This window comes from Parasteatoda tepidariorum, chromosome 11 (genome assembly GCF_982258835.1).
Source record: "Parasteatoda tepidariorum strain Cologne lab strain chromosome 11, Ptep-v5.0, whole genome shotgun sequence".
NCBI lineage: Eukaryota > Metazoa > Arthropoda > Arachnida > Araneae > Theridiidae > Parasteatoda > Parasteatoda tepidariorum.
Window position 1 is genome coordinate 88242962 of NC_141765.1, and position 144179 is coordinate 88387140.

The following is a 144179-nucleotide window of genomic DNA, read 5'->3' on the forward strand; positions in this document are numbered from 1 at the left end:
GTGTGTATATATATATATTGTTATAATAAAATTTATCCAATGCTGGAAGGTAATAAAAGAAATATTTAATCAAAATTTCATACAATATACAAAAAAAATTGAAAGCAAAATCAGGGAAATTAATACTCTTCTGTGTCATACTCTTTTTCATCATTCTAAATATAAATTTGTATTGAAAAGAAGTCTGAAATATTTCAAAACGCAATGATGTTTGAATGACGCTTTCAATGAGAAGAGCAATTAGGGTGGAGCTCTTTATGTCAGAGGAGGTCTTAATTATGATAAGAAGCCTTCACACATATGATTTTTAAACGCTTTACTTAGCTTAGACCTCCTTCCACAATAATATGTCAATCATGAGATTTGTACTGCATGATTATACATGGAAATGATTCTTTTATTACTAACTTGATTTACATAATACAAATAAACGTTTTGTTAGTAAGTTTTATTTAAATCTGAAAGTCTTATTGCAAACTAATGACCATCTTTGTTAGTCTTATTGCAGTAAGCCTTTGTAAGCGTCGCAGAATGATGCCTTGTCTACGGCATTATAAAGCAGAGTGTAAAAAAAGTATCTCGAAATGTCATCGCAAATCGAAATATCATACAAATATCTCGAAAAATATACATCGGATAGAAAATAGATGGATTCAAAATTTTTTGAAAGATATTTAAGGTTGTGAAAGATGGAGTTTGTTGTGATAGAGTAGAATATTATCGAATGTGTCCATGCATATTTCTCGTCTCATATCTTCTATTGTCTTCTAGCATATTTCTTCTATTATTTGAGCATTTTCATGTTTTTTTTTTTTACATACTGTATATAAAATCAGACATGAGCCGGGATCAGAGGAAAAAAAAAACTTTGATATGTATGCTCAAGAAAATAATCATGAGTTTATAATAACATTTTAAAGTAACTAAATAATTTTGTTTATAGTATTATTCGTTTGTTAATAATAATGCTCTGCATTAACTCAATAAATACTTTCTTGTTAATACAAACCTTTAATTCCATAATATTTGTGAATTTTACTATATATTTTATATATATTATTTTATATATATTATTATACTACATATTACTATATATTTTTTAATATATATTTTAAAAAGTTTCATTCGGGAAATTTTTCAGATTTAATGCTCGACAGAAAATTTTCAAAAGGAATTTATAAAGTTTTCTGTAAAATATAGGCTTAAAAAGTAGGACCTTTTAAATTTTTTTCTTAGAAGAATTTATTCTCTTTAGAAAACCTGTATTTAGTTGATGATATTACTGCTAATAATAATGAATTTGGAAATAATACTAAGTTGAGATTTGGATAAATTTGATCATAATGTTTAGAGATTACACAGAATTTTTAAGGTTTTGTATGTTTTGAAAATTTAAAGTTTAATTAAAAGTGAAAGAATTAAAAAAAATTCAGTCTCTTCTTAAGTGGAAGTTTAGTTACGCGTATTGGTTACATATTGATAAATAAACACAACATTTTAGGTGTGCAAATGATTTTCTTGATGATAATTGAAGACCACGAAATTTTTCAAAATAATTATCTTTGAGAATTTTTTGAAACACAAAAAATTATAAGTTGGGAAGCGTTGCTTTTTAGTTATATTTAGTATTGTTTACGAAACTGCAGGATTTAATAGTTAATCTTATGCATGATTTTTTAAAATAAATAAATTCAGCTTGAAAAATAGGCAGCACCTTTAAGAATTTACATGTTTAAAGTTGAAATGTGTATAGATTACTAATATGTGCATTTTGAAACATTTTCAATTTGATAATGATGAATTAAGACTGTGGGAAAAGAAACATTGAGTGAAACCTAATTCAATCAAAGGATTCCATTTGAAGGATATTAAATTGGGCTTAAATGTAATTGATGATTGCATTAAAATTTAAATTGGAAGATTGACTAAGTGATATTAAAATTGAATAGTAACTGGCATATGCTTAGAAATAAACGTTTTTTAGGTACTATAGTAATGTATAAAACTTTTTAAGAAAATTCTTAATGTGATAAAATTGTGTTTCAAAGGGAAATAAATTATTTCGGATAAATTAACCTGTCAGGGGATTTACTTTCTTTAGATAAACCATCTTCTGTAAAATTTGACTAATATAACTGCTCAGTCCGACCATATATATATATATATATATATATATACCCGGTCTACAGACCCGTTTCTACATTTCCTCCACCGTCTAAAGCAGTGTTTCCCAAAGTGGTCCATGTGGACCCCCAGGGGTCAGTGGTAATATTCAGGGGGTCCGTGAAAAACTGAGTTAGGGATCCCTGAACAACGTCAGGGGGCCCGCGTGAGGTTTAACTTAAAATAATGATATTAGGATGGGTTTATATTATTATGGAAATTAAGATAAATAAAATAGTAGCGATTTTTATGTGCTAAGTAAACTATAAATAAGGGTGGGTGCTTATAATTATTAACAGTGGTTTGTTACAAATTAAACAGTTGATTTGCAAATTTTCTTATATATTTTGTTCCCTTTTTGAGAGATAACAGTATGAATGAGTCAAGTGATTCAACGAAACATTCCAAGTTTAACAAACAATTGATAAAAATCCATAGTGACAAAACAGATAAAAATTTAACTGTTTTTCAAACAGTCAAAGAAAAATATTTGAAAACACCGTCACTGCAATAACTTATAGGAACAACATCTAAGCGGGGTGACGATGGATTGCATGTTTCTCATTGTTTCGCATGTTTCGATATATTACATGATTGCAAAGTCCGGAAAGCCTCACACTATTTAAGAACTTATTTTACTAGCTGTAAGTGAGATAATACTCATCGGGTTGCACAAACCAGCTTTTAACATTGTAAAAAGAATTCCACGGAGTAATAATAATATACAAAGAATGATTGATAAAGTATCTCAGTGCGTAGAAAATTCTTTACGTGGGTACTTAAAAATATTTGAATTTTCTATACTCCTTGACGAGTACACTTATCCAGGAAACGAAGCTTTTACTTTTAGCTTATGTCAGATTTGTAAAAGAATAAAAATTTTACCAAGAATTGTTATTCTTTAAATGTTTGGAAAGCGATACAAAGGTGAAACGCTATTGACTGAATTGAAAGCTACATATCCTTGACTAATATCATTTCTGTAGCTACTGACGGTGCTCCGGCAATGGTAGAAAGATAGCGAGGTTTTCTGGCTAACTTAAAACAAGCTGCAGAGAATGTATTTTCAGTACATTTGCCAAACTTAACGAAACTAAGTTGAAACTACAAAATAAACAATTTAATCAAAACTAAAATCGTAAAACTGTGTTTGTTGCAAAACTTTTTCTGTATAAACAAAACTTGGGGAGAGGATATTTTTCTCACAGTTTCAGTGCCGTAATGAGCCTCATCACAAATAAATAAATAAATAAATGAATGATTAAAAATTAGCGCCCACAAACATTGAGCCGGACATAAATACACTCTTAAAATCTCATCACGTTCATCCAAGTCATAAATTTTTTATTTTATTTTAAACAAAAGATATAACTTAAATAAATATTTCTTCAACGAAAGGATTTTTTTTAAAATTTTTATACCGTAGGGGAGAGTCGGGTAGCCCCGCCCACTTAAGGAATATTGCTTATATTTCTGTATAATATTGAGTAATTATCAATATTTTTGTATGTTTCTATTGTTTTATCATCTAATTAAATAATGCAAAAAGAATAAACCAAAAAAAGAATAGTTTAACTTCAAAAAAATAGAAATTTAAAAAAACATGTTTTTCAGCTCTTTTCAAAATGTGTCGGGTAGCCCCGCCCAGTTACCAAAATTATGTTTTTTGACTGTTTTTTCAGGTGTAAATGAAAATGACCAATGTATTGACAATAGATAAACCTCATTTATCATTTTTATCACAAAATTATTTTATTTATTACATATTTATATACTTTTAGTGAATTCTATCATTTAATAACAATCATTTAATAACAAAAATATTTGTGGTTAAAAATGCATATAACATTCAAATTTGAAGCAATAAAATAATAATTTTTGCAATCGTACATTTATCAACGAAATAAAAATGGACGGTAATACCCGACATTCATGAGAGTGGGGCTACCCGAAATCCAATTATTTTGTAAATTTGTAATTACTCGAACAATTTTTCACATATAAACTTCTTTCTTTGTGCAAATTAAACTTAAGATTACATGCTTTAATACTGTATATGTATATAAAAAATTATTTTTTCAGTATTAAAATGAAGTTTAATCGAAACATTCAACCAATTTTTCTTAATTTCATGACTACTGTATTCAACATATTTTCAAAACTATTGTTTACCATGCTACCAGCTGCATAAATACTTGAAACTTGGAAAATAATCTTTTTTTAATATAACAATTCATGTCCGATGACCAATTGACTTGAAAAAAATAGTCTATACATATGAAATTGACAGTGGGTGGGGGTACCCGACACTCCCCTACATATATGCAGTTTTTCACTTGTGGGTCCGTGGGCAAGTTTTGACTATAAAAAGGGTCAATGGGTCAAAAAAGTTTGGGAACCACTGGTCTAAAGCACACGACCTGCACTTTCTCTGAAAAGCCTCTATCTGCTTCAAAGCAGAAAATGATCTCAAAAATCAAAACGAGTGAAAAACTTAGTCTTTCTCTCAAGAAAACGGACCCTAAATTTAATCAATATGTTGATGCTTCCGCAATTTTAGAAAAATGTTTAATGTGGTGGCGCTACATCTTTAGGGCGATGAATTACTATTTGATGACCTTCCGATTGATGGCACGCCTACGTACACCTCTACATCCAGGAAGAACAAATAATGCCCATTTCATTGCGCGAAAAAAACCTCTTACATTAAAGACATAGTTCATCCCACTTGTTTCAAGAAGTGCATCTATTATCATCGAAATAACTGCTTAATCGACCTAATGGAGGTGTAGCATTTTTAACCTCTACATGTTTTCCATCAACTCGCCTTTCATTATCAGCATCATTGCTGGATATTTACGTTTAAATTTACCTTAACATCATCATTAAAATCTGCTGTGTTTATTTACTTCCGCATGCTTCCATAACTCAATTCGATTTAAACTTATTACTTCATCAATTGACCGCACCTTTTCCATACTCAAAGATCTTAATGGTAGCGAACTACGGAGTCATTCCGACTCCAATGCTCGTGGACGTTGAATAGAAATCTCATCCTTGACCATAACCTTTGCTTGCTGAATCAAAGTGAGAACACATATTTTCATGCATCCGTACAGACTCTCTATTTAATTGATTTAGCTTTATGTTCACCTGCAGTTTTACTTTTCTCAACTTTCGATCGATGTTGATCTTCATAACAGCAATCACTTTCATATTCAGCTACTGTTGATATCACTCCCGGACGCATTTCATTTATCATCGTGGTGATTGGAGTCTCTTCACTCAGGTTGCTAATATCACTGAAGACATGGTAACAGCAAACAATATAAATGACGACGTTGAAAACGTAACTTTAGTCATGATGCATGCTACCGAAATTTGCATACCAAAAAATTCTACCTCTTCTCCTCGTCACCACAAGCCTTGGTGGAATGCCAAATGCAGAGAAGCAAAGATAGTGGATTTTCTTCCGTCGATGTCCAACGAACTCTAATTTTGTGATTTTTAGACGAGCTACATCTTTTGTTCACTGGACGAGGCACCGAAGTCAAAGGGACTCTTGGAAGTGTTACGTTACATCGATCACATCAGCGGCTTCTCCCAGACAATTCTGCTCAAGAGTTAAAAAGGCTAATGGCATATACCGTGAATTCCATCGCCCGGTGTTTGAAAGAAACGGTACTACAAATTTGATCCTGTAGATTTGAGTAACATCTTGGGGGAAGCTTTCGCTGCCGTCTTGACTTTTACTGTCCAGCTTTCCAAGCCTACAAGCGCATTACTGAAAGAAATAAAGTAAATTTTGAGACTCGAGGACAATTTCATTACAATCCGGTGTTTATATTTACAGAAATGCATTGAGCACTTACTAAAAATCTCAACACCAGTCCTGAGTATCTATGGTATTTCATATCGCATGCTACGTCAATTGAATACTGCCTCTTTTCGCAACATTCTCTCGTTTTTAACAGAATATGGGTGGAGAAAATCTATCCTACTAATTGGCGTGAGGCGATAGTCATACCCATCTTGATGCCAGGTAAAGATAAACTAATTCGATGAATTATCATCTAATAGCGTTGACGAGACAAAACTCTTGAGAGCATTGTAAATTATCGGCTTGTTTATTATTTGGATAAGAAACATCTGATTCCCGACTTTCAAAGTTGAATTCGCAGTAGAATCGACCGACAATGGATAACATTATTGCTTTAGAATCGCGTATTCGTAATGCTTTTGTTTAACGCAACCTTTTTATCTCTTTGATATTGAGGAGCCGTGTGATCGGACATGGCCCCATGGCAATCTGAAGTCTTTGTTTGACGCAGGGCACCGAGGTCATCAACCTGTTTCTATTAAGAAAAGTTTGAGGTATTTTCGAGTCAAATTGGAGATACATTTTCTGTTGTTTAAATTCAATCTGAAGGTGTTTCACAAGGTCATAGTCACGGTTTTCTCATGTCACACATTCTCACTGTTTTTTGTTCACTATATGTTGACGATCTCAATGTCTCATGTTAAGGATCAGGGTGATTGAACATCAAGTGTGAATAAAACTATCAAACGGAGAACGGACAACGATTTTCCGCATTGTCGACTCCCGCGCATCTCTTTGGCACAGTATTTTGAAATTCGCCAATGTTGCATTCGCCAAGTCGGGTCTCATATTTTCTCACGAGAATCTTCGAACACTAATTTCGCGCACGTTACACTTGGAGCGTATGATTTAAATAACGCATGAGTGAACATGAGATTTGAATAAATAACAGTTTCTTTATAAAGGGATTTTCGGAAACACCTTTATATATAATAGCTTTTTATTTCCTTTTTAGTTTTAAGCTGGTTTTATAAGTCTGAACACTTTTCCGAAAAAAATTTGTTTGTTTTTTATCTAAATTTTTGACTCCTCTATGAGTAGGATATAACTTTTTAATTGTTTTCCACAAATTTACTTCAAATAATTTATGGTGTCTTTAGCAAGCATGTAGCCACAATATTTGGTAATTCAGCTGGCTTTTGTACCTTATTGCTTAGTTCTTAAATTCTTTAATTTAAGCAACTGCACAACTTATAAGTTTCAAGAGAAATTATAATTCGTAAGCTTAAAACTCATAAGAAAAATTCAAAAGTTTAAAACAAAATAATGAAAAGATACAATCTCGCTGTCAGCCCACGCGATTATATCCGCAAAATATATTTTTTACGTTTTTCCTATATTTTGAACATATTCTATGAGTTCCATATACTTGCAGCTTATGAGCAGTAAATATAACTTATTATTTGATTACATTTTTTTCATTTTTTTAATCTTTTTTCATCCTTTTTGTTTTCATTATATGTATACATATATATATATATATATATACACCGAAGAGCCATTACATTATGACCACCCTCCATCTATAACAATGGACTCGTCCAGGTTTTCATGGTTTCTCGCCCAGGAACAATGTTTTCATGGGACACATTAGGACCCATAATCCTCATAGAACAATCCCTGACGTCTGTAAGCTACTTAAACATAGTTGCAGACCAGGTTCACCCATTCATGGCAACAGTTCTTCCTACGGGGGATGGTGTTTACCAACAGGATAATGCACCATGTCATAAGGGTCGAATCATCGAGGAACATTCCAGTGATTTTCAAGTCATGTCTTGGCCCCAAATTCACCTGACCTTAATCCAATAGAGCATTTGTGGTCCTACTTGGAAAACCGAATTCGTGCTGTCACGGTACCCCCTCGCAATGTGAGGAAATTGCAGGACCAGTTGGTGAGCGCTTACCTCAGGCTACCTATCAGCATCTTGTGGAATCAATGCCACGGAGGGTGCTAGCAGTTTTGAGGGCATATATATATATATATATATATATATATATATATATATATATATATATATATATATATATATATATATATATATATATATATATATATATATATATATATATATATATATAATGATTATTTCACGTTGTTTGAAACCTACAACTACCATATGTATCGTGTCTGATATCTTTCTTTAAATTATTATCTTGAGGTCGAATACATTGCTATTAAAAATTGTTTTGAGATCACTTTTTTAATAAATATTTCTCCATCACATTAAATTTGAATTGAAACTAGCACACAAAAGCTAGCTATGTATAAAAATTTATTACATAATGTACTAATAGAGTATCATTTATTTTTGAGAACTGCTTACATTACCCGATTTAAAACATTATTCGCTTCAAAAATATAGAAATATGAAATATTTGAAAAATACTTCATACTTGTATATTTTTGATAAATATTTTTGAAGCGAATGAAGTTTTCAATCAGGTAATATCTTACTGCATCTTGGAATTATTTATTTAACATCAGGCATTGTTAAGCTTATTTTGGATTTTTTTAGTTGACTCTCTAACTCTTTTTTTTTTTTTTTTTTGACACTGATATCTATGATTAAGTTTGATGTAATATTTTCCAATCGCAGTTCTTGTGCTTATAAACTTTATGTCCAAACAATTATACTTCAAGTCTTGACACTTTTTTGTAAATGTTATGTCCCAAAAGATAAATTCCTGTATGTATGTTAACCAATTCAACAGCTTTGGTCGTCAATGGTTAAAATTGTATGATAAATATTTGTGGAATTAACTGGAGTCATTGCGTGTATGTTATGTACATTTCGAAAAATTTTTCTACTTCTTCTTCCTTCATTGAAGTATTATTTTCACGTTATTTGAATTTTTCTCGTCTTAAATGAGAAAATTTCTACCTAACTCAGGTAGGAAGCAACTTTTAAAAACATCCATGAGGATTTGCTTACGCGAGTGCTGGCAGGGTTTCCTATCAGTGAGGGCGATGAAAGAGTTGCCCAATAAAATCGCAGGGATTACCCGGGAGTCGACTATACGAAAAATTGTTCATCACCCTCCTATGCATTTCTCAGGGGTTTCCACGACCAGGAAAAAATAAATGAGTGGTAGCTAAGATTTTTCAAAACAACTGAAAAATACTTAAATTTAGATATTTTTTTTGCACTTATATGCATTTCCATTAAATTAAAAATTAATTGGTAGCTTAAAATATCTACATTTATCTCACTTTTTCTAACAAAATTGCTTAAAAAATTGTTTTTATTGATTGAGCAGGTAACATCCTGTCATACACATTAATAACTCTGTTATACCTATAGTTAACGAAATTTTTGAAATGTTTTTTGATAAGAAATTGAAATTTTATTCTCATGTAAAACAATTGCGGAAACGCTGTGCGAATGTCATGAACACGTTACGTGTCCTTTCAAATAAGCATTGGGGTGCAAATCACATCGCCTTACAACGAAGAAACTTATAGGTTATTGGTGATGACGAACGACGTTGTCGTGCCGAGGGCGATATTGAAAACGATGCCTTTAACTCAATTTGGGAAAATGAATCTTTTAGAAAGAAAAATAATCCGTGAATTGTCTTGCTGGTGTATTCATGACGCTGTAGAGTGGGGATGCATAACCTGCTGCCCACCGGTTGTTGATATGCGGCCCGCCGAAGCAACTGAACAAAATGAAATTTTGTTTTGAAAATAAAAAATCTCGAAAATTTTGAATCTTCCCCCCTCCCTTATTTCGTTTGTCCGTTTTTTCTCGTTAAATTTTAATTTTTTTTCTTTTAAAAAATTTAGTATTATTTCTTCTCTTTTAAAAAAAAAAGTCTTTTCATCTTTTTCCATGCTTTCTGTATTTTTTAAGCTTATATATATATATATATATATATATATATATATATATATATATATATATATATATATATATATATATATATATATATATATATATATATATATATATATATATATATATATATATATATATATATATATATATATATATATATATATATATATATATATATATATATATATATATATATGCAGTTGAACCTGTTAATCTTGAACCTGTGTATATAGAATTTCTAATAATATAGCATGGCGCTACAGTCCGCAGTGGGCCCTGGCCTGCTGAACATAGTTGTTTCAGATTTTCCTCTCTTGGATTTCCAGTTGAAAATTTCATTATGGTTAGAATTTTTTATTTCATTTTGAGATCATTGGTTTCTTAGCTCCATCCATATTTTACTTCTGGTATGTCCGAGCCATTTATAAGTATTTTTTACGGTCAAGATGATCATTGTTTCTCCACTGTGAATTGTTTATTTATAACATAAACATAGTAGATTCTCTACTGACAGTGTACAGGGTGATCCCAAAATATATGTTAAAAATGTAAAGGTATGTAGAGGGGACTTAAATAAGCATATTTCGTACAGGATTGTGTGTGCGGTAATGCCGCCTTGAGCCGGTAGGGAGCGCTGATGACTGCGGCGTATAAAAGCGCTTGGATTCCCGCACAGATCTCAAACAGCATGCATCGTTTTAAAAATGTGGAGCTTGCCGACGCGCATTTCATGTATGGGGCTGCACAAGGAAACGAATTAACTGCTCAGAGGATGTACAGGGAACGTCAGAAATCACCTAAACGCTGTCTACGGCCAGCATTGGATAGGACGGGGTGGTTCAGTTCCCTGATCACCGCGTTCTCCTGATTTAACCTGCTTGCATTTTTTTTCCGGGTCATATTAAAAGCCTGGTGTACGAGAGTCCCATCAAGAAGATCTTGTTGCCAGCTTGTCTGTTGCTGCCTTACATGTGCTCGACATGCCTAACGTCTTCTCAAATGTACGCCGATCGATGCGCCGTCGCTGTGAATCTTGTATCGATGTTGGTGACTGCTCTTTCGAGCACCTCTTGTAAACTGTTGGTAAATTTTTATTCTCGTTTGTCTTTACTTGTCTTTTCAGTTTCCTCTTATTCATACTGCTTTACAAGCTAGTGCTTTACTGTGCCATTACCGCACACACATTCCTATCCCAAATATGCTTATTTATGTCCCCTCTACTTACCTTAACATTTCTGACATATATTTTAGGACCACCCTGTATAATTATAATGAGAATAAACTAAAGTTTTTTCAGCTATGTAATGCCTCTTTTGGGTAATTCGACTGAAATTTAAAGTACGTAAAATATGACAGAAATTTAATTTTTATACATTTTCTCCGATTATGATAAATGACTTACTTAAAAAGTGTTTCTATTTAAAATATTTTTTAAATTTTAAATCTTTGAGAAAATTATTGCAGTGAAAGTATCGAATTAAGTGCTGAGATTTTAGCAAAAATCATTAGCAGGAAATGAGACAAATATCAGGGTTTTATAACTTACCTTAAATTTTAGTTTCTTAATGTGATAATTGTTAGTTTCTTAATTATTTTTAACTTCTAAATGTTTTGATTTTAGGATATTATTGACCATATTTTGATATATATATATATATATATATATATATATATATATATATATATATATATATATATATATATATATATATATATATATATATATATATGTATATATAACATCTTCAATAAATATTCTCTGTCGATCAAATCATAATAAATATTAAAAAATATTTCTCGAAGATTCCGGAGATAAGTAACTGTGCTGATTGTTGGCATTATAGAATATGAATTAATTGTGATTGGAGCACAACAAATTAAACCTTTCCTTTTTAAATGATGATATTTAAAAAAGAAGTGATCATCAACAATAAATGCTTTTGAAAGATGTGTTTTTAAGAGGCTATTATTTTCCTGTTAAAAATGCCACATTTCTTTTTAAAATTTTGAGGGCAGTAAAGCTTTAAACATGGACTTCTTTAGCTGTGAGTCACGTACCCCGTAATAATTACAAATCTCTAAAATCCCTATTTCAGACAAATGTTTCATGAATCACCTTCATTAAATCATCAAAGCTAAAAACAAGAGAGAGATTGAAAAAAATAAATAAATATTTTTGTAGATTTCAGAAGTTTTCCTTGTTATCTCAGAGAACTGTTGTGATTACGTATTTGAATTTTGCCCCCTCAAAAATTAGAATTCGCCAATGGCTTCAAATGGTATTTGTATTAAAAATTTGTATTTGTAAATTTGATTTGTATTTGCATTGTCTTTAAATAATATTTCACAAACCCACTTTTCAAGGCAGAATCGTGCACGTACAAGCACTTTTCAAACATTTTAAAATCATGGTTCTGATTTTTAAGTAATTTATGCATTTATCTGTAGAACTGTTACTTTGTTTTTCACCCAAATAACAAACAGACACTATTAGCAAATCTTTTATTGGTTTTGTGCAAGACTTATATTTCTTACTGTTGAAAAATAAAAAATTCCACCTACAAGATTTTTCAACATGAAAAGAAAAAAAAACCATATTGCTAATTTCATTAACTTATATCTTAAAAAAATGGTAAGAATGCGAGATTCAAAAATTTATGAAAACGACTTTTCAGTATTAAACAAAACGAATAAATGCCTTTTGCTTATTCATTTACCTTCTAGTAAAGAATAATAGAAAATAAAAAGCACTACAAAACACAAAATCTATATTTTAATCCGATTTCAAATACTTCGATGCAAAATCATTTTTCAACAAATTTTAAATTGCACTTTGAAAACTTGGATTACTTAATTTCAGAAATTGAGATTTTTCTTTGAAGTCTCGCCACACAAGGTTGTACTTGAAGTCAGAAAAATCAATTTTTATTGTCTTTTTATAGCTTTACCATTGTAATTTAGCAACTAATTTTCAGATTATGCATTTTCAATCAGTTATTCTAATATCTGTAAAAGTTTCATCGAATTCTAAGAGTTCAGCTGTGGAGCACTTCTCTGTAAGTTAAATCAAGCATTTAAAGGAAATGAATCATTTTACAGATATTTAGCAATAATTGTTTTTCGAATGCGAAGTTTTGAGAGCCATTGAGTATTTTAATGTCGTACCTATCAATCGAACGTTAGAGAAGAAGGTTTCTAAAGCTGACATTTCAGCAATGTATCGAGAGGGACTGAAAAACGCGATTGATATGAGAAGTATAAATTTTGACTTCAGTCTTGCCGTTCACTTGAGTTCGATGAAAATAACTAAACTTTCACACGAATCTCACAAATCTTTTTTTATTTCTTAAGAAAACAAAAATTATGTTGCATAGCAGACTGTACATGTTGTTTCTTAAACATTGTTTTTCACTTCAAGCAAAATAAAAAAAGTTTACACTCGATTATGATTTTAAACTAAATAATTTTTGACCTTAAAAAATGATCTAGGCCGGCGAAAATCACCTGTTTTGCAAAATTTGTCTGCCTAGTTGGATCTCATGAAAATCAATAAATAATACTTAACTACTACAAACTTTTATGAACGCAGATAATACAACGTTTGGAGTCACTTTTTAAATATTAACAAATTAGATCACAAGTGCATTTCCTTTTCACAAAGCTGTGGCTTTTTTTGTAATTAGCATACATCACACTGGTTAAAGATTGACCAAATTTTTATCACCCAAATTTTGATAGTATCTGCATTTCTTTTGTTGTTGCATGTTTTGCCCTTTTGGACATTTTTTAGATTTTAAGGCAGTTCTTAAAATTAATTGGACATTTATTTTTAATTTTAAGGCATTTTTTGGACTTTAGGGCCCCTTTTCTTTTTAGTTTTTTTAGGTATTCTTTTTTCCATTGTTTATTACTTCTTTACCTTCTTTACCTATTTTATTACATTAATTATAAATTTATATACTAAAAGAAAATGTTCAGGAGTCAATATGTAATCCTCGTTTTGTCATTTTAGAATGTAACATTTATTACAAACTTTAATGAACGTAAAATATGTATTGCATTATTTTATGCATTTTAGCATGAATGAATGTAATTTAAAAGAGGAAACTATGCTTTAGTTTAATATTCTTTACGTATTTTCACTTTAATAATAGAGCAAATTTTAAATTTTTTCGGACATTTTTTGCATTTTTAAGGGTTTGTTTTAGGTCTACTTATGAATACCAATAAGTAATTGTTACAAAATTTCATAGCATATTATTCGTTTAAAAGCGTAATTATCGATACAGTATTCAAAACAAAAAAATTGCTTTGATAAAGTAAAAAGTTTGAAGAAGGATCATACAAATTATCACAATATCTAAAAGTTGAAGACTACCTTGACCTCGATGACATGGACATTCATCAAACGACAAAAACTGGGGATGGTATGGAAGAGATGCCGACAGCTCACCGCCGACTCAGTTGAACCCCTGCAGAGCACATGACTGCTCTTTTCTACTCTAATTTTAGGCAATTCATTTGAACTGTATTTAATCTTGTAGCAAAGCTATAGTTTTGAATTACTTATTGTGTCATTCTTCAAAACATTCTTCCAAAGTTTGCAAAAGAAAAACACTCTTAGGATTTCCGAAGAATGAACTCAAATGAACTCGTATTATGCAAAGTCGTCTAAATTACTTTTTAAATTTTTTTTTCAAAGGAAGAAAGAAAGGTTCCTTTTAGATTCTAGGTCAATAATAGTGGTTGTAAATACTATAATTGTAGGAATTTCGTTTCAATTTACTGTTTAGAGAGTTACTCCACTTTGCAGAAATTTATCTCGCCCTGTATGAAAATTAGCAAAATAAGTTTTCGCAAATGCAGCTTTGGAGTGATATTTTGAACATTACAAAATCAAATCATGAACACCTTCTGGGCCATTTTCAAAATTATCTTTGATTAAAGATAGGAAAAAATCTTTTTTGAGCCATTTTGCATACTTTGAGTCCCTAAACACACACTTTACATGCATTTTTCTTAAATTTTAGGCTATGATCATTGTCTAAAATTCGCATTTCAAGTAATTGTTTTAAACCAAAATAAAAAGCGCACTGGAGTTATGAATTTTTATTAAGAACCAAATTACTCAAGAGAGATCTATATGAGTGACATAAAACAAAGATTATAAAATATCCAGACATAATGTAAGAAAATATATCATCCGAACATTGAATGACTACTAATGATAACATTCCTTTGATATGACAAAATATATGTTGTATAAAATGTTAGCTCACTTTATGGTTTGGGGGATTTTCGCAAGTAAATTATTGTCTCGCTTGAATGTCAACGGAACACACTCAACCAGATAAAAATCAACACAGACCACACGCAAACATACTTTTATCTTGATCTTTGTATTTTTTATTTTCTTCATGCGCCATTGTTCCCATTCAGAAAGTTTTTCTGATATACGTTTAATTATAAGAAATTAAATGCTGTTAAATTTTACAGATAAATTTTCTTCACCTTAAGATAATAAAAGAATTAAAGAAATATCAATTGAATGCTTTACAAAAATTTGATGTATATTTTGACACCATAATCAATAATATGTGAATTAAGGAAACATCAGTTTCTTTAAAAGTTTGACACCATAATTTGTAATATGTGAATTAAAGAAACATTAGTTTAAAGTTTTATAAAAGTTTGAGACAAATTTTTACACTATAATCTATAGTATGAGATTTAAAGATACATCAATTTAATACTTTTTAAAAATTTGACGTATATTTTTGACACTATAATCTATAATATGTAAATAAAGAAAGGTAAATTTAATTTTCTATAAAAGTTTGAAGCATGTTTTTAATATATCCATCCAACAAAGAAACATTTTCGAGAAAATTTCTTAACTAATTATTAATCAAAGCAATTTTAATCCATTCGCTTTTCACAAAATATATTTATAAACTATGATTTAGGGAGGAGACTCAAAGGAATATTTACTGCGATTTCATTTCAAAATAATCTTCTGATTCGTCATGTTTTCTATAAAATATGCTTGAATTGAAGCGAGTGGAAAAGACTTAACTACATCTACCAATAATAAATATATTCAATCATAAAAATATACAATTACAGAATTATAGAATAGAAAAAATACAATTACAGAATAGAAAAAATGTACAATTACGAAAATTTACAATTATTATATATAATAACATTCACATCGATTAGCAAAACATTTCAACAATTAAAAGAATTCAATCTTTGCTCATTGAATTTACATTCTCGCTGTGAAACATATAATGAATCTATAGTATCTATTCTGTTTTATATGTATCTATTTATTGAGTATATATAATTTAAATAACTTCTGTTAATCCAATTACGGCAATCAGCGAATAAAATTACTTCTAATACTTTGAAATTTTATAATTAACCAACATTTAATTAAAATAACAAATATTATTAAAGAAAATGTCATTAAATTCTCGAAAAATCATTGAATATTAATGTTATATTTAAAATAAGACACTTTATTAATAATAACTTTTGAGTTATTTAGATTACTACCTTGCGCAATATTTACCTGGTGCACATCCAATTTTCTGGCAAATCTTAGGCAACGAATCGATCTCATCGATTCTTAATTTCAATATGAACCACATCTTTAAAATTTTCCCTCTATTATAACTTCAATTTCAAAAATGTGACGTGGCAACTTAGTTACAGAAACTTATTTTTAAACAATTAATCGCAAATATCTATATTTTTCACTCTTTATACATTTTTATATTTTTAGAATTCGAATTTTTGGGTCTCATCGAATTATTGAATCAATATATTTTGCTTTGACAATATGTTGAAACCATATCAACCGTGTGGATTCAATAGTCGTATATATTGCCTCTAACAAATCTATTAATCTTTCTTTTGCCTCATTTAAAACAAAACCTATTCTTATATAAGTCATATTAAATTTCTCAACTTACTTTTGGATTTCTTTAAAATAATTATCATGATTGGAACTACTCAAAATACTTCCCACGTGTTTCGAAGCACTAGATAATCATTACTGTTCGTAAATATTTCAAGTCCCATCAGATATAATGATTAATTATAATATGAATTATACTTACAATAAATAAATTAAAAACATATATATATATATCATTACATTTGTTTATTGTTGGTGCATCAATTGGTTAGCATTGTAATGCAATACGTTAAAAATAAATACAAATAGGAAGTATATAAAAAATCTCCTCTGTAAAAACCCATTACATTTATGTTTAAATATGAAAGTATTGCATATAAATCGTGCAAAACATGCAATTATTAAAACACTACGGTGCATCAAATAATTTGGTCTAATAATTACAATGTACTGATATAATGCTTGATATAATAAATATTCTGTATCTATATAACAAATCGTCTAATTTATCCAATTGTCGAATTTATATTATCTATCGTCTAATTTCACCAATTTATTCACGAACGCAAACAAGTGCAAGCCGGTTTCAATCGCGTAAAAACAATAAAGCTGCATAGTATCACCTGATAGTTAAGATTTTACAAGAATCTTATAGTGCGTCTAATAATTTATCCAGGGACTGTATATATATATACATAAATTGAAAAAAATGTTTAAGGATATTTTAAGAATTATTACATGAAAACAAATTACATTTAATAATTTCAAAAATAATAGCATCTAATTCTTAATGTATCTTTTTATATTTTAACGCATCTTTTTTGAAGATCTGTAAACATTTTTTTTCTATACTCATTAAATAGGACAAAAGAATAGACCTTTAAAAGCCATTATCATGAATAAGATGAAACAGTTTAGGTTTCATTTAGAAAAGATAACGCAAAAGATGAAAGAGGGGAAAAAGTCATCGTTCATTGTTTTTTCAAATATATTATCCACAAGAAAGGAGGGGGATAACCTGTACATGTAATGACTTAGAAAGTAAATTTTTCTTTTTGCAGTCTTCTTTTTAACCTTTTACCCACAAATTGTTATTTTGTGCCTCTGACATCTCTGCTTAGAAAGAGAAAGAAAAAAAAAAGCCACGCAAATGAGCGCTACATAGGAGGCACCCCTAAGTGCTTTCTCTGACAAAGATGTATTAAAGGTATTTACTAACAAGATGACTACCGAATTAAGTTCTCAAAAGATGGACTTTTCCTGATTCTGATTTTTTCCCTATTATTATTATTATTACCATTATGTAATTCACCAACATAGAAAGGAAAAATGCGTATTTCTAAATTACTTCATAGAGAAAAAAGAAATTGGAAAATTACCTAACTATTAAAATTAACTTTTATTTGAACTTGAAATTTTTCTTGTATTTTTTTCTATTTTTTTGTATTTTAATAAAAATAATAATAATTAATAAATAAAGAAATAAATAAAGAGTAAATAAAAAATTTAAAATAATGTGATTTCAATGTCTTACGTAAGCATAGATTATACGCACCCGCCTTTTTCGTTAGGAAAAATAAGGAATCGGTTTAGGCAATAGTAGAGAAAATTTTATTAATAACAGTCAGATAAAAAGTCAAAAAATAATGGTTGCCAACTGAAACCAGCAGTGAATTTTTAAAGTTTAAGCAATATCCTTGTATTTGGTATCATTTCAAAGGAAATTTGTCGTAATTTATGAATTCAAAAGTTATTTTTTGGAGTTACGTGTGATTATAGTAAAATTTATCATAAATAGATAGCAATAATACAAAAATATCATGAAGTTTCTAGGTAACAGATTTGTATTTAGTTGATTACTGCCCAAAAAGCAAACATTGCTTTCGTTCTCATCTCCTTTGAAAATAAAATTTGAATCAATTTATAAATTATTTATAATTTTGCAAGATTTTATTATTTAAACACACGAACTTTTTATAAGGCATTATTTGTATTTAAGTAGTTTTTAACTTCTTTAAATATGAAGATTTTATACTAAAGCGAAATTTGCATTATTTTAATTATATACAGGGCTGTAGGGCAAATCACGAAAAAGATCTCGTAAAAATTATATATAATGCGCATTCATAAGGTTTTATATATATTTCTGTTATTTCTTTTTTTCGACATTTCGCTTGTTTCTTTACGGCGATATTTCTATTTTTCATAATTGAAGAAATTAGTGAATGCTACGTGAAATTTTAAAAAGATTGAAAAATGTATGTTAAAGAATATTGTACGATTCATTTTTTAAGAAAATCGTTTCATTCTTCCGAATATGTGAGTTACGTGGCTTTCTTTAGATAAGATAACATCCTGATGTTTTTATACATTTTGAAACGGATTTTCATAAATTCACCATAAAATGTCACTCAACATGTTCAACAGTTACTATCACCAAATATTGCTCCTATAATTTCTTTGCTTTATTCTTTTTATTACAAACTTATTTTACGATTCTTACCATCATTACATATATCTGATACGATATGTTCCTTTTAAACATAATTCGTAAGGTCCTTAAGAAGTATAATAGTGGCAGAAAAACTAAGAAGATAAATGAAGAAGATAAATTTATAACTGAAACGAAGAAGATAAATTTATTACTGTTCTATTCACCACAGTATTAAATAATCAATTTCAATATATAACTTCAAATGTCTGGTAATAAAATCTAATATTTTGAAATTTTAATTTTAAAGTTGATAATAATTTCTTTATTTCAATATAGGTGATACGGTTTTCTAAATGCTTTGAGAATCGCATGAATCCTGTTGAAATAACAATTTACAGATGTTTGCTTCTTTCAGCATAAGATTCTGATCAAAATAAGCATCAAGAAAGATCCATTATACTTGATGGTAAAAACTTGATTCCTGACGTGAATTTTTGAGTTCTCAAAACATGTCGACTTTTATTTACATTTTCATATTTTTGGAAGATAATAAATTTTTTTTCCCTCCCACTTTAGTTTCTGGGGATTATTCATTTAAGGACACAGTACATTAAATTAAAATATTTAACTCGATATTAAAATAGTTTTACTTAAGATAATGATTATGTATAATGATTATGGATGAAGATAATGATTATGATTGAAAGAAACATAATAATACATAGTTCGCCAAACTTTCTAAAAAGTTCAAAGCAGTACATTGTTATTTATTCATTTATTTACTTGTTATTTAATTTATTTCATTTTGTAGTTACAATTCTATTATTTTGAACAAGTTAACGCCTCCGCCCTATTCGAAATTTCTGGAAAATATATTGTTTATTCATCAATCCAAAATCTCTTCTAGATATGTTTTGGTGTGTACTTAAGGACTTATTTCAATGGAATTTATATTTTCCTTTATTTTATTTTTTTGCTTAAATAACTCAAGTTATGCATAAATAGTAAATGCATAAATAGTAAATATGATGGTAAACGGGGCTTTTCACTGATTTTTCTCATTTTTCCAACCGCTCTTAACAAAATAAAAGAATAAATTCAATTTCTAATAATTTTGATATGTTTAATTGTTTCTAATTGTTTCAAGGAAATAAATGTTACCTCCATACGAATTTTAATTTTGGGGTAAATTAAATCATTTTCACATTTTAATTGAGCATAAAAGAAACATTTGCATTCTTTCCTTTTTACGACGAAATGAGAGAATAATTTCTATTTATAATTTCTTAAAAAAGTATATTAAAACTATTTGCAAAACATATTAATTGCATCCATAACATAATTTGTTATCCAAAAATCTCCTAATATATCTTATTTTAACATTAAGGAAATTCTAAAGTTAGAAAGAGAACTATTTTTTCAGATGATGATTCAAAAAATATCATGGTTTTGGAATCTTTTTACAATGTTCCATTTTTAGTATTTGCTGCTTAACAAAATAGGGCATGTCGAGCATTTTTCTGATATAACAATATTTTTTTAATTGTGCTAAAGTTGAGAAATAATATTAACAATTTTTCAAGCAAATGTTATTAATATTATGATTTTTAGAAGGGCAACTTTCTTAAAGCTAGTGGGCAAGAATAAGTTTGAACATCAAAATAAAATTGTAGGTCCATAATTTTTTGCTCATTTAAAAAACAAAGCAAACTGTTGTATTTTTTGCTATACACATATAAGCATTTACTTTTCATTACTCAAATAAATAAGAAACAATAACAAACGACAATCAATAATTTAATCTTCATTTTTTGAAGAAAAAAATAGTATGCTGTTTAGCATCTTATAATTTTGATTAGCAGAATGTTTCTAATTTCTTAAAAAGATTTAATTCTCAGCTAGCTGGCAATAATTCTAAGTTTACTTTTAATAAGAACTTGACAATAATTTAAAAAGGAATTTTTCTTTAAAAGAAAACCTAAATTAAAGTACTAAAACAATTGATTAGTATATTAATGGAAAATAATGGAGAATAAGGTTTTGAAAAATACTAAAATTTAATTAAGTAGTTGATAAAATAATTCTGCGAAACACGCGAGGACAGGTAATTAAAAAGTTTATTTTAAGATTAAGACATTATATAAAATGTTAAGAAATTTTAAGATGCTTAAAATGTTGACTACGTGTTCGTATTAATAATTATAATATATATATATGTTTCGAAGAAATTTATAAATATATTATTCCAAATCTATGCATACGTACGTATATTATTGAAATTGCATCAATTATTGAAAGAACGAACTAAAAAATACTAATTAAAAAATGCTGATGTATAATCACATTTGATCAGAAACATGCTTTTATAAGACTTGACATTCGTTGAAAAAATGCTTTATTCAAATCTCTTTATTAAATTACGAATAAATGTTTAGACGACTATATAAGGAAGAAAACTCACGTTTTGTAATTAAAAAAAAGACTAGCTATCGGTTACTAGCAAAAAAAATATGAATGAAATTTTATGCTACGCGCACGTAATTCGTAACTTTTTCGTAAGTTATCTGCCTTTAAATATTAATCGCCCCATTTAAATATTTAATCATTGTTGCCAAATTATTTTTTTAAAGATAATTAATTTCAATTTTTCTCGACTTCGACTAAATAAAATCTGCTGAAAATTAGATTTTGAAACAGAAAAATACGTAGATTAATATGGTATGAAAAATTTATACCTCATAATTCAAAAATTTTCATCCATAATTAAATTAAATAATAAAAAATAATAAATAATTATTAAAAAATATTTCTTTGCATGAATTATTTTTGGGTAAACGGGTTTTATGCGTGGGTTAGATTTTATTTTTTTGAATTGCTTAGTTGGTTTTATAAATATAACTTCACAAGAAATGAAATTATGTTTATAAAACCAAGCTTTGGATCGCTCTCCTGACCAAACTCTGGGACCATATTTTCCAGATTGCGGCTACTCCCTATATTTCAAAGTTACGAATCCAAATATGTAAATATATATATGTTTATTCAGAGAAAATACGCTTTAGGGAAATACATTTGAAAACACTTAATTAATAGTTCTACATGATCAGCATATTTAAGGTCACCACCAGGAGCCATTAATATTGACACTTAGTACGTGAAAATCCGATCATTGAAACGAAAGTTAGTCAGGGTGATATCTTTTTTTTTTTTGCTCACTATACAAAACATGCTGCATTAAAAAAACTTTCTTCACTAATATATCGAAAAGGTAATATTTTTTGGGGAAAAAAATCTCCTTACGGTGTTCCGTAATCACTGTCTCTAATACATTTGTCAAAAGTGTAATAATAAAGTTTACACATATTGGAGGTCGCGAATTAATATTTAAGCCGGAAGAAACAAAAGCGATAATCGACAAACTATTACAAAGAAAGTTTGGATAAGGTAATCATTTCTTTTTGCCAGAATGAACAAAGATGAGCCGATACTGAGATGAGGAATACCAAATTTTATCAGCTACTCAAATTGATTTTCATATTTTTCATCCCAAATTTCTCATTATAGTGACCCAAAAGGTCTAGATGGAGATTGTTTTTCCTTGCTTAAATGTGAAATTTCATACATTAATCTATGCATATATTTACTTAATTTTTGTTAAATATTCTAAAAATATATATGACAGGAAGTCATTACTGAACTACATGTGATACATAGTTTATTTGCATGAAAGGAAGATGTTAACAATTAAAAAAAAAGCAATTTTGAAAGTTAAACTTTAAAGATTTTTCTCTCATTATAATATTATATTCAATATTATTAAAACATCTCTATTTCACAATTACACATAATTGTAAATTGAAACTGCATCTCTCTTTTTTTACTCAATTTATATTAAATTACTTTCGTGAATGTGAAATTTTTCAGTTGCATTTTCGCCGAATGCTCTACTAGCAAGCGTAAATAAATGGAACTCGGTGCTGGATAATGCAATGCAAGCTTCAACCGCTTCCTGACCGCTAGAGACTGAATTTTATGAATTCTTGTGTGAAATGATAGCAAGTTTGAAATGTATAACAAATTCTCTCGCATCATTAGTTGAAGTTTAAAATTGAATAATTAAGCAATTTCAAGACAGTGATAATATGACGGTCAGAACAGTGGTTTATTAACATGAAGTCTTCTGGTTGGATTGAATTGACAAACTGGTCATACAGAATAAGCTACAATGTTCCTTACTGATTATAAAAAATGTAGATCATGGTCGATTATTTGCGAAGTTACTTTAATTTTCTACTAGAAATGATTTGACTAAATTTTCGGCTAGTAGTCAATGGTCGGCAGACACTAGTAACTTAGTAGCCAATTTTTCCTCAAACCAAATGAGTCAATAACTTATATATATATATATAGATCCTATTAATTTAATAGCCAATTTTTGCAAATATTTATTTTGTTTGGATTAAATTGTATTTTTAAAAAAAAATCATATTAAACATAATCAGCGGCCATGAAAATTTTATTTAATCATAAAAATAATACAAGTAAGAGACGAAATTTAGTTAAACATACTGATTTTATTTAAAAATATTTGGTGATGATGAAACATTTAATATAGACATTACAACTTTTAAATATTGTTATAAAACTCTCCCTTTGCATTAACACAAATTGATTGATTCCGAAGGATCAAAATTTTGAATGGAATTATTTAATGTTTCCCAGAATCACTCCATTGATGTACTTAAGTCATTAGAAAAAGAAAGAAAAAACGATGGGTGAAAGTGACCGGTTAGATATTTAATTCACCACTTTTTTGGTTTACTTGCCGCTCATTATGTCTAATAATCAGCGGCAAGTTAAGGAACTCGCCATAATTGCGAGAATAACCACTCGCAAATATGGCGAGTGGTTATTTTCAATTCTACTTTTAGTTGCATGAATAAAATATTTATGTTCTGTAAAATTTACATAAATCTGTCAATTTTATAAAGTAATTTTATTATGCTAATTTTTATTCACTTCGGTTTGGTCCGAGTTCATATTAATATTCTGCGTGTACTTTATTTATTTTTTATTAACAAACAAGTTTTATGTCAGAAATATTGGATGCAGCCTTCCTAAATTTCCGATTCTCGCTTTATATTTTATCGTAAAAATAACTTTAATGATTTTTAAGTGTATCATATGTTGCTGTAATTATAAATTTCAGTGTTACAAGCAAACAAACACGAATAACAAACATGATGGCTGCAACTTCACACCAAATAGTGAACTGCACCTATCCTTTATAATCTAATTATTGATAAAACTTACTCCAATCTTCTTTCATGGATAACATTTCTTTTCTGCAGAATAGTGTGTTTTTCAGAGATCCATAAATTTTGTGATTAATTAGTATGTATTTAAATTATTTTATGTTTTTTGGAGATCCATAAATTTTGTGAATAATTATTGTATATTTAAATTATTTAACTAAATTCGCTTGTGAAATGATAGTAGGGCATTTTTTAAACAAATGCTTTTGAACCATTATTGAAAATGAAAAGGTGTTGTATAATTTCAAGATAGGGACAATATGGTGGTCAAGATTGCGGTTTGTTTACATACTGAGTACTGAAGATATGTGAGTTCTTATTGTCGGACTGAATAGTTAAACTAATTATAGCCTGTTTAGTACAAGATAAGTCTAAATCCTATTTATAGATTGATCCAAAATAGACTGATTATAACAATCGGTACATTCTTATGTTTTCATCAACATGCATTTATAAAAGTTGTGTGGGTACGTAAATATTTCATTCGGGCATGTATTCTGTACAGTAAAATGCCTGATTGGGCATGTAGACATTTTATTTTTCGAGTTTTGGATTACGATTTTTGTTGAAAAACAGTACACTTTTAGAAATTTTGAAGCGTAATGAATGCAATTTTCATAAAGTATTATGCTGAGCTATATTATAGTATTTATTGAACTTGTTAACTCGATGTGACAAAACAAACCACTTTAATAAAACAAATAGATTACAAGGCAAGTACTATTTTAGAGAAAAGAGTTTTGTGAAGGCTTTATTTTCTCTGCAGTCGCATAAAATATCTGTGAATAATATGCTATTTTATAACTATTATGAGTTTACAACAATTATTCTTGACTGTTAGTTCAAATTTAGCCTATTTTTAACAACTCTCTCTATACTAATTCTAGAAATATTGCTAAGCGTCAGAAAGTTTGTGATCTAATTTTTTTTATTTTTTAAGTTTCTTTAGCATTGCTTTATTTGGGTTCATAAATACTTGTTGCAAAAATTGATTCATTGATTATGATAATTTCCTTTCAGGTGAAAAAACTCACTTAGCTGCCGAAAAAAAGAAATTTTAAATTAATATTTGTCCATTCTATAGCGAAGAAGCTGCGAAAAACACGCATTTTAACGCTACTCAAATGATTCATTTAAAGAGGTTATTTCTGGAAGGAAGCAATCAAGTGTTGACAATAGGAGAATCATTCGTGTTAGACACTCCTTATACAGTAAATAGGGGTCACGATAAACTTTTCGACTCTATTGTCGGTGAGTTTTTAAATCCGTGTTCACGAAAATACAGATTGAAATGCGTGTTTACGAGAATGAATATAGCTCGAAATGCATGTTTACGAAAATAGCTATTTAAGAAAATTGACTTAACATTTGATTTCACTTTTAAATTCTTTTGTGACTATTACTCTGTTCATAGAGAACAAACTAATGAATAAAAATATATTCGCAATGTAATATCGTACATTTGTATAAATCACTTGATAAATTTCCTTAAAATATTCTCTCTTCTTTTTCTAAGACAGTTTTTTTGTAAGGTTGCCGCGAGTGTTTAGTTAAAGTTGCGAAATTTATAATAGTGGTAGTAAATTTACGCTGAAGGAATTTAAAGTTCAAAAAGTCACTTTATCGTTTCTCAATATGAAGACATCACAGGAAAAGTTAGATTTATAATGTATCAAGCCACACCAAAGTTTTGGATTTTGCCCTGTATTTACTCTCACTGTAAGAAATGTTGGTGTACCTGAATGTCAAAAATGGTAGTAACTGCTTCATACCAAAGTGGAGCTCTACTAAGTGTTCCACTACACCAAAACCCAAGGATGTTATTGGTGCTGGGAAACTCCTAGAGTACTCTTTTACACTACTTGGTGTAAAGAAGCCACCACTAACCATCATGATTGTTATTTAGTAACACTAAAATTTATCATTGCAGTAATATATGATACACATAAGAATCCGTAAAGTTATTCTTACAAAATAATATAAAGTAAGAATTAGAAATTAGGGTTGCATACATACACTAATTTTAAAAACGAGTTTGGAAATCAAACATATGCGTAGTAGCGAGAATATTAATACGAATTTGAACTAGGTTTAACAAAGCAGGAGCGGATAGAAATCATGCATTACAAAATTATTTAATACAGTTTACAGATGCTCAAAAATCAAAATATGAATATACTTAGCACATAATTAAAAGCATGTATGCATTTGTTTTAACAGCGAACTTAAGTTTCTGCGGATGAAAAACAACCTTGAAGACAGTCGCAAATGCTCGCCAACTCGTTATCGTTTGCAGAATTGGGCGTCGATTACAGTAATCGGTTACAACTGCAATTAATTATATATATTTACTGCCATATAATCAATTACTTGTAATTACGATTACATGTAATTGCGATTACAAGTAATCATAATTTTCGATTACATCAAAGTAGGGCAAAAATGTAATCAATTAAATTTTTAATTAAAGTAATCAATTACTTGTAATCATGATTACAAATTTTGATTACAATCGTGATTACAATACTCAATTACAGAAATTAATTATCTTTGGTATCATTATTGCAAATATTCATAATTTTGATTACAACTGTATTGATTACATAACCAATTACTGTAATCAATAACATGTAATTATTATTACAAGTAATCGAAATATACGATTACATGTAATCATGATTAACAGTAACCTTGATTACAAGTAATTATGATTACAATTAATGAAAATATACAGATTACAAGACTATTGTATGCCAATATATGATTGTATTTTACAGTAGATAGTATAATGTATCGTATAATGATACATTTTGTACGTATTTACATGCAACGCATGTCTGAATGAATATAACTAAAATGTGTGTACATATGTATTTATCTAATGCATATGTAGGTAAATGCATATATACAGACATTTTAGTTACATACACATATTGTATGTATAAATTATATATACGTATATACACTCATGGACAAAAAAATTAGCGCACTAAGAAGGAGTCGTCAAAATGATACGAAATTTTACATACGCAATGACTACTTTGATGTAAGTAAATGATTAGAAAATCAAAGATTATCGTTTTTCTTTGATTTTCTAATCATTTACTTATATCAAAGTAGTCATTACGTATGTAAAATTTCGTTTCATTTTGACGACTCCTTCATGGTACGCTAATTTTTCTGTCCATGAGTGTATTTATCTAAAAATTATGTATGTATGTGGAAACAATGTAGACATGTACATTTGTACACAACGAAAGCATGCATTTTATGCAAATACTTGTGTATGCAAAGGGAATATCAGTGTTAGTGTACGCATATATTCACAAGTACTTGTTGTTTGTACGAAAATACATACACTGTTTGCACAATGTATGAATGCCCCATGCATGTATGATCAATTAAAGTATGTCCCATGGATGTATGTACAATTTATTTATGAACAATATGTCTGTACATATGCTCAATACATATATGTAGAGCATAATTATGCCCAATGCATTCATGTACATATATGCGATAGATGTATGTTCAATACGTGTATGGAAATATGCATAACAAATTTCTGTGCGATTGTACGTACATTAGACCAAAATATATTTTACATATACACATACATATATTCAACATGCATATACTTTACTTATGCACAAAGATACATTCAACATGCATGTATTATACAGATGTACTTTAATACATTCGACATGCATTGCTTTTACTCGGATGAAACCGGTTTGCATTTGTTTACGTTCCTGTACCAATTGGTTAACATTATAATGCAATGCGTTAAAAATAAATACAAATAGGAAGTACATAAAAAATCCCCCGCATAAAAACCCATTACATGTATGCTTAATCATAAAAGTATTGCATATAAACTCGTGCAAATCATGTAATTATTTAAAAAACTACAGTGAATCTAATAATTTGATCTAATTATTATAATATATTAATATAATGCCTGATATAATAAATATTTTATATTTATATAATATATAGTCTAATTTATCTTATCGTCAAATTTATATTATATATCGTCTAATTTAGTCAATTGATACATTAACGTAAACAAGAGCAAACCGGTTTCAGTAACATAAAAACAAGAAAGGTGTATATTATCACCTGATAATTAAGATTATACATAGAATCTTATAGTGCGTCTATTAATTTGGCCAGGAACTAACTGTATGTGGCAGAAAGAAATATTTTGAAAAATGAATCGTACAATATTCTTAAACATACATATTTCAATGTTTTTTAAAATGTCACTCAATATTCACTAATTGTTTTAAACCCTATGTGCGTTATAATCTTTTCCAGATCCTCTGCATTTTTTTACTGGATCTTTTTCGTAACTTGCCCTACAACTGCGTATATAATTAAAAAAATTAATGCTTATTTGGTTTTAGTATGGAAATCTTCGTATTTAAAAGAGTTAAAAACAACTCAAAAATTACAAATAATGTCATATAAAAAGTTCAAATACTAAAATCATTGAAATATCCTAAAAAATTATAACCAAATTTATTGAAAATAAAATGGGTTAATAAAAATGAAAACAATCTCAGCCCAAAAAATATCTGTCTCTTAGAAACTTTGATATGTATTAACTATTATAAAAAGTCCTTCGCAGTCAACACCAGTATTAACTATTATAAAAAATCCTTCCCAGTTTAATTTTTTTAATTTTCGCATAGTTTATGGTTATCTTATATTACTCCTTCTGAGCAGCACAAATTGGAGCAATTGGTTGAAAAAAAGTATTTTTTTGAAATGGAACACAATAATTTATGCTACTTCCTGTCTCTAAACAGAACCCTCAATTTACTCTAAAATTTTTTATGTGAATTCTAAATTATAGCGAGAGTTTAAATCATTGTTATACTTTTAAAAACAGCCTTTAACTGAATATTGCGGCATTAAATAATTGTTTCAATGCCTAATACAAATAAATTTGTCATGATGGAGGGAAAATAAGCAAAGAGAGTTTCTTGAAATTTAGATTAGAGGCATTTTTGAGAATTATTAAATACGAAACTAAATTAGATCCTTGTAATGAAGGTGATGAAATGATTTTGGCTAGATAGATAACAAAATGAAAATTTATCCATTTCAAAAAACAATGAAGTGAAAATGCTGGAAAGACAGAATGGAATAACTAACACAATATAGTTGCTTTTTTGACAGTTGTAAATAAGTTCTTTGAAAACGTTCCGAAAACCTATTCAGTATTCCAGATGAGAGGCAAGTGGTTCCTCAACTGGTTATGTCAATGTCAGTAAGAGACCGATTATATCTAGATGGATTATTGTCCACAGGCTTATTAGCTTTTTACTTATTGGCTTCTTTTCGCTCTACATTGGCTTCACAATCTTCGAATTGCTTTACCAATTTTTTGTCAAAGTAGACTCTGGGGCCAGAGGGGCATTTGAATAAAAGGGGCCCTTAAAATGTATTATTTCCAAATCTACTGATGCATTAAACTGTTATTGATTTCGTTATTCAGTTACTTTATTTTTCCAAAATTATAAGAATTTTCAAACGTAACTTTCTTTAACAAGCTAAATATTTTATGTATCATTTTCAAAAACTATCTTTAAGTTAATTTAATAAATGCTCAATTCAAGAAAACTGAATTTGTTGTAGCATATTATGGAATTACTTTTGTTTAAGCTGTTAACACCAACGTTACGAATGCTGTAGGCCAAGTTGCTCTTCCCTATAGTAGTTTAAATAGTGAAGCGTTTTCTGATTCTTTCTATAAATTTTTATTAAATAATTTATTCATTATAAGAAGAATGAATATAATTAAACGAAATAATGCTTTTTAATTTAAATAGGTCTCAAGGCCAAACCTTCAAGAAGGACCAAACATAGCAGCCGTATCAGGACGGATGCAATACTTGTTTTTGTCATAAGTTCAGTCTTTAATACCGGATTTGGTAATTTGTTCGAACCTAGATAAATTTGCGTAGAATTAATTTCTTTTAAAGAGTCAAGAGCCAGTTATTTTTAAAAAATATTCCAGGCAAATGCTTCGATCGGACATTTCGTCAAATTGAGGACACGTTTGAATACAAGAATTTCAGCAATAGTTAGTGTTGCATATCGATTAATATAATTAGGATATAAAATTACGTCGTCGATTATTAATATACGTCGAAAGATTAATATACGTCGATATCCACGGCAACGAGTTGGCTGACACTCTTGCAAAGAAGGGACTAGACCATCCAGTTCCCTCCACCTCAGAGCTTACATACCTTGAACTTTTTGCAAGGCAAAAGGCCCAGAACAAACAAAAGTGGCTGCTTCCACCTATTCACTACTGGTATAAAGCAGAAAGACCAGGACTCTCTCTATCTCTCCCTGGTGATAGGCAAACCAACACCTGCTTATCCCGACTGGCCAGTGGACACCTAAAAAGTCTCAAATTTTCTGCAAATCAAAAAATCTTTCCTCTTTGCCCTAAATGCCAACAAAACCAGGCATCACCTGAGCACATCTTGAACTGTTTAGGGCTGGACTGGAATGACATTCATTCCTCTCCCATTCTGGTTTCGGATTTTCTGAATGTCAACGGATTCATTGATCTGGTCTGACCCCGTCAGACCAGATGGGAATTAGCAACAACAACAGGATATAAAATAAGATGAAAACAGTATGGAAGAGTTGATGATTTTTAAGAACCTAATTGGAACATTAGAATAATTTTCATTTTGAATTAGAATAAAGGACAAGTTAAAAAATTAATGTTTCAGTTGGTCATGAAATTAAAAATGAATTTATTTTCGCCCTTTTTATTTTATTAAATATAACTTTATTAATGCTTTACATCTGAAATTTATTTGTTTATAAAAGGAAAGGCTTTTAAATGCTTCAGTTATGCTTCATTTAATTTTATACTCCATTTTGTAATAATTTATTACCATAAACCGAGGCGAGTCTACCCATTTTAGTTTTATTTAATTTTCGCTATTTTAAATTGCAAATAAAATTTTCTTTTACCGACGGAGGACTTAGTTCAGACTCTAAGGAAGATGGAGCTGTAGTAGTTTGATCCGTTTTTATTTATTTGGTGTCTTTTTAACCGACCTGTTCAAACGTCTTTTGAGAGATTTGTATTGAAAATCAGCAAACTTTTAGTTGGTGCTCCGTAAGTATATTATTATTATTACTATTTTCACTTTGGTTAAGTGATAAACTTATCTAAGACTAAGATTACATTAATTTTATATGAAAAAAAAACAAAAAGAATGTAAGTTTTGCTGTTGTAAACAAAAAGCCAGAATTCTCGGGGCGAGTCTACCCATTCGTATTTAGTTTCAATAAAGCATAATAATATAATCTAGAACTTTGTTTATAATAAAATTAAGTCATTTTAAATGAATTTGAGTATATTATTTTAATTCTGCATTGATAAATTTATCATTAATAAGAAAATTTATAGGTTAAATATAAATGTAAATATAAAATATGTTTATTTTACCTATTTTTTCAATTTTTATATTACAAAATTAACTTTTTTTATTTAATGCAAGTTAAATAAATTATTATTTATAAATTATTATTACCTCCCAAAAGAATGGGAAAAGGATTTTTCATGATTCCCAATGTTTGAATTTCGATTTTGTTAATAATCTTTAATTATTATTATTTATTAATTATTTAATTGTAAATTTATATTAATTTTAATTTATTTTTATCAACAATAATCAGAAAAAAATGTTATTTTATAATGTTAATGATTATAAAAACAAAACTGTGATCAAAATATGATAATCGATCAATTTGTACAATCGATCAATTTGTACAATACTCAATTTGTGTTATTTTATGAATAAAAAAATGGAATATATAATAAAGTTATGAATTTTACTTCATAAATATCCTATATAGTAACTAAAATAACAATTTAATAGTAAAATTTGATTATTTACAATGTTAACATTCATTTTAGTAGAATGGGTAGACTCGCCCCATACGAGAGATTTGTCAGCAGTTCTATAAAAATATACAGTAACAGCGTAACTGTTAATACTTTCTAAAATCGATTTCACAGCTTTAAAGAGGGATAAATAGCGATTCCGAAACACCTATTAAATGCATTTTTTCTTTAATATTTACAAAAGTTTGACCACTTGAAAGTTGACAAACTGAAAAAATGGGTAGACTCGCCCCGGTTTACGGCACTGTAACCATCAACAATCTTTAAGATATGTGAGCTAGCTTAACATATTAAGCGTTAAATCCGAAATGCTAAGTGTTTACTTTGACAAAACTAATGGCAACTTTTTTATAAAAATTGGCATGGCTCAGTGGGGACAAATGAAGTCTTTCATACGAATGAAACACAGAGATAGATAGCCAAACTTTATTTTGTTCCTTGTTAGCAGGGATTACTGAGCTGATGCAAATTATACTTTGGTAGAAACATATCAGAGTTCCATTGGCATCGCGTTGACCAGAGGTTTTCGTGGTTCTTACCTCCATTTTGCGCAAATGCTAATTAGTTTCACATCAAAGAACTCTTCTTGAAGGTGAATGTGGATTTGTTTTTTAAACAGGTTTTCTCAGCTTGTTTAGACAGGTGTTCTCTTGTCTTCTAGATTCAAGGTTAAGAGGCTAAAAATAAAAAAAAGGCTGCATATTCACGCAGTGGATTGGTGTTCAACGGCCGAAATTCGTGAAGTAGTAAGCTAAATTATGAAAAATGAGAATCGCGTAAATAATCATAAAAGCGTAGTTTACCACTTTAGCAAAAAACTCTTTTATAAACATTTTTATAAATTGAATTGTGTCATTTTTGCATGAAACTGCATTATTTTTAATGAGAAATTGAAAATAATTTGCATTTCAACAACAATACATAGATATTTTTTTTGTATTAAAACTAATAAAAATACTTGCATTTAACTTCAAAAATACCTTTAGATGTAACGAAATGACATAACATTTTGATCACAATTAGTGCTATTTAAAAGAATATTTTTTTTAACTCAAAAATTGCCCTATTCTCGCCAATAAAAACGTTTACACACCGGTGAAACATCTATTCAGCGAAAATTTAGCTCACGCTGCCTCTGAAAAGTTTTTGATCGGTTTTCGGACAAGTAAGGTTAGAGAAAATTTGATACCAGTTGTTTCAAATTAAGGTTGTTTAAAATTGTATTCTATAAAAACAATTCTATAAAAATCATCCATGAAAACAAGCGAATGCTACGCACATAAATCATTAAAATCTTCCTTTACAAAAGAGTTGAAATCTAATAAATACATCAGCGAAAATTTTGTGATTTATGACGTCACAAACATACTAAAAACGTAAAGATTAAAACGGAGAAACAAAAAGCAGGAAAATATAAACTTTAGCGTTTATTTACTCAAATTCACTTAAGTGTAACCTAGCCAGTTCTTCCGCTAAGCTCTTTATTTATTAAGTCATTTTAAAGCATGAAGTTTTAAATGACAATGAACAAAATTTGTATGGAATTGATCGAACAGTTTCTAATTTATCCAGTTTTAAGAAATTATGTTTCTAAAATTTGATTTTTTCTAGCAGTTAAGATTGAGTTTTCGTACTTAAAAATCAGATCATTAGATCAAAATTTATGTAGGGTGCTCACTTTTTTACTACTCAGCAAATGCGTAACTTTTAATAATTTCGATTTTTCTTATTTTATATTATTGGATATGTTTTAATCTATAGTAATCTCTTAACTGCAAGAAATGTTTAGTTCGATAAGAATATTTTTGCTTAATGTATTATTGATATGTTTTTATTTTATTTTGCATAGTGTGTGCTTGGAAATTTTATTTAGTTAAATAAATATTTTTGTTTTCTAAAACAGTCAGCTTCATTGTTTATTCATTAAAGAAACTACTTTTGTTTAAATAAATTTTGAAGAAATTTGTCAAATACTTTTATAAAAAAATTTCAATCTTACATTCTGCTTTCTTCACTCTTAAAGAAATAATATATATATATATATGTATATGGGGTATCAAAAGATGGTTGTCAAACTTAGTGTGGTGGTCTGTCTTATCACGATGAACAAGATTTACAAAGGAACTTACGTTCGAGAATGCAAACTGAGACCGCGGGTAATATTCAGAGGCGTAGAGGGGAGGAAAGAAATGATGTCGAACGACTGTGTTAATTTGACTTTTATTAATGAATATTGCATTACAGAAAATGTTTAAAAGTTCTTCCAGAGCAATGATAGTTCAGTGGATAAAGCATTCGCCTTCCAATGAGGTGAATCGGTTTCGAATCACTGCAATGGCTGGTCGGTGAATATTCCGCAGCACAGTGAACACAGGGCTGACGAAAAAAATAATCAGTGGTAGACAGATCAAGGATTAGAGCTCCCTTGCCATCAGTCTAACCATGTTAGGTGTTCGTGGTTTTTCTTACGGTGTAACGCAACTGTGGATTAGTGCCATCAAAAAGTCCACCACGTAGGAAAATTTCGCCCAATACTTGATCCAGGAGTTCCCTTGTTTTCTGGATTGGTTTCAAAATTACAGAACTACGAAGTTGACCATTGGTAAGCCCGACAGTTATAAAATAAAATAAAATTCTTTCTTTTAGCAACAATGCAAACTTCATAACGTCGGCGTATGGATTCACTGTTCAAAATGGTCAGGTGTGTCACGGAGACGTGCTGCCACTTCCACCGACGATAATCGGTAGTACGGGCCGTTTACTATACCATAAACTTCATTTATCCTTACTCTTAAATATACATAGGAGTTAGTTCTGAAGATTTTGGTGACCATGTGACTGGTCGGCACCTGCTAATTGGGTGATCAGGATTTGCCCTATCAAGGTATTCCCGCTCAGTGAAAGCACTCAATCGTTCTGAAACCACATGCTTCGGTGTGTAGCTGCTGGAACGTCAACCATCAGATCCTGCAACACTCATTCTAGTTCTAGTCGAGGAGTAGAAGTAGTAGGTAAGATGTTGAGCAGATTAAGGATATCATCCCTTGTAAGAGATGCTTCATCGAAAATCCATGACGACTGTATGACCCCTTTTTGAAAATTCCATTGTGCGAATGCAACGCGTTTTGGATAATTGTTATCGCTTGTACTCTTTGGATGTGTAGCCTGTCCTGATTTAATGTGCGCATAATGCTGAAACGATGTACTCCCAAGACGCGTTTGATTGCTTGTGTCCGGGTTCCTCTCAAATTCCCGCAGCACTGACGACAAGTGAAGTATGTTCTCGTATCGCGAAAGCTCCCGCCATCTGCGAAACAATTGTCTAAATAAAGCCAGAATGAGAAGGACTCAAGGTAGATCTGCGGCATGTACATTTCTATCTGCAGCACGTAAGTCATATCAGCCAATTCTAAGTTCCGATTCTTCTGCAACGCATGATCAACCTGCGAACATTGCACGCTAGTGGTCGCATTTTCGGACACATTTTTTTATTGATTCTATATATTCCCATTCTATTGATTGGTACTTTATATATAATTGCAAGCTCCTATGCATGAAATAGCAGTTTGCCCGAGCAGGAGAAATAAACGGGTATGCCAAAGCAAAATACTTTTATAAAATAATCATTATATAGAGAGTAAGAAATCTTATCTCTCAAATGCAAACAAGTCCCTGTGAACTCTCGTGAAAGGGACACGTTAGTAATTACAATTGGTCCATTAAATAAGCTGAGGGAATAATATGGTTCTCCCAGTTAATTAGGGCAAAAACTTTAAATGGTAATTCTTGTATTCTTGAATCCAAAAATAGAATAAGAAGACAGGATGTGAATAATAAAATGTGAGAAAGCGCTTAATTTCAAATAATAATTTAAGAAGGGGAATTTAGATAAAGAAATAACATAAAAAAGACTAGTTAAAGCATTTTATGTTACATCCCACTCCCCAAAAGTTTCATTACCATCTAAAAAATTTAAAAATATTTTAAATACTTTCCTTATCTAAGAAGCACAATTAACACGAAAGGGCTAACATTTGTAATATTAACATTCAAGCAGTATATAAAAGTAATATGAATTGAAAAAATACACGTTTTTAAAAATTATAAATATTTAGCACAATAATGCTCACCAATATAGGCAGTTTTTCACCAATAAATACCATTCTTCTTTCATACAACTTTCAATTCTTTCACTTAAAACTGTGAATTTCTACATGCACTTTAAAGATGCAAATATTCAAAAACATGAGAAATAAAATATGAAAATAGAAATTTTTTGTTGTAAGAAAAAAATATCAATCTGAAGTTAGAGATTTCAGTATTGCTTACTTTTAAAATAAATGACACAGTGGTCATTTTTCTGAAGTTCAGAAGTTCAGAATTGCTTTAGAAAAACACACACACACACACGCACTTTGGAAGTTATTTTGAAATTTAGGACTTCAGCATCTTTGGGACATTTTTGCTCGATACGGAGCTATAATTCCAAACGGAGGATAACAGTCCCAGATCTCTTCAACGTTGTGCTGGAAAATCATAGTTTCAAATAAAATGATATGTACATTATAAAATTGACCTCAAACAGAGAAAAAGAAACAAGCATTGCAAAATTTTAGGTACTTTATTGAAATTTGAATTTGCAGTTATTCTGATTGAACTAACTACGCAACAGTCTTTGCAGAAATAGATAACTAATCGAATACAATACGTTGAACACGCATTACATCGCAATTTTTGATCCGATAACTTTATAAAGCAATAGATTGCTCTCCAGGTCAAATGAACGGTTGTGGTAGAAGTAGGTATATGACAAATATTATTCGAAGCAAACAAAATACAAAAAAAAAAAAAATAATAGAATATTAGCTGCATACAATTATCAGAAAAATTCATGAAGTCAAATGTGCTAAAACGATAAGATTATAAGCGCATTTTCGCTGCAAAAGTTCTTAAACAGTCATCGATTATGGTATGTTAAGTGATAAACCATATTAGTATATAAAATAGTAAATTTGTTTATTACTCATGAAATAATTTGAGTTTGGCTGGTACATTCGCAATATTGATACATGAACTATTTCGGTAATTTTTTATTATGAATATTCTTTTTATTTATCTCGTAATTAACATCAGAAATTTTTTCAGAAATTATGTATGGTCCTTATTTACGTTGGTTAACTCTTTATCCAGAATAATTTAATTAAATTGGAAGATATCTAAATTAATATTACTCCATTGCTTATTTTTGGTAGACCATTTTTTATTATTTTCCTTTCATATTTGTTATGTTAATGGCAAAATATTTAAAAAATTTCGTTAAATATCCTAACTTTGAGAATTTTTTCATTTTTTTACCAATGTAAAGCCCCATTATCATAATTAGTCTCACGAATATTTGAGATTATTTCAGTTTTGTTATTTAAATCTTTATTTTAAAATATATTTTTGTATTTTATTTTTCTTTAAATTTACTATGTTTACACTTTCGAAATTCCTATTTTTCTGTCCAGAACTTTATTTTCTTTAACATTTTCATGAACATTTTGTATGACATTTTCTTTAACACTGGTGTTATTAGAATTTAATTCCTCATTCTTTCTTTTCCTTATTTCATTTTAGCATTGTAACTTTATGACTTTATTTTCTTTTTCGGTATTATTATTGCAATTTTGAACCTCGATTTCAGGAGGAATGAGTAAGGACAAAAAGTTTTTATAATCAGAAAAAGTTATGAGTTTTTTTCTGATTTTGCATATCAACCTGTTTTTCAAAATCTCAATCAATTACTAATTGAAATCCAATACGCTTTTCTAACCTGATATGACATAGGGTAAATCAGTAATTAGAATCAATATTGGAAATATTGCTAGGAAAATTCAACTGACCTAGTTATATTTCCCAATTTCAAATTTAAAGTGCAAGTTTGCTTAGGTAGCAAATTACATTTTGTTGAATTCCACACCAACTGAAACCAGTAGTGAATTTTTAAAGTTTAAGCAATATCATTCTATTTAGTATCATTTTAAAGGAAATTTGTTGTAATTTATGAATTCAATAGTTATTTTTTGGAGTTATGCATGATTATAGTAAAATTTATCATAAATAGAGAGCATTCATGATTTTTACTTTTTCTACCAAAAAACTGTCTATTTCAAAGAGGAATAGGTTATTAAAAATATTACGATTTTACGTATAGTTTGATTTATATTGCAAAACAAATTGTTCCTGAGTGTCTAATTATGCAGTGATAACAGTCAAAAAAACTTTTTTTCTTATTTTTGAAGTCAAAAATTATCTCAAATATATAATGTCCCCTCTGTTGCAATTGCTCTTTTAAGTTTATTTGATTCATTACACAAAAAACTTTTTAACTTAGCATTTAGTTTTTGCAATAAAGTCTATTAGTGCAATCATGTTACGTTATATTTTTGAAAAAAAAATTAAAATTTTTCAGTTTCTCATATAACAGAGGGGACGTAAAAGAGAGGACAAAACTAAATGTCCCCTCAGTTACACAAAATTGATAGATTGACCATTAAAAAGGAACTATAAAATATAAAAAAGTGTTCATACATCTTGACTCAACTAGTTTAAACCAGTTCTTTCACTATTTGAGCACACTTTTTTTTACAAAGCTGTGCTATTTTTATTTAAGAGTGTGTTTAGTTTATAGTTAAAAGTTTTTTAAGTGGATAATCAATATGGGGTAAATAGAAGCAGAAAGAATGAGAGAATATAGAATTAGAATTTGTAGATTGTAAAAGATATTTGTCAGAAGAAAGATAAAGTATATAAAACGAAAATTTATGATAACCGAAGTATTTTGAAGAAAAAAATACCTTAAAGAAGAAATAGTTAAATTGAAAAAAAAGAAGACAGAGGAAAAATAAAAAGGCACTGATACAAGCAGTAGAAATTTAGGAAGGATATTCTCCTTATAATATTCCTTAGACATTGGGAAAAGCTATTAAAAAAGCAAATCGTGCAGTACCTGTATCTCCAAGAAAACGTTGTACTGCTCTATGCATACTCTGCAACCTTGTTACCAAAGCAAAAGAAATAGCCTAGTAGCAAAGTTTCCGATTAAACAAGAAAAAAAACTTTTAATAAATTTTTTACTCATCTGATAAACTTTCTTACCAGACTTCTGGTAGAGCTGAGCGCATAACTGTCAAAGAAAATGAACAGAAAGTCCACAAAGCCAAATGTGCACCTTGATGGAAGCATGTCAAGTGTCAAAGCAAATGCATCCAAATATAAAAATTGGTAAATCTAAGTTTTGCTGTACTACGACCTATCCATATTTTATGCGTAGGTAAAACACCATATAAAATGTGTATGTGCTATTGACGAAAATCTATTATAATCACAGTTGTTTGCCTTATAATTACAACGAATTACTAAATATAGAGACTTGCGACAATCGCTCTATTGACTTTTTATTTTATAACCGTCGTTGAACAGTCCACCCAAATTTGAGTTTACGGCTACCAATATTCAACTCCATAGCCTTGTAATTTTGAACCCAATCTAAAAGACATGGGAACTCCTCTATCAGTACCCTCAGAGGTTTTGATTTGCTTTGAGAACTTGGAGGACTTTGGGACCCGACACACCAGTCACCATTTAAAAATATTTAAAGTATAAGTTTGGATAATATTTAAAGTGTTACCTGTGTCGACATTAAAAAAAAATAGCTTTATTAGTCGTAATCGGGTATCTGTCATTTTTAATGTTTCCATTTTTAATTTGAGCGGATACTATTAAATGTCAATTTTGTGGTTGATCACTTTCGAGTCCATCTTTATGCTGGAATTGATTCTCAGTAGTTACGAAAACTTGTTTGTTAATGCAATTTCAGCCCCAATAATAAGCATTAAAAATTCCTCGCTTATCATAATATTTACATGGCTTAGGAGGTAACTCGTGAGAAGCCTGGGCGAAATGACTTGTTTGTTTATTCTTATTAAATTTGTCACTTTCTTTATGAAATCTAGGTCTAATTTGGGATTCTTGGTTAAAATTTTGACTTTGTTGGGACAAGTCTCAATTTTGTCCCTGAATTTTATAATAATTTGGACGAGCTGAGTTATAAATAAATGGCTGTTTTGGTATCCAGTCTTGAAATTGTTGATTTTGTTGTCTGTACCTACTAAATTTTAGTTCTGGCACTTTATGTTTGTTTACATTTTGAGATAAGACAGTTGGGACATCATAAATTATTTTTGAAACAATTGTAAGCCATTCAATTGGGATTTTGGTTTCTTTAAGAACCAAAAATGTCTTAATCTGTGGGAGCAATCCCATAGACAAACCCTCAATTATATGTTTCCTACATAAATTTATTTTTCGAACTAATTCCACCTTTTCGGTAAAATATGAGTCCTTGGTTTGGCCAGAAAGTTTTAAATTTTGAAACACATTAAAGCCAAATGTAGGTGGGAAAAAAATATTAGTGAAAAATTTCGACTATTTCCTTACAAGAATTACAATTTAAACAGTTGTTAATAAATAATTTCAAAGGTGAACCACTTATGAATGCTTGAAAGTTTTCACTCTTCATTTGATTTATAATCTGTTTTTGGAAATGTCCGAGTCAGAATATGAACTGCATACTAATTTAGTTCGTTTCTTTTTATCATTTTTCACAATTTCAATATTTTGTACAAATATATTTTTCTTATAAAAATTTATTACTTCGATTGTTATATTATAATACAAAATACAGTTTTGAAATTTGAAATAAAGTGCTTTTTACTTTAATTTTCCTGAAAAAATCGATATTAATAGTTGATTAATCATAATATTTCTGGAATTTGAAATCTTTAATTTGAAATTTTAATTGATTATAAGTTGGAGTCGAAAGTTTCAACTACTAATGTATGGCGGGTTTTGTTTACGTTGATTGTGTTTACTTATATTTACATTTTACTTGTATTTCTGTTAATTGCGTTTACGCTGTTAGTGTTTACTATATTTACATTTTACTTGTATTTTTTCAAATAATATATTTAGTAGTATTTATCGAGTATTATATTAGCATATTTAAACAAGATATTTTTTTTCTCTATCTTTTAAACATAATTGGTACTTTCAATAAAGTCATTAAAATATAATTAACGGTTTGATAAATAACTAAATGGTAAAATAAATCTTTGATGTTTCAGAAAACTCTCAAAAAATGGTTCAGAAAAAATATTTAGTTACGAAATTGAAAACTGTTCCTTAAAATATTCGTCTTTTTGGAGTATGTAATTTTTTAATTTTCCAATAAATAACTAGAAAAAAATGAGATAATTATAATTTTTAATGAGATAAAAATAATTTTCAAGATAAATATTAATTGCAACTATACTGCTGTGGTGGGTATTGTAAAGAAATCAAATCATTAGTGTGCTGGTTTTCGTTAATTCAATCCTTTTCTGATATCATTTAATTAATGTATTTACTATAAATATGAAACCAATTCATTTAAAAATCTCTATAATAGATATTAAAAATAGCGATACTGTTAATTCCATAGTTCTGATTAAATTTTTGTCTAACTTTTTAACTCTATGTCGAGAATATGATAAGACGATGCGCCAATTCCATCGCCAACTTTAAGACAACCCCAGGTTTCTCTTTTGTCGGTATTTCTCTTCATGATTTATAAAAGAAGTCAATATGATAAATCTTGTTGTTCCCACTCTAAGAATTCAGTCTTATTATTTAAAGCCGTGAAATTGAAAAATGAAACTATGTGTAAGATTTTATGTGACTTTAATCTGACGGAGACAGATGATTTTTTGAAAATTTAATCTTCTTCTTTTTAATAAGTGTTTCCGCAATTATACCTCTACTTAACGATAGGGACTTATCTTCTATTTATCTTTTAAAGAGATATTTAAGAAAGAATTCATTTGTTATCAATTACGAGGGAGTAATGAAAGCACCACGCTCTTGACAAGGAAACAGAACTTTGAGGGGGCAAAATTTTTATTCATTTTTAATAACTTTAATCTGAAGGATTCAGATGATTTTTTTAATGTTTTACCTTTTTTTGTTTTTGGAACAAGTGGTTTTGCTCTACATAACGATGCGAATTCCTCAGCATAACGATACGAATTTATCTTCTATTTATCTTTTAAAGAGATATTTTAGGAAATAATTTGCTATCAATAATGAGGGGGTAATGAAAGCACCATACTTTTGACAAGGACACAGAACTTTGAGGGGGCAAAATTTTTATTCATTTTTAATAACTTTAATCTGAAGGATTCAGATGATTTTTTTAATATTTTATCTTTTTTTGTTCTTATGACAAGTTTCCTTGCTTTACATAACGATGCGAATTCCTCAACATAAAGATATGAATTTATCTTCCATTTATCTTTGAAAGAGATATTTAAGAAATATAATTAATTTGTTATCAATTACGAGGGGGTAATGAAAGCACCATACTTTTGACAAGGATACAGAACTTTGAGGGAGCAATTTTTATTCCCTTTTAGTAAATTTTATCTGAAGGAGACAGATGCTCCTCTTAAAACTTAATCTATGATTGCTTTTTCAATCAGTATTTTTTTTCAATTATTCCCTCTACCTAATGACAAGAACATATCTTTAAAAGAAATATTTTTAAAAGAACTCATTCGTTATTAAGTACGAGGAGGTAATCGAAACATCATACTTTTGACAAATAAGCGAAATTTTATTCATTTTAAGTTATCTGAGACATTTTTTAAAATTTAATTTATTTTTCAATGAGCGAATTTATCCGAGATATTTAAGAAAGCGGATATAAAAAGGGTCATTTGTTGAGCTTTTAAAGCAGAGTCACGTTAACACGTTTTTCATTAGTTGATATCTTGTTCAAAATCATGACTTTAGTTGATCGAATTTTTATTACTTTAAGAAAGGCATCACGAAAGAATCCATTGAGTTTCCATCATTTCTCGTTATTTTCTGTAATGTTTTTAAAATGAAAGGTTGGAGAGCAATTTAATAGGCTAGGCGTCTCTCTTATCTTAACTTACGAACAATGACACAATTTACTTACTCACGCTTTTACTTTTTGTCACTATTTTAATAATCGTTAATTAAAGAAAGCGTTTCAAGGTTACCTTCTGTATAAAAGTAATTATAAAAAAAAATTTTTTTATAATTTCGATAAATTAAAAGACTACATATTTATTTTAAGTCCTTGAATAGTTATGAGTAAGACATGATGAGTCTGTTGCGAGAAAAAAAAGAACCTAAATTTAATGTTTACGTGTAAACATTTCGACAAATAAAAAAATATGAATATATTAAAGAGCTGAAAAATAATTTCCGTTAATTTTATAAGATATTTTTACTGTAACAGGCACAAATTTGGTGCAAAATATTGCACAGTTAGGAAAAAGATCACTGTAATTATTTTTGAACGGATTTTCATTTTTTAAAGTGTTTTGGTAATATCTCATATATGTATAACAGTTAATTGTAATCGTGCTGAAATATGCTTATTTTGACCAAAAAACGAACTTTTCTGAAGAAACATACTTTTTTTTCCATCAAATTCGGATTTATCATGCCATGTAGGGAAGGGGGTGGGCAAAGTTTTGAAAAGTTGACCTTATTAGTTTAACCGCTATGATAGTTCAAAAACTTGTTACGTTAATGTGTCATATTTCTCTTCATAACTTCTGAATTATTGGTAAAGCTTCAAGAATTCTTCTACTAAAAGTTATATGCCTTCGTTTCGAAAAAAATATGTAAGATAATGGGAAAAAAGTAAACATATTAAATAATTTTTATTAATCAGTTTGTTAATGATGAAAACATTTTGAATTGTAAGGTATAAAAAATTTTATACAATCAGAATTTTCAAATTTTTTTTAAACCTAAATCTAGACACCATTTGCGCAATAAAAAAGTGCTTAAGAATTAATTTAAAAACTTAATTATGAATGATATTGAAATGACGTCCTATTTCTCATTTTCATTTCCTCATTAAAGTCATTCATTAAAACTTTATTTTCCCACTTTGGTGCTTTTAAATTTTAGAGGAATTGGTAAAACTAGGTATTTTTTTACTGAAACACTCTTCTTAATTCGTAATTTTCATTAAAGGTTAAGAAATGTTAGTTTCTGCCCACTTTTGTTATAAAATGTGATAAAGAATCAAAAATAAATTGCCGTGAGAGTGCGGAAACTTCATGTGTTTGTGTAAACGATATATAATACAATATATATTTGTAAACATATAATATAATGACAGATAATATAATATATATTATCTATACATATTTCTTATAACGATACATAATATATTTTTATAAATATAATTTCAAAGCTTGCTTGAAAAATCTTTCACTCAGTGCACTAGTAAAATGTTTTAGATATGTTAGGAATTTATCATAATATAATTCTACCACTTTTGTAAGAAAGTAAATATTCATTTAAATAAGCGTATTTCATATCATCGATTGTATTATTAATGTTTTAAATTGGCACATTTCAAGAGGATTAAGAGAAACTTCCGTAGGTAATAAATAGAGGAAAGTTACCCAAAAAGACACATTAATAAACTCTTTGAAGAAAATCTTTTTTATTCAAATTATGAATTTTTTATTTAAAGTATGGTCCTTTCTAAGAATGTAGTAAGTATTCTTACCAGCAACTTTAAGAGTCAACTATTTTACCACTTTCAATTACTTTGTTAGCAACGATGATAAAGTAAGTTCGAATGGAGCCTATTTAAGAAAACCTAGAAAAAGTTATGTTTTTGCGGTTTGTAGTATTAATAAAATTTATAGTCAGTAAGTTCATTATCTTTTTATAACTTGTAAATATAATTATCATTAAACAAAATGGCGCTGTAATTTAAATTAATTTTATCTAAGAAACTAAATTAGTTTCATTTCTTTCATCAATCTCAAACGCAATCTAATCCACCTTTACAAGAAATAAATGACCCATTGAAAGATAAAAATTATAATAAAATAAATTACGAATGAGCACATTAGCGTACGAATTTCAATACTGAAGATTACAAAGGTGTTTTATAATACTGTAGAAAACGCTCACATCATAAAAGTGGTTAAACTAAATGAGCTTCTATTTTAAATTAACAAAAAAGAATGAGATATCTTTTTATTATTCATATTTTATGGTAAATACAAATGATTTGCTTAAATGTGAACAACGCTACCTTTTTTATAAAAATATTGGTTGTGAATAATGGATGGTTACGTCAAAATATTTTTTTGTTATTAAGTGATCAATGAAAAAAATGCATATTAAGCAATTATTTAAGCTACCACTTAAACTTAATAACGACATTACTATAGATGCTGAACTCCTGCCAACTGAAACCAGTAATGAATTTTTAAAGTTTAGGCAATATTTGGTATCATTTTAAAGGAAATTTGTCGTGATTTATGAATTCAAAAATTATTTTTTGGAGTTATGCATGATTAAAGTAAAATTTATCATAAATGGAAAGTATTCATGATTTTAACTTTTAACAATAAAACAGTCTATTTTAAAGTTGTTAAAAATATTACGATTTTACATATAGTTTGATTTATATTGTAAAATAAACTGTTCCTGAGTCTTATTATGCTGTGATTACCGTCCGAAAAATTTTTTTCTTAGTTTTTAAGTAAAAAATTAGCTCAAATATATACTGTCCCCTCTGTTACAATTATTCTTTTAAGTTTATTTTATGCATTATGCAAAAAAAAATTTTACTTAATATTTGGTTTTTACAATAAAGTCTATTAGTAAAATCATGTTATGTTATATTTTTGAAGAAAAAAAAATTAAAAGTCATATGACAGAGGGGATCTAACAGAGGGGACAAAACTAAATGTCCCCTCAGTTACACGAAATTGATAGGCTGACCATTAAAAAGGAACTCTAGGAATGTAAAAAAGTGTTAATGCATCTTGACTCAACTAGTTTAAACCAGTTCCTCCACTAATAGAGCACACTTTTTATACGAAACTCTGCCATTCTTATTTAATAGTGCGTTTAGTTTATAGTTAAAAGTTTCCTAAGTGAGTAATCAATATGGGCAAAACAGCAACAGAAAGAATGAGAGAATATAGAATTGGAATTTTCCAAAAAAATGGAAGATATTTGTAAGAAGAAAGATAAGGAATATAAAACTAAAATTTGTGATAACAAAAGTATTTTGAAAAAAATCCTTAACAGAGAAATAGATAAATTGAAAAAAAAGAAGACAAAGAAATAATAAAAAGGCTCTGATACAAGCAGTAGAAATTTAGTAAGGATATTCTCTTTATAATATTCCTTAGGCATTGGGGAAGCATACTAAAAAAGCAAACCGTGCATTACCATTATCTCCAAGAAAACGTTATACTGTTCCATGCAAACTCTGTAACCTTATTACCAAAACAAAAGAAACAGCATATTAACAAAGTTTCTGATGAAACAAAAAAAAACTTGTAATAAATTTCTACTCATCTGATAAACTTTCTTACCAGACTTCTGGTAGAGCTGAGTGCATGATTGTCAAAGAAAATGGACAGAAAGTTCACAAAGTCAAATGCGCACCATGATTGAAACATATCAAGTATCAAAGCAGATGCATCCAAACATAAAAATTGGCAAATCTTGGCTGTACTAGGCAAAAATTGGCAAGTTTTGCTGTACTAGGACCTATCCATATTTTATATGGATAGGTCCTAGTACAGTTTATATGGTAAAACACCATATAAAATGTGTATGTGTTACTCACGAAAATGTGAATTTTCTATTAAAATCACAGTTTTTTTACCTAATAATTACGTAGACTTCTTAAATATAGCGACTTGCGACAATCGCTCAGTTGCCTTTTTATTTCATAACCATCGTTGAAAACCCGACCCAAATTTGAGTTCACGGCTACCTATATTTAACTTCGCAGCTTTGTAATTTTGAACTCAATCCAAAAGACAAGGGAACTCCTCTATCAGTACCCCCAGGGGTTTTGATTTGTTTTAGGAACTTGGAGGACTTTGGGACTCGACATATTTAATGCACACCAGTCACCATTTAAAACACTGTGATTCTTTTGATGTTGCTATGGATAATTCTGCAAGACTAAAAAGTTCTAGGAAAAAATGGGGTAGTTAATTTTGTTACCCAAATAACTGAAATTGAGAAAAAAACAAACAATGCACTTGTTTTTTTTAAACAGGGTCTGCTAAAATATAAACTTTCAAATCTAACTACAAAGATGTAGCACGGGTTTCAATTATAACAGTGCTGCCAACACCAATTTTAAATACCCGAAGAGTCACTTTTAGCAGTGATATTTCCCTTTAAGTTTTTGCCAAATTTGAAAGACGTCCCCTCTGTTACATTCCATGTCCTCTCTGTTACGATGCATCAATTCATTATTTGGACTTAAAAAAAGGGGGATTGGAATTTTAAAAGTCTTATAATAATTTATTTTATCTTGAAATGTGATAATTAAAAAAAAAAAAAAGCTTTAGGATTTTCCAAATCATAGAATTGAGCATAAAAAACAGTGCATGTCAAAAATGTGGGATTTTATTTGTCCCCTCTGTTACAACTACATTTAATTAACGTGCAATATAATTATGAGGATCTCTTATTATTTTATGCCAATTAATTAAACATTGCTCTCTAAAGTAGCATATTCTAGTAGAATTTTTGTCTTCAAGAATATTTCATATAATTTTTAGAATAAAATACATGTGTGATTTCCCCTCTGTTACGCTTGGAATTCAATATATCTTATACAAAGCTTAATATTAATTATTACCACACAGTATATAATTCTACGCTCTTCCTTTTATGTGATAAAAGCTATGAGAATACTTTTTAATTTTTAATTATTCAATGGATGCGATGTCCTTAAAAGTATATTAATTTCAGGGAAACAAATTGCCAACATATATTTTTTTAAAATTCGTACTATTCAAATGAATAATAATAATTAAAAAAATTATCTCGACAATAGAATGTTACGCTAATTGCAAAATCTTTATACTCATTTAATACTAACAGCCAGAAAAGAAAACAGTAAAATAGTTTTTCGAGGAAAGAAATTTTACGACCACTTCTATATTTATTTAATAAATCTGGATTTACTTATCCGCCTGCGTAGATGGTATGAATGACTTAAAAGCAGCTCCCTGTGATGTCGACGTAAATCTGTTTCTACCGTTGCCAAAGTTTGCCGACATTCCATTTTTTATGCCATATGTTTATTTGTTTTGTTATCTCCCTAATTGTCAGAATTTTATGAAATTTGGTTTCAGAAGTTATTTAATCGCGCTAAATCAAATCCAATAAAAAAATTCATATTTTTTTTCTTTAGAAAAAGTGGTTTTTGCGTCAAAATAAGCATATTCGAGCACGTTTTCAGTTAACTGTTGTATAGAATTTAAAAGATTTTCCAGAGATATTTCTGAGAATGAAGATCCGTCCAACCATTAAAAAGTCATAAGGGTAATATCCTTATATTTTTGCTGACTGTGTCTACATAGTTAAATTATTCATCAAACATTGTTTTTTTTCCCAACACACTAAGGTATCTGTGTTACCTCTCAGTTAAGTAAATATTCTGGTTACGTTTACGGACTAACTAAATCTGTCGTATGTAATTTTATCATACCTTAGGGAAGCTTTATTATTTTAAAGATTTCCTTACTTTAGAGGATCCCTTTAGAGCTATTTTCATATCATTGATCCTTAATGATTCATATCGTCAATTTTAAGTTTTAGAAAAATACCAATTGCTGTTAAAATATAAGTGAAAAATTATGAAAAAATCTCCCATTTTTAACAATTTTCACACAAATCTGAAATAAGTCGCATAAAATTTCGTCATGACAAACTTTGCCACCCTTGTAATGTATAAATTCTTGAAATTATTTTCAGTGAAGAAGTTCCATTCCAATATTTAGATACATTTTCAGTGCATCTTATTCCTATACTAAAAAATATGCAAAAGATTTATAAAATTGAGCTTGCAATTAACATGATTTTTATTTAAATGCGTTCTTGTAATTGTTAAGAAAAGATTGTGAAAGAATTGTTAAGAAAGAATCAATTATAGAGTGTGTATGCATGCATAAAACTGCCCATGAAAAATTCATAATTAATAACCAGTTTAACCTCCTAAGCTTTAAATTACGGTTTAGATGATAACTTAGAAATATGTAGAAGAACTCATGAATACGTTAAAATATATTTTTTTACAAAATTTCAATTGATTAAATTTAATAGGCTTGTTTTCTTACTTTTAATGTTGCATTAAATAGTGATAGATATTAATTTTTCATATTTTTTTCAGATTGTTAGATATTTTATAGTGTATTTCTTCACATTCAGATCACAAACAAAATCTACTAGACTCTACTAAGATATGCCATCAAATTGTCTAGAAGGAAATCTTATAATATTTTATTGTAATTACAACTTACAATTCTATTTTAACATGACAACATACGAACAGTTTTTTAAGTGTTGTATCTCAGAAGGTAAGATATTGACGTTTTGCTACTTAAAAATTTAGTTATACTTAGCTTTCTTCTTCAATAAATATTAGATTGAAATTTCATAATCATAGATCTTATCATCATATATTTAGTAAAAAATACAAAACTGAAAAGTAAATTTTAAAAGAATAGATGGTTTTTATGCCATGCTCTAAGGTATCGTAATAAAAGTACGAAATGGTACCTCATTTACAAAATTGTATCACATTCTTTTAAACCAAAGTTTATTTATTTATTATACCTAAATCATTGCCAAAGCTCTTCGGTAACCATTACATAGCTCTTCGGTGTTGATATAAAATCAGAAACACAGTAAATGTTACCATAATCTGGTAGTTTTGAGTAGTATGTTCTGGTTAAATAAGGTCTGTTAATTTAATAATTTTAACTACCAAATAATGATTTTTGCAACATATCATTTGACAGCAGAATAGTTAAAATTTTTCATACGTAAATTTTAAATAAAACATCTGTTAAGTGACCATGCCCCAATTAAAATAATATATTTTCGTTAAACATTTCTCCCTCAAATATATATCTTTTGTATATTTATAGTAAAACAACTAAGAAAATACTCAAAATGTCAAAGTCGAAAAAGGTATTTAAAATATGAAAAGTTATTTTAAGTTACATTTTAATTTTAGAAGTCTATTATCAGATTTAGATTATCCTAATTTAATCTTAGATTTGGATATTGTTGAAAACACAATTATAAGTATTACGCTTCCAAGAAACTGGTTAAAATTTCAGAAATTCTGCCAAGTTTTTGTTCATTCCCTTTTCCGTTATTTCTTATAATTTGCTGTATTCTTTTATTTGTTATTATCTTTTATTTATTATTTTTTGTTATTTCTTATAATTTGCGTTATTTTTAATAATTTGCTGTATTTGAAAGTATTTCTTATAATTTGCTCTCAGAGCATCTGACTGATAGGTACCAGCATGGTTTTGAAGTTAATGCGGCTGGCGCGTAATGCTAACTACATTGCTGCAACAGTGCAGTTGTTTTTGTAACTTTAGAGCCCCTTCGCTCTTACATGTAACTTTTTGTAACTTTAGAATCCCCTCTCCCAACACTTTTCTAACCGGAGAACATTTACATTTAGGTAGCAATGCTGACCGCATTGCTACCATAATGCAGTTGTTTTTGTAATTCTGAAGCCATAAATTCCTACGCCTCTGACGATCAGCAAACTGGATATTGAGGGAGACGTTTATTTATTTACAATAAACCCTTTAAGAAGTATAAATTAATTAGTAAATGAAATATATAATAAATGTTTTATAAAATCTGTTGTTCTAACATTTTATTGTTGTTTTATAACTAGATGTGATTTGATCTAGGTCGTGAATTTGATTTTTACAATATTATGTAAAATATTGCCTTTTAAGTTATGCGCAATATACCGTATAATAAAAATGGAGTAGAAATGTATGTTTAATTTCAATGTTTGCGTGTATTATTAAACCCTTAGAGCTAGAAGCTATTCAGTAATTAATAATATATTCTATTTAATTTAAAAGTTGCTAAGAACTAAACACATAATATTTAGTTATATTGCATTATATTTAGCCAATAATCGTTTGAGTAACTCTGTATGAGCAAATTATAATTTTTTTTTACTTCTAATAATAATTAATGTCATTATTTTTACTATCTACTGTTGGAGATATGCCTTTAATGGGCATCCTAAAGGAATTTCTTTTAAAATTATATTTTATTTAATAGTTATGGATTTAATATTTTGGTTTTTCTTTAAATATTTTAATATACTGTCAACAAAATTTAACCAATTTCACAGTTATTGATAAGATTATCAACAATAACCCAAGATTATGAAATATGTAGACTTATCAAAAAATCTGAATTTCTATTATTTATTGATTATTTTTTATTTGGTTAAATTTTATTGTTTCATATTATTAAATATATGCCATTCTGTGCACAGCAAAAATTAAAACCTTAATTGGAGATATTAATAAAAAAAAATACTCAGTAAGTCAAAAAAATTTTGGATGTTTACATTTTTTGGGTGTTGAATGATCAATGACCGATCAATGAAAATCAATTTTTTTTACTGTGGCATTTTTCTGAAAAAGGTTGTTTATACTGTTTTTAAAAAATATTTTACTATACTTTACTTTCTTCCTAGAATATTTATTGTAAAAAGAATGCGAATATATGCACATCAAAAAAATGCACAGAATGCAGATTGTACATTTTTTAAAAACAAATAGATTTCTCTATGATAAAAAGGTTTAAACACTTTTATAGACTCTTTGGTAACACTTTTTTAAAGACTTAAACTATACATTTTCTTTTTGAAAAAATTATGATTGAAAAGAGATTATTTAAATGTTTCAAATGAGTGAATAAATTTAAGACTTGTTTTGCTAAATTATATGTAAAATTAAAAAAAATATTATTTCTTAAGCAATTTTCAAATTATTTTTGAACTATGAGGTGGCGTATAAAACAATGAAGGGCTTTATTTAGTCCCTATGCTGCAGGTTGGGTATCCATGCTATGCAGTGTTAAAAAGGTTTCTTAACTTGTCACTATACATTTTAATTTCCGTTTGATCTTCAATCCAGCGAAAAATTTTGGTGCGCAGTTACCATCATTTTTGATGCTGATGGAAATTAAATTCATATTTTAGTACAGAACTGTAGTTATCGTGCAAAAAATCATATAAAATTGACAAAATAACAATTGTTGAATAGAATTAATGTAAATATTTTTTTCTAAAAATGTGCTTGTTTCCTAAGCAAAATGTTTTTGCAAAGAAGTCATTAAATTGATTCTAATGTTCATGTGCGGACTGCAAACAAACAAAGAAATAAAAAATGAAAAAATGGAAAAGTAAATAAGAAGAGTAAAAAATAATAGTTCACTTCAAGACCAAAAGTAGCCATACACCTAACTTTTTTACAGTTCTTATTTTGTATGCTTTTGTTTTGTATTAAATTTTTAGTATGCACCTTATTAAGTTCTGGAGTTGTATATTAACACTGTTGTTGTTTATCATTAATATTTTGGTCTCAGCAAGCTTAGTTCAGATAATATGGACCACTGAAAGATTAAAGTTGTACAGATTTAGCATAGTATCTAAATCGTTGAAAGTATTCATACTTAACAGTATTTGATTGTAATAGTTATTATGGTATTATTAACTGTGAATACTGAATGTGATCTGTTATTGTAATTATGATTATTTTTTTGATTTCTTAATTTAATTATTTTGAAAAAATATTATTTTAACTGCTTCATAAAATTGAGCTTTTTTACACTTCTTTATGTAAAATTTTGAAAGAAATAGCAATTGTTTTGATTTCTCGAGATAGTCATTAATTTAGATTGGTTTCTGAATTGGGTTTCAATAATTTATCTTAGCACTTAATATATACCTATTTCTACTATAGCCGGTCAAATGGCCAGTCATATTTATGTTTCTTGATTGAATGTATGAAATATGGATGTTATTAAGGAAATAAACTTTATTATAATTAAGAGAAATTGTATATTGCCAATTTTTATGTATTACAAATACAAAGAATAAGAATTTTTAATTCATTGCTCTATGCAATTTCTACATATACAGGGGTTTCCATTGTGCATTTTCCGCTTCTAATTGTTATTATTTCTATAGTTCTTATAATTATTCTTATAATTATAAGAATGTATAAGAGCTATAAGAATTATAACTCTTATAATTATTCTTAAAATTAATATTATTTATTCTATGAACGTGTGTGGTCTTGATTGTTATGACTGTTAACAGTAGATTGTTAACAGTTAGTTAGAAATGAAGTAAAGCTATCAAAATAAAATATAAGCTACTTACCAAAACATTTAGTTTGTGTCACTTCTTCTTACGCAAAAATACCATTCGAAAATTTTAGATACTTTTTTAAAATTTGAATTCATAGTTATTCTGATTGAACTAACTACGCAACAGTCTTCGCAGAAATGTGCAGCTAATCGAATGCAATACGTTGGACACGCATTACATCGTAGTTTCTGATCTAATGACCTTATGTAGCAATAAATTGTTCTCTCTGTCAAATGACCGGTTGTGGTAGGAATAGGTATATTACAAATATTATTTGAAACAAACAAAATATATTTAATAAAATAATAGAATATTAACTGTATATAATTGTTAGAAAAAGTCATGGAGTCAAATGTGCAAAAAGGATAAGATGATAAACGCATTTTCGATGCAAAGTTCTGGTACGGTTATGGTATGTTGAGTGATAACATTATGCATAGAATAGGTTGGAAGTTAAAGCAGTTATTCAAACTAAGAGGCGATAATAAACTGCTTTATTATCTTTCGTTTTTATAAAGAATTTCTTCTACTCTGCCTGAAAGAAACAAATTTCTTCCCCTGCAATTTATTCCATATTGGTTTCCCCGGTAAAGATCTATTTTTAATAAAGAGTAACTACCTTGAATTTTTTAAATACCTTTGTTTTCATGAAATTAATTTAAAATTTTAAGGCTATGTGACAAAATTATATGCTTGTTTAAGATAAAGATAAAAAATAAGTTTAGCATTAACTTTTTTTAATATCATCTTGCAAAATTATTGCCATGTCATTATGGAAATTCTCCTGATATCGTTCTTTATCAGTAACATATACATCTATATACACTAAATAATATTGAAGTCTGAGAAAATTCCTATGCGGGTTTAAATGACAAAGTCTTGAAAACTTTCTCTTAATCGGACTCGTTTGAGGTGTTGCTGACTATGTGAGCTACATTAGGTATCTGAGTTGTATAATCTAAGAACTGGTTTCCCTTGTTATGTTACATTTCTGGAATCTGGTCATAATAATCTTTTACAAAAATAAAATAAAATAAACAGTAAGTTATGACTGATTAGGCTAATCACACGCATCTTTTAGTTATCTTATGAATATGTAAGTTTTTTACTTTCAAAATCTTGGATATACTGTTGCAACAGAGCTTAATATGAACATTTGAAATACTATTTAAAAATAGATTCCCCAATGAATACATGAAAAAAAACTGCATGAAAAAGCATCTCACATAATTGAATTTAATTGTTAAATAAATAATATCAATATTGTGTGTTGATTTATTTGAGTTTAATAAAATATGTAATAGAGACTAATTTTTGGCATTTTAAGTATTTCATTGCAGTTGTATTGCTTCGGGAACTCCAAACAGTATAATATATGAGAAGCAGTATAGTAAATCGTATTAGTTTATTATTTTGATTCATTAAAGCAAACTGAGATTTATATTTTAAAATTTTGATATTTTTTTATTTTTTATATGTCAAACAAATTTTTTATAATTTTTTGTTGATAAAAAGTGAATTTCATGACTTGTAGGATTTAAAAAATTTGATTTTCTACGATAATTTATCTATTACAAGTCAAAAAAATGTTTGTTTTAGCAAATTCTATGCTCTAGATAATGAGATTTTATATATTTCAACATTATGAATAATTTGTAGATGTAACTCATGTACATCATTACAAGAGTTGAATCCTGATGTTATTAGTATGGATATTATAATGAAGTACATTGTACAGAGATTTGATATAAGGACATAAATACTTGTGTGGATATCATTATACGGTTATCAACAGTCCGGATGTCATGAGAATATACGTATACTGATGTACGCGTTTCAAATCTCCGTACTGTTGACATCATGTTGACTATTCTTAGCTGGGTATTCATACTTACCATAAAAATCATGCAAAACGAGGCCATTTTGTCCCCCCACCAAAAGCATAGTTAACATTTGAAAAAAAACATTCAGTTAACTTCTTACTGAACTGAATTAACATTTTGTAGTGACATCAAAACAGCATTTATGGAAACCTACCTGTGAATAGCTTCAACTAGTCATGAATTGGGCAATGACGTATAAGATTTTATCTAATAGTATTTTAGCATAATTCAGGAAGTGTTTAACTCACTAAATGTATAATTAATATTATTTTAAATTAACTTCAATTTTTATAAAAATTTGAAACATTTTACTTAATTTAAATTTCAAAAGTAATTACACAGTGTTGTAGGTAACATTTTTTTAGAAGTGTATTGGGTTGACAAATAAATTTCCCCGTATTTTCAAATTTTCTCATGTATATGTGTGGAAGTATTACGTTTTCTTTCCCGGTTCCTTTGCAAATTTTCGTACGAAAGTTGGTTTCATCATTCTTCATCGAACTCAATTTGACGGGCAGGACGAGGTGCATTTTTGAGGTCCATTTTTTAAACTTCGCATACCAATCACGAGCTCTTCTATGGCATTCTCTATATACCTAGCACAAATGTCACGATCAGCTTTTTCGGCCTTAGAACTTTGACTATAGGTTTCATAAATGCGCATTTTCTCATCGTGACACTCCATTTTAATGATATAAAAATTAATAAAAATTAATATAATTAATTACATTATTATAAATTCCAGACAAATAAAAAAATTCTCTTCTAAAAGATTTAAAAAAATCACTGATTACAAGTTATACAAGTTAAATGTTAAATTAGATGTCTAATCCAATAGTATTCAACCCACTAGAAAAGTTTTTTACTAATAAAAAATCTATGCTATAAAGAGAATCGTTAATGAAAGCGAAATAAATAAAACTATTTATGACACACTAATCAAAACAGCTCGTACAACAAAAAGAACTTACCTCAATTTTTTGTAAGAAAAGGTGAATAAGAGATGCAATCATTGAAAAGTGCTTTATTCAGTGCTACATTACAAAATGGAACTCACCTTGTAAGTCAGCTTATATGAGGCTGGCTACTATAAACTAAATATTTGAGTCAGCGTATATGAGGCTGACTAATACAAACCAAATATTTGCTCACATATAATCAGTCTTAAGAGTACTTTTGAATGATGTTGTTGATAATTTATATTTTATTTTTTAGTACAGCAATAAAAATTTCAGTATTGACTACAAAAAGAACTCAGTTGAAAAATATTGAAAGACTTCAGGTGATATGCAAAGCACGATTATTTGACGTCATCTAGGACAAATTGTCAATCCAGTCATTGAAGGAATGCAATACGGTAGATTCGGTAAAGACACAATGGGGGAAAAAAAGGTAGAAGGTAAACCAGCAATGTGACTTGGATGTGGAGGATAAGGTCTAGATGCCATGCGTAATTTTTCTATTTCAGCTTCTTTAAGTCGTTTTTCTTTTGCTCTTCGATTTTGAAACCAAATTTTTACTTGAGTTTCCGTAAGACTTAAAGAAGATGAAAACTCAGCTCTTTCTGCTATTGATAAATATTGCTTGGAACGAAATTTTCGTTCTAAGGCTAATAATTGTTGTGTTGTAAAAGGAGTCCTGGGTTTCCTATTACTTTTGTGTCTTCTTAAGTGACAAGTAAGAGGCTTTGATGAAGATCCATCCGCTCCTGTAAGAAAACGATTCTTATTAATTTTTCTTTGTGGGAATATATCATACTTCAAATCTAAAATAGTTTTAATGATTTTCTATAATTTCATTTCTATTTATGACTATGGTTACGGCACAAAAAAAAAAGATAGAAAATTTAAAACTGGATTAATTACTTGCATGACACATTAGAAAAACAGTGGGAATTTATAATTGCAATTAGAATTAATGATGTTGTTGAAATTATAAATCAGTTTTATAACTTTTTATCTTCCTAGCTATAGGACAAAAATAAAATAAAATCGAAAATAAATGTGATAATTCAAAAATAAATGTGAATACAAAAATTTGCTCGATAATTTCAAATAACACTGATTTCGAAAAGCAATTGGAGCTTTTATGTTATACCTAAAATATTAGATGCAATACCAGTAAATTATATTCAAGTGTCTTTTGCGTACTTTCCTCAAATTATAAAACTTGCTGATCCCTATTTTTAGGAGCCTGGGAGAGGCGATAACTTATTAGGGCCGGAATATTTTACCATCTCTTAAAATTTGGTCAGGTTGAAGTACCTAAGTCAGAATTAAAATTCCAAAACCCTGTTTTTGGATTTATAGTCACTGGAAGTATCTCAAGTTCAATTGACCAATCACAGCAGAACGCTAATTGTGGATTAGTTTATGTCTGCTGTGAAATAGAAAAAAATATTAAAGAGTTTCAGCAACTGGAATCCATCGGAATTAAAGATGTTGCAATGATTGTTTACAATGAGACAGATCAATCATTAGCACAGCGCGAAAAAACTGTACGTTACAAAGATAACCACTATGAAGCTAAACTACCTTGGAAACGAGGTTGGAGGAAACTTAGCGATAATTCTGCAGTAGCCAAAAAGAGATTTGATACGTTAGTGCGCAGATTCAAAAGGGTTCCAAATTTATTTTTACAATATCGTGAAACATTAAATGATTATGTGAATAAGAACATGATGGAAAAAGTATCTAATTCTAGGAAACTCAAAGATAAACCCTTATTTTACCTACCACATCAACATGTTTTATATATATATCGAGCAAACATTATTGTTTTTAATTTTAAGTTTTTAATTTTCAAGGCTGGGATTATGTTTAAGAGCAAGCAATGCGTCGTCATTGCATGCGTTGCTAAGGTGACTGTTTAATAATTCCTTTTAATTAAGATTATTATGCATTGATACTTTGGTTAGTTGAATTGTGGAATATGAAGCCCTGTAAAATTCTCCTAAAGTTGCTGACATTAAAGAGAATTTCATCTCTTGAATGATCAGAAATTCTAGTCTACAGTTTAATTCTTAAACTATCTTCGGTGCAAATTAATTAGGTCATGAAACTAACAGCATGACTAAAAGTCTTTTTAATATAGCTATTAAAATCATTTATCTAAAGACAAAAAATATTTAATAATTATTATTTTTATTATTTAATTTAGCAACGGTAGAAACTTGTTTAATTGATATCATAATTTTTACTTCAAGTCATGTCACTTATGCAAATAAAATGCTTTTTTTCACTTAAAACTATACTTATTTATGAAAAAAATTGAGTAATGACAGACAAGATTCTTTAGTAGAAATTTTAATAAAAGTAAGCAACACCTTCAGGCCTAAAAATGCGTTTTATAAATTTAAGGCTTTTTTTTTAATGAAAAAGAGTTACAACTGCGGACAAATTATATAAGTTTATACAGGGACCATATAATCAAAAAAACAATTTCCCAATATCAGTCTTCGAAAGTTTTAAATAAATAAATGCATTTTAAAAACTTACTTAGTTATTAAATTCAAAATCTAATTAAAGAAGTGATGCATTCTTTTAATTAGCACGATTATACACGTTTTTGTTTCGCCTCGTACTATAGAGTAAAAATTACTTTTTGTTCCAACTAAGTCTTTACTTCATTTCGCATGAAAGTAGAGCAAAACTTTGAATACGAGTTTTTGTTAAATTATTTCAAATGCATAGGATAATTGAGCAGTGGGATACATTTAAAACAGCGAAATATAGCTTATATTACTCTATACTGTATATAAATAACCGCATGAATAATACGAGTAGCTATTACCAGTGCGTACTTACCTTTCAATTATGGGTAAAAGTTACTATCATATACAAAACTTTGAGGGAAAAAAAAGACAGTACATTTATAAGAAATGAGCAAAGAGGACAAAACTAATTCAACTGAGTGTACATCGCAATAAGGAATGTCGCTTAGGAGAAAAAAAACAAAGGGAAAATTTTTTTCTAGGAAAAAAAAGGAGTGCTTAACTTCCTACACTAAGACAAGAAAGTGAGTAATAAAAACTTCGATGAATAGGCACGTCTTTAAAGTTGAAGAGGAGTGGGACGATACTCAAAACTAATTCTTTGGCTGCCTAAGGAAATTAACTGCCGCAACAGAAGGTATTTCTCGATAAATGAGGGTAATTAATGGAAAGAAAAGTAAACAATATTTTTGGATGGAAAATACTGAAAATTGATAGTTTCGCAAGTTTGAAATAGCTCAAGTAATACTTGTGCCCCGATTCGACCTGCCACCCTTAGTGAGGGCCAGCTCGGCCACTCTCAACTGGTTGCCTTTTTAAGTTCCTGTAACCATTTCTTGAATACATGTTTCATCATGCATAAACATCAACAGTGTGTAACAAATTCCTCCTTATGAGAGGTTTCCTACCTTTATTATAACAATAGTAATGATTAACTACTGTAATAGTTTAACATACTTATTCAGAATTGTCCAACAATTATAATTTAAAGCAATTTTATAAATCTAAATTGTAGAGTATTTTATTTGGATTCATACGTTATTTTCTGGTAACGTTTTTAGAAATATCTCACAAATTCTGCCACTCGATATGCCCAGAGTATATCAGTTCAATATGGTTATTTCTAATTTTTACCCTGACATGCCATACCGATCACGTCAAACAGAGATCTCACAAATTTTAACAAAAATCGCTGAGAATTGGGACCAAAGGGGAAGAAATAAGACATTATTGTATTTAAGAATTTTTTAAACTAACTTTTTTTAGTCCTCTAGTCATGCTTATTTTTATTGACGAAATGTATACTCCAATTGCTGGGCATTAGAAAAAAATTTATTTAAAAGTTATATTATTGATATTATTTTAAAATAACATGTAATGATAGATAGAGCATTGTAAGAGCGATAGTACCAAATAGTTCTTCTATATTAATAGTATGATTTGCATGTACACCATCAATGTTTATTCGTGCTTTCTTGTTAATAATACTTAATAATTAAAAAGTAATGATACTAAACATTTTTGATGTGCACTTATAATAAAAGTATTGATATATTGCTTATTATATAACTTTTCTCGACATATATGGGTAAATTCAATTGTTTCATCAATTGAAAAAAATATATATCGGGCATGTGTACCCAAAATATTATTTGAAAAAATACTTTATTTTATACGATATCGAGCTTTCATATACAATTTATAGGTTGTAAAAAACCCTCTTATAATGCGAAAAGTTTACACCTATCACACCCTATCGTCTGTAAATTGTTTACAAGTTGTCGAGAGTTGTTTTCCATTCTGATATGCATTTACTAAAACAAAGTTAAACCATTATAATATGTGAGGTACAACCCCGATTGTGGCAAAATTAGCTCTATTTTCTAGTGGACAATCTATCAATAGGATTCATACTAGCCACGAAAATTTAGTGGTACAAAAACTTAACATGCTAGACAAACTTGAGAAAAAAAAATCGAACTATGCAATAACATAATTTATGTCATAGTATACATTTGAAATCATTAAATGCTATTGTTAGAACACTCTAAAACTAATTAGGTTCATTTCCTCATAATTAGTATTTATTAAAATTAAGTGAAAAAAAAACTAAAATAATATTACTAAAAAGATTCAAAGTACAGACTAAGAGGCTGAGACCAAAGAAAAACAGAAAAAGTAAGAACTTACAAAATATTATATTAAAAATTAATTATATGAAAATTATAAAATTCAATATAAAGTCAATTCTTAAATAACAAAAAATATAGTTTTATTGATAAACTATTATACTGTCAGTACATGAACGGAAAGCACAGCTGGTAAGTTTAAAATTTCAACATTTAAATATTTTTGGAACAGACATTTTGAGCGATTCCATTTGAAATATTTTTAAAAATAAAATAAACAAATTGCAATCATCGTGGCTTATATGCATTCATTACATGAATTTCAATCTACGTATTATTTAACATACCAAAAAGTGCCTTTAATGCAAAATTCTTCATATTCTATCGAAATTGGTCAACATTTCTTCCTGAAAAAAATCTTTATCAAACATAAAAGCAGTTCAAGCATTACGTAAGTTTATTTTTGGCAATTTTGTACTCCCTTTGTCAGCAACAACTCCCCCGGTAGATGCTTACTTAAAATTTGAATGACCCCTGAGTCCAAATGTATGCAAAATAGAATAAAACATTTTATTCAAAATTAAAGGATTGCAAAAAAGTTTTAGAAGTGCTTGGTTGAAATTGCTCACTCAAAAATTGTGTTGAATTTCGTCCTGCGCAATAACACTTTGGAAAAAAGTAAAATTTGTCAGAATTGTGGCTATAAAAAATGTGTAAAATTTGAACTTTTTAGCATAAATCTTCAAGAAAATATAAGCATATACATCTGTTCAAAAAACCGATCGAAAATGCCTCCAAATTCTTTCTTCAAATAGATAATCTTAAAATAAGTTTATTTAAATATTATTTCATATTTGGAAAAGGGTATTATCGTTGGGTATTATTAGGGTATTTGACTTTATTATGGCATCACTGTGACAATTCATATTATCTTTGAGGCAATTACTTCAGAAAAAATTAAAATTTCAGCAAGAAAAAAAATCCACTTAGGTTTATAAATGATAATGCTTCTTTTAGCGCGTCAATTTTCAACTTAGTAATTTCAGTTAAGTCGATTGCAAAGTGGTTACATAGTATTTTTCACTACAAGTTTAATAGTTAATAATTATCGAATGTTAAGTTTTTTCTTTAATTCCCTCATATCCCTTAAATTTTTTACATGCCTTCAATATTTCAAATTTCTAAGTCTTATTTTTTTCCCCCCAACAAAACAACAAATAGTGATGAAAGGTAAAAAAAAGGGAGAAAAAATTTCCAACAAAGGAACTTAACATTGCAATAACTTCTAAACAATTTGGAATTACGAAAAAAAAAAACCATGTTAAGCTTTTAAATAAAAAACACTCTTTCTGCTTGTCAAATTTCAATCTTGTAGTTGCATTTCAGTGGTCTGTAGAACGGCTCATATGGAATATTTTCCCGCAAGTATGACAATTTTTTATTAATTTTCGAACTAATAATTGAATATTAATCTCTTCTTATACTCCCTGTGCATTTTTATACTCAACATCGTACTTCAAAGCATTAAGTTTATGTGCAGACGAAATGCTCGTAGTTTAACTCCCAAAAGCAGCGGTGGTAGCGCTTGCGATATTATAATATAGAGATTTTTTTTAACATTTATTTTGACATTAATTGTGTTCATTTAATTTTAAAATATTACAATACACTGCTTGGCAATTGCTAAGGAACAGTTACATTTTTTGGAATAATTAATAATAGACCTTGATTGAAAAAATGAAATTAAGTAGATATTTAGTTGCGACAATGTGTATTTATTATAATGCAAAATGGTACAATTATTGTCGCATCAAAAAATAAGAAAATTTAATGTAAAAAATATCCTCCTTGGACGATTTTCAAAGAGTGAAATATATCTTCTTCTACATTGAACCATTATAATAATTTTGGAAGGACATAAATTACAACTGCTATTTAAAAATCAAGATTTCGAATTATAAAACCTTTAAATATTTTAATTTCACAACTGTTCTTTTCTTCAAAAAGAAAGCCTAAAATGTTGTAGAAATGGGCAAATATATTAATTATTTTACAAACGCAAATAATATAAAATAGAAAATAAAAACCATATATGCATAACAGTGCTTGCTGAAATTGTTGATAAGGATGCATTGATATATAAATGAAGAGAAAACTAAAAAAATGTGATCACAATGAAATAACATTGACACAGGAATCGAAAATAAACACTCAAGAAATATTTAAAAACGAAAGAACCTTTCAACAGTGAAATAACTTCAACTTAATGAAAATCGAAAATGAATAAAAATCGAATCTTTGATTTAATAAAAACCGAATCAATATCTTCAAGAAAACAAAATAAGGACTCACCCCTTTTATATGTCGTAACTTCTTTCTTGCGCCATCGAACATTAAATAATAATTCAGAATAAAACGGAATTAGTTAAGTTGAATATTCATTTTTATCTATCAAAATCACCACCACGAAAGATTATCACCCTATTTAAAGCATCACTCTTTTCACCAAATAAATAAACTTTATGCAAAAAAGCTATAACTAAACTACTACTAAAAACATTTAAAAGGAAAACATAGAGCGCCTAACATATAAAACTTACTCAATAAAAATTGAAGAATTTTTCATAGTAAAATTTCTTTTTCAAATCTGCGTATTGCGAACGTAAGCAATATTAGTACAAATGTATGCACAGTTGAATAAAGCATTTTATTTAAAAGGTTATGAAACGATTACAGAAATGCTTAGTTTATGGAATTGTTCACATAAAAATTGTGTTATTTTTCTTCCCCAGCCGTTTTAAACTTTATTATGACGTTACTGCAACAATCTGTGTTATCTGGGCCATTAACATATGAAAGGAAAATTTACAAATTAAGTGGTAAAAATAAGGTATATTTTGGTTTTATTAAACAGAAATATGTTGTTTTACCAGAAATATCATAACCATAGAGAACAGAAATTTGACCAGAATTTTCTTCTCCGTGCTGGATGGTACAGGTGTAAGTACGGGTAACATAATTCTGTATTTAACTTCTCATCTCAGAAAACCATAACCTAAATTTATTCTTTACAGATAATGAGCAGTATATAAGTTCTCATTCTACCATTCGATTGGAGAAGGAAAAGGTTTCGTCAGAATCAAAGAAAATTTCTGAAATGTTTCCTGAAAGCCTCTATTTAGCTTATTAAGTCTGTGAATTTAAATTGCATCGAATAAAAGGCGATTATCCAAGTAAAAATGAAAACTCATAACATTTTCATGCCTTGACTTTTTCAGTTGATAATGAATCTGGATTGAAGTATCTGATTTACAAACATTCCTTTTATACATGTTAGATATGGAACAGATATTCTACTTCATACAAAGAGAGTAATCAAACATGATAACGATATAAATGAAATTATGAAAGGGAAGAAAAAATTAAAAATCAAGTGAACGATAAAATTAAAATAAAATGCTATTTTGAATTCAAAGGAAAATGTAACATTCTCAACTAATGATGAATTTAGATTGAAAGAAGTAATTAACAAATATACGCTTTATATATTCCGCTTCATACAAAAAAAAGTAATCAAACATTAAACCAATAGGTATGAATGTAAAAAGTTAGTGATGAAGCTAAAAGATAACAAATTATGAAAAAATAAAAATTTTAATTTAAAATTTCAAATAATATTAAAATTTATTTAATATTAAGTTAAGTATTAATTTATAATAATATTTAATTAAAATAATATAGAATGTATTTAGAATGAGGGGTGTGATTAACAAATACATTTACTTATGTTCAAAGTGGATATTCCGCCTCATACAAAGAAAGACCAAAATGTATGAGAAAACAGTTCTTCAGAACAGTTCTTTCGAAGTACTTTAAAGATAATAATCGTTTTTCTTTGATTAGAAAGTTGATATAGAATTTTTTTCAGTTTGAACGATCCATTTTGGAGATAGACAGAACCAAATTAACAAATATAAATTGAAATAATTTGTTAGAGGGCAGCAAAAACGAATCAAATAATAATAAATGAACGCTTTTAAACGACTTCCAACTGTTTTCTGTCATTGAGGATTAATATGACTTGCAAATATTATCTTACTATTTGGCTTGCATTTTGTTGACAATTCACTCCGCTATTTACCGGCAAATTCATTCGAAAAAAAGAAAAAAAAACATCTATTACTTTTGCCATCTTGTTTCTAGACATGACAGAATAACGGATTACTCAGCAGCACGCAATTCGTATTTTCTTTTTCTATGGCCAACACACAGAAGACGTTGGTAACGCCCCTAAAGAAGCTGAAATACTTTAAGAATAGAAAATTGGTTTTGAATGCTCTTGCGATGAAAGAAAAAGATAAGAAAGAAATGTTTCTCGCCTTTTTTCGTGTAAATTAATTTTTATCTAAGTCGGATCATAAATCGGTTCTTTTTTTTCCGAGTAGAACTCCAACGTTTTTGATGTGTTCCACTATCTAGGTTTAAAGATCTGAGTATTTTAAAATATATTACGGCACTTCTTTTGATAGATTAATTAAACGATGTTACTCAGTGAAAAGCCGAAAAATTGAATTTAAAAATAGTAGCAACACGTTTTTCTCTGACTGTTCTTGTGGGGAAAAGAATTTTACTCTCGAAAAAATACATAGGATCTAATAATAATTGAGTCAACTTATCAAAGTTGTTACGTGATTTAAATACAGAATTCATATTATTTCTACAAAAATAGATAGGTATTTAATTATTTGCATTTTATAGTTATTCGTTTCATTTTTAAACTACATATTTACTTTATATTTGATTTCAGGTTTATTTATATTAGCTTCACTATCACTGTACTTAGAGGCGATAAGAATTCAAGCAAATCACGAAATATAATATGCATGGCCTTCTTATAATAATTGAATAACTCGTCCAACTAATTTTAATACTAAATTCAATCTTCAGTTTACTGTGGAAAAATACTTCACTTAAGATGTAATGATTTGCGTTTTTTTGTTCTTTCATTCATATTTAATCAAAATATTTCTTTTGTAGTCTTTTATTTTTTGAATCTAAGACTTTTAAATGCTTCTAAATTTTTAAGATTTTAATACCCTACTTATGATAAAAGTAGTTGCCACTATTTTTGATGCTCAGACCACTAAAGTTTATAAAAACAATAAGCTATGATACAGTTTGTAAAATTATTTTTTCAATATAATTTATAGCAAGAAGAAATAGTTTAGGCTGTATACACTAAATTTTAAAATGAAATGAGTAAATCACATATTAACATAGAGAATATTAAAACGAATTTGAATTAAGCTTAACAAAAGTAGATAGGAATGAAATAATATAAAATTATTCAATACAATTGACTAATATTTAAAAATTAAAATATACTTAACCTCATCACACACACATTTATTTCTTTAAAAAAATCCAATTATAAGAACATGCATTTCTTAACGGTAAACTTTTGTTTCAATAGATGTATCGCAGCCCTCACGCCATCTCGAACTTGATTGTAATCAATCTACTGTTGTCATCTGATGATATCCAAACTACGCTAAAATCAGAAGTGAAAATAATTGACGAATGGTGTGTATGCACGTGAACTTGGTGTAAGCAGTCTTCATTATTAGTGTTTAGATTTATCTACATTCTTTAAAGTGTATATTAAAGCTCGATTTCATATGAACATGAAATAAAGTGTTTCTCCATGTAATTTTTTATGTTCTTTATTAGGTTGTCCAAATTTAGGAGCAGGAAGAAAAATTTATGTATGTTTGCTAGGATTTTTTGAAGGAAATAAATGTACCATATATTTTTTATACACTGTAAAAAATTTGATGAACAGTTTCCACCAATTTTGGTGTTGAAATAAACTAAACTTTTTACAGTATCACATTCTTTTAAATTTACTTTTACACTGTTATAGCAACTTTTATCTAGTTTTTAATTTTTTTTTTACTGACAACACATTTTTTCGTACGGATTAGAATAAATTTATGGCCTCATAGCAAAAACATTTTGCTTAAAAACAAACATATTTTTAGCAATTTATTTACTCTAATTCTTCTAAACTATTGTTAGTTTTGAATTTTTATTAAAAAATTAATTAATTAATTGTTATTTTCCAATTTTTTGCTCGATAACTACGGTTCTGTACTTAAAAATGTATTTAGATTTGCTCAACACCAAAAATGGTGGCAACTAAATACACAAAAATTTTTTACGGTGTAATGTATCTTAGACCAAATGAAAATTTTTAAAATGTTTGTCCATAATGTTTTTACTGTTCTACAATCGATCGAGAAAGTGAATTATCAAATTTGTCGAAAGAATAAAATGAAATCATAGATAAAATTTTTGAAATTTTGCAAAATTTATAAAAGTTTTAGCAAATACTAAATTTGCATAATGATGGTCACCGACGAAAACTGATCTCATTACTGGCTATCCGATCGATTCATAGAAAAATCATTCTATTCATATGTCGCATTATAAATAAATCTTAAATTTATTATAAATGAAAATCATCAATGCATTTTTCGATTTTCCTTTTAACATGAACTCTTAAGCAATGTTAAAAATTATTTTACTAAGTTCTAAGCTAAGCAATTAGGACAGAATAAATAATTATTTCTAATAAGTATATAAAAAACATATGTCCATGCAATGTAATTTTGTTTCTCTTTTTTGAATTTTGCACTCTTTTAGGGATGGAAAAGAGGGATGGATTGATAAAATAAATATTTTACTGGATGCAGCATTAAGGAGAATTACGTTATAAAGGATTCTTACGAAATATAAGGAATGTTTTCTTTGTTTAAAGAATAAATTTTTCTTGTGTAATAAGATTCTAAAAGTAATAAAAGATATTTTCAGTGATATCGGTCAACGATATTAATCAATTTTTAGTGGAATAGATCTGCATTTTAAAAACAACTTTTTCTCGCTATTATACATATATTAAGAATATAAAAGCAATAAAAAACATTACTGTGGTTAAAACTTTACTCCTTTTGAAAGGCATTAATGGATTTCATTACTGACTCTTGAAGATAGCCCGCCTTTATTCAGTTACTTCTAATATTTTGGATATATTTAAATAAATAATTAAAAATAGCTGACATTATTGCAATTTACCCCAAATATTGCATAGAGAAAATCACGTGCTACCCGATGAATTCTGTTAAAATTACCGTACTTGTATGGTAATGAAACCAAAATATACTGTATTTAAACCATTCATTAATTGTTAGCTTGGTAATGGTTTATCAAGAATTCTGGTTTTCAAAATTACAGTTCTTATTACTATCTATTTAGTAAGAAATACAAATTTGATTTAACCATATAAATAGTTTCTAGGCAATATTCTAAGGTATCATGATAAAATTATCAAATTTTTCCACATTTACTACCAAAGAACAGGGTAATAAAACCATATTTTATTGTTAATATTATCAAAAGTCATTAACTGAAAGTTTCAGTAAAAATTGAAGTGCTTTTTGGTGTCTCCACAGAGCCAAAAACACGACAAATTTTACCATATTCTTGTAGTTTTGACCATTATTTTTTGTAACAGTGTAGTTAGTGGATTCAATCGGTTTCAGAAGGAACAACCCTTTAATAAAAATTGAAAAGAAGAACGGTCCATTTTGAAAATATTTTTTCTTTGAATCGCAAGCGGTTAGTATAAGAAACAAGAACTACAAAATGAACCAACTTTTGTGAGTACTTTATTTAATAGATGTAGAGTGCGTCCTGCTCGTACATAGTTTACAATTTTAATATTTTTTTGTTGAACTTAACGAATGAAGATGAGAATAACTTAATAATAGAGAATCATTCTACAGCCTGTCAGAAAAGATTGAAAATGAAGGAGTTGCTTTATCAAATGAGAAGAAATAGTGCTTGCTAATTTTCAGAACTTTTATAGATTTTCTTTTCTTTCAAAAATGTTAAGCAATAATCTGATTTTTAGTTATTTATTTAAAACTACACATTTGTCCGTTTTTGCATTTTCACAAATTTTATTATATATGAGTTTAAACAAATGAAAAGCAATTTGAATGATGCTAAAAAAAATTTTTTGGCGTAAATGACAGAAATGTATAAGACTAAAATATCTTTCATAAATTGCTGATGATAAAATTGTAGTAGAATAATTTTATCAGAAAACATTTCATCTTAATTCGTGATTGGATGATGGTTTATTTGAGAAAATGAAATAAATGTTCTTCTGTTTATTAAACAGTTGAAATTGAGTCGAGAAGAAAAGGGCTTAATGTCTGTGTTTGATGAAAAAAATTTTAAAAGAATAGATTTTGAAAAAATATATGTGTGCTATAAAATGACGTAAACACGAAAAATTATTTTTATATACTACATAGTTTTTTTAAATTTTTTGAGGAAATGGACCTAAAATTAGTAAATTATAAAACGGAAACTGTGCACTCAATTCTAAGAAATAAAATACTATTTCCTTTTCGATGCTGATTATTGTGATCCTTATGTATGTTCTATATTAAAGTTTATAAAAATTTTAAAAAGTTTCTATGTTATGCCATAAAACGTTAGAAAACAGCATATTTACGATATTTTTTTTCAAGGCTTTTCTATATACTTAGATGTAAAATGACCAAATATTTTAACAGAAGTTTAGGATTTGTTCAAAACACAGTAACTAATTTCATAATTAAATTCTCATCAGTTTAGGAGTAAGGATGTCTATCACGAGTATTGAAAATTTACAATTTTACATTTCAAGATTTACTCAAACATTGTATCCAGATGCATTTTAGATTAGTATAAGTATTTTTATGACACTTAAAGTCAAATAAAGAAAATAAATAGTAGAAATCAAATTTTAAAAAAAGTAGTATATTTAAAATTCGATTTCTTAGAAACTATCTAAATCGATAAAAAAGTTGTATATTTAAAATTAAATTTTTTTTTGGCGCACTGTACAATTGATCCTCTTGAACAAAACTCCTTTTAAAACATGTTAAAAACACTTACAGCTTGATTTTAATTTGTACCTATTACCAAAATTACTAAACGAATCATTGGCTTCAATAATGGTATGGCAATTTTTTATTTTTGTCTTAAATAAATTAGTACCCTTTCGCCATCAATTTGGCTACTTAGTACAAAATTTATTCTTTCATTTTAGTTATTGTACCTATCACCAAGATTAATAAGACATGATTGGCGTCAAATAGAGAATGGCGAGTTTTTGCTACGCTTCTAATCGAATTAGTTTCATTTCTCCTTCAATTATGCTTTTCAGCATATAGTTTTTTTAATTCAGTTAGTACCTATAACCAAAATTAATTAAGCATCATGGGCATTAGTAATAGTACGACAATTTTCTACTTTTCTCAGAACTAAATTAGTATTATTTGCTCATCAATTTTTCTCTTTAGTACTTAGCTTATTTCATATTTCATCTCATTTCAACATCTCTTCTTTTTATTTTATTATTGAGTTCATCTGACGAATAAAAAATATTTAATTATTAAAGAACGTGCAATAAACTCTTTTTCCTCTAATTAATGAGAGCTATAAGCAAGCAAACATCACTGACAAATGCTACGTGTAAATTTTACTGTTATGAAAGAACGTATGAAAAAAAATTAGTCTGTAAACGGCATTCTACTCATATATACAGTAGTTTCTTTGCAAAGTCCTATAAATATTACTAATATGAATGCTTTTATTTTAGGTATTAAGTAAAATTTTTAATTGCTTAAGCAATATGTTTCAAAGCTTATTTTAATTTATAAACAAATATGTTTTTTACTTTATAATTTAAATCCCTTCTTTTTATTATTTGACTTATTCTGGATAGAAAAATTTTGACGTTTTTCTAAATATAGTCAGCAGCAATAATTCGTAAAATCCAATATTTTTAACTAATTTGATAATTTTACCAAGCTGACCCTATCTTCTTTTTTGCAATTTTGTTAACTTTCAGTTTAGTCAATCTATTCTCAATCTTTTTTATCTTGCTTTTTGTTGATAATTTTGTTTCCTTCTTTATTTTTAAACTAATTTACAAATGTGATGCTACTTCATATTTTTTTGAGGTATCGAGGGATTATAAGATTAATCTTACGATAATTGTTGTTTATTTTGAAATACCTCATTTTCATAACACCTGAAGAGAACCCTTATGTTTTGTTTTCCAATTAGTTTTTAATATTTTTATTTTATTATCGTAAATATACATAAAAGGGACACCGGTGTCCCATTTGCGACAAAGGACTTGCGCAGCTCAGGAGAATAAAACGTCTTTCTTAAAGTTTTCTTATTTTTTAAAAGCTAAAAAAAATCTAAATATAGTTAGAATTTCATCTGTTGATTGTTTCTACTGTGTGATAATTTTAGATTCACGACGAGGAAAAAAAATAAATTTTTAAAAATAGTTTTGTGTTCTTTACTTATAACATTCTTATTAAGTGAGAACCGTATTTGAGTTCGTTAGCTACCATTGATACACTTGTCAAACAACTGGTGGCAATAATTCATGTCAAAAGGCATGTAAATTTGTCACGAAGTTCACACCTAATCGAGGGGAAAAAAGTGTCATTTATATTCAAGAGCCTTGTTTGAAAAATGGGGAGGTCACTTCTTAAGCATTTCTCGGATGCTACATTTTCATTTGAATGCAGATTTTTTTTTTAATTCAGTAAGTTTTTCGAAAATAAATTCATTTATGCTCATTCATTAAATTCAACGATTCTTCAAACAACTGCATCAAAAAACACGAATTTGTTTGTCATTAAACATGTTTTTTCTAGATATTAACAAAATTACTTCATTTATTCGGAAGTTTCAATTGAAGTAATATTCTTCATATATATATATATATATATATATATATATATATATATATATATATATATATATATATATATATATATATATATATATATATATATATATATATATATATATATATATATATATATATATATATATATATATATATATATATATATATATATATATATAAAAGTAAAATAACATAATAAAGGCAAAAAGGATTAAAAGAAAAAGAGATATTAAAGAAGAAAGTGAAAAAAATAATAATAAGTTTTATTTACTATGCATAAACTGCAAGTATATAGAACTCATAAAATAATAGTACGAAAATAAAAGAAATATATAAATAAAAGAAATATATAAATAAAAGAAATAAAATAAATGGTGTGTGTGTATAATAATCTCTATATAAAAGGGCTGCTTTCTTGCCCAAAAGATTTGGAAACTATAAAGGTGTGTAAAAAAAGGGATTATAATGAAATAATTAGATTAGAGAATTGTTAAACTTGCGGGAAGAAATATGATACCCGCTAAAACGTAACTACGGAGTGAAAGAACCATTTTCATTAGATGAACTGAACGCATGTTTTGTTTCTCAATTTCAATTTGATTTGTTTATTGCAAATTGATTGTCGTGATTTTTTTCGGCTTTTTTGCTTTAAATATTAACCATGGTAGTAGAATATTTATTTTCATTTTCAAATTAAACTTTCAATATTAGTTAATTGTTTAAAAATATTTAATGGCCTTCGAATAATTATTTAATTAACTTAAATTCGGGTTCTCGAATGGAATTGCATGATAAATGTTTGTAATAGCTAATGAGGTGTTTTTTTCTGGTCCTTTTAGAGTAATTTTTTTTTTCAGATTTTTTATTCTGGCTTTTACTTTCAGTTCTTTTTTTCTACTGATTTTTTCCAAGATTCTCATGGGCTGTACAGCTAGGAAACGGTAGGTCACTCCACAAATACTACATGAAATATTAAATGACAAAAACAAATAATTAAACATTAATGGTTAAAGTCAAACAATCAGACATCAATAGACAAAATCAAGTAATTAAATTTTTTTAATGATCTATCTGCTTCAAAAATTAACACACATGGTAACTTTACATTCTAAGAGGTATACTTACACTAAATTGTTTTTTTCTTTTTTGATATCTAATAAATCTTACATCTTAAAAATTTATAAATTGATAATTTATGAATCATTTAAAGTTGAATATTATTCATTTAATTATTATTATTCATTATATCATATTATTCTTTTAAAATTTAATTTCATATTTGTGAGAATGATATTTCATTTTAAAAATATTCAAGATGATTTCTTTGAGACACTTTTTATGCGATTTTGAATATTAAAAATGACGAAAAATGCCTTAATTCAATGAAAAAAATTAAAACTCATAAGAATTTGTACAATTTATTTTCGCTTTTTCAATTCGTGTAATTAAAAGGTTCACGTTGAATTGCAATTATGTAAAATTAATTAAAAACCTCTAATGAATGAATGAACTTGAAAAGCAAACATTTTATTATTTTTTTTAGAGAAAATGTGAACTTTTTTGATGTCTGCAACTTTGAACCCTTGTTGGAAGAAACTCTCGGTGTAAATGGGGAAGGACAAATTTTGTATTGAATCATTTTATTTAATTTTCACAAACACAGATGCTTACTCTATTCAGAAATATATTAAGGTCACCCCCCTGCGATCGCAATTTCAGATACAAGTTCCCTATTCATTTTTTCTAATAAAGTTATAACAATGAATTCGGTGATCAACATTTTTTGAAATTTAGTTTAGTCATTTGTCAAATTTTAGATTTTCGATAAATGTCTTTATTTTGCTTAATTTGTGATAAAAAATATTTTTAGCATCACAGTTATTTTTCATTAGTTTGAACTGTTATAAAATTAAATTTTGAAAAATTCTAAAAATGAACTTAAACGAAGATTTAATGACTTACTTAAAACCACAAATCGCATAATTTAATTGCTTTCAAAATGTAGAGAAAATATGGAAAAAAAATTTACAGAGCATTGAAAATAGGGAAAAATAGAAATAAATAAAAATAATAAAAAATCCGGAAAAAAAAGATTTCATCTTTTCATCAGCTCACACGATTATATCCACAAAAAGTAGTGCTTTATATTATTGTATCAATATGGCCAAAGCAAAAGATATGAATACAATAGTGAGAGGAGCACTCAAAACGATTTACAAAAAATTTACAATAAATAAAATGGAACACACGCACTTGCAGCTTATGCACAGTAAATAAAACTTATTGTTTTTCGTAATTTTCTTAGTTTTTTTTTTCTTCCTGTCCTTTTTGTATTTATTTATTATGCTATGCATAAAAATATTGACATTTTTTAAAAACTTTTTTGAAAAAAAAAAGCAAAAAACTAGCACTATTATACCGATAATTTATAATGTGACCTCTTTATTTCCAATCTTTCCTGAAATACCTTAAAATCCGCGAAATAATTGAAAATTTAATTTACGATCCACAATGACGAGGAAAGAACCCTCTAAAATATTGAGAAAACCATCTGTTAATAGAACTAAATTACTAATTGAATTGGCGAAATATTAACCATCTTTGGCGTACAGTTGACGTAAAATTTGTTTCACTTGATTCCGAATTCAAATAACATGAACGATTAAGAAAATCTGATGTGAAATAAATGAAGGAGCATTTTTCATAAGTTTATGAATAGAGCTGATTGATTTAAAGCGATATTTTCCTCCTCTTTAGAAGTCCTCACAGAAGCATATAAATCGTGTACAAGAAAGCAAACTAGTAACCTCTTCCCTTGACCCTTCTTATTCCCCTACAAGTCTTTAGTTGGAGAGGACAGTGACAAATGAAGTAGCCCCCGGGGTCAGCCCCTCTCTTTTTTGTCGCATGGCGCACCGACATAGTAAGAGAATCGCGCAATCCAAAAAGCATAATCTATTTAAGATATGTTTTCTCTTCATGGGATTCTACGTTGACAGTCGACTACTAACAATTAATTAGAACCGCAGCTGCCTTTTTTTGTCGATTTTTTTTTCTTTGAACGTAATTACTTTTCCATTTTTTTTAATGCTAAGATCACGTTTTAAGGAGCATTTAACTAATACGTAAGCTTAACTGCAAAAACTGGACTGCACTGTTTCAAAAAGACTTTTCTCAGAACAAAACAGTTTAATTCACAGTTCTGTCTAGTGACAAACATAAATTATTGCGAAAACCTATAGTATAGGATTCGTGATAAAGTCAACGTAACACCAAAAGCAATTTAAAAAAAAAATAGTGCTCAGATGTTTAGAAATAAAGATAGGAATTTAAATAAGACGGCTACTTGATAATATTCTAAATAAATGCCATCCATACATTAATTACGTTTTTACTTTGAGAAAAATTTTTTAAAAAAAATGCAATTCAGTGTTTTAATGCCAAAAAAGTAACATACGAAAACATACTATTATTTTAAGAGAAATGGATTAAAATAAGTACTTTAAGCTTTAAGTATTTTCTTATGTTTTTATGATCATATTTCTGCAACAAAATGCCACATTCTCACACTTGAAATGACAAACTTGTCCAGGAAAAGATTAGTTCTTGTGAAAAATTTGTATTTTATGGCAGGGAAATCTATTCAATAAGTAGCTATTGCCATTAAAAATTACATATGTTAAAAATGTATTCAGTACACAGGGGAAATACTATGAAATTAGGATTAAATTTCTGACTGGCTAGGGAACTTAAAATCAATATTATCAATCAAATCAATATTATCAAATATAATCAATTTAAAATATCATTATGTATAACGTGAACACCAAACATGCCATAACTGGTCAAATAACCGTTTAATAACTTTGACATCGAAAAGGCGCTTATCATCTTATCGTTTTTGCACATTTGACTTCATGATTTTTCTAACAATTATATACAGTTAATATTCTATTATTATTATTATTATTTCGAATAATACTTGTATACCTATTTCTTCCACAACCGGTCATTTGACCGGGAGAACAATTTATTGCTTTATAAGGTTATCGGATCAGAAATTACGATGTGATGCGTGTTCACGTATTGCATTCGATTAGCTGCACATTTCTGCAAAGACTGTTGCGTAGTTAGTTCAATGAGAATAACTGTGAATTCAAACTTCAAGAAAGTTCCTAAAATTTTAGATTGGCATTTTTGTGTCAGAAAAAGTGGCAAAAACTAAATGCTTTGGTAAGTAGCTTATATTTTATTTTGATAGCTTTGCTTCATTTCTAACCAACTGTTAGTTTTTACCCAGAAAAATGCCGAAACAATCAAAACAACACAAGTTCTTAGAAGAAATAATATTAATTATAAGAATAATTATAATTATTCTAATTATTTTTATATATTCATATAGTTATAAGAATAATTAGAAGAATTATAGAAGTAATGATAATTAGAAGAAATATGTTTGCGGAAAATGTGTAATGGAAACACCCTGTATACGTAAAAGACGCGTTGAGCGATGAATTAAGAATTCTTATTCTTTGTGTTTGCAATACATAAAAATTGGCAATATACAATTTTCTTCCATTATGAAAAATTTTGTTTAGTTTATTTCTTTCCTAACATCCATATTTAATACATTCAATCAAGAAACATTGATTCACATTGATTAACAAGCCGGTCATTGATTAACAAGCCGGTCAAACATTGATTAACAAGCCGGTCATTTGACCGTCTATGGTAGAAATAGGTATATATTAAGAGTCGGTATGTTTAGTGTTAAGCAAGAAACGTTTCAACGGAAATCTTTTTCATCCTAAAAACTTGTTTACTCTTTATGGGCAAAAGGAATTTCAATAGTTGATAAAATAAGGTTAAATTGTAGAAAATTATGTAGTCAAAGTTAACACCCAAATCATATTACCTTGCACTTTTTCAAAAATATTTTAGCGCAGGATCAAAAATCTATTGTTATGTACGAATATAAACTGAAAGAAAAAACTGTATCTTAAGTACTATAAATAACTGCGGAAGTTTCAAACAAAGTTTATAGTTCTAAGAATTTCCCTGAGAAAGTAAATTTTTTCAAAGCGTAAGTTTTTTTTTATCGTGTCCCTAATAATAAGCCAATTGTAAGCAACATGAATGATTTCTGGAATATGGCAAATTTTATTTTTGTCAACTTTAATTTTTCAATGTTTGCCAATTTTCCAAAACTTTTTAAAGCCTCTTCACAAGTTTCCTTCATTTGTCAGTGAGGGGCGATTGCCCCAAAGAAACTTCCTTTGACTTTTATCAAACAAGTAATAAACTTTGAAAATGTTCTGCCGTCACAAAACAAAAATGATGTCCAAAAAACGGCACAATAAAGTTTTGTGGAAAATGCTAAGAAATTTTTGTTTATAAATTTTATTTTAAATCATGCGTTAATATCTAACTAAATGTCTTATAATGTTATTATTTTCATTTAAAAGAAAAAGATTTTCTTAATAATTAAAAATAATACCATTAAATATGCTGCATAATGTTGAAATTATTAAAATTAGCTTTTTCTAATCTCTTATAATAATATTTGGACTAAAAATAAAATATTTATTTTTTATTTATATATATGATTATTTATTTCCAAAATGATGTTTCGTTTTAGGTTGGTAAAAATGTCGATTGGTAATGGAACAAAACAGTAGTAGAAAACAAAAAGGAAAATTCGTCGTAAATATGAATGCCGCTTCCTGTGAGGTTTGAAAAGCAATATTTTTTTTATCATATTTAGTATTGGAAATAAAAAAAGTTGTGAATTTCGTATACAATGAGTACCATTTTGATATATTTTGCTTCGTTTACTTGGGGAAATTAAACTGTCAACTTTTTAAAGAATTTTTATTCAAAATTAATGCTGAAATGAAGAATGGTTTGAATAACGATGATGCTTTAGCGACAATCTTTTTTTGAAAAAAAAAGTTTGTTTGCTTGTTTCTCGTGAAAGTTGGTTTTATTTTTTTTAAATGGTGTTCTTAAGGGACTAGAAATTTTTTTCAGCCCATCCCCTATTCCCACAATCAAAGTACCTGCTCCACTGGCACTTTTAAAGATTATTTTTTGCAAATGCCGAAAAGGTTGTTGCTTAGAGCTAGTGAAAATCAGGTTTTACAATTTGTGAAAATTTTAATGGACATTCATATAGGAAAGTTTTTGCGGAAGAAAATTCTAATGAAAATGCAGATGCTAATGAAGATGATGATTGGGATAATTTAGAATCAATCTTGATGAGGGGGAGAAAATACAATCAAGAATGATGAAATATTGTAATTAGAAGCAAAGAAATGTTTTTGTCAAAATGTGAAAAGTTAATTAAACGATAGAAATAGAAAAAAAAAGTACTCGGAAATATTCTTTCCTACCTTTTCTCATTTTTATTATTTTAATATTTGCTTTAAAAATAACTTAATTTTGAATAAAACAATTACAGATATTAATCAGAATTTCTTTTTTCAAATATTGTATTTAAAGGCACCTTTCTGGCTTTGAATGTTAAAATTTTTACAATTTAATGTTTATGAACCATTTTACTGAATGACCTCCAGGTGTTATATGGTAATACTGGGTTTTGTACTTTCAGCGTCCGTACTGTAAAAAAAAATTCCGTCTAAAGGGTAATTTTGAGAATTAAATTGACCATTATGATTTGTTCTATTTAAAAGAATACATTAGTTAATAATTCAAACATTACTGGCAATTAGGACAACAATATCTAAAATGCCACACAATTTGTTCTTTTCTAGAAATTGTCTTTTCAGGTCAAGTTTTTTGATCATTGTTGACCTCAAAATAGGTGGGGAAAAACTGAGGATAGTTAAATTGGGGCATAACTTATTAGTGAAAAAAGATTCGTCAAAACATAAGATAGTTACTCAAACAGCACAGTTACCAAACTGTTGTTACTTTTTTCAAAATTAGTTTTGGCAAAAAATGAAATTTGTTTAAAAAGGTGTCAATTTAGGTCAGTTTTCACAATACATCAAGTAAGCATTTTTGAAACAAAGCACTGAGAAAAAATGTATGGTAAAAAAATCCAAAATATGGTAAATTTACCGTGCTTCTGACTCTATGGGAACACCAAAAGCACGGTAATTTTTACCGAAGTGCTTTGGAAGTGGCTTTTTGGAAAAATTAATAATAGAGTATGATTTTTATTACCATGCTGTTTGGTAAAGTTTAGTAATTTTAACCGAAAGTCGTTAATTTAAACAGTACCAACGTAGTTTAAGTTGACGTAAAAATGTTAACAGTTTGATTTTCCCAATTTAAAAATGAAGACTACAAACAAACAAACAATAGATGAAACAACTAATAAACACTTTTTTACTATGTTTCTCGCCAGTTGATTATTTTTTTTTCCTATATAAGCTATAAGTTAACTTCTACTAAACTTTTCAACTATAAAAAATGCGCGTTTGTAAATGTACAAATACTTGTTCATGGCTATACTAAATCAGTAACTTAAATGTAACGCTTCACGGCTCTCCGAACATCCCAAAAATGGAAGCGTAACGGTAGCTTGTACGAATACCACCACAATTAATCCACCCTGGATGTATCTAAGTATTTATATTTATTTATCTACTGTTACGCATTATATACGCAAGCTTGCATACCCACAACAAAGCTCGGCTTATATGTCTTTGTCAAGTTGAAATACAGATATCACAAGGTGGAAAAGAAATCATAAACATCTAACTTGAGACACGGTGGGTTTCGAACCCGCTACCTCGACGTTACAAGTAGGTAGACAATTTATTTACGTCGCACTGGTCTGAGAAATAACCCTAATGATGATCCGATGACATGCCATGGCAACTTTGATCTTCTGCAGAGGGAATGACTCTTACGCTTTGGGAGCAAGGCGATATGCACGCGAAGTCGAGCGCTTTACAGTAGAACAGTTTAACGAGGTCCTATATAAGGTTAGTGATGACGTAGATTATGACATTGACAGTCATCGTCTTCCTGTCAGCTTTCTAAACATAGTCTGGAACTGAATCCTTAATATGGTATTTCCCTCAGAACGTAAAGTGATGTATGTTTCTCGTCAAATTTTTTGTAACTAAATAGTTTATTTAAATACATTGGGGGGGGGGGGGAGCTTGTTTGGATAAAAAATAATCGATTTGAGGCTATAGCATCATTGTATTTTAGTTTAAGGACAATTAAACTCGGAAAATAAAATTAAGAACTGGTTATTAGTTACGATTTCGTAAGATTGCTTCAAATTTTTACAGAATTACAATTGCTGTATAAACTTTCATTCGATTAAAAAAATATTTTATTAAAAGATAGATATTGGTAAAATGTTAGCATTAATCCTAGTATTTTTTAACGTGAATTAAACTATGTATTTTATTTGTTTATTTTTGATTTATTTAACTTTCGAAATTTTTTTTACCTATATGAAATGGAAAGAAATTTTTGATGCGAAAATTAAAATGCGAAACTTTAGAACTGTATTTAATACTGTACCAAGTAGTCTCAACGCACTTGAAATAAGTTTTGAAGTATTTCTTTAATGCATGTATGTGTCGAGTTTATTTTAAACGAGCACAACTGTGTTCAAAACATTAATTTAGTTTCTCACTAAAAACTTTATTTTTTCCAAAGTTAAAAATAAACCATTGCAATTACTTTTACTTTAATATTTTTGTTAATTTCATTTTTATAATTATTATTTATTAAAAAATAGGATATCAATCTTCTTTTTTCTAATGGAAAATTTTATTATACGATAATACCTATTTAATGGCTTCTATAAAAAATCGTTTATTAAAACATAACTCATTAAGAACATATATTATCTGAATATCTTAATTCTTTTCTAAAATTCTAATTGTGAAACATTAAAAATTCTCAAAATAAGACTGTAAGAGATTATCTTTACGTATGAAGTATCCAGAATCCTGAAGACAATTAAAAGGAAGAAGTTACATATATTTTTAAAGACATCGTCGCAAAATGTCTGTTATTTTAATAATATTTTAGCTAGAACTAGACAATTGTTATTTTGCCGGTCTGACTGTGGTGAGTTGAAGGTTAATAAAAGGTTAACATAAAAAGTTTTTTAATGCGTAATATATAAAGCGCACACAAAAGGAAATTAATTATAACTATTAATTTATTAAAAGTAGTTTGCAATAATGCAATCGGTGAGTATTTGGTCTATAACAGCTATATCAATTGGTTTAAAAAAAAAACGTGCTCCATAATTTATCACTTTTTATAAAGATCTAATTTTAAGTAGACTTAAATAGGGACAGCACCGTCGGTCATCACTCAGACTGATTAAAGTGGTCTACTGATAACAACCAGTGATGGTAGATGCTCAGGAACTCCGTTGCTAAAAGCCTTCCAACTTGAATTCCGTGTTCAACTGGAAACCGTGTCTTTACGATCCGTCCACTGGGTGACACACTATTGTAAGTTATAGGGTGTTCAAACACCCCCATAGACAGGATTTTTGCTACGTCACTTCATTTATAAGATGGAAGCGAATTTTAACATGGTGTAACTGAAACTAAAGTGACATACGTTTTTCGTTCAATTTCAATAACAAAAGTTAGTTTAAATATATTATGGATCTGATTTTGATAGAAAATAATCGGTTTGATTTATTATCATCATTCATTTTTAGTTTGAAGCTTGCTAAATTGTAAAAAATGAAAGATTAATCGTGAGTTTCGCTTTATAATGTGTTCGGTTACGAATGATGGTCACGATTTTTATGGCATTCTTCGTCATCCAACGAAAAGCTTCTAATTCACTTTGCATCAAAATTATTATTGCCTTGATTTTTTTTTGTTAATGAATCAAAATTAATTAAGTGAGATGGAAAGGCTGTTGAAGCTATTCATGAGGGTTTGTAGCACAGAAAATAATTAAAAAATAAACACAAAATATCAATAATAACCTATAGATTCCACTGTTTAAGTTGTTTTTTTTTTAAAGAGATTTTTCTTTAAAAAAAATTCTTTATTTAAAGACTTCATGATTTTCCTCTCCTTTTCTACTAGGATTTTTTTTATAAATATAACAGACATTTTTCAAGCCTTTAAAAAAAGAAGTGAAAAAAATATTAGGGGTTGCAAGCTAATATAAATGCGGAAAAAAAATCTACTGACTCATTACAGAGAATATAGAAACTAATTAATCCTAACTATCCTAGAATAACAATATATACAATTTAAAATAAAGATATGATCAGTAAAAATAACAAACTATCATATTTTTTACGTGTGAGAATGTTGGTAATACCGGAACAGTTTCGAGAAATGCAATAAACTAAATTATTTTGATAAAATTTAAAAAGTAAGTATTATAAGTATATTTTAGAAAATTAAAAAATAAGTACGATATTTATTTAAGCAAGGCAATGGACTAAAATATTTTGATAGTGTCATTATCTTAAAATTAGAAGTATTGAATTTGAGATATTTCTATATCAAAATATTTTCATTCCAACTAATGAGGTTTTGTAGCAATTTTTCTTTTTTAAAAGTAAAGAATATGGCTCTGGAGCGGTTAAACTCTTTTAGTTATTTCTTGTGCACCGGGATTTTTCGGAGCAGTTATTGGTACGGAAATCTAAACATTCAATTTTATTGTAAGGGATATTAAAATTTTTTAGTAAACTTTTCAAATTTTATGATTTAAGTTTCAAATAAATATTCAATAATAAATAGTTCTCAATGTTTCAATGTAATTTTTTTTTTACTCTTATAATTTCAGCTCTTGATATTCAATTTACTAGGAAGGAAATACTGTTTATTTTCAAGAGCATAAAGTACTACTAGGTGCCAATTAAATTTTAAGAAGGGCTGCTGGAAATTGGAAATGGAAATGACACACTTTGGAGGAAATCTTGGGGTAGAAAGTTCAATCCTGGCAGCAAACAAAACAACTGGAATATATACGCAACAAGATGCACATTAAATCTATCGTGACTGAAAGACTTCTTGTTGGTTGTGTGGAAGTTTGAAAAGAGAGGAACCTGCGTAATTCATCTCTCTGCTGTGAATGTTTACGTGTGGAACACGCATTATTCAATGTTGCTGATCATTACAGATTTTTCAGTTTATTGCTCGGAAATATAGATGCAAGTAAACAAAGACTTGCAATTGAAGGAGTAAACCTTAAACTGTATTAAATGTTTGTAAATTCATAGGAAAAGTTTTTATTTATAAATAATAATATATGAAATAGAAGCCCTTAATCCAACAGTTGGTTTTTTGAATAAAGAATAAATACATTGAAACCTCCATGATGGACTGTCTTTATATAACGACCATCTCTATTTACGACCACTCTTGAAAGGCTGGAAATTTTTTCTATAGACTTATTGAAGAAAACCTTTAGGAGAGACCATTAAAATATCTTCCAGCGACCGGACAAACATCTGCACCAAATGCGGAAAAGGTCAATTAGGGAGACACGAAAAAATATAAAAACAAAAATTTAACAAAGCAACTAAGTAGATAAAAATGTATTCAAAACATTTGGGTGATGCTCTTATTTAGAGAACTCTTTATGACGATACAAGGTCATGCTGCTGTCAGAGGGCACTAAAGGAGATACTATCAATGATTTACTTCTAAAGTTGAAAGTTAAATTTGAAAAAAAAGTTATTTTAGAAAAAACAAACAAACATCTTCATATCTTTCAAAACTAACTAATTTTTATGACACAAAATTAAATGCAAACTTAAACAAAACACATAATTGTTTATTTATTTAAAATAGCTTAATCGTTCATAATTGGTAAATTTATTTTTACCCATAATTATATGAGTTGGGATCATTTTTATAGACGCTAAATTTTATTCATCGATAAGTCTTTTTCATGGCGCCAACAGAAGTGGCATTTATGAGCCAAGAAAATGTACTGACAAAAATTAAAGTCTTTTAGGAAAAATCATATACCTTCGATAACAATTTTGAAGTCAATGGAGGTAGCCTCTAAGAACCTCCATCAACAACTAACTGCAGAACGGAAAGTGGACGCTCCCGAGAAGTTTCATGGTATTATTTTATTTAAAACAAATATGTATTTTTAAGTTACGTTTTACCAAAAGATTATGTTAGTTAATAGATTATAATATAATTATAATAGATTATAATGGTTTTACCAATAAAAATCTTTTTGTTTATTTTAATGACTTAAAGATAAGAATATATTGATTTTATAATTGAATGAAGCTTATTTTATAGAGTATTTTGTTTTAAAATAAAATTGTTATGTTGGAAAATATTTGCAATGTTTGTCATGATTAATGTCATGTCAATGTTTGTCTTAATTACCGTAATGAATAATGTATTCTGCAATTTTGTAATAAATCTTCAGAATTTTAGAAAATGGGGTTTGGCTGGTTTGATATATGCATTTAAAAAAATTCATAAGTTATAATGCTGGAAATTTTTTTACGGTAGTACTTAATTTTAATGAAAACAATTGAATATATTTAAAATTTGTATACATAAATTTAAATGTTACATAGATTTTTTGGAAGAGAGTGTTGGTTTAGTAAATAGTAGCTTTAAATAATTATACAATTAATGAAACATTTTGATATACCCACGTAAAATTATTTTTGCATTATAAAAAATTTCAATTCTTATACTATTTGATGCTTTCCTGGCTTCATCTCCAGAAACAATTTCGTCGGGTGTTTTGTTTCAGGTGTTTTGTTAGGTAAAATTTCAGATACTTAGAGAATAAAGTTACGTAAGTATTTCGCTATTTAATTTCATTGAAAAAAGAAGGAAGGACATTTAGGAAAGTAAGTAATTTGGTTACATTAAAATTCTTTTTCTATATTATCACAATTATTACTTAAAAATTGCAATTTAGAAATTCAATCAATAATTTATTTTAGTTATGTATGAATTTTTAAATGAAGCTTTATTTCATGGAAATATATTTTAAGATTGCGGGGAAATAAACCATTTTTCAATAGTTGAAACTTTTTTCCACGTATTTGAGGTAAAAATATAGTGCTGCTTTTGTAACACAATTTCATTATTTGAATAATGTATGATAATTTACAAATGACGAAAGTGAAATGACAGGTGACTAGAGTAATGATTTTTATAAGCTAACAAATTCAATTGATATTTTCATAAAATTGACTCATTTCTAAAACAAAATTAAGAATACATTTAAAGTTAAAAATCAACACTTGAAAATGATACAAATTTGTAAAGAAAAAGAACTATGGAACATAAAAGGTTAGCTACTCAAGTATTATTTCGTTGTTAAATTTGAAAGATTCATAAAAATCAGTTGAACTCAAAGTATATTTTGAAGTAAAAGGGAGAAAAATGGATTGGAGCAGAATTTGTGGTTGCCAACTTCACTTTGCTTAAATTTGTACATTTGTTTCGGTCATAATTTTTTTTTTTTTTTTTTTTTTTTTTGGTGAGGGGAGTAACGATTTCCTGAAATAGGGTAACGTTTCAAGGCAAAATTTAAATTTTTGGTTTCTCAATCAAAAGTTAGCAAAAACTTGTTTATAAATTTGTTTATAAACTATAACTTATTTTAGTAGATATTCCAATAAAGGTTTTTGGTGGGCTAATATGGGCTAGTAATTTCCTATACTGAACTAATGTTTGTAAGCAAAATTGACATTTTTGGTTTTCAGTTAAAAATTGGACAAAATTTGCGTTGGTTATAACTAGTTTTTGGTGTATTGGCTAAAGAAAATCTTTGGTGGGATACCGATTTTCTACAATGTGTTAACGCTTGGTGGCAAAAATTCAAACTTATGATTTCCAGGTCAAAAATTTGCTGAAACTTCTTTTGGCCGTAACTTTTTTTGGTTATGGGCTAACGAAAATTTTTGATGCGCTAACATGGGCTAACGATTTCATACAATGGGATAACGTTTGGAAGCAAAATGTAAACTTGTGCTTTCTGGCACAAGTATTATTTCGTTGTTAAATTTGAAAGATTCATAAAAATCAGTTGAACTCAAAGTATATTTTGAAGTAAAAGGGAGAAAAATGGATTGGAGCAGAATTTGTGGTTGCCAACTTCACTTTGCTTAAATTTGTACATTTGTTTCGGTCATAATTTTTTTTTTTTTTTTTTTTTTTTTTGGTGAGGGGAGTAACGATTTCCTGAAATAGGGTAACGTTTCAAGGCAAAATTTAAATTTTTGGTTTCTCAATCAAAAGTTAGCAAAAACTTGTTTATAAATTTGTTTATAAACTATAACTTATTTTAGTAGATATTCCAATAAAGGTTTTTGGTGGGCTAATATGGGCTAGTAATTTCCTATACTGAACTAATGTTTGTAAGCAAAATTGACATTTTTGGTTTTCAGTTAAAAATTGGACAAAATTTGCGTTGGTTATAACTAGTTTTTGGTGTATTGGCTAAAGAAAATCTTTGGTGGGATACCGATTTTCTACAATGTGTTAACGCTTGGTGGCAAAAATTCAAACTTATGATTTCCAGGTCAAAAATTTGCTGAAACTTCTTTTGGCCGTAACTTTTTTTGGTTATGGGCTAACGAAAATTTTTGATGCGCTAACATGGGCTAACGATTTCATACAATGGGATAACGTTTGGAAGCAAAATGTAAACTTGTGCTTTCTAGAACAAAAATTAGTCAAACTTTGTTTTGGTGGGTGGGCTAACGGACTGAGAGGACATTTAGTTTTGTCCTCTCTGCTACATCCCCTCTGTTACATGAGAAACTTCGAAATTTTAAATTTTTTTTTTCAAAAATATAATATAACAGGATTATACTAATTGACTTTATTGTAAAAGCCAAATATTAATTTAAAAAGTTTTTTGTGTAATGAATAAAATTAGCTTAAAAGAATAATTGTAACAGAGGGGACAATATATATTTGAGATAATTTTTGACTTAAAAAATTTTAAAAAAAATGTTTTTTTGGACGATAATCACTGCATAATTAGACTCAGGAACAATTTATTTTACAATATAAAACAAACTATATGTAAAATCGTAATATTTTTAATAACTTATTTTTCTTTAAAATAGACAGTTTTTTTGGTTAAATAAGTCAAAATTATGAATGCTCTCTATTTATGATAAAATTTCACTATAATCATGCATAACTCCAGAAAATTACTTTTGAATTCATAAATTGCAACAAATTTCCTTTAAAATGTTACCAAATACAGGAATAAAAAATTCACTAGTGGTTTCAGTTGGCATGGAATTCAACAAAAGCAAGTTGAACTTTAGGAAAGGCATAATTTGAAATGGCATAGTGTTTATTTTATCCTTAATTGCTGCAGAGACAACGTGATTATGGTAATGTTTTTGAGGGAGATTACATTACATTTTAAGGGAGATTACATAATGTAAGAAATGTCGGAAAGTATCGATTTCAACAGAGAAAACTTTGCTCTTGTGATACAAATGAAGCAATGATATAAGGAAGTCGCAGCGACCCATTCTAGTGTCTTGTCATAGTAGAAGTTTCAGTGCGATTCTCCGATCTGATTATTCAATTTTTTGATTCCGAAAAGAGATTATTCAATTTTTCGCTATGTTTATAAATTTACATAGTTTTATTTTTCCAAAGTACCAAACTGAGGAAAAGAATTGGCAAGTAAAAAAAATTCAATATCCGATAAACGTTTACGAGTATCTTGAATAACATTATCTGAAATAGTCACTTCACATCTATTAACAACCCTATCAACACGATAAAAATTATTAATGATACATTTTTGAAAAAAAATTTAAATTACTAAAAATCGCTAGCAAAAAAATCCAAATGATTAAGAAAATGTGATTGTTGGATGCGTTAACGATTGATATTAAAACAATCCATAACTTTAAAGGGGAAAACAAAAAAAACATAGAATAATGCAGCTGCATGAAATATTTTAGGCATTAAAAACTGATGACTGACTTCAATGCAATACTTTACAAGAAGAGTTCCAAAATGGAAGCTCATATTGGTATTAAGAATAGAAAACTATAATAATTTGTTCAAATCCTGCTAAAGTTGCTTTTAATTAAGTGAATAAAATTATTTCTAATTATTTTTATTAAAATTAATCAGGTCTATCTGAAGTCCTTATGAAGCAATACTGTTTGGATTTCGTAATGGAAAAAAATTCCATAATAAAAGTTTTTCTTTCACTTTTAGAGCATAATTCAGTGATCAACTATTTATAATTTCGAAATAATGATATCATCAAAGGAATGAACCTCAATTAAATATATCATTTATTATTTTATAATACATAATGAAATATTCAATACATTAGAAAATAAGAAATGATACCTTTGCGAAGAAACAATTACAAGACTAAAAAAATAACTCATTATGAAAAGAAAAGAATATAAATTTATTGGCACATTTTATAAAATTGCTGTTTCAAAAGAGTTCGATTGAATTTCAGAACTATATGGTAAACAATCAAATTCCAAGAGGAAAGAATATAAACACAAGGCAAATATTTTTATCCTTAAGAGTGCAAAGCAGTAAAACAGTATTTATTATTTAAAAATATAAATTTAGCCTTTTTTCAGTTTTAATGTACTATTAAAACAAGTAAAGTATATCCAAATAAAGTTGATACTAAGATATAAATGTTTTGATAATACTATCAGATTCAGATACTCTCTCGATCAAATATTATTAGATTCAGATACTCTCTCGATCAGATATTATTAGATTCAGATACTCTCTCGATCAAATATTATTAGATTCAGATACTCTCTCGATCAGATATTATTAGATTCAGATACTCTCTCGATCAAATATTATTAGATTCAGATACTCTCTCGATCAAATATTATTAGATTCAGATACTCTCTCGATCAAATATTATTAGATTCAGATACTCTCTCGATCAAATATTATTAGATTCAGATACTCTCTCGATCAGATATTATTAGATTCAGATACTCTCTCGATCAAATATTATTAGATTCAGATACTCTCTCGATCAGATATTATTAGATTCAGATACTCTCTCGATCAAATATTATTAGATTCAGATACTCTCTCGATCAGATATTATTAGATTCAGATACTCTCTCGATCAAATATTATTAGATTCAGATACTCTCTCGATCAAATATTATTAGATTCAGATACTCTCTCGATCAAATATCATCAGACTCAGATGCACTCTATTGATCAGATATTATCAGATTCATATACTCTCTCGATCAGATACTCTCAGACTCAGATATTCTCGAAATCAGATACTAACAGATTTGTAAAAAAATATTACAAAATTGTGATTCCTTCAGGAAAAAAATATTCATATCGAAGCAGTTATTATTCAATAATAAAAAAATTACACACATTAAGAAACAAGAAAAAATTGTTTTTTAATCAGCTGATTTCGTAAAACATTGCTTATGAGATATATTTGAATGAATGAGCTTGCGCAAACTGTTGTTTTAAAGTTTTTTTGATATTAACTCATCCAAATTTATGAAAAACATGTAAATGTGGAAAAAATATGCGGAAAAAATATGTGAATAGTATATTTAACACTACATTTAATTCTTAAGATTTGATTAAAACTTGATATATAAAAAATAATGTTTTATTCTTTGTTTTTGTATAGGTTATTAAAATAAAATAGGATAGTTTGAATTTACATAAAGCAATAAATTATTTTTCAATATATATATATATATATATATATATATATATATATATATATATATATATATATATATATATATATATATATATATATATATATATATATATATATATATATATATATATATATATATATATATATATATATATATATATATATATATATATATATATATGTATGTAAATATATATTACATATGTATGTATAAAATTAAATTACAGAATCTAATAATTTTAACGTAGTAAAAATTACATAGAGCTTATCTTTAATCATTTTTATCAAACACATAATCTTTTTATCTGTGTGAGACAGAAACATGAAATTAGAAAAACCAACAAAAACATTTCATTAAAATTATTTTAAGAACATTACACAAACAATTTAAATGAGTAAACATGGTTCTTTTATTTGTTTATGATAATTTTTCATTTAATGAATAGAAATTATCTCCACATGCAAATATAAATATTTATAGAATTTAAATTTTATAAAATTAGGCTGTTGATAATAATAAATACGGTTCAAAAATAAGCTTATCAATTTTATGGGCCTAATAAGCCTATCAACATTGTTATTATTTTCCCCCTTCTTTTAGAAATAAAACTAAACTGTTTATTTTACTAATATGAAACTAATAAAAATTTTATTTACTTAATGACATCTGATTTAAATTTACCCTCATATTTTTATAATTGGTCTATATTAATTTGCACAAGACAAATGATGTTCGTTTTACTACACGACCGTTTGTTTTGCGAAAAAACGGATGCTTTGCTAATTTTATATAATACAACATTCGCTGACGAACAATAAACAATATCCTTTAGCATTTTAATTCCTAAATAAAACTCATTATCTATTTAAAAAGCTTAGTTTAAAACATAAATATCGACTGCCATTGATTTATCCACTTATTGCAGGGAAATTTCACGCAGCTTTGATTGCCTTTACAGAAAAGAACGTTTGTTGCGAATCATTTAGTCCGTGAGTATCATGCAAGAAACATTGCAATGCAAATAGTTGTTTTTTTTTCTTTCTCTCTAACTTTTTCCTTAAATTATTGGACTATGAAATGTTTAAATTTTTATCATAAAATATCGCATTTGGGATTTCATTTTATTTTATAAGCAGCGTTATACAGCAGACCTGATTTTGAGTATACGACTATCCATATAGCCTTGTAATTTTAAACCCAGCCCAGAAGATCGAGAAACAATGGAGCAAACTTGCTTTAGTGGAAGGTTTTCTGATAAAACTAACTCGCATTTGCGTTGCATGGAAAAGAAAATCTCGAAAACTTCCCACGGTTAGTCCAATATCAAGGATTCTAACCCATCATCCGTATACGACAGACGTACAGCATCAGTCCCCGGTAGAAGAATTCGACCAATCAGCCACCGCTAGGAGTTGAATCTGGCTATCACCTCATTGGGAGGCTCTATCAGCTGATCCCCCGCAGCATCGCTTTTGGGATTACAGCTAAGAATATTTAAGAAATTTACGTTATTTATTATTATTATCATATTTTTTACTTTCCGCTTTTTACCAGTATCCCATAATGGTTTGGTCCCTGAAACCCTTTTATTAGGGACATTAGGGAACTTAACAACATTTGAGACCCAGCACTCCCTCTTTTAATCTTGCTCTGCTTAGGAAATAATACTTTTCAATAAAATAAATTTTATCAAGTGTGTGGCTATACGATTTGGTAAAACTCAAAATTGAGTCTGAAAGAAAATGCGAGTATATACATCTATAATTTATGATACATATATTAAAGTATAGTTGTGACTACCAACAGACAAAAATCACAATAAATGATCAGTAATACTTTTATGTGGTATCACAAGATAACATAAAAGTCGCATTATGACCTCTTTGGGACAATATAAAACAATCACATTTATGACTGTGACAGCTGTGACCGCTTTTGACTTTAACATGACGGATCTGCGACAATCGGTGCTATCTGGGATTATTCAAGTTATTCAGGGATTGTATTTCTTAAAACTCTTTGCCACAACATTCATTTTCCATAAAGAAGCCTACTCGACAGTCTTAAAGCATTCAGTTTTGAAAAATTTCCAAGTTGTATTGTACTTTTAACAAGCATTTTTATACAAAATAAATAATATACTGATAATCATAATAAACTTCTTCGGAAAAACATCTCATATTCATATTATAATTTCATATTATGATTACATTATTTCACATACGTATAAATGTAAAAGCATGATTTTTAAATTTAGCATTGAAAATGTTTTTTCGCTATTTTGAAGAAATCATATTTTTATATTATAGTGAAAACATTCGCATTTTGTATAGAATTTTTGATTCTACGATATTCAGTTTTTGAAAAAGTTTTTACAAAACTGAAAATATGGAAGTAAAATTAGTTAATTATAGGGCATCATTTCCAAGCCTTCAAATAACATATACAATGTGTCCCACCCAAATAAAACCAACTTGGTTTTGTGTCATAACTAACCGCAAATTTTTTGTCTTTTATTGGCATTAGAATTAATTTATGGCTTCATTGCAAAAACATTCCATTTAAAAAACAAGCAGAATTTTTGTAACATTTTGCACTAAATTTTTGAAATAATTGTTATTTTGTCTATTTTATGTAATTTTTTGCATGATAACTACAGTTCTGTATTTTTACATTTAAAAATGTATATTTAAAAGGTACATTTTAAAGGTACATTAGATACATATAAAAATGCATCAAAGCACCAAAAAATGGTGATAACTATGCACCAAAATTTTGTACAGTATGTTACCGAATTTAAGAATGTAAGTATTTTAAATTTCGAATTTTTAAGACTTCAAAAAGTTTCGAAAATACTTTAAAATATTGAAACTCTATCCATTTCAAGAAATAAAACTTAAGAAAATATATTCAAAATCCTTAATGCCGTGATGGCTCAGTGATTATGGCACTCAATTGTTCCTTCCCAATTCATTCAGCTTCAGATGGATGGGTACCAAAGCAGAAAAGAAAGCAATGCCATTGGTTACAAGAGCATATCACAATTTTCTACTTTACTAATTAATAACTTAAAAATCTCTCTTTAGGCATAGTTAAGATTGTCTGTCATCATGTTTTTGGTTGTCAGTAAGTGCCAAGGGAGCTTCCTTCGTCTTCTGGTTGAAATCTTCTCTCCGAAGGTGACGAGACCTGAACCCAAATATCCTATTTTAGGGAAAATTATATCTTTATGAAGTTTATATTGTTCTATTTGTTTGTTATTGTTAAGTTTTATTCACCGAGTTCTTTAGTAAAATGTGATAGGTCTTCGAATAAGATGTTGTAAGAGTAACTCCAAATCGGACTTTCATACACACTTTAAGGAAGAATGAGACGTGGGTCTTAAAAGGTTACTATGTCCGCCTTTATTGACGTCATCCATACCACAATGTGATATTCAATTGTCGCAGTGACATCACCGTGACACACGGTGACCCAGTTGAGACGGAAATGTCACTATTTCGTCACATTGTGACTATGTTGAGACGTGACTACATCGCATCTTTATCTCACGGTGACCAAATTGAAACCTGAATATGTCACATCTTCGTTACATGGTGACCGTGTTGAGATGTAAATACGTCACAGTTTCGTCGCACCATTACCCTGTTGAGATGCGAATGTGTCACATTTTCGACATACGGTGACGTCACTGCAACTGGCAAATGTCTCATTATAGTTCCAATTTGAGGTCTGTTGAAGTCAAAATACAACGTCACTAAAGGCGGACATAGTAAACTTAAAAAACCTACGCGTCAACGTCACAGGAGTCACAGGAGTCTTTACAATTGAGTGTCTGTGGTTGTCGCATTTCTGTTGCAATTTAATAACGGCGTTATGTGGAGGACAATATTTTGTTCGATTATCTGTTATTCTTCCACTAAAATGTGATTTTCCTTTCAAACTTAATTTAGTACATGCATTCATACATTTCTTATTTGAAAAAACTTAGCTAATGATATTCAGGGCAAGCAAATTGTGAAAATTTAATAATGTTTTTTATACATAACAAAAATATACACACTTTAAATATTAAAATATCTTATTAAAAAAGCTTTGAATTATTTCTTATAATTCATTTTCTCAAGCTTATGAATTGGTAGATTGTTATCAGTTATAATATACTTACGTTTTTAAAGATCATCTTAGAAATTAAAACTTGAACACGTTTATTATTTTATTTGAATTACAACATTTTGTACGTAATTTTAAATAAATAATTTAATCACTATTTTAAATTTAATATTAAAATAAAAGTACATACACATCACTGTATCTTAAATTGTCTTTGGCCAATTAAGTAATACTTATTCAGCTCTTTGTAGCAAAAACAAAGGCATTTCCTTACCTCTTCTAGCGTAAAGCTGTTAATTGAATTAAAACAAATAGCAATTTTAAAAGGCTTTCTCATGCATTCGTTTCAATTTTTTCAAAATTTTAAATAGCTCTATTTATATAATTTTAATGCATGTTTCCCAGGCCTTACTTAAAATCAAAGGCTTATTAAATTCGTCTACAGTGAAGTCGGTTTAGCTGGCTACGTAAGCTGCGCTATAACTCGTCTCAAAGGAGTTCCATGGGATCGGGGATCTAAGAAGGCAGTTTTTGATAGGAATTGACTTCAATCACAGCTGAAGTAAGTGTTTACAGTGAGGTCGATTTGGCTGGCTACGTAATCTGCTCTATAATTCGTTTCAAAGTTGTTCTATGGGATCTGGGCTCTGAGAAGGCAATTTTTGATAGGAATTGACTTCAATCACAGCTGAAGTGAGTGACGCTTATTTTGAATGAATTTGTAGAAATTAAAGATACGTTGATATGCTAAGCTGAATATTTTAAGCTTATCATTAAATGAATAAAATATTTGGAACTAAACTTATAAAAATACAAAAATGAATCTGACTAATCTAAGAATGAAAAATCTTTAAATGCAAGCTACTTTTAAATGGATTGCATTGTATAATTTATTCTTATTTGGTTAAAATTATCTAAAGCAATGTGCGTTTAAAATGAATACGTCAAATAGATTGATAGAAATAAAGTAGTTAAAATTAATATTTAATTATTTTTACGAAGTTTATCAAGAAGTTAATAGTTAACAGTTTGTAATATCTTATAAATTGGAAAGAAATGACAAAAACTTTACTTCAATTTTATTCTATTTCATTGGAATATTTCAATAAAACTTTCGCTTAATAATCTGAAGAAAATTCATGAAAGCTGTTCTACTAAATCTAAAATTTGAGTTATAAATTAACTGCGTTGGAACTATGAGAAAATGAATAATAAGAAGAAATAAAAACACTAAAATCTCATTTAAATAAAAATGATATTTAAATAATTTTACAAAGTTTGTTTTACGGTGAGAAAAAGAATAATAATAAGAAATAAAAACACTAAAATCTCAATTAAATAAAAATAATACTTAAATAATTTTACGAAGTTTGTTTTACGGATAATTGGCAATTACATGTTTACTATTTATTTCCCATTACTTGGAATTTGGCTTAGTACTAAAAAAAATAGTGAAATTGTTTCAAATAATACAACAACGCTACAACAATATACAAAAATACACCACTTTGTAACGCATTTCATTTTAAATTCTAAATTTTAAAACAATGAGTTCAAATGATAAATAAAAAAAAATAGTATTTCATTTTTTTGCCGTAATTTTCTTATGATTAACCCCTAATTACTGCTAATTTATGTAATATAAAAAAAAAAATTTTATCACACAAACTTTATTTTTTCTGAATTAAAATAAATTGTACTATTTATGAAGTAAAATTATGAAAGTTGTACCTACTATATTAAGAAATTGAGCACTTAACGACATATTTCATCGTATATTCGAAATATAAGTGAGTAAATAAAATGCAATACATATCTCGGTGAAGGTAAAATTAATATTTAGCTATTAATGTATATTACAATGATTAGAAATTGTTTTTATACATCACCCTGGTTACATTAATTTTTCTTTACTTACTTTCAATTTTTAATAATAAATAGCTCTCTACTTATCACCAAAACTTTCATTTAGAGACTCTTTCACCTGCAAAGTTTTATGCGGAGGAGCACCATCTAACTGGTCTTGTATTTATCTAGTGGAATGTTTTCTCTAAATTCCTCTACAGAAGTTAGAATTTCGTTTAAGTAACGCATACTTATTAATATGCCTGGGTATAATATAGGGCCCAAAATCTGGTATCCCATAAATTTCACAGCATAAGTTTACAGAAAACTTTTGTTGTTGTAGTACAAAAAACTTTTGTTGTTGGCGTACAGAAAACTTTTGTTGTTGGCGTGCATAAAAAGAGTTTGAATCACTCCAGTAATGCTCATTGGGACGCGATATTGAACCGTTTTGAAAAAACTTAATTCGTCTGTCCAGACAACTGATTGAAGAAAATTTGGATTAAACACCAATTACAATAATCTAGTCCTAGGTGGTAATCATTTGGTGAAAGTGCCTGAATAGTAAACGGTTATTATTCATCGAAGTATATTAGAAGTATTCTCCGGACACAAGTGCCTGAGATATTTAATTGGTTGCAGACACTTCTTATACTTTAGCGAGAAAAGAAAGCTAATAAAAAAAAAGAAACCCAAAATATCAATTTCGTCTTTATCTGTTAGATTAATGAGTCCTCCTGGGCTATACTGTCTGTGAAAAGACTTCGTAGTCTTTTCATTAAGCGCAGTATAAAGTGTTTTGATGGTGGCGGCCTATTTGGATATCTTTGATGACATTTCATGACTGCTACTTATGGAACTTTATTAATCATAACAATCATAGATCGTAATCATAAATAGAGTGTGAATCATAGATCAAAGAGTTCTTCCTTACTATAACGAGGCATATTGATATGAAGGTGATGTAATTTTTTTTTAAAACTAAAAACTTTCATATTAACAGCTGTCTAGTGCGGCTAATTTCGTCAGAAAAGAATTATGAAAAAAATTTTACTTTTCAAATCAGGAGACCAATTTGAACTTCTACAAATTTTCAAGCGAATAAAATATAAAGCAAACGAATGATCTAAAATTGATAAGAACTATAAAAACTTACATACAGAATAATCGTTTTTCACAAAGTAATTTAAAATTTTAATAATGCATAGGTAAAATTTGATTTTTAATTTTGCTCGAAGAAATTATTTTTTACAAGAAAAGGTTTATTTTGACAGTGACTTTAGTTTTCTCTTATTATTAAATAATACTTTGAATTTAGAGTTAGAAATGGGCAAACGGTTCTTTATTTTAGTATATCCTCTTTTTAGAATCATTTTCAAGCTTGTCAAAAATTTATTTTTAACTTATGCTTGATGTAAAAGGTATCAGAATCGAAAATTTAATTAAGCCAATTCGTTAAAATAAACCCAATAAAGAAAAACAACTGTTTTTTTTTTTTTTTTTTTTTTTTTTTTTTTTTTTTTTTTTTTTTTTTTTGTAGTTGTGTAGTAATATGGCAACCAAATTGGGACAAACTTATATTTCTCCCCCCAGCGGCGGAAAGATTAATTTCTAGATGCACAATGAATTTATCTATTTTTTTATGTTTCTTTGTTTGATTTTAAGAAATTCGCTCTAGTTTGTCGTTTTCTTTTTCTTTTTTTAAATTTACATTATCTTCAATTTTATCGTGCAACGACAAAAAAGAAAAAATTGCTTTTTTGTATTACAGAGAATCGTCTAAAATACTTCTCTGTGTTTCCTTATTAGGAAGAAACTCGTAAAGGCTACGCATTTACTAATGTACTAGAATTAAAAAAAAACTTTAGAAAATTACAAAAAAAATCTTAATGATGCTTGTTATTAATACACTTACTACCTCGAAATTTCTATATCATTGTCAAAAATGCCAAATAAAACGAAAAAACTACCATGTTTCATAAAAATTAATATTTCTTTCAAGTTTTCTGCACTAGTAAATATCAAAAGTAAGAAAATAGTACTAGCCTCATTTTTTTCTGAGCGACTAATAAAATATTTTATTTTTAAAATAAAAAAAGACATTTAATCATTAACGAAATAATGAAAGTAATGGTGTTTTCAAATAATTTATGTTTTTATTCCATTAAGCATCTCTATGGAAAATTTTTATGATAAATTTTAGTACAATTTCATGTTTATCAAGCGATTTTCCCTGTAATTTATTTTTCTTCGAATTATTGAATTTTCTCGAAGTGTATCAGTCCAACGTGTACGATGTAAATGGCCCTCTTATAATTGATTTCTCGGTTAATTTTTCAGTCAGGATGAAGCGTTAATTAATATTTTTAGTATTTTTTTGCGGGGAACACTTTTATGTCTGCATATTTTCTTTAGGGGCCGTATAAAAGTTTTCAAATTTGTAACTTTTGAATAATTCGTCAGGTTACAAAAACTAAAATGAAATGAATGATCGATAAAAAGTAAACGATATCTTAAATTGGGCCATATGTCCATAACCTTTAGATCTAGAGATATTTAGGTGCACAGCATTTCTGAGACCATATTTTCCAGGTATAGTACGATTGTTAATTAGAAATTCCGATGACTTAATAAATTCCGATAATGATAATATCTAAGTTCAAAATTTTGTTAAGGGGGAACAACACAAGTGGAAGCCTGCAAAAAAGAAGGATTTTTTTAAATGAGTTTTGCAATGATTGTGATAAACTTAATGCATTTTTTTAAAATCTTATTATACATATTTTAATCTTCATTTTACACAAATACAAAAATTCAAAAGCTTACATAATATAATACTTCTAACTAATTTTTTAAATTATCCATGAATTACTGCACTCATAAGTTGATATAAAAACATACAAATTTGAATCCGTTTGAATTTTTTTACGTAATTTAACATACATAATTTTAACAAATTATTTCAATAAAATATTTAAAATTATAGAAAAAATGCTCTGATAATTGCGAGTTTATTTGTTCATATATGACATATTATGATGTAACTTTTACATTTTTACAAATATAAATACAATATTTTGCACGAGAATTTTAAAAGGATCGAAAAATGCAATATTTGTTTTTCACTTTTTGAAAATTTTACTGCGTTGTTACCCCTTTAATGAAGCAATAAATGCTAAATGCAAAGAAAAAACTGTTCTATTTGATAACCAAACGATAACTAAGGAAAAAAAATAGTTCTAAGTTTTAAATCTTTTTTATTTCATTATTAAAGAAATTCAAAATCTAGGTGCATGAAAGTAGTTTATAGAGTCAGTAAAATGCATTTTAAATGCGTTTTATTTTTGTATTTTGTGTAAAATGTATCAATATTAATGTAAGAAAATTAACTTCCAAGTGACGCATGACATTTAACTTAAAATATTGTCAGCATTCCCCCATTGAAATGATATTCTAATGATATTAATAATTAATTATTGAATTTATATTTAAAAGCTGTGATATAACGTCCTAATTGAATTCGTCAATTTCATGTAAAAACCTTTAAAATTAAATGTTTGCTACAAAAACAGATTCCACGTTAAATATTCCTTGATAAATACTGTCAAAAAAATATGTAATTTAATGGCCATTTATCGTTTTACGGGCAAGACTCGCTTTTTAAGCTAAATGGTAAAGTTCTGTAAATTTACGTTATTAGTGCATCACTATACCGTACTGTTTACACACCCAGGAATCTACAACCTAGTCGATTTTTCACGATCGAAAGTGACGTGAGACTGCTGTAAATCACTCCGCTCTAACACTCGTCCTGAAAAATGATTTGTTATGGTTCGATTTTCAAATCAAGCTGGGTTCCGACATTTGAAATGGGATTTAATATAAAAGTCCAGATCATCTGTTAAAAATATTCTTTTTTATAACTAAAATTCAATTCAACCAAAGAGAGAAACCTTTCTCAATACCTCCTTAAAAATGAACATTGATAGCAGAAATAATTGCAGAAACTGCATTGCAACAGAACTATTTTCAAATATGATTAATTGCGAAATTAACAATACTGCTAAACAAAAAGCTCTTACTGAACATTCAATTTTTTTAAAACAAAATTATATATTACGGAATTTAGAGCTGTAATTTTTTTGCTCTTTCAGGGCACTTTTTCTAATACGTTGCTATAAAATTTTGTTATAATATGTAATAATATGTTCGAATACAGTTTGTTGTAGTATTTTGTTATACAGAGTTCCCGCAGTCCATGAAAACCTTTAGTAGTGGCAGTAAGTTCTTATCTAACTTTTAGTAGTGGTAGTAAGTTATTTCTTATTTCAATATACCACTTATAAGTGCTTTAGAAAGCTGGAATTTTTATACTTATATACTTTCTTTGAAAAGCAATTTTAGTGGTGAACACAGAAATTAAAATATTGACATTTGTTCATTTTCGTTACCACTTCTTAAAGTTTTCAAGGTGCGCGGGATATGTACTAACATTCACTTTTTAAATGTAATTAAAGTACCAAAAAGAAGTATGTCTTAAATTAGGGGTGCACAACCTAATGCCCGCCAACTCTCAATGTGCGGCCCGCAGCAGCAATCTGAACAAAATAATAATAAAAAAAATTTTTTTTTATATATTTTTATTTATTTTATTTTTTTTGAAAATAAAAAAACTAAGTTTTTGACTCATCCAAACTCCATCAATGTAGTTTTTCAATTGCTTCAATTGCTCGATGGTTAACACTACTGATTTCCGCATAATTTTGAAAATCCCAATATTTTAATACGACATTATTACGATACGCGAATCTCGAATTTTAGTTATCAATTTTGACGCTTTTCGTGTTCGCCGATTTCATCGTAAATTGTATAACATTTCGGTAGCTATTGCTATCGCGATTTTTTTAAATATGTTTTAACGTCTTGAAAGTTATATAACGCTTTATTTGCGCAAACTTCGTAGCAAATCTAAATGACTTATCGCAACTCATTTCAGTATGGTTTTTAAAATTTCGATATTTTTAGCACGATATTAATATTATTACGAGTCGCTCATTTAAATAACCATTACTTGACGTGGTTTATCTGTGCCAATCTTATTGCAAATTTTCGATTGTTATTTTGGCAATTATTGCTACGCATTTCTACAAGGTTTTGAAAGTCCCGATATTTTTTACACGCTCTTGCGGCAGTTTCGAATCCCGTATTAAAATACATCGATCATTTTCTGACGTACTTTATTTATGCCGATTTCATCGTAAATATAAAGAGATTTTGATAGTTTTTTTGGTAGCTATGACTGCTCTTTTCTCCGTGATTTAAAAATTTCTGATATTTTAAATACTATAGTTTGACAGCTTTTGAATTAAGCATTAAAATAATTATTTTTTACGTTCTCTGTTTGTGCCGATTTTAACATAAATATAAGAGGTTTTTGAAACTCTTTTTCCCTGTTATTTCTGAATTTCCACTTGTGATTTAAAATATATTGATATTTTAAGAAAGTATGAAGAAATGATATTCATAAATTTCTATTCTGTTTTAATGTTTTTTCTTGAAACTTACGTATCTTATTACGTATCTTAGCAAAATCGACACCTTCCCAGAGAGAATTAAAAAAGACGAGATGTGTAAATTTATATTAAACTCGGTCCCTTTTCAGAAAAATAATTCAATACGCGTGCATATTTCTTTATCCCCGTGAACACGTGCAAGTTTAACAAAGCATACCCAACCTATTCTTTTTCGTTGTCATATGATTAAAAAATCACGCATCGCGATTCGCATTTAAGCGTTTTAAAAATCATACGTTTTGATTCTCGCAATTTATAAATTACACATCGTAATTCGTATTCTCGCGATCTAAAATTGCACATCGCATTTCCTATTATTATTAACGAGATTTAAAAATCATCCATCGCGATTCGTATTCACGAGATTTAAAATCACATATCGCGATTCGTTTTCTGGCGTTTAAAAAATCATTGGCTGTTACTCTTGTCGCAATTCAAAAATCCTACAACGCGATTCATATCCACGCGTTTTAAAAATCACACGTTGTGAGTCTTTTCTCAATCTAAAAACCACACATCCCGATTCGCACTCAGGCGATTTAAAAACCACGCATCACGTTACTTATTCACGCAATTTAAAAATCACGCATAGCATTCGTATACAAGCAATTTAAAATTAACACATCACTATTTCTATTCACGCGATTTGAACATCAGGAAAGGAGGAGCACCATATAGGACAAAATCCAAAACTGATTAAGTTATTTGCCCTAAGTTTAATATTGTCCAAAACAGCAGCTTCTGTCGAAAGACTATTTTGCAGAATGAATTCGGCATGTCGAAAATTACAAAGCAGTCTGCAAACAAAATCATTACATTTTCATATAATGGCTCGCAAAAGCTATCACATGATCAAGTAGATAAAATTATCGCAATATTTAAAAATTTTCAAATTGCAGAATGACCATTAAGAAATGTTTTAAACCATTTTCTGCCTACTTGTACTAATTTATATCATTTATGATTATATGCTTGGAAGTGATTTGTATATCATTAAATTTTTACTGTAAAAAATGTAACGAAGATTAGTTTCGCAAAGTAATGTAACTTTTAATTAATTGTTAATATAGATGTGTATAAATTGTAAATAGTAAGTGCCATGTTAAAAAAGTATTGGTCATAAAAAGTTGTAAACAAGTATCTTAATAGTTTTTTTATTATTAAGGAAAATAGCTCCTTCAAAATTAAGGTTCTTTTCTCTCTCAGGCCCGCCTCTTATAATTTATTTAAAATAAATGTTTTAAAGTTAAAGTATATTCCCTTTTAAATATTGAATCTTATTTTGCGCTGAAGGGTGTTGCTTTAATTTTAATCATTTTTAATGCTATAAATTTTCTTTAAATCAAAGTGTTTAACTTGCATTTATTTTAATAACTAGAATATTTTTTCTTAAATTTAAGTTAATGAACAAACTTTTTAATGTTAAAATTTAGGTTTAAATGGACTTTCGTATTATGTAATATGATAAAAAAAACATGAATTTTCCCATTGTGTTTAACTACTTCAATTTATCTGAATCTTTTTTACAGATAAATTGATTCGAATTTTCAGATTCTTTTTTTTCCCCAAGTAATCAGTTTTGCAGTTACTAATTTTAAGCATTCAAAGGTATTTAATTTTATGCAAATACAATACAAGGTTGACTTATGAAAGAAATTTAATGCCTAGAACAATGATGTTTAGATAACAATTACTACCTACAATTGCTGTCAACATATGTCTGTCTAAATACTTTGGCATGCTGCCCTTAATTGGTCAATCTGCTGTCCGGGAGGCCCTACACTCAAAGAGTTCTGCATCCCTATCTTAATTGGTATATTAGTAAGTTTTTGAAATAAATAAAAAAAATAGATAAAAAGATAAGCATTTTTAAAAGTTAGGAATCAAACTTTTTTTTAATAAGGTGTTCAAAGTGTCACTTGACACGTTCGTCATTTAAGCTATTTTCAAACATAGTCAATCAACATTTAATAACTTTAATGTTGATTAATTATATTTAAAGGCTAAAATTGGATCAAATTCTCTATGAAAAAAAATAAATCTACATTGTGCATGTTAAAACACTTGTCAAATATTTCCATGATGATCTTTTCTATCTATCAATTACAACTGACAAGTGTTAGCTTCTGCATGATGTTATTTGCATTTTAATTGAGATTAGTTTTCATAATTTACATCCAAAGTTTTTTAAAAAGAAAGTCTTAAAGGTACGTTGAGGTTTCTTCCTTGTACTGCTTATAACTCAGCTTGTTCATAATGTTAATGTTGGTTATTTTCAAGATTAATCAATGAATATTGACTATATTATAAAATTCAGAGCTCAAAAAGGATTTTTATCGAATGTGTGGCCCACACACTTAGTTTCGGTAAGTTAAGTTAGGTCCAATATGCCACTCTCTTTCAGTGGTTTTCAGGTAAACTCTAATGTAAACTGAATCTCATAGTTTGACCTTCCAGAAACTTCGCTACTCCCAACAAAAAGTCCAAAAATAAGTCAGCAAACTAGCATCCCATCAATTGCTACTCCAGTAACGCAATTCCTTTAATCACTACTCCAATGATGCAATTCCATCGATTTATGATTCCATCAATTGCTACTCCAATGATGGTTGTTGTTGCTGATACTGGCAACTAATTCTAGTATATGATTCTAGTAACTGATTCTAACGGATGAATCTGGCAAACTTATAGTTTTTTTCATCCAAGAGGGCAGTAAACTTTCACTTTCTGGTTGTTTCACTTCCTCGTAACTCAATAGCGACACTGATGGCTTCGTTACGCCATTACTCGATCTTTTAAAAATTATCCAGCTCTGTATTTATCTGATCGTGGGGTGGACCCTCAAAGTTATTGCTAAATTTGATAAATCTAAGCATAACAAATTTAATAACAAAAAAATAACAGTCCATAGTTACATAACATTTCAATTTCTCAGGACATGTCTGCACGCAGTGATCTACCATTTAGTTAATGTAAGGCCGGCTGCTCCGTCTAGCAGCCATATATATATATATATATATATATATATATATATATATATATATATATATATATATATATATATATATATATATATATATATATATATATATATATATATATATATATATATATATATATATATATATATATATATATATATATATATATATATATATATATATATATATATATATATATATATTTGATTTTAATATAATTTGTTTTATGATTTGAAGCTATAAAAATATACTACGATGTGCAATGCATAATTTTTATGTAATAATTAGAATAAATCAAAAAAAAGTTTTTATTGAATTTTTTTTAGGAAATAAAATATTAAATTGAATGCAATTATTTCAAGGAGGTATTTGAGAAGTTTCTTATGAAATAAATTTTTGTAATCACGCTTTTTATGAAGTGTAGGAGGAATGGAATGAAATTTCTTCAAATAAATAAAAAGTCATTTGAAAAACACCTTTTGATCAATATACAGTGAAAAGCATAGTTCTTCAGTGCAGAGTAGTAAATAAAATATCACAAATTATTTTATTTCCTCAATTTATATTCTGAAAACCATTTTTTGTCACTAAAAATATGCGCAATTGCAGAAGGACAGAATATCGTTTAATCTTATCATGGCTCAAAATTGAACCATATTATCAGTAAAGAACCGAATTGATCCCATGTGATAAAAATGCTTTGTAACCTGCCTATCTTGTATGTTGACAGCTGTCAAACTTATTTAGGAATATTATAGAAAACCCTTCATAAGTTAACTGAAATTTTTTAAAAACTTTTCTATATTATTATATTACGCATAAAAATTTTGCAAGATTTGTGAAATGATATTAAAGACTAACCTACTTATGAATTGACCATAAGATGAACCAAACATATGACATTTGTACCGAAGAAGTTTGTAAAATAATAGAAGAAAAATGAAACTACAATAAATGCAATGCTTTCTAATTGCATATATGCTCTAATGTTGGGATGCATCACTATAAAAATATGTAATATTTAAAACTAATTGTTTTAATTTTTATAAACAAATTGTAATTAATTGTGCAATTTACCTTATTTTTAAAAATATGTGGAGTATTTTCGGAATCAAATTTTAAAGACATGTTAAAAAAATTTTACTTATTTTATTCTGTGATACATAAGAATTATATAGTATATATGAAGATAACATGATTTTAGATATGTTAAAAATCATCAGGACCACCTATCTTAATTGAGTACTAAAGAAGGTTTCACTGACTCTAGAATTTATAACATATGTTGTAAAGCTGTTTCTTACAGTACTTTTAATACAATGAAGAATTATTTAAACTAATGTTTTGAAAAATGTTACAAACAAAAAGCGGAGTATCATGAAATGATTTTTGAAGTAAAATAAATTTTTACACTTAAAAATACAGTTCCTTTAAACGAAATCCTTTCGAAACATAAATGGGGGAGCCTTTTAACGAAGTTCCCTCCAATTTTTTTCAGAGAAACGCGGGTAACTGCATCTAATAGTTTGGCCGGAATTTTTTTTTTTTAGAAAAAAGAGCAAGAAAGTTTTTTAAAAAAATTATTTAATTGAAAAAAAAACTATGTAATAATAAAACGACTAAAATTGCGTTAAATTATGATTAGGTACAAAATATGTCTTTATTCAAATAATGTTCCTTTAAGAAACTCAAGGCAGTTTACAATCAGTAAAATTATGCAGTAATATAGTTTCGAATAATTTAAAAATTGAACGGAGAACAAGTTTTTGAAATATTTATAAAAATAAATTACATTGAAGTAAACTTTTTGTGAAAATTTTTATGTTAAAAACGAATAAGAACAGATGAGAAGAACTTACTTTATTTACGAAACATTTCATAGAAAAATGATACTTTGGGGCACACTATATAAAATTTGTTATTTAAAAATAATCTAAAAAAAAACTTTTTTGAAGAACTATTTTATTCTTATTATGCAAATAAATTTTTTGGTAGTAAAAATAAAAGCTATTTAAAACTATTTTGATGCTTTAAAAATGTAAATGAAAGTTTTCATTTACGGTATTAGGAAGTAAAAGCACACTTTTTGCAAACATAACAAAGGAATATTTATGTTATGATTTTCGCAATTAGTTGATTCGTATTGTATGGAAAATGACAAACAAAACTTTTTGAATTTCACAAATAAAATAGTTTAGTATCGATAAAAAATATTAAAAGATTTATTAAAATCTAATTCTGAAAAGAATGAAATAAATCAGAGAAAATGAGTGAATCTCATAAGTTTTCTTGTTCTCTATTCAGTGAATCAGATATTCTTTAAACAGAACAAATAATTATTGGCTTTTCTATGTTGTGTTAGTCTCTGTTCATTCGAAATCAATACAATCGTTTGTGTCATAATCAGTTTTAATCATATTTTTTCAGTTACACTGTTCTTTTTTCCTCCCGATTTTATTTATTTATTTTTAAAGTACTTAAATATTTAGCCTGGATGCGAGACACTTTATGTAAGACTCTAAAGAGGAATTCAAATATACCAAAATATAGGAAATAGCTGTATAGATATATGGAAATAGCTGTATAGATTAGTTCCTCTAAGGATGTGAATTAAAGGCCATTAAATTTTAATTTTTACTACCTTTATTGATTATTATGTCAATAATATTAAATGGAAAATTAATAGTTTTATGACATTATTAAAAATTTTTATTTTTACTATTAACTTCAATTATTTTGTTTAATTTTCAGTTAAATTTCCGTTGATTTTCATTTTTGCCCTTAAAAATGTATAAATGATTCTTTAATATATAGTCGCATTAAGATGGTTTTTAAATAAAAAAATTAATAAATAAAGAGATTCCAATTCGTACATATTTTAGGCATATTAGCATGGATAATAATAAAGTTTTTTTTAACAAATAATGTTATTCTATTTGGAATAGGTATGAATAAATTTATAATCGGCAAATATAGAAGCTTAGTGAGAACATAGACTTATCTGGGCCATAAAATTTTTCTGAAAGACAGTCTAGAAAGTGTCAGAAGAAACAAACGAACAATGCATTTTCATTCTACTTTCGTGCAACAACAGATAATCTTTTAAATCATTCATAAATGCAATGTTGTGGTGTCTCAAACCAAATCAACTCCAGAATTATTAATATTGAGTATCTTTAAATAGATATTCTTTAATTCCTCTTTCCACAACATTAATTTTAGAAATATATATTTTTCCATTTTAAAGGGAAAACAAAAAGTCCCTCAGAGAACTTTTTTACCCAATTGTTTATGTAAGCATTATTTACTTATTTTTTTTTAAAATTCCTTTCCTATTTCTTATAGTATGAGTAACTATTTTAATTTCTTGAATTTAAGAAGCTGAGAAGAATGGGCTGACTGTGTCTTATAAATCTTTTTACTTAATTGTTTTTTTTTTTTTTTACTTACGAAAATAAATGCTTAAATTTGCAAAAGAAAACAAAATTACAGCCCTTATACTCTCCTTTCATAAAACTTTTTGTAGCTAAAAACTCTGACCAATTAAGTCAAATTCAGTTTTTAAGTAATAAAATTGTACCAAATGTTGCCCACTATATTAATTTTATCTTTTTTAATACAAAATATTTAAATCCACGTTTTTGAATCGCCAATTACAGAAAAGTTATTCAAACTTATAATCCAATGTTTGACTCAAAAGAAGCCAACAGTTTATACCGATGTAAATTAGTAACCACAAAATTAGCTATAAATAATTCCACAACTTCACTCAGTAAAAAGTGCGGACAAAACTACCAAAATATGATAAAAGTAACCTTGCTTTATAGGAACACTAAAAAGCTCGGTAATTTTTAATGATTTTGGTAGAATTAGCAATGAAGCATAGTTTTATTATGTGTGAGGAAATTTGGTAAATGTGGTAAAATTTAGTAATTTTATCATGATGCCTTAGAGCTTGGCATAAAAACTATTTATTATAAACCATTATTAATGCTTCTCAGTTTTGTATTTTTTACTAAATGAGTTTTATACTAAATTTTGATAATATAAAAAAATATTTTTTACTAAATTTGGAAATTAAGAATTTCTGGTAAACAATTACCATATAAATGAAAAGATTACCGAATAAATTTTTTAAATACCGTATATTTTAGTTTTATTAACCTAAATTATGTTTTTAAATTTTTTTTAAAATTTCTTTTTTTTTTTTTCTTTTTTTTAACCAGAAATGTTATTACGGTATAGTATGGTAATTTTACGGTATAGATTGGACAACATTTGGTACAATTTTACTACTGCTTTCATGAAGTGATTATCATTGTAAAATATAATAGTATTTACCCTTGAGTTTTTAATGGTAAGGAATTCGATTCAAATAACCTTTCAAATATGTTATTATTTGAATTTAGAGGATTTTGTTTCATTATTAAAATGTGAAGACGATAAAAAATATCCTACAATGTGCAAAATATGTTACTAATTAAAATAAATAATTTTTTTACCATAACTAAAAATTGCTAAGGAAATTAATTACGTTTATTTTATCGATTTTTTTATATAAACTATTTTATCGCACTTGAATTTAATTTCTTCTAAATAAAAATAATATCCTTCAAGAGTCTTTGGTAAAAGAAATATAAAAATACCTTGTCCATTTGCAGCTTGCAGAGCAATAGCAGAATTCCACTGTGGTTGTACAAGAGCCCTTTGACCGGTTGTCATGTGAGAAGACCATACATTAGGTTGTGGTAGTCTTGAGTGATGTGGAGTCATGAAACGGCGGTCATCCAAAATTCGATCCATTAAAAAAAATTCTGGTCCGGATATGTCGTCTGCAGTTTTTAGTTTGGGTCTAAAATTGGCATCATGTCCTGTAGTATGACCCAAATAAAATTCAGTAGGACTCCAAAGAGTAGGTCTTGGTGAGTTTGTCTTAGAATCTGAGAGTAGAGAAGCTACCGAGAAATTCGAGATTAATTCCGATGTTTCTCTTTTAGTGGGTCCCATTAATATTTCACTCTTGGTATCCACATTTTTTAACGCAGGACTTGGACTTCGTGAACAATCTGTTTGGGTATCCATTTCCAAAAATTAATTTCTTAACATAATCCCTTTCGTTGATTTACTTTGCTCAAAAATTAATTTTCTTTTGGCTGCCTGCATTGAATGAGCGGCCGAAGCAAACTGGTTGGGGCAGTAGTCTCAGCCCGAAACTGATACCCGTAACAACAAAATAAAATTCCCTCTCTTGGGGAGAAAAACTCCCTACCTTTTTTTTTTTTCTTAAATTAATTGAGAAATGAAGTAACCGCCTTGAACTAAATAGGTGCTGTGTGTAAAAAGAGGCACCACCTTAATGGGCGTGGTTAAGTTTTATAAAGGTCCTCCCATTGGATGAGTGTTGACATATCCTTGCCTCCCTTTTCGTCGTTCTTAAGATCCTCTTTTAGGTATGAGAAACAATTCTCAGTTTCTTTGATAATAGGAAAATTTTTCGGACTTTAAAGCTGGCTTCTATTCACAACAATTGAAAACTTTTAAATAGTAAACTAATTTGAAATAAAATTATCGAACATCAAAATAATTACATACCGGGGAATAGTGCGGACAATCTATATTATATACATGTACGTGGTTATAAAATCAATGAGATTTTTAAAAAATAAAACAAAGAAAAAATTTCAAAAAGAAAATTTTTAAAAAAATTAAACGAAGTGGTATATAAACCACATATAAATAACATATAAACCACTTATAAGTACGCGGTCGAGGAAACTTCTTCTGAGTAGTTGTTTTAATTTAAATTATGTTTTATTGAAAGTTAAATTTTGTTTAAATTATGTTAGTACGGCATATGCGGAGAACAATATCAACAGACCGAAATGCTGGACCACAATAGACTTCACCATTTGTACAGAGAAATATATATTTGTACACAAATATTTATTCTAAACTTTAGTTTTTAAAAAGTAAACAAAGCTAGACGGAAGTAACGTATCCAATGACTAATGAACGTATCCAATATCCAATGAGCGAGCTAAGCAATTCGAAAGGAACCGCAAAAGCAGTTCCATGGTTCGACGAGCGTTGGCGAGCAGGGGATGGAGTTCCTAGTAATTCCTAATTTACTAAACAAAATTTTGAACATATCTAATATTTATTATAAATTTTTATTATAATTTTCTTATTAAAATTTAGCATTTTATTTCGATTTTAAGCATTTGAGATTTTATATTTTATTATACTGAACTAACTGCTTAGATTTGTGATTTTTTTAAATGTTTCCCTACTTTTTTTGCTGACATTTTTTATTTTGTTTTATTTTCGGATAATTAAAAAAATTGCGGGCTTTTTAATCATCGTCATGCTGGCTGCTGTTAATCATTGATGTACTGTAAATACTTGATAGATTAATATTGATGCAACAAGGAAGCACCGGTGAAACTTGCGATTTTTTTCAAGAAAACTGTTGTGTTTATTTACATTTCTAAATTATTTTACATTTTTATTCTCATGATAAACTCTTTTTTTCTTTTTTTTTTTGATCGATTAATAACTGGTTTGATTCCGAAAGCTGCTGCATTGCGTAGTCCTTAAAAGAAATTTATGAAAGAAAAAAAAAACAATTAATGCAGGAAAAAGCAATAAAAATGAAAGATATGTGACAAGACATCAGGGGACACAACACACAGGAGCCTTTCAGTTGTCAGTGGAAAAACCATAACTGAGAGTGCCCCGAGGCCCCATAATGGATAGACAAATAAGAGAAAATCATTATAAGAATTGAAAAGCACAGAAAAATAATGAGCCGGCAAACACAACTTAAAAGTACACACAGTGAGACTTAAAAATGATATGCCAACTTATAAATAAAAATAGTTACAGTTACTGTTAGAATAACCAAATCAAAATAAAATATAAATTGCCAAATCAGTAGGAATTGTCTAACTTGTCCCACAGCCCATTCTGACCAAATTTCAGATTCCACCAAATTTATTTTTTGCAAACAGAAAAATATTATTTATTTTATAGAATGCAAAACGTGATCACTTAAATATATTGAACAAACAGGTACTGAGTTAAATAAACGAATTAATAGTCACAGATCAGTCATTAAAAACTTTCCTAAACATGATAATTCTGATATTAAAGTGGTTCATTTTCAAAAACATTCTTTCAAAGATATTAATATACTTATTCCTAAATAAATTGAGGATTTAAATTTAAGATTAGATTATGAAAATATTTTTATTTGTAAATTAAAAACTTTAAACCCCTATGGGCGTAAACTTTAAACCTTTTGTAAATTAAATGGAGAAGGTAACCTAGATTTAAATAGTGTGTGCATTTATAATAAATTGAGAATTTTTAATAATAATATTTCCTGCAAACTGAAAGGATGCAAGGGGTAAACGTAAAGGTGAAATTAAAAATAAATTTATTTTGGTAGTTTTCAAAATTTTCTGCTTATTGGATGCCAATGATTTTAACATTAAAAAGATTAGGAGTTTCATTTATAGTTAAAATGGATGATTAAAGAACAATTAAAAATTATAAAATTTTCTACCCCTGAATTTAAATATATTGTTTTAGATCTTATTAAGTTTAAACTTGCAATCAACAATTTTGATTTATTAAATGTTTCAAAAATTAAAAAAAGTATTGTGTGTTATTAATTTTCTTGATAAAGATTTTGAAAGGGGTTTGCTACCTATGACTGTTAATAAACTTTCCGAATATTTCCCAATTAAAGAGAAGATCTGGGTTTCTCTTTGTTTCAGATATTGTAAGACTTTAAAGAAAAGAATTTGTAATTATAATTTCTATTGTAAAAATTTAAAAGATTTGGAGGATATTTGTTTGTGCGAACAAGAGCATTTTAAAGATTTTGTTAATAATGATTTTAAGCACATTGTCACTGGTGACCTTAACCTAATTAATAATAAAGATTTAAGATTTCTCATGGGACTTGGACTAAGTTAAGACTAAAAAAAAAAAAAAAATGCAAATAATGTTACTTAAGTTTTATTCTTGCTTCAATCAGTAAGGATTTAGATTGTTTTTGTGCGAAATGTTCAAGAAAATTCAATTGGCCTTTAGAGGGATTTAGTGAATGGAAATTTTATGTACTGTATGATTTCAAATAGAATTTTTTAAACAATAAATGTAAAATACCAGGGTTTTTATTTGAATTCTGATTTTATTAAATATATTAAGGAATTGAGCTATAATTTTATTATTTGTGTCGTTGATAAAGCCTCTAATAACTCTAATAATTTTTTGCTTTATGTGCAAAAATAATTTTTAAACATTTAATGAGTAAAGAATATGAAAACAATAATACTTTTGTCAAAATTATTAATTCTAAAAAAGAAATTGATAACAGAATTTTGACTTTTTCCAAGAAAATAGGATTAAAACTCAATAGTTTTAATTACCCTTATTTATTTCCTACAATTAAGTTCCACAAAACACTAGTTAAATTTAGATTTGTAACTTGCAGTACTGGCTGTTATAATTCTGCTTTTCGTAAAAGATTTTTTAGTTATTTAAACATTATTTTAAATAAGATTATTTCAAAGGATAAGCATTTTATTACTAATAACAACCAAGACTTTATTAAACATTTAAATAACAATAATATCAATAATATTCCTACATGTGATTTTGAAAATATACCACGCAAAAATTTACCAATATACCACACAAATATTTGTTTAGAAATTTTTGATAATTATTTAATTAATAAAGACCTTAATAAGGAGGATTGGATTTATGTAATGAAAACATTTTCGAAAATTATCTTTTTAATGGTATTTGTTTTTACAGACAAATTAAAGGTATTTCAATGGGTAATTTTTATTCAAGTAATTTTGCTAATATTTTCTTACATTATTGTGAACATAAATTTTTACAACATAATTTCGTAATTTAGTTTAGATTTATTGATGATTTAATTATTTTTGATTGCAATGATTTTGATTTAATTAATGATATTTATCCTAAAGAACTAAATTTAATTAAGACAAATACAGAAGATAATTGTGCATATTTTTTAGATCTTAAGATTAAAATTCTTAACAAAAAAAGTTTCATTGGATTATACGATAAAATAAGGGATTTTAAATTTAATGTAACTAGTTTAACATATTTTAATTCCAACTTGTACTTTAAGATTTTTAAGTATATTGTGATTAGTCAAATTCTTAGGTTTAAATTTATTTGTAATAATAAAACAGATTTTCTTTCAGCTATAGGAATTTTCAGGATTACCTTAAAGAATAATAATTTTCCTTTTAGTTACTATAATTATGATGTTTTAATTTGAAATATTTTAAATACATTTAAATAGTTTGGCCGATATTGAAGCCCACATAAATAGGCCTATGCGATGAAATTTAGGATTTATTTTCCAAAGCAAATGGCAGCATTTTTTAAAAAAATTTTGCTCATTGAATATCTATCTTTTTGGTTTCTTTTTTCAAGATTTTCAAATAGGCACTTGATTTATTTGATTTATTTGATTTATTTATAATATTTTCTCACTGATTTGGCAATTTATATTTTATTTTGATTTGATTATTCAAACTGTAACTGCAACTATTTTTATTTATAAGTTGGCGTATCATTTTTAAGTCTCACTATATGTACTTTTAAGTTGTGTTTGCTGGCTCATTATTTTTCTGTGCATTTCAATTCTTATAATGATTTTCTCTTATTTGTCTATCCATTATGGGGCCTCGGGGCACTGTCAGTTATGGTTTTTCCACTGACAACTGAAAGGCTCCTGTGTGTTGTCAGGCAGTGTGTCCCCTGATGAAGTACTGTCTTGCCAACGCACATATCTTTCATTTTTATTGCTTTTTATTGCTTTTTCCTGCATTAATTGTTTTTCTTTTTCTTTCTTAAATTTCTTTTAAGGACTACGCAGTGCAGCAGCTTTCGGAATCAAACCAGTTATTAATCGATCAAAAAAAAAAAAAAAAAAAAAAATTCCAGGGGATTCATAGTTTATCACTACATCGGATAGACTCGGATTCATAGTCTATCACTATAGCCGCTTCTCTATTATTCCCTATATGGTTCTTTTTGTTTTTGTCTGTAATAATCTTTGAATCTTCCACCCGAAACGGAAAAAAAAATTCTTGTCATTAGAATTTTATGTACTAATAGTTCTGGGAATTGTCTTGAAGCATGCAACGTTATTTAAGCAAATAACGGTGCGGCAATATACGAATTTCATAATAAAAAGCGTTTCCGCAACGGAACATTGTGGGCCATAGATTATTAAGGATCCACAATTTCCTGACATTGTGCTCAGCATTGCTCTCTTGTATGCCTTACTTACCAGGCAAGCTAGTTCCCATCGATCTGAAGCTGGGTGGGCTTCAAGCCGCCTCTGGGGGTCGAACCCTAGTCCTTCACAATGAGAGTTCATTACCTTAAGCACTTATCCTTTACGGCTCACTAATTTCATAATAGTTTTTGAAAATTATTGTTTGCTTACATTGTTTGAAATATAGAGTGAAATTTGCCAGAAAGTGAAATTAAAACAGCAAAAAAATCCATGTGAAAATACGGACTTACTCCGGCAGCAGAGATTTCAGAAGATGTTCGTAAAAATTTTTTAAACCTTAACTTACGAATCACACGAAATTTTATAATGTAGCAAATATAGGAACAGTCCGTAAAATAAGCATCATTGGCCATGAAATAACTATTACGATCGAGGCGTACATTGGAGATATTTTCAAATAGTAGCAAGCCATGGTTACGATACTAATAGTAATACGATACTTTTACTTCTTTAGCCGTATCTAATTATGTATAATAACAAGTAATAACAAAATTCTTCTATAATTCCCTCAACTTTGTTATCCTTTTCTCTATAACTTCGATAATAAGCAGCTTCTCAGAAAGTGATAAATTCTTCACCATTAACAGTTCGGATATTGGTTAAAGAACATGGTCCAGAAACGTATTAAAGCAAAAACTTAAGGAAAAACCTTTCACAATCATTAGAAGAAACTGCTTACAAACGTACAATAAGTTTATCATCTTCCCGTTGGCGTTTCTTTTCCATTTATGATCAGATTGTATTCAGACATGATGTTTGAGAATTGAAATATACCTGCATTATCTTGCTTCTAGATTATCAGAATTCAACTTTTAAAAGAAGCCATAGGTTGAGTAACACAATTTTTTGATTGTTATGCATCTGATTCGCGACTTTCTTGGATATTGATAAACTGTTGTCGGGGCCAATGCAGTGCGTCGTGTGTCAACATAATGTGTGTCAACATAATGATCTATTTCATTAATAATAGTGCGTTAACTCAAATTTTCTATTTTTACATAAATTCTGTCATGTCTTTTACAAACATGCCTAAAAAGGCACTTACATGCCATTATACTTTCACAATACTTCACACTAACGTGGTAATCATACTTCATAAGTAAGTATGGATTGTATATTATAATTATAGAATTATCATCAGGAATTTACCCATTTGTTATAAAAATACAGTAAAGAGGAAGACCATCCCCTTAGATATCAGTCACGTCATTGAAAGCATCTGAATTTCTTACATATACCGAGGAACTATCAAAACATGGAGTACCTTGCCTATGAAGTCAGTGTAGGATTACTTTTCGCTGCAAATTTAGAACATTTGCTTTGTCTTTCCCCAGGATTTCATGAGCGTTTTGTGTCATTCCTTCTTCTGAGAACGAAATGAATGTATAAATGCATGAAATTAAGCTCTAGAAGTCCTAAAATGTAAATTTAACAAACTGAAAATATTTTTAATGAAATGATTCAAAATTAGAAAAAAGTTAATCGTTAAATTTTGTTTAATTTCAAACTCCGAATCTATATTTCATGTTAACTTTATAAACATTCAGTAACAATTTCAATAATTCTTATTCTTTCTTTTATTTAATCTAAGTAAAAATATACTCTACTCTTAATTTTGTTTTTATTTAAAATAACGTATACGTAAGCACGTATACTTAAAACGCAATTGCTAAAAATTATTTTAATATTTTTTTTAAATTAAATAAGAAATAAGAAATCACATATAATTTTAAAAAAGATAAATAAAAAAGAAAAGATATGCTAACAACATAATTAATGTTGCCATTTACATATTTTCCATCATATTATTTTAACATAAATTTGCTAAATAGTTTGCTGAAATTACATTTGCGTTTAATTTAAAACGATGCTGCAAGTGTGGATTTTCACGCTCGCTACAGGAGCAGATCACACGCTTAATAACTATAATTAAAATATTAAATATTTCTTTGTTTCTGAAATTCAAAGAAAGTAATATACTATTTTTTAATATAAAGTATCAAAACTTGACTCAAAATTTTTTTTCCATAGATAGAGATCATTCTGTGACAATAATTAAGAGTAAAATCAAATATGCAGACCTACTGTAACGAAGATTAGTGAACACTTTCCTGACTCTCAATAACAGACAGATATATATATATATATATATATATATATATATATATATATATATATATATATATATATATATATATATATATACCTGTTCAGCTATGTGAGACCATAAAGCACAATGATTTTTGGCAGAATCTTTCCACACAGTATTACTTTATAAATTAAAACAAGCTAGTCAACGACTAAATTCTTTTCCATTAAAATATGAAATAGTATACACATTTACAATTAGTATTCAAAACACATTTAAGGAAATTTTCATCCACTTTTTTGTGAGCTTATTTGCATTAAATAGATATTTATAATACTTTCACCTCCGAGAAAGAGGGTGAAAGTGTTATATATTTCTGTTATTAAACACTCTTCAAATCTAAAGAGGCCTATATCTTCTTGGATTCTAGATTAATCTTTTTTTCGATATTTTTTGTAGTTAATAAACTTTGGATGATTGTATTAGTAGACAGCGCCTTTCAAAAGAGGTAAAAAATAATGGTTTTATTGGAGTAGGAGAAATAACGTTAGATAATTTTCAGAACATTCATGAATTTTTCCTCAAAATTCTAAAACAATAAAAAGAGCGATTTCTGGTTTTGAGTAAGTAATTTAAAACTGCGCGTTTCTCAGATTTTAAGTTTCTTAAAATCTAATCTTATTGCAGCTTAAACTGATGAAAAGCTATTTGAACGACGCTAAAAATACATAAAAACAAACATGCGTATCAAAAATCTAGTAACTGTTAACTATTTAAATATCTTTCAAAATCTGTTGACTGTAAAATAATACTGTCATAATTTTGAATGAAAAAATTAATAGAGAATCTAAAATAATATTGTAAAGGTTGTATTAAATTAAAAATGTTATGCTAGGAAATATAAATTTTATTTATTACTTCAAATGAGATTTTGCTCGATACCGCTAGAAATATTTTATCACAATAATGTTAGAGAATGTAGTTTTTTTTTTAAAAAAAAGGTGTTTTACATTTACTAAGTATTTATAAAAAAAAGTAAATAATGGTTTAAATAATTTCTTCCAAACTTTTTCTAAATCAAATTGTGTTTGAGCTCCATCTATACGAGTTTGGAGATTGTAATTTTAGAAGTGCTTTGTGAGAACATTTTTGTGTGTGAACGCTTCGCGAAGAGCGCAAATAAAATGAGAATTTTATAGTCCATATATTATTTGAGTAAAGAATTTTCTAGCGTGATTTCATATTGAACGAGACAAACTATATTGAAATGAACTTTTTAGTTCTAATGAAATTGTGTCTATAAATAAAAAATATGCATCGATCGTTAGAAAGGAAGAGTCGCTGTAATGACGAAAGAGAGTATATTGTAAATGTAAAAAAATCAAAGCTAGATCATATAACGCATGAGAAAATCCTATATTTATCCATCCTTCTAACTATTCTTATGATTTCTTATTTTTATAACCTTCTATTTTGTACTTGGATGGCCACCGTCTTTCAAAAACACTAATAGGAAAATACGGATCTTTTAATCAATTTAATAATCTAAGAACAGAAATCCTTCGCTGTGATTCCCTAATAGAAATATTTTTTTAAAAATAATTGCTGTAGTTGCAGTTCGTTTACGTCGCACTAGAGCTGAACAATGGGCCATGGGCGACGGTCTGGGAAACATCCCTGAGGATGATCCGAAGACATGCTGTCACAATTTTGATCACCTGCAGAGGGGGTGCCCCCCCCCGCTTCAGTAGCCCGACGACCTGCACGCGAAGTCGAGCACTTTACGGTAGAACAGTTTAACGAGGACCAATACCGCACACCCTCGGTCCCTACGCAAACTGATCCAAGTGGTCACTCACCCTCACACTGACAGTGATGCTTGACTTCGGTGATCTGTTGGGAACCGCGCCTTAACGATCAGTCCACAGCGGGACAAAAAAACAATTAGGAAAAATAATTAGTACAAATAATTAGGAAGCGAAAAGAAAAGCTCTAATGTTCTTTTAGAAATTTAGCGATCAGTTCGCTCTCTGTCTCTCTCTCTTTTTTTTCCTCTTTTTTTTTCTTTTTAAAGTCTTAGGAGGATGCTGATCGTTTTATTAATACTATTTGAACAATTTAAACATTTCTTTTTTAAAATAAATTGCCCCGTTTGCACCATTTAGAGAACCCAATTTAACAACGAAATTTAAACAATATTATTGATTGAGAAGTCTTTTACGCCTTTTTGAAAGTGCGCAGCCAACAGCTAACATTTTTATCGTGATGCAGGAAATAAGGACCGTTGATTTGTGGAATGACAAGTGAAAAGATTCCAATTTGCTACTCTTCCTGTTCTCCTTGGCGGTCAGTCCATCAAGTTAATGCGCATCATTGATTATCTCTTAAATTCACAGTATTTAACGAGGTTGCCCGAAATATTCTCTAAACAAAAACTCATCTTTTAAAAAGACACTCATTTGAAGTAGCACAACGCATTAAACACTAGATATAATTAAAAACTAATTCATCACATTTTTACTTTGTAGATTAATATTGACACAGTAAAAAAAACTATTCTTGCTTTTGGTGGAGTAAATCCCCAAGAACCAAGAATTATCCGTTTTACGACATCACCACTTTTGGTGCTGAAACGGTTCTTTTATAATCCTTAATTTTAATGAGTCATAATTTTGAGAAACTTTATTTAACATTAAAAATAAGTAATAAACAACAGTTGAGTAGCTAATAAACATTAGCTGTCGAGAAAAGAGTTATTTTCTTAACTGCTGAGTATTCATGTTAAGCCTATGTTTATTCTGAAAATGCCACTGTGAAGAAAATATTTTTAATATTTAAAAGTTACTCTCTTGTAGCATAAAAATTTGGAAAATTGGAGAAATATTCCTTGACTGAAAATCTTAAATTGGTGAAAAAGTTTTTAAAATACTTGTTTGTCTGCAGAAAAAGCCGCAAGCAATTGTCTTCATTATTTTTCTTGGATTCCAAAAGCTGACTTTTATCCTTTTTGAAGGCAGCATGCACTTTTTATGTATATAAAAACAGTTTTGATAATTAAGCATGTTTGCATGAATCACATAAGTTAGTATGAATAATAGATATAAATTACTGTAATTAGTCCCATTAAGCCAAAATTATCTTAAATACTATGATTGATGCACTATATGTATCCTAAATAAACTTTGCTTTATTTCAAATTACACTGATTTCTTTTATTGTAAATATCCTTGGTTATCATATGTTAAGAAGAAAAATAATAAAGCCTGTAATTTTAAACTATATATAGCATAATTTAGATTTAGAACAAACTTCAAAAAAAAAAAAAAATCACCCGACATCAATTAATTAATTTTATCTGACCAGGTAGCTCACCGGTCAGCTTTGTTTAAGAAAATGGGCTAAAATGTGTAAAGAACTTGAAATACGTATTTTGAAATATGTTTCGTATTTATTCAAAAATTAAGATCCTTTTTAAAACTATTTCATAGTTTTTTAATGAAAACAAATTTTAAAAAGTTAATTTTGTTTAGGAGGGATACAATTAAAAAAAAAACGAGATTTTCCGTTAAATAATTGTCGTTAAAGGAGTGTCGTTAAAGCGATAAATAAGGGTGTCAACAAAAATTTTATCTTCATTATAATAATCTGCATAAAACATATTTTATTCGCTTATTATACGGTTCTTGTGAAAACTTATCATAGAATAACACACTTCATTGTACTGAAATTCTAAGATAAAAGTTTTTCCGTCATAAGATGTATCAATAAACGATAATATCGTTCAACTATTAAATTTGAAACAAAATTTGTTTGATTCTAATAGGAATGGATTAGAAAAAGTGGCCACAGTTTTGTATTTTGATATGCAATTAAAAAAGAAATATGGCTTATGATGTTTTCACTAATAACACTTAAAAGATTCTTCTTAAATCTTAAATATCTAAGCGTCTCTTTTTCTTATAGAACAGTAAAAATATCACTTTGCATTAATTCGTTTATCCAAATATTATTCCATACGAGAAATACATTTTAGTAAATATTTATTATTTTATTTGATAATAGTCTAAAAAATTTAGAATTGTAATGTATTCTTATTGGTGCAAGAGGGTAACTTCAAATAAGCTAATTAATTAGTGCTAACTATTGATTAAGTTACGAAATCGCACATAAAAACATGCTTTCTCTGAATAAACATATATATTTTACATATTTGGACTCCTGCTCCTTAAAATTTGGAAGGGGGGAGGGTAGACAAAAATTCGAAAAGTTTGGATCACAAATTGGGGGATTAGGAAACTTTGTATATCTGGCGATGGTAAATTTAAAAAAAAAAAAAGAAAAGAAAAAAAGAAAAAACAAGCAAAGTCACAGCCACAAATGAGTAATTCAAAATAACTAAAGACAAATTCAAAAGAGCAATACCCAGTTTTTCTCCGTTGCTAAGCAACCAAGTTTAGATCAGACAATAAAAAAATGAAATAATGTTCTGTGATTTCTCGGGGAGTTTTATTTATTACTAGCCAATAAAAATATTTCGAAGTTCTCAGGCAATAGGAATTTTTTTTCCATACAAATTGAAAAAAATAAATAAATAAAATAGTACAAACAAGCATTCATGAAAAAAGTTTAAATGAAATGTAAAAAGATTGACTGAAGCTAAAATTCAAATGAAAATCAAATGAGATGTTAAATCCACGCTAACGATAAGAAAAATCTCGTGTATTATATATTTATTTTTTAAATCCCTTCTGAAAGGGTCAGTAAAATTCTGCAGTTTCCTTTACATAGCATATTAACGTTGATAATTTCCATTAATCACTTCCAGAGGTCTCAAAAAGACTTTCTCCCACCATTTCCTGCTTTTAAACTAAATTTTATAGAGTATTCTATTAATTTTTATAGCATACTTCGTGATAAGAATAAAAAACCCAGTGAAATTGATCGATAAAAACTGTTAGGGAATGTAACAATGAGTTTTGATTTAAGTTCAGATTAAATGAAAAGATGTCCAACACCCAGACTGGAGTAGAACATAAAAAAAATATATATTTACGCTTATCCGGTGGTCTGAGATGCATTCAATAACAACAAAAATGGAAGCTCCGCTAATGAACTGCTCATTGCAGTTTAACTACCGCTTTCGTGTAAGGGGTTGTTGTCAAATTGAGAAAAATGGTTGCTTCATCGAAAACAATTTAATTCTTGCGTCTATTTAAAATGACTCGCTATCTTTGAAGAAAATTTTATTTAAAATGATAATTCTTTAAAAAAACGTATGCATAGTTTACTTGATTGATATATAAAATGCAGTATACATTTGAAAGTATATTGATTTATCATAGATAAGTTTCAAATTTTTTTGAAAAAAAAAAAAACTGGTACAAAATGTAAGAAAATTGTCATACTTTTACGCCTGACACTGCTCACATAATCCACAAAATCTAATTTTAGTCACACTATATATCCTATTTAAATCCTTCTTTGTATTCTGAACTAAAATTTAATTGAAATAAACAGTAGTAAAACAGCAAATTTATGACATTATTTTAAAAAATTTTCATACTTACATTGCTGAAAAAAAAAACGTTAAAATAAAGTGGCTATTGTAAATTTTAATGTAGACAGGCACCTTAATTTGTAATCTTCTATCGAATAACATAAAGTTGTTTTCCAATTATTTCCAAATATTTAGCAATTATCAAATTTGGGTAATAAAAATTTTCTACTAAAAATTCCACATAAATTATTTTTTCCATGAAATCAAGTCCAAATGCATATGGCTCTAAAGTGGGGTACTTACGGGAGGCACTATATTATAATTTTTTATATCCATACAATATTATAACCGAAATTTGGGCAATTTTTTTTTCAATTGTCATTATTTTAGAAATACATTGTAAATGTATTGTTCAATGGAGATGCTCTTAAGTGCGATCACCGCTCTTGAGAAATTTACTCAATAATTTAGCTCCTGATTAATATATATATCAAACCTCGAAAATTATAGTGACCAACAAGTCATGTAAAAATTCTGACTGAATTTGCATTATTTGCAATTACATGACCTACCAGACATGTAACCTTTCAAGCAATAATAACTTACAAATTTAGACGAAAATCACTACGATATCAGATGGTTCGACTAACCAGCATCGATTCTACTTTACAAGATATTATAAGATTCAACTAGATTAATAAGATTTTTTTTTCATTTATTGGCTATTCCATTAATTTCGCTTATTTTATTACTCAATCACTGTCCACTAGAAAATAATTTAGAACAAGGCTTTTAAAATAACACGCTGAAGGCTTCTAATAATATTACTTCCTTGTTAATAAAAATGCTTTCATCAAATAATAATTCTATTTACTTTAAAGTGTTGATGAAGGATTGTTGTTAAAATTATTTTCTTCCACAAACTAACAAGTACAGTGTGTAATAAAAAAAGAATACACTAAATACCTTCTTATTAGACGATCAAAAATCCTAGGAATCAAGTTTAATGGTTCAAAATCCTCGCCTTAAATGCTCTTAAAAGTACACGATTTTTTAAGTTACGAAATCAGAGAAAACTATACTTTCTGTGAGTAAACATGCTTTTTTCTCGTCGAACTTCTGAACATCGGGTAGCAATTATATTTTTAATATTAATAATAATAATTGTGTGTTAATATTTTTTTTTGCGTATGTCGCCATTTCATGAAACTTTCTTAAGCGAATTGAAAATTTTTTGCATATAATTATAAAATTCGTTTATCTAAAGATAATTCCATGCACAAAATTTTCTCGTCGGACTTCTGAAAATCGGGTAACAATTGTTTGTTCAGGTGAGCAGTCGAAAATTCAAACTTAAAAGTTACATCAAAATGATAATTTTCCTTTCGTAATGTGTAAATGTTTATGTTAATTTTCTTTTTTGCGCATGTCGCCATTTCATGAAACCTTTTTAAGTGAATTGAAAAATTTATGCATATAATTATAAAATTCGTTTATCTAAAGGTAATTCCATGCACAAAATTATTTTTATAAAGTATTTTTGTCATTATTTTTTTACATTATTTAATTTTAGAATAGTCAAAAAATTTAATCCTGCAATGTATACAGATTTATGCATCATTTGAAAGAAAGTCATTTTATATGGGAAAATACGAAACTTGAAAAAAATCGATCGAATAGTTTCTGAGTTATCAAATTTTTAAAAAGTCGAGCATTTTCGATTATTATTGAATAAAACAATAACAAATTATAAATAACTACTAAAATATTTTTTGTATTGATTTATCTTCGGATAAATAAATTTCTTATTCGTGTGGAAAAAGTCTTTTTTTAATCACTGTTTTGGTTTTGGAGACATAACGAAATATGCAAGAAGTAAAGTTAAGTTAAGCTTCGCTTGCCTTTTAAAAAATCATATTAATTTCAAAATTCGTAATTTTGGTTAAATGACAGCGTCAATATATTTGTTACGAATTGCAAATTATGTAAAAAAATTGTAGAGATTAATATTGTTTTAAAGTTTTGGAGGTTCAAATAACAAGTGGTAAGAAGACCAAGTGAAGGAACAGCTCTTACCAGTGAATGAACATCCAATAAAGGAACACTTAATTTCGGTTACTTTTTAATGCTCTTTATGAATTTATAAGCCATACAAATATTTTAAAACAAGCCTATTCTTGAAATTATAACGTATAAATACTTGGAAAATGTTAACTTTTTTTTGTCATCATGAATTGAAAATTAAAGTGTCAACATATTAACACATACTGTTCATTCACTGGGAAATCTATACCCAGTAAAGGAACATGCCTGTTGCCTCACTATTTAGAAGTTGTTTTTCGTATTTTTTAACATACTTTTAATGCGGAACATCACTAAAGGTACAAGAAAATTAAAGTTTATCTTTAATTTTCATTAACTTAGAAAAAAACCAGTAAAGGAACACTTGTTCCTTCACTGGTTTTTCATCGTTCGGTGATCCAGTGAATAAACACCCCCTTATCTCAGTACTTTATTATGCTTAAAAAAAATAAAACGTAACTTCAATAACTATATTTTGAATTCTCTTTTTCACAGTGAGAAAAATAAAACTATTACATGCAATTAATTCCACTTGAAACATATAAATACAAACACTCACCTTATAATTTTTTCAAGGAAACAAGGTGTTGCAGAGATAATAACAAATTCAAAAATTTTTCCAGAGAAGTCTATTTTACCAGGTAATCCAAAACATTGCTAGATGACTTCCTATTGTTTGGCAGGTAAGCTATTGTTACCAATCAATCTAAAGAAAAACTTTCAAATTCTTATTTTTAATCAATATATATGAAATGCTCCTTCACTGGGTAGTGTTCCTTCCCTGGTTGGTTTGCCCTAATTAATAATTTTTTGAAAAATTATTTAAGGATTAATTTAAAGTTTATGAATAGGAACTTGTTGCATATCATAATATTTAACGATAATTCAAAAACGGTTCTAAAAATTTTCAATGATTATACATTGTGCTATGATTGCAAATAATATTTTTTCAACTAGTGATTTTAAAAAAAAAATTACATTAAGTTGATATATTTTAATATTTTTAAGCTATCATAGTATTGGAAGAGAAATTATTGTTTATTGATGCATTATTCATAAGAATTTCATTTCACTTTCTACAATTGTATTTACAGTTAAAAGCAAAATACCAAATATCTAAGGTTCCTTTTTGTCACTTTCAAATTAGACTTTGTTTATTAATTAGTATTTTAAAAAATATCTAATTACGTTAAAAATAATATTTTATTATTAGTTCGAACTATTATTTAATTGGATTTAATTAAATTTTAACGGTGCAAATCGCGAATCGATCGTTAAATTTATATAATTGCTTTTCTTCCAGAGCACGCGAGATGTCACTTCTCTTAACCCCACAAATGATAGTAACACTTGGTGTCGTGAAATGTGGAAAAGATATTATCTTTCGGTGGAAAAAGCAGACTGAAAAATGTCTTTTTTTGTAAAGATATTGAGTTCACCCCCTAACACCAACGATATCTCATGTCCCTTTTATGGGAGAATTTTTATGGTTACCTTTGCTGCGCTAACGAGATCGTGAACCTTTAAAAGTTAAGACCGATTGGGTGTAAAATTGATCCCAAATACTTCAGTAAAAATCCCTTTTTGTTATTCTTGAGAATTATTGTTTAATATTGGAATAACACCTTTTTGACATTTAACGATCCTATTTTTGCTACATATGAAAAAAAAAAATTTTTTTTTGTAATTATCATCCAATAAAAAAGACTTCACTCTCCTTAATACAAAGCCACACACAGACTATTTTTATCGATAAAATTAATCTGTCTGCATCTTTTTTTAAGCCAATTCAAAACATTTAGTTTCCTTTTAATCATTGTTTTAAACAAAATCAATTGCTGTACTGATCGTGAGCTGAATAATTTTTGATCTAATGATTGTATTTTCTCGTAGTAAAATTCAGTCTGAATAGTTCGAGACTTAATCTTAAATATGCTAATTAATAAGGGCGCGTGACATTTTTGGTAAAGAAATCAGACAGAAAAATGTTTTTTTTTTTCGCATTCTAGGGTTACTTATGTTTTGTATAAAACGTACACAAATATGTCTCAGAATAAACTTACTCTTTTATTTTCGACGGATCAGAATTCATGACCCTCAAAATATTGGGAATCTAGATAATAGGATTTCAATAGTTCAGACAGGAGAGCAATTGAAACTTTTACTCTTTATTATTAATTTAAGTTTTTGCTATATCTCGAACATTTCTCTTAAAAAAAATTACACGTAATCATAAAATTTCCATGTACAAAGATAATTTCACGTAAAAATATTTTCCAATCATTATCTATAGACTTTCTTATTTTATTTAGCAATATTTGCAAAAAAACTGGAATTAAAAGGTTTACATCACTTTAAAGTATGTAATTTTAATTGATAGATTGCAAAATTTGAATGAAATCGGTCGAATAGTTTCTGATTTATCCAAGTTTAAAAACTCGTATAGTTAAGATTTGATTTCTCGAAAACTACTTGAACAATTTAATCTAAATTCTACTTAACCCGCAACTGTATCATCTGTTGTAATATTTTAAAACATATGAATCAATATTTAACTAAAAATTGTGAATTAAGATTCAAAAAGTAAATGGAAATTTCAATATTACGCGAGAAAAAGAATTAAAAGAGGTCAATCTGGATACACTCAATTTTTATCGTTTCATTTATTAAGAACTTTCCCTTCAAAGAACTAAAAAAAGAATCCGCTGGAAAGAGCATTCTCTATTTTGTCTGCACTAATAATAGATTTCGATAAAGAAAAAAATATAGGTAAAAAGTTATAAAATAGTTCTATTAAAATTTTCTATGCTTTAATTGTTTAATTTTTTAAACTTGTTAAAAAAATCATCGAATTTTGGAATACATATGAGCAATTCTACAAATAAACACCAATTAGGCGGCCAAAAAATTAAAAAAAAAATTTTTCTGGGCACACTATTTCTACATGAATTTTCTTCTTTTTTACACCCTAAAAAGGCAAGAAAAAATCGTGAACATGAAATTTTTTCTTTGTGACATACTTTAAATGTGACATACTCTTTTTGACATACTCAGATAAATCTGAGTCATTTATTCAGATAAAACGATTTTTACATAAATATAATATTATTACAATGTCTCTCTAACATGTATTTATAGAGATTTCGCACCATAAGATTATATTTTAGTATAAAAATCAAAAATAAAAAAAATTAATCAAAGTTCCTAAATTGAAAAAATCGGGAAAAATTTTAAATTGGTATTTTGTCATTTAAGTATGTCACAAAGAAAAAATTTCATGTTTAATATTTTTTCTTGCTTTTTTAGAGTGTAAAAAAGAAGAAAATTCATGTAGAAATAGCGTGCCCCCCCCCCCCCCAAATTTTTTTTTCATTTTTGTTTGGCCGCCTAATTTGCGGTTATTTGTAGAATTGCTCATATCGTCGCTTTGAACTAAACAGTAGTAACTCAAAAAAATCGAAAAATGAGATATTTGGGTCATTTTGTGTAAAAAAAAATCACCCTTTTAGAGAAGCAAAGTGTTATCTTCATAGTTCCATAAAATTAATTAAGAGAGCAGATAAATCGTTATCGCATTGGCGCGATTAGCATTAGCGCGGAAAGTTAGAAATTGCTCTCCTGAAAAACTTGCTGTTTTAAGTTACCACGGTTTAGTTTCAAAGCGACGATATGAGCAATTCTACAAATAAACGCCAATTTTTACACTAAAATATAATCTTATAGTATGAAATCTCTATAAATACATTTTAGAGAGTATAATAATATTATATTTATGTAAAAATCGTTTTATCTGAATAAATGGCTCAGATTTATCTGAGTATGTCAGAAAGAGAATGTCACATTTAAAGTATGTCACAAAGAAAAAATTTCATGTTCACGATTTTTTCTTGCCTTTTTAGGGTGTAAAAAAGAAGAAAATTCATGTAGAAATAGTGTGCCCCCCAAAATTTTTTTATTTTTTTTTGACAGCCTAATTGGTGTTTACTTGTAGAATTGCTCATATGCGTTGAAGAGTGAGGAATTGACCAAAATATGACGGGAGACATAATTGAGAAAGTTGCAAAACATAATTCAGTTTTATTTAAAGGTTTATTTAAGTTTTATTATGTTCTATAATTACTTCCATTCTTCTTTGTGTTGTCATGTTATGTATATATTTTTATGTTTATATGTGTGTGTATAAATAATGTTTTCGTTCTTTTTCTTTTTTTTTTTCTTCTTTTTTTTGCTTGACGGTGAAACATTGTCCAAATAAATTTGGCATAATTTAAGTTCGACCAATCGAAAGATCCTACTAGAAAGATCAAGGGCAAGTGGATGGGAATCGAATAAATTGATTCATTTGATTCATCAATAGGAATGCTAACCACTTTCCAATGTAAGCAAACTATCATGCATGAAGCTAAACAAAATAATGAAATAAAATAGAAATCTAATAACTGTTTTTTTTCGAGTGAGCTAAAAAGAATAAATAATTATGCTATACGTAAAACAGTAAACATAGTGTGCACCCTTTACGCAATGAACTTCTACTATATCTTTTTTTATTCAGTTAAGGTTAGGTATGCCAAAAAAAAAAACTTTCTCCTTTTGAATTATTTATCTTAATTTATTATTTTTAATTTTACCTCCTGAGACCCAATATATAGGACACATAATTTTGTCACCTAAGGATTGTTAGTTTAAGATTTGTTTTTCCTTCACAAAGCGATCGTCTTCATAAAAATACATTTGGTATTAAAAGTTAAAAATTAGATTCAAGTAACCATTTGGATAGTTTAATGGTTTATAAATATTTTATTCCTTGAGATTCGTGGATTTTGTTTCATGACTTAAATGTGAAAAAATACGCTGTAAAAATATCCGACACAATGAAGCTTTTTATATTAATTAAAAAGAATTAAAATAAAAGAATTCTTTTAAACGACATAGTAAAAATCACATTTGCTGCCATTATTCAGGGTTTGAGGCGATAAAATCCGGTGGAAAAAAGCGAATATTTATGGGCTTTTCTTTTACTTAGCGTGATTTACGCACAATAAAAAGTTTACTCGTGAAATGAATAACAGATCCTCTTGAATACAATGGACAAGATTTGGTACAATTTTATCACTTGGTATTTTGCTGTTTGTATGATAGTCAAAAATGATTGGATCGGACAGTGTATCTCATTATTTGAGTCTGGTGGATTTGGACCTAAAAGTGAAAAAAAAATGCACTTTAAAAATATCCCACACAATGCAAAAAATGTTACAAATAAAATTTATTGTTTTTTTTTCTTACAAAAATTAAAAGTAATTAAACAAACTAATTAGATTTAATTAGTTGCATTTTATACTTAAAAAAAATATGTTATCCTATTTATGACTTTCTGAATATTGAAGTTTCAATTGCATTTTCTGTTACAATTGCATATTGTTTTTATTTAGAAATAAATAACAGGGAAAAAAGTAATCTTATAAATGCGATAAGACATTCAATTGTTTTTCATTTTTAGTTAGTTTTAAAAATTATATCAAATAGTGATGAACTTTGATTTCACCACAGTAAAAACTGTGGTTTAATAACCGCTAAACAACCCAAAAAATTGAGCAATGGTTAAAATTAACATCGAATCAAGCGTTCATATACATTATAGAGTAATTGAATGAAATGAGAAATATTTTACACCAAGTTCATCCTCATTCACTCCTATTTTTGCGAGTGTTTGGAAAAATGCCAATTTTAAATTATTCATAATTAAGCACAAAAAAGTGATAGTTGTTTTCCGCAATAATTCAAAATATTTTTAAAACTTTATTGCTACGTTAGGTATTTCAACAGGGAAATACAGATATTTTAAATTTATAATTACCTCTGAATAATATTGCTTGATTTCGGTTTTGTTCCATTCAGCCTAATTTGAATTGGTATTAATATTCATTCTCTCGGTGATGAGCGTGTTACGATTTTATGGATTACTGTGTTTAATTTATAATTTTTCCATTAACCGTAAAAATAACTTTGCCGCTTGTGCTACCAAAAATATTAGCTTCGTTTCAATTGAAAATATGCTAATATTGTATTATTATGACATAGCATCGTTTTATTCTTGTCTTAATTAAGTTGCTTAATAGACTTCATGTTTATAGTTAAGCATGAAATAATATGAGATCCTTGATATTTTAAAAGTGATCCTATTAATATTTTTTGTGATGAAGAATAATTTTAAATAAAGTCTTTATACAATGCGTGAAATAAAAATGGTATTGCCCTGAATAACATATGTTCTAGATTTTCACGAACTAAAATAATAGTTTAAAGGAGACATACTAATTAATCATTAATAACTATTAATTAAATTACAGAATTAGACATAAAAATGTACTTTCTATTTATAAATTTTTTTCAGTCAAAATATGAAAGGTAGCCGGAAAATATTCTCCCGATAGTTTAGTCAGAGTGATCGAGTCCTTAATTTCACTTTTTCCTCGACATATTTTTATGTGAATCAAAAAATGTCCGCATACAATTCGTTGATACAAATATATTCCCATGAGAAAACTATTTTTTAATAAAAGTCGAAGTGATAGTAAATTAAAGTAATATTAAATCAAAAACATATTTACAAAGTAAAAAGTACTAACATCATGACCTCATTAACAGTGTTGTTTCTGTGACACATTCCCCCGGGAAGGAATGAGAAATAAAAGATGAAGGCAATATACTCCTGAAAATCGAAGCAAATGTATTTGACTGAATTAATCCTTCAGATGAAATATCACAGATTTGAGTATTGTACAAGGTCTGGCTATTAATTTCCAGGACTGACGTAACTGTAGGAGAAAGAAAAGCCGGAAGATGGCGCTAATGATTGCATATTGAAGAGTGTTTTCTTGCGCATGTGCAGTGCAATCGGCGCCATTCTGAAGTGAGTGGTTCTCGTGGAAAGGCGCATTAAAACGGAGCTCTTAAATTCTTGTCGTCGAAGTGAAATGGGGCAAAGAATTAACAATAAATTTAGCTTCAAATTGTGCAAAACAGCAGCAGAAACCTACAAATTGTTAAAACAAGTTTACGGCAAGGAAGCATTATCTCGCTCAAGAACTTTTGAATGGTTTAAACGCTTTCGAACGCGAAAGCGTGGAGGATGATCCGCACACAGTTCGTACGCAAGCCGGAAGCAATTGAAAAAATTCGCGTCCACACATTGCGTTTGCTGTGAGGCGATTCTCAGCTCAGCATGGTGCCGTTGAGTCGCAGCATCCACCATACCCGCCAGACCTAGCACACACTTTTTCCTGCTTCTTAAGCAGAAAAATTCACTGAAGGAAACAAGATTTCAGGATGTCGAAGCCTTCACGAAAACTGTAACGTCACTAATAAAGAGCATTCCAAAAGAGGACTTTAAAACTTCTTTCCGAAATTTGTACAGCCGAGCACAGACGTGCATTACGGCTGATGGGGATTACTTCGAATAATATTAAATGGCTATGTGTTTAACTTTTTTTTCTTCTGAGTTATTCCATGAGTCCTGGAAATTAATAGCCAGACCTTGTATTAATTTATTTGCGAAAAAGGAAAACCACAAAACAACGAATCTAAAGTTCGTGAAGAGATAAAGATTGAAAAAAATTAATAAATAACTAGAACCAATTAATAAATTGGAATTATAGGCATGCACTGTATTATATTTTAAGGTGACCTTCAGTAATGATAGGGTTACATCACAATGTACATTTAAAAGTATTTGGACTTCAAAAAATCATGTATAGAGTTATCAAAAACATTCTTTTGCTTCCAGTATTTGACTTGTCCCTCAAACACCACTCAATCTTTATTAAAACGTATGGAAAATTAAAGCAACATTTTATTTTTATTTTAAAGATTTATGATTAAACTTTCGTTTTGTTAGATGACGTATGATACAATTATTATTTATAAATTAAAATTATAGTTCATAAATGAAAACATTTTTTTGTAACTCAAAAGTTGCAAGAGAGTTTTGTTTGTTAAAAACAAAACGTTGAACTTTAAAATAAGGGAAAATGACAGCTTAAATCTCCTAAAAACATCGATACTGTGGAATTTGGTGTTTAAATATTGCATGGTACCATCAATTTGGTGTAGTTAAATCTTATTAGAAAAGGTCACTCTCAATTGTATTAGATGCCAGTTTTCGTAAATTGAAAACATTTTGAAAGCTGTTAAACAGAAACAGACATTAATTGATACGAAATTTATAGTAGGGCAATAAATATATTCTTATTAGAAAATGTACAGTTTCAAACAATGCACTCGTTCTGGTTGAATTTTATTTCAAGAATCATTGCTTACTATCACAGAAATAAATGGAGATCTTCAGTAGTTTCCAAAAATGGCGGCTAAAAGAATTGTTTCTATATTTAGAGTTTGATTCACAATTTTTGATGATTTTTGGTTTTAAAATACAATGTATCAGATTTGAATAACTCGGTTGATAACTGAATTTAATTGGTTGGATAACTTCCCCTTATTTTAAACTGATTATTGCCCAAAATAAACTTGACTGTAGACAAAATTATATTATGAATTAAGGTTATTAGAATTTCAGACACATTTAGAGGGTTCCTAAAAATGGGACATTTTAAGAAGGGTATCAAGAAGTATGACATTTTGATTTAAGTAAAAATAATCAGAAAATTAAATATCACAATTTTTATAACAAACATATAACATTTATTGTTACGCTCACAAACACTATTAAAAGAATATACTGCTAGTACATGTTTATGTAATCTAACGTGACTTGAGAGATTGTACGACATCTTTTATAGACAGCTAAAATACGAGTTTTAAAAATACTAAATATGATTTGAAAGTGAAACATGTATTTCGTTCATGCTCAAATAATAAATTCTATTAAATCATAAATGATTTAGAAAAGAAATTGTTCTTTCATTTAAAATAAGTTTCGTGTTAAACTGCAATTTATCATTTTAACTACACACAAAAGCTTTTCATTACTATAAAATATATACTTAGGTAATTCCTAACTGTGACATAAATTGTCGACTTATAACATAAGAACGTTGAAAGAATTTCAAACGTCATACAAATATGACTATATTTCACAATGGTTTGTTTTATAGTAATATAATTCGTAATAAATGATTTTTAATCACAGCAAATGCAAACCAATACTTTGATTCGAGTTGGTTTTTGAATGCTGATTTTACGAAAAATTGTATCATGTACTAATTTTTTACAAATTGAAAGTTTTCATAGCCACAAATCAAATCAAATTGTGATACACTAAAGTCGTGTTGAAGAGCTTAAGCTATTCTGTGTTGTGAATGAATTAAAATAAGAACCAAGTGTAGAATTTCTTTTTGTTAGATTTTAATTTTCTCTTATTCAAATAAAGAAACTAAAATATTCCGCTTTAGACAAATGAGGTACTGTTTCTAATATATTTTTTATTCGCTGATTTGAATACAAACGATCCCAAATTGATAAGACCAGAAGTTTACAAGATATAATAATACTTTATGTATTAAAAATACTATTTTGTACCCATTTGTTCTCTGGGTACACATTGATTTAGGATACACATGAGAGATAAAAAGATGATATAACAATAATGTTTCAGCAAAAAGTGAAATTAATTGCTTGAAATGAACGATTTTTACTATAAATACTTGCTTTACGACTTTTAAAATGTCAGTGTATAATCTGAAAAAAAAAATTGGACTGTCAGCTCTCCTTCCAGCTTTCCGTTATAGCTTGAACAGAGAAATTCTTTTAAATTGATACAGATTTTTATCTGCATGCAACAAAATTTCTCGTTGTATAGACAGATGAAACATGTTATTTAGAGTGCCTGTAATAACATTAGAGTGCCTAGGCACTCTAATGTTATTCAGCTCAGACTTTCTCTGTACTATAGACAGTGGAATCCTGTTGACCAATGCAGATTTTTGCTCTAAAAAATAACAAAAATAGAGTTTTACTGTTGAACAGAGAGAGGAATCCTGTTAACCAATACAGACTTTGTCTGTAAAAAATGTAGGAAACTGAATTTCTCTGTAGTAAAGTCGTAGGAATCTTGTTAGCCATACAGACTTTTTCCGTAAAAAAACAGAATTTCTCTGTAGTACAGACAGGAGAAACCAGTTGACTAATACGGACATCGCGAAATTTCCATAATACGGCAGTTAAAATGCAATTAAAGAAACTCAGAAATTCTTTATCATATTCTAAATAAGTTATTAATCACTGGGGTGAATTTTATTTATCCTTAACCATAATAAAATTATTTAGATAAAGTTCTAAAAAGCAATAAATTCCTTATGCTTTTTTTAACTTTTATTTTATTTTAGTCAAAATAGAAAAAGTGACAAAATTTTATGATATTTAGTGATTATTGGATTGAGTGATATTTTATTCGAATCAACTTCAAAACATGGTCAGATTAATTTAAGTTCATATTTAGGAAGTTATTCCGAATAATAAAAGCAGTATCCATTGAACACTTTTATATATTAACACTTTCTTACCTGAAATGAGAAAAAATATTTAACTACGCTTTTACTAATTATATGAAATGTTGGCAATACTTGTAGTTTTTAAAAAAAAAAGTAATGCATAGAAGATTCTTTTTTGTTAGAATCTCATCAACATAATGAAGGATAAATAACATTCTGACTCACAACTTATTTAGAAGTTAGCGGAATGAAAATCCAGTGTATTTTATTGCATTTGGTATGTCTTTTATTGCAATGGCGAACAGACAGAGGAATCCTGATAAAATTTTATTTACTTTCTTTGTAGTATGGACAGGCAAATCCTTTTAAATTGATAAACTTTCTCTTACCAGGTTCATCCTGCTAAATTGACAGAATTTATTGTACGAGGTTTATCCTGTTAAACTGAAAAATTACACAGCGCAGTTTCAGTATGTAAGGCGTATTAAAAATATCTCACTACTAGAATTTTCATTCTAAAATTATGGTAAAATAACCGGCAGCGGTCTGTCCATCCAATTAACAGTAAAGTTTACGGTAAAGAAAATTTTTATTTGAATGGTTTTGAAACCGTTTACAACTAGTATGGTTATGAGACCGTGAAAACAAAACTATACGATTTTCAACCATTTACTACTAGCATGGTTTCAAAACCAAAAAATATAAGTTTAACTGGACATTAGAGATAGTTTAGCAGTCTTATAGTACTGCCATCTATGCCTGAAGGAGGGTATCGAATTCTAATATCCTAAAGTCCCAAATTGGGAACACTTGAAGCTCTTCATGTGTTGAAGGAAACGGAGAAAATATTGTGACGCCAACGCTGGGAGTAAAAAAAAAATTGCGTATTCCTTCTCTGACGCTTGAAAAGTATCAGTTTGTGTTGTCCCTTGTTTTAAGAACTTGTATACAAAGACTAATATTTGACTTTTTTCATTTGCCCGAAATAACTCTGGATTTAAATTAAAGGTTTCTTATACATAAAAAAATTCAAATTTCAACTTGAAACTTGCGCATTATGTTTTGTTTTAGTTCCTTGTATTTTTAATAAAATAAAAAAAAATCTGTTGATTTTTCTCTCAAAATAATTGGTAAGAGAAGTGGTTAAGAAAGGGGGGATATGTGAGATAACTACAGATCTTGATAACACAAGACTAAAAATTCATTTTGCCTCATATATGTAAATCATTTCAAACATCATTAAAACTAAACGACGCAAAACGAGCTTTCAAAATGAGAATATCAAAACTTTAAACTAATTAAAAAGAATTTTATTACTTATTCACATAAAAAAATGAAACTCTAAACATTAATTTACTATCTAACTGGTTATCAGTGTAAAAATTCCAAATTTTTCTGTATGTTAATTGCTTTTAGTATACTAATTTTCTAAAAACAATTACAATTAATTTAATTTGGAAGTGAAATAAAGATAGAAAGATTAAATAAACTGAAATTCAGATTTTGATCCCAATCCTGAAGACAAGGAAACTCTTGGATCAAATATTGGGAGAAATTTGCTTTCGTGGAGGACTCTTTGATAGAATTAACCCGCATTTGCGTTACATGAAGAGGAAAAGCACGAAGAACTCCCATGGTTAGCCCTTTAATTTCTATTCCACTCTTTTCAACAGCTTTCCCCATTTTTCATCGGCAATTTAACGTGTTCTGTTATAAACGTTTTCTTTATTTACGTCTCGTGAGTCTTCAGAATGAGCGCTTATTTTTGAGAAACAAGTTGACTCATCTTTATTTTCATCTTATAACTATATCTTTCAGTTACTAGAGATTTTTCCTGTTTTAAATAACCGTTTGTTAGGTTTTAAAAATAGGTTCGATGGAAGCTTTTAAATCACATTCTTTATCAATGTAATTACTAGATTATAACTTGACAACTTATCACTTTTCTGGATCTCGTCATAGTCAAGTTCTTCTAAAAAACGCACCAGTAGAGTTCAATTTGTTTATAACAAGTCGCGGGATTATATTGGATGAGAATCTTTTCGACGGGTGGTAGGTTTAGTACAGTTTAAAAGGCTTGTAAAATGACAGAAGTGATCCTAAATTGTTCTGGTTCGATTTTGACTAAGATGAAATTTCTTTCCTTTTCATGTTGAATTGTGAAAATAGTTTGACCCACCCTTTAAGTACCCAAAAGAGAAAGTAAAAAATAATTTGTAAGACATATTTCTCGAAAATTTACATTTTTATTGCTCAAATTAAACGAATAACTTTTTTTTTTCTTTCCGGAAATTCTGCAAAAATATGTATTCCTAATATGACTAACCTGTAGAATACCTTCTCTTGATGCGAGGTGAAAAAAAGGAACACAGAAAGATTAAATAAATCTGCATTGCTTAAAGCAATTATGCATTAAACTGAAAAGCATAACCTGTAATTTAAATCATTTTAGATTTATACATTATAATTTGTAACTCTGACCCATGGCGTTACATTATATGATTAAGAAAATTATTTGAAAAACTTTATGTTAACTATCATTCGAACCGAATGACGCCCTTATACATAGTTTTAAAGTTTAACAACAATCAAACAATTTTTCTGATAAACTTAACTTTACGATTAAAGTACATATTATTATATTACTTCACGTTATTTAAATTCATGAAAATACTTTTTGAAAGCGTAACTATCAACAAAATAAAATGTTTCAGAAAGTTTTAAAATCTCGATCACTTCACGTTGCTTGATAGAACAGCGTGGAATCAACTTGCTATTAATTCAATAAGATTTTGTCTTTTAAGTAATTGAAAAAGCAAAATATTCTTTTGACAAAGAGTAAACATACGAGAACAATTTCTAACATCTCTTAGTGAATGATTTTTAGTATCGATCGCTAAAACTTAAACCAAGTTCATTTTTTAGTATTAAAAACTCATAAAAACTTATCAACTTATCAACTTATAAAAACTCATAAAATTCATCCTTATTAAAATGTGTGAGTTAAAGTATCCAAAAATACCTATATATAATTGGAAATATTTATAGAAATTTTTAAAAAAATATTCTTTAGTTAAAAACGGGTGGTTCCATATAAAAAATATGTGAGTCGAAGTTTCCAAAAATATCCATATATAATTAGAAGAATTTATAAAAACCTTTTTAAAGAATATTCTTTAGTACAAAACAGCCTACTTGTGAAGCAAGTATTGTATTATCTGAAAATGGAAATTTTATAAATTTTTTAACACTTTTTTTCTGATAGGAATCAATTTTTAGCTAATTCCATATTAAAAAGTGTGATAGAAGCATTCAAACCTACCCATATATGATAAAGAGTATTTATAGAAATATTTTTAGAAAATATTCTTTAGTCAATAACTGCTTACTGAATTATGTTATAGGAGAATGGAGATCTTACGTTTTTTTTTTTTTTTTATTCTCTTTTGCTGCAAGTATTCAATTTGAAACTGGTTCAATATTAAAATACGTGATACCGAAAACACTCACATGTAATTAAAAAAATTTATAGAAATCTTTTAAAAAATATTCATTAGTCCAAAAAAACTTAATTCTGGTACGTGCGATATATTATTTGGAAATGAACATATTACAGATTTTTTATGTACATATATTTTTCCGCTATGGATTAATTTGTTACTATTTCCATATTAGAATGTGTGTCGAAGTTTCCAAAAATAATCACATGTGATAAGAAATGTTTATAAAAAACTTTTTAAAAATTATCTTTAAGACAAAAACAGCTTATTCTGGACCATTTCTTGTGTTCCTTGCGCATGGACATTTTAAGCGTATTTTTTTTAAACTTTTTTGCTACTAGTGATCAATTATATACTGGCTCCATATTAAAATGCGTCTGTTGAAATTTTCAAAAAGAAACTGGATTGGAAATGTTTATAGAAATATCTTAGAAAAAATATTCTTCCGTCTAAAACAACTTCATTCTGGACCATTTCTTGTATTCCATGAGTATGGACATTTTAAGCATATTTTTTTAAAAACTTTTTTTGCTTTTTTGATTAATTTGAACGGTGACCTACTAAAATGTGGGTGTCGAAGTTTCCGAAAATCATACACGATTACAAGTTCTTATAGAAATCTTTTAAAAAAATATTTTTTTTAGCCCAAAACAGTTTTATTCTGAAGCGTGCATTGTGTTGTGCGAGAATGTATATTTTACACGTCAAATTTTCAGCAAATGATAATAAATATTTAGAAATATTTACAAAATATTTCAAAACATATTCTTTAGTCAAAAATAACATAATTTTTGAGCATATTTTTATAATTTCTTTTTCTTGTTAAAAAACAAAATTGTACGAGGGATCTTTTTGAAACATATTTCGCATTAAACCGAGCATGTTAAATTTTCTGAAAATATCCATAAATGCTTGGCGATAAAATAAACATTTTTGAAACATATTTTTTAGTCCAAAACAAGTTTTTTCTGGAGCATAGATTATAATAGACAATTAACGAATTTTAATAATTTCTTTTCTACAAAGGCCCAATTTTCATTAAACTGTCAGCATGAAATATTTCAAAAATACTTATAAATATTTAAAAATATTGATAAGAATTTTTAAGAATAATTTCTTTAATTCAAAGCAGGTAAATTCTGGAGCATATATTGTGTTATAAGAAAACGGATTCTAAGTGTGAAAGACTCTCCCATGTTAAATTTCTTTCCGTTAGTTTCCATCGCTAAAAGTAAAAAGTTTTTGACCCTTCCTTTGAGTATTCTAAAATGCTTATAAAATATTTTATTAAAATTCTCATTTTACGGCGCATGTATTTACATTTTTGCTGCTCTGTAGATAAAACTTCAACAAAGATATTTTCTTTGTTGTTAATTCTTGTTCTTTCTATAAAAATAAAAAAATATTATTCATCAAAAATTATTATTCATAAAAAATTAATTTCCATAAAAAATTATTATTCATAATAACTAGTTTAATACCCGTTCTGAATTAGGAATGAAAAAAAGAATAAACGAAAATAAAAAGTAAATCAATTGTTACCCTTTTCCGTGACTTTACATTATACATTATATGAGGAGAAAATTTAATTCTTAAAATTGGGGCTGAATGTTATTAAGAAAAGTTAACTTTTACTTAGTAACATTCAGCCCCCCAAAAAATATTATTTATAACACTTATAGCATCATAGTTAAAATTAAGCTCAATGAATAAATTTTTCAATATAATATTTCAATTAACTTTACGATAATCATTACTTATGTTTTATTACCGTTTGCTTAATGTTATTTAGATTTACAGATGTTCCACTGCGTAGCCTTGTAATTTTGAACCCAATCCAGAGGACTAGGGAACTCCTGGATCTGAAGAAATTAGTCTTCGTGGAGGACTTTTTGATGGAACTAACCCGAAGTTGCTTCGCATGGGGAGGAAAATCACGAAAACCTTCCACGGTTAGCCTAACGGCAAGGGCACTCTAACCCCTGATCCATCTACTGCTGAGAATATTTTACGTCAGCACTTTGATCGGTGCGAGCCGGGTGTGGAATTCAAATCAACCAGCCATCGCCGGGACCGAACTCGGTTCACCTCATTGTGAAGCGAACTGACCCACCTGACCCACTGACCCCTGATTTCCTGACCCACCACTGCTCTTCTTCTTTATTTGAATTTTTTTAACGATTTTAGGAAAAAAATTCTCAGGTGACTAAATTTGCCACTGATCGTAAAAATAGTCAATTTCAGGACGCTAGCGCAACGGTTCTGGAGTTATAGATGAGGCACTCAGACAGACTCACAAATTTAACTTTATTTTAGATAAATAAAGGAACAAAATGGAACTAAAAATATACCTTAAAAACTCAAAACATTTATTTGAAATATAAAACATAATATTTATCGACGAAAATCTCGCTTGAAGTCTTTCGCTTGGCATTCTCTTGACATTTTATCACATGCTTTCGTTTTGACCTTAGTTTTATGTCTGAATCGAGCATTCAACTGCCTGTGAGAGGCAGTTTTAGAACAGGTATTTCTTTCTTTAGTTCCTTACATCCAACATTCTCAGCATCTTTAAAGATTTGATAACCTGTTATAAAATGTGTATGAGTATTTTTGTCTTTAGCAATGTTAAAAATGTTTCTGAAAAAAATATAGTTTAAAGTGGAATTTTTCGAGTGATTTTTTAGTACTCAAATAAAATGAGGCGGTAGTTAGACTCAAAATGAATTCATAAAATTTTAATGTGCCTTTTTTGGATCTATTAGAAAACAAATTTAATATTTCATTCTTTTAGGCTACTATTTAATACAAAGTGTTGTTCAAACAACGGCAAAGAAGCAACATTTAAATGATGTATTTACTAAACCTTATCGTGATTTTTTCTAACAAAATGTTCGATTTTTTTTAAATAGTTATGTTAAGACCCTTTTTTTTAACAATTTGACATCAAGTAATACTCAAAAAATGTTCAAAGCAAAAATACTGAAAACCACTCGATGAAAATAACATTTCCTGAACTACCTGCAAACTTAAGTATTTTGTTATTCAAAGTTTTGTGTTTGTCTTTATTTTAAATCCAATTTTTTTTACTTTACGCACAAGATTTTTCAATTCTATCAAACTTCCTTCGAATGGAATAATTTTATTTACTTCACGTGTTAAAATTAATCGAAATTTTCCGTAATTTTTTTTTAAAAAATTTGAAGCACTTAGTAATTATTTAAACAGGTCGTATCTTGTAAAGTTAAAATAAAATCTCTATTTAGATAATACGACTTTAAGGCATCATACCATATTTAGTGTAATATTTAGAAATGTAAGTGTTTCACATGCGCAAAATCCTATTTACAATATTAAAAAAAATTATAGTATTAATTCTAAAGAAGAGTTAACGATCCTAATGTACATTAGGATCGTTTAAAATTATTTAGAAGAATATTTTGTTATAAAGTTAAACGTGTTTGGCTTATTTAATTGCATGATTTACAAATAATTCAATTAAACTGAAATAATTGCGTTTTAAAGCACATTTTGATGAAAATGATAAATATACCGTTCCTCTCTAGTAAAAATGTCTTTGCAAGACTATGAAAGAGGAATCTCTCTGAAAGTTTATTTTTATGCTTTTTCTTTCGAGATTCCGGAGACCTCATTATTTTTCTAACAAATTGTATTTTACCCAGATGTGAAGAGGGTCGTTAACAAATGTCTTGAAAAGACCAACACATGAAATCTAAATGTATCATCTGTTTATGACATATCTTCTGGAGATTTATAATATTTTATATTTCCTCTACTAAGTGACTCCAGAAGAGACTCAAAACTTTTTGGACAGTTTTATGGCATATCTTATTAATTGAGGCTTGTTTAAAAATTCTCACAATATTAAAATTTATTATGTAATAATGACGAAACAAATGTTATTAAACAAACTTTGATGTTTAAAACTTTTTTTCAAAGATATTTTATAGCATTAACGAGTTTTTTCGAAGCGACATATTTATAATTAAAAACCTCTCTTTATAGCTCAAAATGTTAATTTTAAGTTAACTCGAAAAGTTAATTCATAAAATAATTAACTCAGTGAGTCATGTTCCTTTTTAAAAATATATACGCAAATTTGAATTTATATTCACTAAAACTCAATTGCAGTGAAGCTTAATTTTAAAAACTCGATGGAGTACACTAAAAATTTCGTGATATCGAAAATTGGTGATATTTTTTAACAATTCTGCCAAAATAATAATACTCTTCCATCGTTTTCTTCTCTTTTTTTCCCCCGAATACTGTTATTCGTCACAGTAATTATATTTCATTATATTTCAAGCATATCTGTAAAAACTCTCCAAATTTAACGTTAAACAAAAACAATTCTGCAGTTTAACACTAAATCGAGCTTAAAGGAGTGTAATTAAAATCACTTATAATTATTTTCGAACACACGAATGTTGGGCCGTATTGAAGTTTAAGGTGAATATTTCATCTACACCTTTAAAAATATGTCATGTATACTAGAGCACAGGTCAACAGAAATAGTATTAATATAAACTTAAGTATACATTAAATTATATAATTAAGTATAATTTTAGAAATAAAATTTAAGTATAATTTATAATTTCTTTCCGTTCAGTTAAGCCTAGTTCGTCTTAATATTTTCTCTGCACTAAGCATATGTTTGAGTTCAAAACTAATTTTATTTCGAAAATTCTAATTCTTGCTTTATATTAATTCCCCCTTACTGATTCTGGTGTGTAACTTATCGTACTCTAATTATAAATTTTAGTGTTACTGAATGATGGCTACTGAATGATACTGAAAATGATGGCTGCTAAATGTTTACTCTTGGTTCTTAGTGTTGTGGAACATCGCTTTCATCTAAACCACAATTTTTGGTGTTAAGATGCACTCAAATTTTTCACAGTGAATGCACAATGCAGTCGTTTCAAATATTTCTATTTCGGTTTTTATGAAATGAGTCATAAATTCTTAAAAAATGGGATTCAAAAAAGCATTTTAAATTCTTTAAAGAAAATATTTCGGGAAGTTACCGTATTCGTCTAAAAGAGATTTTTTCTATTAGCAAATATGTAGGGAAGATTTTTGTGACAATGAAAAATTCGTGCTATTCAAGGTAATTTTTAATCAATTGCGTAGCATTAAACTTTCATACGAGATTTGATCTCGGAGCCTTTCCCAGAAAATAGTTTCGTCAAAAACGAAGGAAATTTTTCAGAATTTTGACAATGCAGATCAGTTTCATAACGAAATAGAAGGCAGTACAAATCAGAAGAAATCCTAATTGCTGTGGATGCTGTGTGTGTAAAGCTGTGGATGTTAGACTATTCAGAAATTTATAATTTTTTAAAATGTTCACCATTTATGAAATGATTTTTGAAAAATAAATTTGTATAAAATATTGAGGGAGGGCAAAACCATTTCAAGAAAAGAGCTAGATATCAATATTACACACTCAAACATCTTAATGATTGCTTATTTGCAAGCTAAGAAACTATTTCAAATGATATTCATTTGCACATTTAATCAAAACATTTATCTTCAAGGACCTCAAGGATCCGCATCCTATGATGAAAAAGTAAAGGGTCATCTCAACCTCAGGCACCCCGACCAACCGACAGGATTAGGATTAGGAATTCGGGACATTTGATTTTTGTATTAGCTAGAAGTACATCTCATGGCTCCGTTTTATTCGGACCGTTTTCTCCGTTTTACCCTTCCCATTTAAGAGTGCTGGGAAGAATAATAGCACATAGTGTTGCGTCGGCCTTTTCATCAAAATGATTTTTGCAGCAGCGCACCAGCCATTGTGCTGACGATAAAATATGCGATTCCTGTACGGTTTTGTTAATTGAGTT

General features: G+C 28.1%; 1 protein-coding gene across 1 annotated transcript; it reads right to left on the reverse strand.

Annotated features, from left to right (window-relative positions):
* Window positions 1-56731: 56731 nt before the first annotated feature.
* LOC107451624 (uncharacterized) lies at window positions 56732-109631 on the reverse strand. The gene is made up of 2 exons (XM_016067781.5): window positions 108983-109631; window positions 56732-57435 (listed from the first exon to the last, which is right to left on the reverse strand). Exons 1-2 carry the CDS (start codon window positions 109416-109418, stop codon window positions 57038-57040), a joined length of 834 nt encoding a protein of 277 aa, XP_015923267.2. The 5' UTR covers window positions 109419-109631; the 3' UTR covers window positions 56732-57037.
* Window positions 109632-144179: the final 34548 nt, after the last annotated feature.

Excerpts from the sequence above, each read along its gene's own strand:
- LOC107451624 (XM_016067781.5), bottom strand. The coding sequence starts at position 109,418 with ATGGATACCCAAACAGATTGTTCACGAAGTCCAAGTCCTGCGTTAAAA. Across the intron at positions 57,436-108,982 it reads GCAAGCTGCAAATGGACAAG|GAGCGGATGGATCTTCATCA; the intron begins GTATTTTTATAT and ends GTTTTCTTACAG.